The 121896-nt window shown below is 42.2% G+C and overlaps 2 protein-coding genes, 1 non-coding gene and 2 pseudogenes across 4 annotated transcripts in view; 2 read left to right on the top strand and 3 right to left on the bottom strand.

Annotated features, from left to right (window-relative positions):
- Positions 1-2178: 2178 nt before the first annotated feature.
- On the bottom strand, positions 2179-76811 carry NT5C3A (5'-nucleotidase, cytosolic IIIA). 2 transcript variants are annotated; one of them, XM_075558205.1, is made up of 10 exons: positions 76569-76643; positions 28069-28123; positions 14943-15041; positions 12587-12656; positions 10511-10557; positions 7225-7310; positions 5514-5603; positions 3934-4096; positions 3084-3284; positions 2179-2467 (listed from the first exon to the last, which is right to left on the bottom strand). In XM_075558205.1, the coding sequence occupies exons 2-10, from the start codon at positions 28102-28104 to the stop codon at positions 2366-2368; spliced, it is 894 nt and encodes a 297-aa protein (XP_075414320.1). In that variant the 5' UTR covers positions 28105-28123; positions 76569-76643; the 3' UTR covers positions 2179-2365. The 2 variants fall into 2 exon arrangements, with proteins under 2 accessions (XP_075414320.1, XP_075414319.1); XM_075558204.1 differs by lacking the exon at positions 28069-28123 and having other exon boundaries at positions 76569-76811.
- On the top strand, positions 22445-23410 carry LOC142456989 (poly(rC)-binding protein 2 pseudogene; annotated as a pseudogene).
- LOC142456405 (M-phase phosphoprotein 6 pseudogene) lies at positions 38929-39455 on the top strand (annotated as a pseudogene).
- Positions 76812-107550: 30739 nt separating the features above from the next.
- RP9 (RP9 pre-mRNA splicing factor) overlaps positions 107551-121896 on the bottom strand; it is a 16475-nt gene continuing 2129 nt past the window's right edge. Inside the window, exons 2-6 of the mRNA XM_075558203.1 lie at positions 116251-116281; positions 114238-114367; positions 110736-110827; positions 108978-109039; positions 107551-108231 (exon numbers count right to left, since the gene is read on the bottom strand). Of these exons, the coding sequence (XP_075414318.1) occupies positions 108033-108231; positions 108978-109039; positions 110736-110827; positions 114238-114367; positions 116251-116281 (514 nt within the window). The 3' untranslated portion in view covers positions 107551-108032. The remainder of the gene's footprint in view (positions 108232-108977; positions 109040-110735; positions 110828-114237; positions 114368-116250; positions 116282-121896) is intronic.
- Positions 121697-121831, bottom strand: LOC142457610 (small nucleolar RNA SNORA9). Its single transcript, XR_012786312.1, has one exon. It is a non-coding gene; the product is annotated as a small nucleolar RNA SNORA9 (small nucleolar RNA).

The following is a 121896-nucleotide window of genomic DNA, read 5'->3' as shown; positions in this document are numbered from 1 at the left end:
GGATGAGGTACCAGGCATCAAAGAACAAAAAATCACATCATTGGACGCTCATCTTCCCTATATGATCGCTGAAGACAAATGGGTGCATAAGCAAATGTGGTGAAGAAAGCTGATGGTGCCCGGCTATCAAAAGATGTAGCACCTGGGGTCTTAAAGGCTTGAAGGTAAACAAGCAGCCATCTAGCTCAGAAGTAACAAAGCCCACATGGAAGAAGCACACCAGTTTGTGTAATCACAAGGTGTTGAAGGGATCAGGTATCAGGCATCAAAGAACAAAAAAATCATATCATTGTGAATGAGGGGGAGTGTGGAGTGGGGACCCAAAGCCCATCTATAAGCAACTGGACATCCCTTACAGAAAGGTCGCGGGGAGGAGACGAGCCAGTCAGGGTGCAGTGTAGCAACAATGAACCATACAACTTTCCTCTAGTTCTTTAATGCTTCCGCCCCCCCACCACTATCATGATCCCAATTCTAGTTTACGAATCTGGCTAGACCAGAGGATGTACACTGGTACAGCTAGGAACTGGAAACACAGGGAATCCAAGATGGATGATCCCTTCAGGGCCAGTAGGGAGAGTGGCAATACTGGGAGGGTGAAGGGATGGTGGGTTGTAAAGGGGAAACTGATTACAATGATCTACATATAACCTCCTCTCTGGGGGATGGACAACAGAAAAGTGGGTGGAGGGAGACGTTGGACAGTATAAGACATGGCAAAATAATAATTTTTAAATTATCAAGGGTTCACGAGGAAGAGAAAAAAATGAGGAGCTGATACCAAGCGCTGAAGTAGAAAGCAAACATTTTGAGAATGGGGGAAATAAATGTACCAATGTGCTTAACACAATGGATGTATGTATGGATTGTGTTTAGAGTTGTACGAGCCCCCAATAAAATGATTTTTTTTAAAGTATGGAATTGGCAAGTTTTTGCTACTGCGTACTTCAGCTGTTCAGTTTATAAAGAGAGTGGTATCAGGGTACGGATGGGCTGCCCTGGGAAAAAAGATGTGTTCACGTGGCCTTGCCTTCTTGACACACCTGGCCAGACTAGAAACTGCTCAGATGAATTGGAGCACGCTTTTCATTTGCTAATGAGAAAACCAGTTTGCTCATCAGCTGTAGAGCCCAAGGGCTAGAGACAGCATCAGATTTACCACAACGGCCAATCCGAGCCAGTGCAAACGCATTATGAGTCAGCAGAAATCTAGCATGGGAAGCTCAAGTACTGGGGGTCCCATGTGAATCAACTGCACTGTGGCTCCTGCCTGCTGCCATTTCTGAAATGCCTAAGACACACAAGGAAGTCCGCTCCTTTACTGACTTATATTCCATGGGAAAATAGTCTTTCTGGGCTCCAATATGTTCTTGAGGGAAGATGAAATCATGTCCATAACTAACTTTAACCCTTAATTATGATGAGGTCTAGATTTGGAAAATACTTGGTCTAAATAGACATCATGACAAAAACTCCAATGAAACTCAGGGCCGTAGAGTCCATTCTGAGTACGAGCAGCCCTCGGCATGGAACCGCGCCTGCGGGTTTCCGAGACTACCTCCTTATACGGGGAGTAGACAGCCTCTTCTGTCTCCTGAGGAGTGGCTGGTGGTTTCTAACGGTTGACCTTCTGGGTAGCAGGCTGACACACCGCCATCATGACATTATTATTTCTCTATCAGCAAAACAGGGAAGAATATGATGGGTTCTTAACAAGTATCTGCTGAAAGGATGAATAATGATGGTCTTGACAGTAGAATTAAAAAGATTTCCCATCTCATGTTGATTTTATTTTTCCCATCTCATGTTTATTATCAGTGCTTCAATACAGAACTTTTTGTAATGATTGGTGACATGTAGACACTGGGAGTTTTTTCACCCAACACCAACTCCCAATCTTTCCTGGTAAGCATTTATTCCTCCCTCAAACGAAATCACTAATTATCACACAATTTCAGATGCGGACAGCATCACACACTGCAATTATATCCATCATTTCACCATTTCAAAAACTTTTAAAAACATTCAGGAACTTTCCCACAATAAAGACTCCTCTCCCCAAAGACCCATGATAAAACTAACCTATAAAGTCCACTTGGGCAAAATAAGGAGTTATTTTGGCTTTAAGATTTTTAAAAATATGTTAAAAAAAAAACAAAAACAAAAAGACATGGTGGGGAGTGTGTTGTGTGAAAGAGAGACGGAGTTTCCAGCTGACGGAGTTGACCTGTCTGAAAATACTTCTGTAAGGGAGACGGTCAAGAGCAAGCAGATGTCATAAATAAAGTCTTTCAGAGCAGGAACAGACAAGCCGTTTCCGCATCCATCACTCCTGCGGGCGAGAGGGCTTCCTGACGAACGTACATTAGAGAATCTTCTGTAAGATAGAGTTGGCTAGTTCCAATGACTCTTCTTTTACTAAAACAATATCGTAAGAGTCCATGTACTTTTCTAAAAGCTCGTCCACCTAATCAACAGAAAACAAAATTAATATGCATGCAGGAGGCAGCACAGAATCTCAGTCAGTAGGAATGTCAATAGTTATGTTAGGTTGGCTGGGCAAAATGCAGTACATTTAATTTCATAAAACATTTCAGAAAGAACAATCAAAATACTCTCAAACTTCTATGACTCAGTGACACAGTGATTTTTCCAAAATGATCTTCCAGTCCAGTGGTTATCTGTTGGGCTAGTCCTGTTCCCCAGGGAACACTGGGCAAGGTCTAGACACATTTTTTGATTCTTGTGACTGAGGGAGAGACGAGTGGCATCTAGTGAATACAGTCCAGGGATGCTGTCAGACATCCCACAATGCTCCCCACAAACCAAAAATACTCTGATACAAACTCTCAAGAGTGCTAAGGCTGAGAAACTCTGTTTTAGTCTAATTTCTGCAATGGAATTTGATAAGTAGCTTCTGTAGCCCCAATACTCATAGCATGATTATTCACATAACCAAATAAAAGAGTAAAGAACAATAAAAATATCCTTAAAATTACTTTCTTGGGGCCTTTGGTAACTGCCTGTCAAATTTCATGTTGATTTTTCATTAAAAGAAAATTAAATGGCAGAACTGTACTTACTCTGTCATTTAGATATCCAATTTTCAGAATGTGTTCGACATTGGCTACTCCATCTGCCATTAGTAAGTCTCCTTGGGAGTCTCCCAATAGAATTATGTTGCTATTGTCTTTTAGCTGATTGAAATACTCTGTGTTCTTCAAGGCACCATCATGCTTGTTAAATACATGAATCAATTCTCCTTTAAATCCTTTCAGCACCCCCTATTTGAAATAAATAAGTCTTCTGAAATAACAGCTTTCACAATTATATTTAATGGTGTTTTTCATATTTTGGAATTTTTAGTAATCTCACTATTATTATCATCATTAATATATTTGTATCTGTACCTTAGACTATGATCTCAAAAGCACTTGCATTTATCATATTCACAGTAAGAACAGGGGCTCAGAGAAGGAAATGGATTTCTAGGGACTTCTTTAAAAGATAAAATATGACAAGTTGGAAATCCAATCAATGTAAAGTTCCCATTTCCTTCCTGGCTAAAAAGATCCCACTCTATGTATTTCATAACATATTGTCTTGACTAGGAAAATTAATCTTCTAATAATACCAGTTTTAATTCATTTCTTCCCATCACCTCCACCTCCCCCATGAATGTTAAGTTTTCAGAGCTGGCCTACAAAATTGCTATAAAAGTTTTACAAATTTAAAAATTAGTCTTCAGTTAGAAGAACAAAAATTTAAGGAAGGATCCATTATTTTTTAAAAACATGAGTATGATACTGGAAAGATACGGGGTTCCTGGACCACATGGCTTCATCTAATCACGCTATTAAACACAAATGCATTCACATGACTAAAATATTTTCAGATTACATGTCATGAGAGAGGGTGACTTGATGTTCTTACATTCTCATCAAAATCCATGAAATTGGACACTACTTTGATATTTGGATGATAAACACCAGCTTGATCGATAACCTCCACTAGGATATCGCCAATCCCAGCAGAAAATATGAACAAGGGGACACTGTGCTGCTGGAGCTTACTGAAGAAATCTTCATAGCCTTCCCTGCAACAAGGAGGTGCAAAACGGTCATTGAAAAGCAAGACAGACCCCTTCCTCACCAGTCAAAAGAGCTAGCTATTTCTACTCCATTCTACAGCTATACTTATGTTGAAACACAGGCCTTAGAGGGTTTTTTTAAAACCAACTGGCCAATCTTCATAGTCACGATGAATACGGATACAAGCCAGTAGTTTAGAATGTACACCATTTGACAGAAGGATTTAAACCATTCCTTGAAGAACTCATCTCAGGGAGGCCTGCTACCTGTTCCCTACTGTTTCCTATGGTTAGGAGGGCCGACCAGCAGGAACTTAGCTGTTCTGTCTACTGGTGGCCGAGTGTTTACCCACTGGGCTGCTAACTGCAGGGCCAGCCATTTGAAATCAAGCAGCTCAAAGGGAAAACAAACACCAGAGCTTTCTACTCCAGTAAAGAATTAGTCTTGGAAACTCACAGGGCAGTTCTACTGTGTCCTTCTGGGTTACTATGAGTCAGCACTGACTCAAAGGCAGTGAGTTTCTTTGGCTCCCCCGCCCCTCTTCAAAAAAAGTCTGGGAGATAGCAGTAATATCTGATCTTAAGATTTTCCTCCATTTTTACAAACTAAATGGTTTGTAAGCAGGTTAAGCACTGGCCTGCCAACATGCCAGGCTGCTCTCCTTTAAGTTTCATGGTCTTCCTGTCCTGCAGTGTTGTGGAGAGTCGGGATGGACTAACCCCACCACAGAGGGCTTGGGTGGTGGGTTCGGGAGGCTGTTGTTGCCTACAAACGAATGACGTACTTACTAGCTATCCTTACACTCTTTTGGACAACATTTCCTCTTTAGAAAGGGGTGTTTGCCTATATCCTTTTCTACTTGATTTACAAATATCCCTTCCATATTTCATGTCTTATTTAAGCATTTGTTATGAAATTTGAAAATAATCTTGGTTTTATAAATTTTCAAATTAGTCTTAAAATGTTTAATCTAGAGAAAGGGAATCCAAATTTATAAGTAAGTCACGCAAAGCCTTTATCTCCTACACTGAGATCACATAGGATACTCCAAACCCCTTTTCTTACCACTGTTAGGTATGTGGCTCTCTAACTGCAAGGCCAGCAGTCTGCAACCACCAGCTGCCCCACAGGAAAAGATGGGCTTTCTACTCCTGTGCAGGTGACAGTCTCAGGAATTCACAGGGCAGTTTTCCCTTGTCCCACAGAGTCACTATGATCTGGCTTCAACTCGATGGCAGTGAGTTTGGTTTGGTTTTGCTCTCTATTTTGTAAAAGGTGGCATATTCTGGATATGTTTTGTGGGTGGCATAATATTATAGATATTTTAATAAAACTAAACAATTTTAAAGCAAAAATACATATTTGGATAGATCAGTGACAGTTCACATTGATAGGCATAAAAAAAATACCCAACAAACTTACTTGAGCATAAGGTCAGACTCTTCCACAATCTCTTTAATTTTAGTTTTTGGTAACGCTTGTTCAATAAGCAAACCATGCGACTTCGTATACCTGGAGTTTATGACCAGAAAAGAAAAAAGCATATCAATTAAAGCAACTATCTTTATTACAATACATTCCTCAGTGTATTTCATCCAATACACAGTGTTTCATTCATCACAAGTATTTCTGGGTTTAAATCTTAGAGACTTGAGAATTGAGTATAATCTAGGGCAAAAACCCATTTCTCTAATTGAGATAAAATTTCGAAGAGTCATCTTTTTCATTTGTGTACATTATGAGTTTTCATGAAATGTTTTTAAGCGCTAAAGATGTGGTCCGGTGAATAAGAGAAAAATCCTTGTTAAGAAAAGTTTTAGATACAGGTTACCATGCTTTATAATTCTCTGAAAGCATCTATAATCAAAGCATCCCAGTGTCACAGCCTTTTAGAACCAGACTCTCCACCTGATATATCTAAAAGTTGCCCTACAATATCCCGTAGGTGGCCCTCCTGTTGGGTCTGCTCCCATCATGTCCCTGAGTGCCTTCTTCCCTGAAGAAGCCAGCAAATTCTTCTCAGCAGGTAGTCTCTCCTTCTACCCCGCTTACACCATGCTTTAGTCTGGTTCCAGTTCTGCCTCCACAGACATGAAGAGTAAGCCTAACCCTCTTTACGACATGAACGTTTATCGAGTGTGCTCGGTACCTATCAGACAAAGGGTAATGAAGGTGAAAAACATCATTCTTGGCCCCTAGGAATTTAAAACCACAAGTTGTTGATTCTCAAAGCTCAGCATTTTCTAGTCATTGAAATGTTCCTCCAATTTCTCTGATCATCTTGGCAGACTCCTCTGACATATGCAAAAGCTTGTCAAGATTTCTCTTAAAAACATCCACCAAGAACTCAACCTAATGCTTTCTCTGTGGTCTGCTTGGAATGTTGTGTTCATGCATGTAGGAATCTATGAGTGTATCTTAGTAACCATGTCACCCTGTGAGCTCCAAACATATTCAGACTCAATTAAAAATCCTAATTCTTTTTTTTCGGAAGTGATAAGGATAAAACAATAGTAATAATAAAAAGATAAAAATATAAACAATGAGTTAAAAAAGGATGACCATCAATATTTTAAAAGCTAGGGAAGAAGTTTTTGTCATGGAACAAGCAAGAGATCCTTGCACCTAGAACTAATTCCGGTGCCGCTGACCAAGTGTCAAGTTTGATCCAGCATAATCAGGACTACAATGATCTCTGTTTGCCAGTCAGGCTGTTGCAGACCTTTGCCTGTGGCTGGAGGGCATCTGCCAGCAGCTCCATGTGACCAGATGCTCTGCAGATGGGTTTGGGGCTCCCTCTGCCATCCACAGTCTTCCACAAATTGAGTGTCCTAATTCTTTTTTTACGTATACTTAGGTTCATCTTGTTTGTATCTTTTTCTTTAATGTGCTTATTTTATTTAAGATTTAAGCCCAGAACCTTTATTTGTTCCTACCAATCTTAAATAACTCCCTTCCCTGCCCCGACTGTTAGGAGTGATTAGAGAATTAGATTTTGTTTTCTTATATTTAATTCTTTGCTCTACTTCACTAGATAATCGATGAATCGATTAATAAGAGGGGAATTCTAAGATATAACTCCAGAGATCTTCTTAATCTATTCCTAACCCTCTAGTATCCGATACACACTTACCACTCGACCATATATGGATACTTCTCGTCTAAGGTTAGAACAGGATCAACTTCAATAGGGTAGTATTTTTCCTTCAGTTGCAAAAACTGGAAAGGAAAAAATAACTTAATGCCGAGGAAGATTTGTCATTAATCTGCTTATTGTTACAGAAAGCAAAACAATGGAAGCAAGTGTTCTTAGAAATCGCTTGGCAGGTAAAGATTAGATCATGAGTACTTAGCTAATGCACACACTGAAGAGCTCTTTGTTGATCTGAGTTTACATGCAACCAAACACATCTGCAAAACCCACTTTTCGTCCTTTCTTCAAGTACTTTCAGGTCAGCAATGTGATGAAACCAACTGTCACTCAGAAACCAACTAAGACTTCAAATACAAGTATTAAGTTTGATTCTCTTGTGATAAGAGTTGTACAAGTCCCCAATTTTTTAAAGAAAAAAGCTTAAAAGCCATGTGGCATTATGAAATAAAGCATCAGCAGCAACACCACCAACAAAATGTGGTTCCCATGCTGCGTGTGCTTGTGTTCAGATGAACAGACAGACACACACTAAGCAATGCCGATGGAGCTACGGGAGTGAAGCTCCGTAATGCAGAGCACTTCCGCTTTAACTTTCCTGTTTCTACGAGGACAGCAGAATATTTTGGAAATTATTTTTAAATGTTTTAATGGAAGCTTTTCTTTTGGTTGCTGTTAAGAAGTTACTGTTAATTTCTAGTTTTCAATGCTGACAGTGTAGAACCCATTCAGCAATCCGCCTGACATTTATTGGCTGCTCACTATGTCTCAGCATGACTGTAAGCTTCGAGCATGCCTTCTTTGTTGGTGGGAATCAGCTGAAGACAGCGTCAGGAGCAAGGTCAGCTTGTTCTTGAGTGGCTGTGCATACTGCTGGGCCTGCGTTGTCGGGTGCTGTTGAGTCAGTTCCGGCTCACAGCACTGGACCCCGGTGCAGTGGAAAGACAGTGCTGGGCGCTGCACCGCGGTCCTCACAAGCGCTGTTACATGTGAGCCCATTGTGGCAACCGCTGTCAAGCTTTTTGGGGGGTCTTTCTCGTTTTCACTGACTCTCTGCTTTGCCAAGCATGAATGCTCTTTTCTAAGGACTGGTCCCTTCTGATAAGAAACTACAAATATGTGAGATGACTTGCCATGCTCGCTTCTAAGGAGTAGTCTGGCTATACTTCAAGGCAGATTTGGTCATTTTTCAGACAGTCTATGACATCCCTACTATCTATGATCTAGCTAATATTCTTCACCAAAAGCACAACTCATATGCATCAATCCTTCTTGGGTTTTCCTTATTCAGTGTCCAACTTTCATGTGCCGATAACTCCGTGCCATTCAGTCGATGCCGACTCACAGCGACCCTACAGGACAGAGTACCACTGCCCTGTGGGTTGCTGAGACTTAATTCTTTAGGGGAGTAGAAAGCCTGGGGCTTGGGTTAGGCGCACCTCAGTCTTCAAAGTGACAACTCTGTTGTTTGTTTTAAAGAGGTCTTGTGACTCCAAAGCCAGCCCGGCGTGCCTGCTTCTGCTGAAGAAGCGCGGATACGACATCACAAGGAACCCGCATCTCAATAAGGAAGAAGAAATTGATTCTGCCTGAATGTGTAGATTCTTATAGTCCACACCTGAAAGTCCATTTGCTGCCACCAACCTCTTTCTACTGAGGAGGGGACTGCAGTTTACCGAGGCCAAGAGAGACATACAGCACAGGAAGAGGCAACGCTCAAGCCCTCATCTCCAGACTAAACTCCAGGTGCCCATTGCACGTCAAAGCAACACCTTCCTTTCAGTGCACCACTGACCGGATCCTCGTGTTCTATGACCAGCTGAACAACACGTGCTTGCTGGGCAGCGACTTTTCTTTGAAGTGGGCAATGGGCCAACAGATGAGTGCCTGCAGGGCTTCTGGCGAGGCGGGCTGAGCTTTCGCTCACGCCTTCCCAGACGTCCTGATGCGGGCCGTGGACGGTTAAACAGTCAAGGAGAGCAGGTTAGCAGTGCGGCCCACCATGGTGAGTCCCTGTGGGCGCATGGTTGGTTCTGGTAGCGGGAAGGGGCAGTGCTTCAAGATGGGGACAGTACCCCCAAATCTGCTTGATTATATGAGGAACGTAGGCAGTTGGCCTCAGTAAGAGCCCCAGAGCCGCGGCTGTGGCTGCCTAAATGTTGGACATCTAGAGACTTACTTTGTGTATTAGTCTGGGTACTTTAAAAAAACAAATCCATAGGGGTAAAAAAAAAAAGAGGTCTTGTGCAGCAGACTTTCCCAATGCAATATGCCTTTTGATTTCCTGGCGGCTGCTTCCATAGGCATTGATTGTAGATCCAAATATAACAATGAAATCCTTGACGATTTTAATCTCTGTTTTCCTGGTGATAGTCCTTGATCTCCATCAGTAAGTGCTTCCAGTCTTCTTTGCTTTGAACAAACAAGGTTGTTTCATTTGTATATCATAGGTTCATAATGAGTCTCTCTTCAATCCTGATACTGTGTTTTTTATAAAATCAGTCCAGCTTCTCCAATTAATTGTTCAGCAAATACATTAATTAAGTATGGTGAAAGGACACAACGTGATACACACTGTTCCTGATTTTAAACCAAATAGTAACCTCTTATTTTGTTTGAATGACCGCCATTTGGGCTAAATAGTTTCCTCATAAGCATAATGAAGTGTTCTAAAATTCCCATTTTTTATAGTGTTATCCACGATTCTTTAATGAGCCACACAATCCAATGCATTTATACAGTTAATAAAACATAGGTGACGATTTTTTTTGATAGTCTGTGTTTTCAGCCAACATCCATATGACATCAGCAGCGATATCCTTCATCCCCTGCCTTCTTTTGAATCCAGCTTGAAAATCAGGCAGTTCCCAGCCCATGCACTGAAGTGACTGTTCTAAATTAACTTCGGTAAAACCTGACTTGTAAGTGGCATTAATGACGTTCAACAATTTCTGCATTCTAATGGATCACTATTTTTGGAATGAGCCCAGGTATGCATCTCTGGTCTTCCCCCGGGACGTGGCCAAGTCGTTTTCTTGTGGCACAGCTGATTGAGGGCTAGCACCGCTGGCTATTTTGCTGCAACATTGTGGGGGCTTGTGTGTTGCTGTGATGCCGGAAGCTACATCACTAGAATTTCAAATACCTAGCTTTCAGTGGAGCTTCCACACTAAGACAGACTGTGAAGAAGGACCGAGCAATCCAGTAAAGAAAAAACTCGAGGCCAGTGAAAACCTTAAGGATACAGTGGATTACTCTGTGTGCTTACCTTTTTACGATAGTCATCTGTAACCAGTTTACAGTTTTCAATGACATCTAAAGAGAAAGGACAAAATAGGTGTTAAAAAAAACAAACACCCCCCCCCCCACTGTAATTGGTGCTACTGCTACCATGAATAAGTTACCACTTTTCTCTTAAAGGCCAAGTGAACTAGGTGATCACTAGCACGTTTGCATTTAAGAGCTGTAACAATTTGTTTACTATTACTAGAAACATCAGGCTGTAAAATCTGAGGTTTCGGGAGTGTCTGGTTATACAATTGAGCTCGACAACACAGTGAACGTTCCCACTGACTGTTCCCTTATTCACACTAAATAAAAGCAGAGTATATCTTTGAAATAGATTTTCTTCCCAATTAAAAAGACAACAGATGCTTAATGTGAAAATCGGAAGATATATTGATTGTTTAAAGAAGAAAAAAGGACTCCCCATTTTACCATTCCACAATCAATTACTAACAATATTTTGGTGAATTTCCTTCCATGCTTAAAGTTTAGCATATCATTCAGATAAGGGCTTATAATCAGATCTAATTTTGAATGATTTCTTTTCATTTCACATGTAGCCTACATTTTTCCCATGTAAATGAAAAGCTGTCTATAAATATTATTCATAGTAATTGCATATACTGTTAAGTGGTCATGACATAATTTTATAAGTTTCCCTACTGTTATACTTTTTAGGTTGTTTTGAAGCATTTGCTATTACTAAGTAATTTTATATTGAGCCTGATTACCACTATTTATCATTAAGCTTTTTCACCTTACATTTTATAATTACATGTTTAGAAATTCTTCAAAGAGTAATTAGTGGGTCAAATGTTATGAGGATTTTTACTAATATTTATATATATTATATAAAGTCCACATGGAAGAAGCACACCAACCTGTGCGATCACGAGGTGTTGAAGGGATCAGGTACCACGCATCATGAGAACAAAAAGTCTTACCATAGTGCATGAGGGGAGGAGTGTGGAGTGGAGACCCAAAGACCATTTGTCAGCCACTGGACATCCCCTTACAGAAGGGTCTCGGGGAGGAGACGAGCAATTCAGGGTGCGATATAGCAATGATGAAACATACAACTTGCTTCTACTTCCTAAATGCTTCCTCCCCTCCCCACTATCATGATCCCAATCTACCTTGCAAGTCTGGCTAGACCAGGGGCTGTACATGGGTACAGTTAAGAGCTGGAAACACAGGGAATCCAGGACAGATAAATTCCTTAACAGCAATATTGAAAGTAGCCATACCTGTAGGGGAAAGGGAAGGTGGAGAGAGAGAGGGGGAACCTATCACAATGATCTATCTATAACCCCCTCCCAAGGGAATGGACAACAGAAATGTGGGTGAAGGGAGACATTGGTCAGTGTAAGACATGAAAAAAATTATAAATTATCAAGGGTTCATGAGGGAGGGGAAAAATGAAAAGCTGATACCAAGGGCTCAAGTACAAAGAAAATGTTTTGAAAATGATAAAAGACACAAATGTGCAAATGTGCTCAACACAATGGATGCGTGCATGGATTGTGATAACAGTTATACAAGCCCCCCAATAAAATGATTAAAAAACAACCATGAATGGAATTTTTCGATTAACTGTTTGAAGCCTCCTCCTATTATCCTAGCAATATAGTTTAACTGGAAATTTATTTAATCACTAGCTTGTTTACTTAGTTTATATATGCACAACACAAAGGTTGGAAAATTTTTACAAAACACAAAATTCTGGAGAAATTCTATTCCCTTAGGTTTGCTCAAAGTTAAAAATCCACTTAAATATTTCTCGAATAATAAAGGGACCACATTGGGAGAGAAAAATTTAAGCAGTATGTTGCTTTTGTAACTGAAACTATACAAATATCCATTTGTATAACAAGGAAAACAAATCCTCAAAATGTAGTAAGAAAAAGCAGGCCCCTTTCTCTTCAGATCCCATCACTTTCTCCCGCCCCCCCAATCACTTTCAACATCAAAAAATATGTTTTAAAAAGCCATCTCAGGCAACACGAGGGTCTTAAAATGATGCTTGTTTTCATGAATGAGTCGTGAAGGGCACGCTTACTATGGCACGTTGGGCATCTCTTCCCTTGGTAGGAAAAGCGACTTAGCGTCATATCAAAGTCCGTGATGATCTGTGAGACAGGGAGAAAGGCATTCGTAAACATAGGCAACTGGGCAGGGATACTGAGCGCTACTCAGTGCGCGCTTTGGAGAAGTATACTGAACCGTGCTTTGTCCTGGGCTCCTATTGGGTAGGCCATTTTCTCTATATTTGGGTATTTAAATATAGCTTATATATAAAATTCTGGGAATGACCTATGAGGCGATGCTCAAGTGTCCTACTCCCCAGACATATTCTGAATAATCGGTGAAGGCACTTCCAATTGTAGGTGGATAGTGCAGGTGGTCTCTTTAGAGATAGAACATTCCACAATCCCAACCCACTTGGATACATATACAAAAACACAGAAGAAGCAATTGAACTACATATGTTTAAATTATACAGCAATTAAACAATATGCAGTTACCAACACTGTAACAATCGGGATTTAATTTGATTAGTTAAGGTAAATTATACCAATCAATAAGTAACACATGGAAATAGTTTGTTAGCTCATACCACTTAGGAGATGGAGCTGAAAAAGTTTTCTCTCAAAACTGTTAAAAAAAATTTCAACCTGGACTATCCAGATCATGCTGTTTTATTTATATTTATTTTTAAAATAAAATAATTGTAAAAATTCAAGCATTCCCCAATAAGACATCTTAATTAAAAGATGGAAGGGCAATGTGAGAGTAAATGCTTTTTTTTTTAAAAATGAAGTCAGTTTATTGGTTGAGCAGTGAAGACTGGAACATGAATCACCAATTTCAGAAGGTATTGACAATATTTATCACAGTATCCCCATATTGGGGAACAACACCCAAAGAACCAATAAATAAAAACCTTTCTCTTTAACCCGTTAGACAGAAACAGTTGAAATCTGGTTTCTATAGGGCCGCAAAGAGTCTGCATTGACTTGATGGCAGTGAGTTTAGTTTTTATTGAGCCATAAAAACCAAACCAACACAAATCTACTGCCATCGAGTAGATCCGGTTTTGGAGACTGTAAATGTTCACAGGACTAAACAGCCTCCACTTTCTCCCTTAGAGAGTCTGGTGGGTTTGAACAGCGGATCTTGCATTTAGCAGTCCAATGATCATCCAAAAACATCATGAAGGCTCCTCTTCTATATACCTGTGGTTATAGTCCTCGTTGGGTGGGAGCTTTCTGGTATGCTAATGATGCAGGATTAGCCTGTCCTACTAGGCAGGATGTGATTCAAGTTGCCACCCTTCACTTCCTTGGGAGTGTTGTCTGCATATTTAGCAGTCACCTTTGATATCTAGGTTAAAACTAACTTCCTGATCTAAGTTGTTCCCTTAAAGACAAAACACCAGCTTCCAACTTAAGTAAGCAGGAGGCTGAGGTTTCAGACCTGGTTGAGACAAGACCTGACCCACCAAGTATGCGCAGAAGTGATCAGTGTGTAGTCTACCTAACCTTTGGATGTCAAAAGGCAAAAAATAAACCTCCATCAAAGCCTTGGATATGGGACAAGGCGCCATCTTTGTGAACGTCTCTTTCCGGACTGAGCATGTAAAAAAAGATAGTGCTGAATTAGCCTAACGAATATCAATTACCAGACACTAATTACTACCCTAAATGGATCCCTGGCTCAGGACTCGGAGAGCCATGTTGGTGACTCCAGTATTGGTCTGTGCCTTTGCTGGGCCAACCTTACCACGAGAGAGGTGAATCCTATAGACTGACCACTGAACTCTGGATTTGCAACTTGCCAGGCACACAACTATGAGCATTTTCTTGATGGTTGGGGAGTTCTGTGAGATGTCACACTAAACTGCAGAACTCTGGGATGTGAAGGAGAATACTGATGGGAGAAGTGGTGCTTGCTATCAGCGATGATGAACAGGTATAGTTATGGAAAAGTTAAGACATTTAGGAGACATTTAAAGTGCATCTCATTGGGACCAGCCTTGTGCTGATCCTTCTGAAAGAAATTATTTTTGTATAGAACAACTCTAAGTACATCCTGAGATTTTAGGTCCCCCTAAAGCGCTGGTTCTCATCCTTCCTAATGCTGCAACCCTTTAATACAGTTCGTCATCCTGTGGTGACCCCCACCATAAAATTATTGTCATTGCTACTTCATAACTGTAATTGTGCTACTGTTATAAATTGGGTGACTCCTGTGAAAGGGTCATTTGACCCCCAGAAAGATCATGACCCACAGATTGAGAACTGCTGTCCTAAAGGATAGGCAAAGTTTGCCCACCTAAACTCACGTTACTGAGGTTTTAACAAAATAAGGTATGAATAGCCAACTGGAACATTGCTTCTTGATACGTTATTCACCTGAAGTTTAGCAGCTCCTCCTTTCATAAGACCACAGATAATTTCTTCTACTCTTGTGAGGTTCTTGATGTGAACAGAACTTTTCTGGAATTCTGGCATCTAAAAATAAACAGAAATGATACAAGTAGAAACTTGTACTACTTAAAGATATCTAGTGAGGTATTTTTAAATAAAGTATTAGATTACCACTCACACATGCGTACACAAATCCTTAAAGCACACCTGTAGTTTGTATCTAGATTAAGGCAGAACTATATTCACAATTCGCTTACTTTATCAGGCAGTACGCTTTTTTTTTGTTTTGTTTTAATTTTCACTTCAAGTGTAATTTTTTTTCTTTTTTTTACATTTTATTAGGGACTCACACAACTCTTATCACAATCCATACATATACATACATCAATTGTATAAAGCACATCCATACATTCCCCGCCCCAATCATTCTCAAAGCATTTACTCTCCACTTAAGCCCTTTGCATCAGGTCCTCTTTTTTTTTTCCCCTCCCTCCCCGCTCCCCCCTCCCAATGTGCCCTTGGTAATTTATACATCGTTATTTTGTCATATCTTGCCCTATCCAGAGTCTCCCTCCCCCTCCTTCTCTGCCATCCCTCTCCCAGTGAGGAGGTCACACGTGGACCCCTGTAATCAGTTCCCCCTTTCCAACCCACTCACCCTCTGCTCTCCCAGCATTGCCCCTCACACCCCTGGTCCTGAAGGTATCATCCACCCTGGATTCCCTGTGCCTCCAGCCCCCAAGGCAGTATGCTTTTTCTAATTATAAAAGTAATGCATATTCCAAAATTACAGAAAACATTTAAAAATGAAAAAACTCAACTTACTCCAAAATAAAACAAGCAGACATTATAGTTTACTCCCCATTAATTTCATTTCTGATTGCATACAGAAGTATATGCAGTTTCATCTCATTCATGGTATGGTTCACATCTGGCATTGTAAAATAAATGCTATTACACAGATTAAAAAGCTTTATTTAAACAGAACTCACTAATCAAAATAGAACCCCAGAATTGAATGACAATTACTGTATATACTCGAGTATAAGCTGACCCGAAAATCAGCCAAGGCATCTAATTTTACCACAAAAATTGCTTTTAAAAATAAGCTGACAACCTTGGCTTCCACCCAAGTATGCACAGTAATATGTGAACTTGTGACATCAAGACTTCCTACTCAAGCCGTTCTCTTAACGTTCAGCTTGATCCATATTTACACTCTTAAATATTAATGAAGAGAAATAAGCATTACATGATTCTGTCCCATTAGTATTGATTTCTGTGTAAATCAGTAAGATAAACTTTAAATATTTTCAAGTTTAAAGAGCTGCTTCAATATCTGTATGCCCCGAATTGCTGGCTGCTGGTCGTTGCTGTCGTGCCAGCTCCAACTTACGGTGCCCTCGTGTTGAATAGCACCAAACACGACCAGGTCTTGGACCATTTTTGTGACTACCTGTCATTTTGGTTTGCACCTGTCACTGTGGCTTTTGTGTCACTCCATCTCTGTAGGCGCTTGCTGTGTTTCTGTTGGTCCGTCCACATTATCAAACTTGGTGTGCCCTTTTCTAGGGGTCAGTCTTCCAGGATGACAACTCCAGAGTAAGCAAGTGGGACTCTTGCCATCCTCATTGCTAAGGAACATTCTGTTGCATTTCTTCAAAGACTAGTTTGCTTGCACAGTCTTCTTTGTCAGCACATTTCAAATGCCATCCATTCTTCTGCCTTCCTTTATCATTATCCAGCTTATGCAGAGGACACCATCAAACAGACCAAGGCACATCGCCTCAAAGGGACATCTTTGCTTTTTAAAATTGCAAGAGGTCTTTATCAGCAGGTTTGTCCAAGGCTAAAAGTTATTTGATTTCCAGGCTGCTGCTTCCCTGGATGATGATGCTTACCTTCCCGCCAGATTCTCAGAGACCCTATATAGGGGTTTGGAGGCTGTACCTCTTTATGGAAGTAGATAGCCTCTTCTTTCCCCTGCAGAGTTGCTGGTGGGTTTGAACTGCCGACTTTGCAGTTGAGGTAGTTAGTTTATTGTGCCAATCTGGCTGATAAACACATGTGGGATTAATTGAAGGTGGAGAGATAAATGGCTTGGCAAGCCTCGCCTTTCTTGTCTCTTGCTCTTTGATCATCGGACCAGTGTGCGGCTGCCTGGCTTGTTCTGTGTCTCAATTTGCAAGCTACACTACCTGTGGGACACCAAACCCATGGACTTTGTTGCTGTAATTTGAGGTTCCTTCAAGACCTGCTTTGCCACACCATTCGAATTTACATCTCTTGAGCTGGGGACTATCCGACCCTGTCATCTGGCTGACTGTTGGTGACCTGCCTTGCTGTTGGCTGACTGTGCCCAGATAGCCTGAATTGCTCTATATAGGACTACCCGGCGGCCCTCAAGACTTGAAGGACTGCCAGTGTCTCACAACAGTCTCATGAGAGTGAGTTGCACTGAGTCATTTGTACTGCTTTATAATTTAATTAACTGCTTATTTCTTATGTTATCTATATATCTGTATAAATACATATAAATTATTAGCATTCTGGTATTGTTTCTCTAGAGAACCCTGTCTAACGCAGCAGTCAACAAGCCAATGGTTACCTGACAACGCCACTAACACTACCTGATGTTGCCTCAAGTAGAATGAAATTGCTAACAGCTTCGATTTCTTCTCCATTTATCATCGTGCTTTGGCTTTTTTCCCACAGTGTTGTTTATTGATCCAATTGTAAGGATATACTTTTTATTTTATTTAATAATAGTGAATTGAGTGGGGGGGGTTACACTTTGGATCATCAACTGTTTTGCATGCAGCAGTTCAAACAATTCATCAATCTGTCCTAGCCTACCCCCACTTCTCTGATTTCTCTTCTCCCTCTTGTGGTCCTCCATTCTTTGAGAATATACGTGTAATTTCTATCTTTCTATGATACTGCTAGGCAGTTTTTAAAAGTTCATGGAAAAGTTGAATACAAAGACTGGAATTTTTGCATGAACTTTTTGAAGCCCACGCATGTCTTAAATGACTTATTAATTATTCTTGGTATATGCTTTCTGGCAGATTTATTTCCAGTTAAGACAGCAGGCCAAACCTAGTGGATCACCTAGGTTTAGGCTTTTTCTGAGCTCATTTATAAAGGCTTCAGGGTTACAATTTAGTGTTATAGTCTATTTCTTATTTCTGCCTGGTGTCACTCCTATGATCAGAGAAAAATTAGCACAATCCAACACCATGCTCTGACTGCACATGGACAAGAAGTCTGGGAGGAGGAAGTTAGGGGTCACTTTGTAGTCAGTTCAGTAGACTGAATAGAGAACAGCACCTCAGGTAGATGATTGCACCCCGCAATCCTTGTTTACTTACATGTTTTTATTTTGGGAAGGTTGTTGGCAATATCGACGTATCTCTTAAAGTACTAAGGACACTAAAACCAAAAAAACTCTCACTGCTGGTGAAGTCAATTCCACCCACAGTGACCCCAACAGACATGGTAGAAGTACTCCTGAGTTTGCAGGAAAGTTCCTCGGAAAGTCTGCCTTTGCCTATCAGGTAATTTGACCAGGTTAATCTATCAAATCCTGATTTATTTCTATATAACACACTAAAGCTGAACATTGGAGAAAAGGTAGTTTTGCAAAGATGAAAACAGAAGTGACCAGGAAAGATAAGTCAAGAAATTTATTAGATCATTATTTACTGAACAAATTTTACCGAGTGCCTGCTAATTGCTAGGAACAGTGTCATAAGCAGCACTTACATTATTTTCCTGTTGAGTTTGGGAGACCATTGCTCTCCTGGAATAGCATTTCTGTAGCTCCCATGAGAACTCCTTCAGCTAATAACTTTATCTTCTGATGACTAACTTCTGTTCTGGCCTTACCGTAACTGACAAGTGCATAGCAACCAACATATATTTGATTCAACAACAGTATGAAATGTGTTTAAGAATACCAGAACATTAATTATGATATTTCCATGACCTCCCCAGATTTCTTCTTCAATTGCGTTTGGGCAGAAACACACTTGTATGGTGGCACATAAGATAAAGACACTTCAAATTTGCAGGGCAATGGATTTTGAGTCACCTGAGGAATTTTAAGTTTGGTCATAACAATTATATGGTTATTACACAGAGGTCCCCAAAGTTCCATCTTTTATGATTAAAAAAGCAAAGAAGAACTCATTTGGCCATGAGGCTGAATGTAACATGTCGGGGAAGGATCAAGCACAACAGACCAGAATCGAGGTTCCTTGGTTGACTGGAGTCTGATCTGAAGCAACACTAAGGAGGACGACGAAAAGCCCAAATCACATTTATCTGACAGGTAAGATGCTCCAATCATAAAATATTTAGTTGTGCACAGAAAACAAACTCATAATTGTTACTCTATATTTTGAAAGCATTAAATGTCTAAAACAGTTAATTTTCTAGTTGTGCTTGCTGTTTTATTCCCAATCCTACAGATATTAGATTATTAGATATAACTTTGCAGATTCATTGGGATAAGCCATACATATCTTCACGATAAGTCACCAAATTGCTGAGCTTGGCTGGGTACCACCAACCCAACAGTAATCTCCCAGACTAATGATCATCTTAAATCCCAGGTGAGATTATAAAGACTTTCAAGGTAAATTTTATTTCAACTATGATTAAAAAAATAAAAGCACAACAAAAAGGGAAAAACAAAGCAAAAGATTTGGATTACAACATGAAAGAAAAATGCACAATGCATATATTTGATACAATTGATGTACAAAATGTTATAAGAGCTATAAGAGCCCCCAATAAAATGATTTTTTTAAAAGGAAAAAAATGCACAATGCATTCAACTTAAACTAAATATGTTATTCTTCCTAAACTAAAAATAAATCACAAAATAAAAGGGTACTATAATTCACAATCTACAGATTATATTTTAATCAGAGAGGGAGAGGAGAGTGCATGTATGGTACTTGCAATTCATTTAGGTACTCATTATTATTGGTTTTAATTATCTTAATTTTGCCTTCATAATTTTTAATGACCCACATTAAAAAAAAAGAAATAAAATGACCCACATAAAAATTGGACATCTTACAGAAGGGTCACAAGGAAGAGATGAGCCAGTCAGGGTTCAGTATAGCACTGATGAAACACACAACTTTCCTCTAGTTCTTTAATGCTTCCTTCCCCCCACTATCATGACCTCAATTCCACCTTACAAATTGGATTAGACCAGAACATGCACACGGATACAGGTAAGAGCCCAAAGGACAGGACATCCATGATAGATAAATCCCTCAGGGCCAAGGATGAGAATACAGATACCAGGAGGATTAGGGGAGGGTGGGGGAGGTAGAGGTAATCAATAACAAAGATCAACACATAACCCCCTCCCAGGGGGATGAACAATAGAAACGTGGGTGAAGGGCGACAGAGGATAATGTAAGTATGAAAAGAATAATCTATAATATTTATCAAGGGTTCATGAGGGAGGACCAGAAGGGGAGAGAGGGGTAAAATGAGCTGATATCAAGGGCTCAAGTAGGAAGAAAATGCTTTGAAAATGATGATGGCAGCATACGTGCAAATGTGCTTGATACACTGGATGAATATACGGATTGTGATGAGATGTAAGAATCCCCAACAAAAGTAATAAATACAAAAATTAAAATGAAAAAAAAATCATTTTAAACCACTTCAGAAGCTCTCAGGAGAAATACTCTTGGTTTTCAAGAGCTCACCACTGCATTGTTACAAAAGAGCAACATCCAGAGCAGCGGTTCTCTAATGCCACGACCCTTTAATTCAGTTCCTCTTGTGTGGTGACACGCCAAACATAAATTATTTTCATTGTTACTTCACTCTTAATTTTGCTACTGTTATGAATCAGGTGACCCCTGTAAAAGGGCCATTCGACCCCCAAAGGGGTTGCGACCCACAGGTTGAGAACTGCTGATCTAGATGAATGAATATGATAGAAGGACATAAAAAGCAGAAACCTAGTTACATAGTCTGCAGGCACATTCACTCACATACACAGATAGATGATTATAGGATTTATTCGGAACATTATACATGCCTACATTTTAAGAATAACCATCTTTGTCTGCCTACCAAGACCTGGCCTTTCTCTGCAGGATGGTCGTGCAGGTCCAATGCTTTCATGTGTTCCTCCAGCATTCCTGAAGTGTCAGGCACTGTATAAAATGGTTCTGTAAGTGTTGGCATGATATGCATCTGACCCTCAAGGCGCATATTCTCTAACATGGAATACAGTATGACAGGCTTCAAAAGGTTTGTGAGAAAATGGAACAAAAAGGTAACGGAATTTTCCCCACTGGATTTTTGAAGGCCCCTCGTAGAGGAACCCAAGGAATTTCATATACTGCCTAAGGTGTCCCAATAACCTTCGAGAGGGGACTTTTGCTGGACGGAATGGAACAGCCAACTGAGCTAGGCTTTGGGGTGGGGTGGGGAGCATGATTTGGACAGGGTAAGAATGGAGAAATGGACAGAAGGGAAGGGACTGTAATATAAGGTTCACATGGGAAAAAGATAAATAGCTGTTTGGAACACAAGAAGAAAAGTATGTGGGTGTAGTTTGCAAGGAGAGATTTAAAGCCAGATCATGAGTTCAATAACACCTTGGAAGTTGTTGATCTAAAAATGAACCGATACTTCAGTGCAAATTTTGTGAGTTGACTACATTGCTCCAAACTGAACTCACTGCCATCAAGTTCATGCCGACTCATAGTGACTCTATAGAACAGAGTAAAACTGCTCCTGTGGGTTTTAGAGACTGTAACACTCTCTTAAAAAAAAAAAAAAAGACTGTAACTCTTGACATGAGTGGAAAGCCCTTCCTTCCACTGGTGGTTTCCAACTGCTGACCTGGCAGTTAGCAGCCCAATGCATAACCACTATGCCACCAAGCCTCCTGACTACATTACTACTTGCTTCTAAAAGGGACACATGGTAGCAGAGAGTTCTGGAAACTAGGGAACAATTGCATAAAAGATAAAGTTGTATCACATTGTTTCTATAGTAGGAATTTCCTATATACATGACTCACTTTGGTTAAAAAAAAAACAAACAAACCTGAAAGCAAGGAGTAAATTTTAGGCTGGTTTAATGCTATGTAGCAGAAAAATAAGCACAATATTGATATAATTGATACAAAAATCATAGTAATCATGTAGTGGATACAAAAATGTCTCTGTAAGACAAGTGTGAAAGAGGCGGCTTTCTACTCCCCTAAGAGTTACTTTCCCCAGACCAGCAGAGGCAGCAGCCGCTGCCCGCAACCTATCCTGCCCGTCTCTTTCCCCCTTCCTCCTCCTCCGCCACACCCACTTCCTCCTCCACGCCCACAGGGCCCCCCCTCACCTTCCCGCCCGCCCCTATTGTTCCTCCCCCCCCACTCTTCTCCTTCCCTCCCACTCCCCTTTTCCCCCTCAGTCGCCTCCCGCCTGCAATGACCAAAGACGTGACCACTCAAAGTCCAGCTCCCCAGAACATGGCTCGACACGGACACCGGTGCGATTGAAGGTGGATGAAATGTCACTCTCACCATCCGGCTACTTATGCATGGAAAGGAAGCTGGCAGTATCATCAGAAAGAAAGGAGAGTCGGTTAAGACGATGCGGGAAGAGAGTGGTGCATGTTATCAACATCGCAGAAGGAAACTGTCACTTTGGCTGGACCCACTAATGCCATCTTTAAAGCCTTTGCCATGATCATTGACAAACTGGAGGAGGGCATCCGCAGCTCGGTGACAAATAGCACAGCTGCGGGTAGGCCCCCCGGTCACCCTGAGGCTGGTGGTCCCTGCCAGTCAGTGTGGCTCTCTCTCTCACTGGGAAAGGTGGTTGCAAAAATCAAAGAAATTCGGGAGAGCACAGGGGCTCAGGTCCAGGATCTCCAGTCATCTTTGCAGGTGGTCAGGGCAGGTACAGCACAGACAGCCACAGTGCGAGCTTTCCCCACACCATGCTGTCCAAGTGCCTCAATCCTGCCCTGGAGGGACCACCTCTAGATGCCTACACCATTCAAGGACAGTATGCCATTCCACAGCCAGATCTGACCACGCTGCACCAGCTGCCAATGCAAGAGTCTCATTTTCCTATGACGCATGACGACACCGGATTGAACAGCATTGAATCCAGCTCTCCGGAGGAGAAAGGCTATTGGGCAGGTTTGGATGCGTCTGCTCAGACGACTTCTCATGAACTCACCATTCCAAATGATTTGATTGGCTGCATCATTGGGTGTCGAGGTGGCAAAATCAATTAAATCCATCAGATGTCTGGGGCGCAGATCAAAAATGAGAACCCAGTGGAAGAATCTACTGATAGGCAGGTTACCATCACTGGGCCTGTTGCCCAGTATTATTAGCCTGGCTCAATATCTAATCAATGTCAGGCTTTCCTTCGGAGACAGGTGGCATGGGGAGCAGCTAGAACCATGCTGATTCATCCATAACCCCTTTCTGCTGTTCACCACCACCCAGGACCCAGCTGTGTAGTTTCTGAACAGTCAGCAATTCCAAATTTTACATAGTTTGTAAATTTTCAGTTTCTACACTTTATCATCCACTCATGATTTTTTAATTAAAGCATTTTAATTCCTTTCTCTGTTCAGCTGTTAATGCTGAAATCCATATTTAGTTTTATAAGCTTCTCCTGTTATTTTGGTGTTTTTTTTTTGGCTCATGAATTTTTTCCCTGTCTGTCATGGATATGTCAGAGTGGAATATTAATACATTTCAGTTTAGTTCTGTAATGTCAGGAATTTAAAAAAAACAAACAACTTAAGTGATGGACTGAAGCTTTTCCTTTGTGAATAGGAAAAAAAAATTACAGTTTCAGAAACCTACAGCAGCTGTTCTGCACGGTCCTATAGGGTCACTATGAGTTGGCATCGACTGGAGGGCAGTGCGTTTGGGTGCAGTGTAAAACGAAACTACATGAAACTATTGATAAGAGAACTTATTTGACGTTAAAATGTCAATTCCATATGCCTCCATTTAATAGCAGTAGCTAAATTCATGACTTAACAGCACTCTGAATCAGCTTTTGCCTATAATCAAGCTCTGATTGAAGGAAGATGAATTAAAAAAAAGATGAACAAGACATTTCTTAATTATGTCACAATGCTATTTGGTTGCAAAAACGTGGGTAGAAAAACAGAGAGGCAGGAGGAAAGATTCCAAGAGGTGAGGGGAAAGAGAGAATGAGAAAACTGAAAAAATGAGAAAGAAGAACAATTCAAAGGAAATGCTTATGGGCAGTTGCCCTCTCTTTAAAACGAGAGCAAGAGGTGGTGATTTTTAAGATTTTGTCATCAGAATAAAGAAAATGGACATATGTGCTTTCCCCCCTGCATATATAAAGAAAGATGCTGCCTGCCTGGTTCAGAACTCACTGACAGTGGCGCCACTGGGGCTGCCGTCACCAGTGTAATTCCTAGGGTCACACCCCCTAGTTGGTGGGGCCTGCTGGCAGCCTTGCTAAGCAGCTCAGCCGTCTGCCCCTGTAGCTCCTCTCCTTTCTCAATGGCCAAGGTGAAGACTCTCCTTTCTGCACAGTGGTGGGTGCTCCCTGACTGGGTACTCCCTGACTGGGTACTCCCTGACTGGGAGTAGGGAGTGACAGGAGATGGGGTGGGGTGTGTGAGAAGTTACCACACTATATAACTGGAATAACTCCAAACTGGAATAACTTCCCACTGCAAGTCTAACCCATTGGACACCAGTGCACAAACCCTGGGGCCATTTTGATGTCAGTCTCTGTGATGGTGTCAGGGGAGTGGTGCACGTACATACATACACACACACACACACACACACACACACACACACACCTGCGTAACTCAGGAGACTCAGATTGACTGAGTGCACCCAATGTGCTATAAAAAAAACTTGATGTGCTTTTCATTAGGTATGAACAAGAATAACCATACCTTAGAGATTATTGTAAACTTGATTATGGTGGATCCAATCACAGTATGATACTTGGTCAGTTGACCTCCCTCCTCTTGACCCAACCTGAATTTGCTGTAGGCCGAAATTTCTCGCTTGTTCCATGACAGAAAATTCTTCTCTTGCTTTTTAAATATTGATGGTGGCCCTTTCTTTCTTGCTCTTTATTATTTTTTTAAATAAATCATTTTATTGGAGGCTCTAACAGCTCTTATAACAATCCATACATGTTACAATCATTATTTCAAAAACATTTTCTTTCTACTTGAGCCCTTGATGTCAGCTCCTCTTTTTTCTCCTCCCTCCCCCAGTCTCCCACCTTATGAACCCTTGATAATTTATAAACTATTTTCATTTTCCTATTTTACATCATCCATTGTTTCCCTTCACTTATGTTTCTGTTGTTTAACCATCCCCCGGGGGGGGGTGCTGTACGTCAATCATTGTGATTGGTTGCCCTTTACCCCCTTCTTCCTACATCTTCATGGTATTGTTACCTTCATGGTATTGTTACTCTCAATATTGGTCCTGAGGGGTTTATCTGTCCTGGATTCTGTGTGTCAAGAGCTCTTATCTGTACCAGTGTACATGCTCTGGTCTAGCCAGATTTGTAAGATAGAATTGGGATCATGATAGTGGGGGGTGGGAAAGAGGAAGCATTAAAGAACTGGAGGAATGGTGTGTTTTGTTGGGCTACAACGCACCCTGGCTGGCTTGTGACCCTTCTGTGAGGGGATACCCAATTGTCTACAGATGGGCTTTTGGTTTCCATTCCCACCTGCCTTATTCACATCACAATGGTTGTTTGTTTTGGGTCTTCTGATGCTCGATACATGATCCCATAGACACTTTGTAATTACAGGGATTGGTGTGCTTCTTCCATGTGTTTTGTCGCTTCCCTGCTAGATGGCTGCTTGTTTAACTTCAAGTCTTTAAGGCCCTAGGTGCTATATGTTGTAATAGCCAGGCACCATCAGCTTTCTTCACCACATTAGCTATGTCTTCAGCGATCATGTCAGGAAGGTGTGCCAGGTTATTAGAACAAAGTGCTCTTGCTTTGAGGGAGGACTGGAGTAGAGCCCCAATGTCCATCTGCTACCTTAATACTGAGCCTATAAATATATGTATATAGATCTATATCCCTATAGTTATATATTAATATATTTACATATGTACACGCTTAGACCTCTATAAATGTTTTTTGCCTCCTAGTTCTTTCCTCTATTTCCTTTTACTTTCCTCCAGTCCAACTAATGTGTTCAACCTTCATTCAGCTCTATTTCCTCTGGGCTACACTGCACTTGATCGAACCCCACTAGGCATTCAATGCCCTGCTGGTTATCGATTTTAGATCTCCTGTTGTTCCCTTGTCCCTGGGTTGGTTGGCTCCCCCTCCCTTTCCTTTACCTCCTCCGCTCCCGTTCCCTGGGAACCATAGGTCCCGTTGTTTTCTACTCAGCATTGTTTATCTTGCCTGAATTACACAGATAGACATGAAAAAAAGAAGGAAACAAAAACCCTATGAAACTTTATATTATTTTCTTCTTTCCATTTCATTGTGTTGGTTTTTTATTCTTTCTGTTAGGCTTCCCAGTTTATGCAGCACAGGATGAGTGGATGCATAGAGACAATAACTGGTGTAATGGTTTATTGGGGATGGGGGTAGTAGGGCAGGGGAGAGGGGCAGGAATGGGGGAGCAAGCAATGAATGCAGGAGTGGGGAGGGAGCTCTAGAACTGATTGTGATGATGTATATACAACTCATTTGAAAAGCGATTTAACCATGGAAGTGTATATGTGAATACTTTATCAAGAAAACTACTTCTAAATAAAAATAAAAAGAAAGAAACCAAAGTTGACCCATGGTTGCCATGAGTGAATGAGGAAGAGGTTTTGCTAAGAGGACATAGAGTTTATGTTGGTGGTGGTGGAATAATTTGGTAAAGGTTATCAACAATGGTTGCATAACAAAGTATAATCAATGGCACTGAATTATATAGGTAGAAGTTGTTGAAACGGAGAAAGTTTTGCTGTGTTTATTTTTACCACAATTTAAAAAATCTAATTACACTAATAATGAGTACAAGGAAGAAGAAAATGTTCCAAAATTGGTTGTGGTACAGGAAGAAGGAAATGTTCTAAAATTGATTGTGATACTGATTGTGCAAGTCTTCTTGATATGACTGAACTATTGAACTGTATGCTATATGAAGAAGTGCCAATAAAACTTTAAGATAAGTAAATAAATAACCATGTCTTCTATATCCAAGTTTATTTCGCCTTTGTTTAAGGGTATCACAGAGTTTAAGGAAGGAGTGAGGTGAGATTTGAAGTGATCATGACCCTTAAGCCTACATTTTCACTAGTATCTCTAATGAAATGAACTCTATTGTCCTGCTCAGCCACTGTTATCAAGCCGATTCCGACTCACAGCCATCCCCTATAAGGTTTCGGAGACTATAAATCTTTACAGTACTGCGCAGCCTCGCCATTCCTGTGTGGAATGGCTGGTGGGTTTAAACTACCAACCTTATAGAGAGTAGACCAATGCCTAACCCACAGCACCACCAGGGCGCCTTTACTTTTCCACTACTGTCCTATAAGAAATATTTTATGATTTTGAAACCCTGTCATTTTTTTTTGAAACCCTGTCATTTTTAGAGTCATAAGCAAAACCTTGTCACATTTAGAGTCCTAGGCAAAAAAATGTCTTATACTTACTTGTACAATGTAAATGTATCACTGAGCAAAGACAATTAAGCCTAACAAGGAATAAGGTAAATCATTTTATGTGGTATAATGCTTATATTTCTAGAAAAACAAGAAATAAAAAAATGCAATACAACCAATATTTAAGGTATTATTGTGTGTTGAGCATATGTATAAAATAAAAACTCAACCAAACTCACTGCCTTCGAGTAGATTCTGACCTGTCGGACCCTGTAACAGGGCAGAACTGCCCGTGTGGGTTTCTGGAACTGTCCATCTTTACATGGGTTTTGAATCCCTGAACTTGGGGTTAGCTGCCCCCGAGTAAGCCCCATAGCCCCATAATTTATTATCTGGTTAGAGGCAGAGAAAAAAAGTAATGAAGAATTCCCATTAATAAAGAAGACTGGAAATATTTCAAATACCCACCATTTTCACAAGCACAGCAGACTCTTGATTAGTCATTTCTTGATTATCCAATCTTCTGGATTTTCCCAGGTGATGTCACAGCAAAAGAGTAGGGGGAAGAAAAAGGTACATGTGACATGCATACATTTCAGGCTCTTCATGTATGTTAATGGCATATTAAAATGATACTTTGGTATGATTTAAATACCAAGTTATTGGAGATGTTGAAACTCTTCAAAAGTTTTATTAAAGCTGGTAAAGTATGAGATAAAAATAAAGTGTATAAAGAATTGGAAGTCTCCTATAATAAATTATGTGGTATTAAGAATATGCAGAGAAAATGAAGTACACATTTGTAAGAAAATGCTTCATCAACTTTTTCTCTACATGTAATAATAACAAAGTTCATGGGACTATTTAGATATTACTATTATTAAATCAATACAAATTGGGCAAAGTACCGAGAAACAGAAAAATACATAGAAACTCAAAGGTTTTACTGACATTTCTTATCTCAAAGTCTTTAATTTTGTTTTAAAATGTGAGTTATGTTTGAGTCTACCAGAATGTCTGACACACAAGAAATATGTGAGTGTCTGTCAACTAAATGAGCATTTTAGGGGACAGAGTGATACTTTTCCCTAATCGTTTATTAAACCCAAAGAAGCAGGTTTTAAATACTTTTCATCGTTATTCTAAGTATTTCTTTTAAGGAAAAACATTTATTTTTGTTCCATGACTTTACTTTTAAATTTCATTTTAGTTTTTATAATCCAAGCACTATTTTAAAGGGGGAATGAGTAAACAGAAAAAGAAAAAAAAAAGAAAATGATGATGGCAGCATATGTGCAAATGTGCTTGACACACTGGATGAATTTATGGATTGTGATAAGAGATGTAAGAGCCCCAATAAAAGCATTTAGTTAAAAAATGGTTCTTTTTGGAGCATTAGTTTATAGGGGTTTGTTTTGTTTTAGTTCAGTTTTTAAAGCAAAATAGTGTTGGTGATTTTAAGAATATTCTTTTTTTTAACTTTAAGAATATTCTTGCTAATCTTATTTAAACAAGATACAAGCAAAAACAAAATCATACTGGAAATTTATTAATGACCCACTTTAGTAGGATAGTATTTTTTATAAATAAACCTAGCAACTCATGGATTGTATGCACCTTTAAAACTCATATGTGAGGGGGGAGACAAGAAAAACAAAAAAACTCATATGTAACTAAAGGCCTTTCATTCTCCTCAGTCTTCAGGGGCAAATCTGACTAGAACGTATCACTGCTGAAAAACATCTCAATGATATTGCTGTCCTTATACCAAAATCACTCTGAGGGCTACATCATTATAGAAAGTGTAAACACTAAGGCATAAATGTTAACCTTCTGGCACTCTAATAAGGAAGACATTGCAAGTTAGGGCAAGGTATTTTTAACCCAATAGACTTGTAACCCTATACATGGCATAGAGCGTTCTGGCCTGCCGGGCCAAGTCATCTGTTGCAGATGCTTCAGGAGAAGAGTCGTTGGGAGCGGGATAAACAAACACCACCACATCAAGTGGAGACGATGTGTTCAAAAATAGATAGCACTGAGCTTGAGATGAACTCTCTTCAAGGGAAGTATGAAAGCTTTCAGTCTGTGGAGTCTTTCAAACGTAGACTATTATGCCTTTGAAGCTGGGAAAGGATTACTCTCTATGCTTTGTGATAAGCTTAAGGTCTCTCCCATAACAGCGTTGAGCACAAGGAATATGTAGGACAAGGCTAAAGACGAAGCAGGAGGTAAGAACTTCTTTGAAAAGTATATCCCTCATAATAGAAAGTTGTAGTTAATGTGCTACTTCATTTTGAGATGAGTCACTTTGAAAATACAGTTTACAAGTCTGTTAATGAAGTGTGTGTAGCTACAGGAAAATTTAGTTGCGTTAAAGCAAGCTGTATCTGAATACAAACTCCTTTAAAAGGCCCACTTGGTTTTGTCCAAGAGGAGGAAAAGCAGAAAATATTTCATATCTTCAAAAGTTAGGACTCTTGCGTTAATTATGATACGTGCAGAAACATCCACGTTTCGGGGCACTACAGGCAGTAATGATATTCTGCAGGACCAGCTGTGTGCTGGTCACATGAGAAAGGGTCTGCATGGGCAGGGCATCAGCAACAATGCTAAAATTTGACATTTGTACTTTTCCAGCAACCTGTAATACTTGCCCTAAACTAGGGTTGCTGTTTTTTTTTAAAAAACAAACAAACAAAACAGTCCCTATCTTAAAATAATGATGGAGTGAGGATAAAGAAGTTACACTTCCATACACAGAAAAACAAACTATAAAGTATTGTAAGTCAGCTTCTACGGGCATTCAGACAGCTTTCTTCATTTGACTCCGCACAGGGAAGGGGCAGCAGGGCTGTTTGGCGAGTTGGAGCTGGAAACACAAGCCTGGACAGCGAAACGTTCTTGATACACACTTGAAGCAAAAATGAAACTGAGCAGCAAAGAGTGGGAGGGGAAGCCGAAGGCAGAAAGTAAAAAAAAACACTTTACAGGCTAGTAATTTAAAACTTGCAATTTATGTCAGTTTTCTTAAATAATCCAACTTAAGTTCTCTGTTAGGAGTTTATGGATACTTAAGAAAATGAATTTCAGAGCTGGAAAATTTCAGAATGGTATCTATCTGTAATCAGCTGTTCTTCTACTCTGCCTCTAACATCTAGTTGCATTTTTCAAAAATGATGAAACCAGGGCACAAGGAGATTGAAACAATGTGTACTGATTGCCCTTCAGGCCTCTGCATTCTTCTGTCCTTGCTTTGTCCCCGGACGGGGGCACAGGTGGTCGGCAGTATGTGGAGACATGAGTGCGGGGTTATAGGCTGCCGATAAAAACCAAGCAAAAAGCTTTCAGAAATGGTCTGCCTGGATTACCTAATTTTCCTGACTTAGAGGAAATAAAAATAGATAAGATACGGCCAAATCTAATGATCTAAATCTGACTTGGTCAGGAACGTAGCTGTAGGCTTTTACTTTTGAGCCTAATATTTCAACATACATTTTGTTTTAAATCTTATGAGAAGCAATTCATCTTTTGATCACTTCAGAAAACCAATCCTATGCCATGAAGACTTGGGTATTACTCACAGATACAAAAAAAAGTGCAATTTATCTTCATTAGTAAGCGGCAATGAATAGTTCCCAATCCCTGGGACACAAAGCTTGTGGCTGTCACACAAAAAGCTGAATTACACAGCAACTGAATGACCAAAAAGGTGGAATCTTACCCTTTCCCCCTCCTCCTGTAAAGAGATTTGAAGTAGTTTGCTTTGCTTTTTTTTTTTTAACATCAGCATGTTAATTACGAAGCACTTCATATTAGATGTCACTATAACATCTCATTGCAATTTCTTAAGACCCAAGGCACCCCAAAGTTTTAGACAGTTTATTTGAGAACTAAAAAAGAAGATAGCTTTCCATGGCAGCGGCTCATTCCACTTTTGTTTCCTAAATTTGTATTTTTAAGTGCCAGAATTTTCAACCAGATACTCAATTAAATACAAATTGTATAGCCATAAAGTCAAACGAGAGAAACGGATTTGTTTAGAGCGCCGTGCGTACTCACCCAAATGTGCAGGAGCAGCTACACGACGGAAAGAAAAGCCTTCCTGTTTGAGAAGGACTAATATAGTACAAGGTGCAACTGAGGGGCGGGTCCAGGAGCCTTGACTAAGCCCAATGCAAAACAAGTCTTGTGACGTCTCACCACACACACGGCTTTATCATGCTCTGGGCCTGCTAGTTATGAGCTAGTTAGTCACCAGTCTAAGAACATGACCAGTTGAAATCATTTATCTTTGAGACGGGCCAGTGGAGTGCTGGGGACACGCTCTGCAAAGAAAACAACAGCATGGACAAGTACAAAACTCCTTCCTCGAAGGGGCTTTGGTTTGAAAGTACTTCTCCCTTTATCTCAATGGAAAGCGAAACATTAGCTCACATATGACAAGTGAACAAAAACATGGTACATATGTGTGGTCATTAGATGCTAAGTCTAACAGGGGGATTTAAAGGGATTTTTACACCTTTCTTCATATTTTCCAGAGCTGTCCATAAATTCTAATGGAACTATGCATGGTTTTGCTATGAAATCTTAAACAATGAATCTTTAAATACATTTTCTTTCTTTTTAGATGCAAAGGCAAACTGCTGTGAATACAAACATATTTTTTAAGCGCACTAGCTTTGCTTTTAACTCAAGTAGTCAGAATTTCGTAGTAAGCAAGCTACTGCCAAGTATCAGGACCGGGCAGATAAGTTAGGCTCTGGGCTATGGAAAGCTTTATCAGCACGGACATGACTAAACTATATTTATGTAAATAAGTTTCTATAGCAGCCTGCTGTCTACTGAACAGAAATCTAACCCAGGCAACATTTCAGCAAAATTTGTGAAGTAGTATTTTCTAAAATAATAGAAAATTAAAAGGCCACTAACAAGCAGATTTAGCATCTATCAAATGTGAGAAAAATTAGCACTGCTATCTATTTATTTATTTATTTGCTATTTTATTTTAACAACATTAGAAGATCCATAATAAGACATTCTTCCAAGAAGGACATTTATTTTATTCAGTGTATTTATAAAACTAAAATTATTCTTTCTAACCCGAAACTTGCCAGCTCTTTCCTCCTAATAGTTTTCATTTAAACCGCTTATGTTGTGACCGGAAAATATAACAAAGTAACTGATAAAAAACACAAAATGTTGGACAGCTGACAAACGTGATGCACAATCTTACCGGCTGCCCTCTAAAAATGCTAACTAGCACTACCGCTGGGTATGATTCATAACAGCACACCCAGAGCGCTCTTTTTAACCTTTTCGCTATTGGGATCTGTTCACATGACGTGACACTAAGCGTGGCAGACATATGGCTTCCGAACGTCACTGGAACCGAGTCAGTGTGTTTAGACACGTCCACGGGCCCCTAGGAAAGGCACTGGGCCACGTGTATAAGCGTCTTCAGCAGTTAAAGGGTTAACGAGGGAATTGTGTGTATGGTATTGTCTCAATCTCCCCTAAACACCATTTTCTTCATAACAATTTTTTCTATTTTCATTTTGTTTCGGAGCATCGCGGACCACAAAAAATGACCTCGGTGGGCGCATGTGGCTCACAGCTCGCCAGTTTGACACCCCTGATGTATGGAAATGCAATTCTGTTGTCTGCATATAGATAGGGAAGGTATGGATTCAAACGGTATCACTGAGAAGGCTCGCTCCAGTTGAATTCCCGTCAACGAGTACTGAGTTACGGTTTTACAACCTTTCTTGGAGGGCTAGCTAGAGTTGGAGTGGACTCTTCCGCAGAGGACTTGTTTTTAAAAACTTTTTATTGAGTAATGTTATTTTGTTACATATGCAATACCAGTGGTGGTTACCCAAATGCGACACATGTAATAGGTTTCAGTGAATTGCACCCACTTAAAATGTTGACTTGGCAGATGTCTTAGCCATGTGGCAGTTGACTTCTGTGAGGATGACACTGCATCACCCCCTGGGGCCGCTCTGCTCTGTCCGGTGGGCTCGCTGTGAGTGGGAGCAGACTCAGTGCTACACAACAATGCTCTGTATTGGAAGCTAGCCCCAGATTTCTCTCTCCCCCTTCCCCACCCCCCATTCCCTGTGGTTGGTGAATTCAAACCACCCACCGACCTTTTGCTTAGCAGCGGAACAATTTAACCGTTGTGCCACCAAAGCCTCTCTACATCCCTTTGAAATGAAGACTCTATCTTGCTAACATCTATTGTGCGCTTTCTTATGTCTTAGATACTTCTGACATCTGACATTCATCATCTCATATAATAATTATAAAAATCCTAAGAGGTATATGCTATTATTATCCTTTTGTAGGTGAGTAAATTAAGGTTTGTAGCTCGTAAGTGGGAGAAATGGATTCAAACTCAGTTCTCTGACTCTCCAATCCATGATTGCAAACCACTAACAATACCATGCCTGAAGATTCATATTTATGCTAACCACTAATGAAGGTAAACTAAGGAATCCTCATAGCTCTGTGGATTAGCACTAGGTTGCTAATTACAAGGTAAGCAGTTCAAACCATTAGATGCTCCATGGGACAAAAACTGGGCACACCCTTACAGAAGGGTCTCGGGGAGGAGACGAGCCAGTCAGGGTACAGTGTAGCACCGATGAAATAAACAACTTTCCTCTAGTTCTTTAATGCCTCCTCACCCACTATCATGACCCCAATTCTACCTTTCAGATCTGGCTAAACCAGATAATGGAGACTGGAACAGATACGAGCTGGAAACCCAGGGAGTCCAGGACAGATAAACCTCTCAGAACAAATACTAGAGTGGCCATACCAGGAGGGTACGGAGAAGGTACGGGGAGAAAGGGGGACACTATCACAATGATCTACCTATAACCCTCTCCCAGTGGGATGGACAACAGAAAAGTGGGTGAAGGGAGACATCAGTCAGTGTAAGACATGAAAAAAAAAAATTTATAAATGAGCAAGGGTTCATGAGGGAAGGGAGGTAGAGGAGGGAGGGAAAAATTAGCTGACACCAAGGGCTCAAGTAGAAAGAAAATGTTTTGAGAAGGATGAGGGTAACAAATGTACAAATGTGCTTGACACAATGGATGGATGCATGGATTATGATAAAAGTTGTACAAGCCCCCAATAAAATTTAAAAAAAATAGACCATCAGCTCCTGTAAAGATTACAGTCTCAGAAATGCTATATAGTGTTGCTATGAGTAGAAATCAACTCAGTGGCCATAAGTTTTTTTGTTTGTTTGTTTTGATACTGAGTGAAAAAAAAATTAAAAGAGTGTATCTACAGCAAACATCCAATGGAAGGGGGGCAGGTGTGGTGGTGATGGTATTATCTTTATGAGCATGGGAAAATATGAATCAGAATCATAACACAATATCAGTGATGGGAATTAGGGGTTAATGCTTTTTACTTTCTAAATTTTTTAAATGAGCTCTTTGGGGAATAAAAATGGCTGGTTGGAAATACTATAGTAGTAGCATCTTGTCGTGCCCATAATCAGGAAGAGAAAAAAAGCTACCAACAATTAGACAAGCAGAACCAGTCACTGTCATATGAATGGATTTTGTTTCTGTTTTGAAAGTAAAGAAGCCATGCTTACTCCTCTACTCTAAGACAAAATAAAAACTTCATAGCAAGTTGGCCAGTGCCTTATCGAGCTATGTAGTTTGGTCTCTAAGAGGAAGCGATGGCTTTGCCTCAGCTGGAGGTATAGGTAAGGCAAGTCGGAGCCTAATGACAGCAGGGAAGATAAGAAATGAGCACTGCTTCCTGCCAGCGGGAGGCCCACCAAACCCACTGCAATCAAGTCCATTCCAGTTCACTGTGACTCTATATAGTTTCCTAGGTTTTGTAAATCTTTGCGAACGCAGTCAGCCTGATCATTGTCCCGTGGAGTGGCTGGTAGATTTGAACCACTGACCCTGCAGCCAGCAGCCCACTGCTTACCTGACAGAGAGAGATCTTCCTTTGAACGTCACCCAGTACGTGGGAGTATGTGATGGAGGTTTGCTGTAGGGGTGAAGTGTCTACGAAAGTGGCCTTCAAGCAGGGGCTCACATTTTATTGAGCACTTTTGTATACCACCAATAGCACCCCAGAAGAATGATGATCCTTTACATACATTCTAGTTTAAACAGCAAAACGTTGTGGGGAAGTTAATGGTTCCCTTTTTATATAGATATAGATAAAGATTGTGATATCCAGAGAAGTTAAGTTACTAATTACTTATATGACCTTGTATAAGAGTCAGAACACTAAGTCCTCTCTCTCTCTCACTTTGATGCCTGTAAGTAGCATTATACAACAGCTGTGAATGAGGGGGCTAGACACATGTACAAATAAGGATAATGTTTAGAAACTGTCATACAAAAGGCACACAGGATACAGCAAAGCACCAGAAACAATGAATGGAGAAGTTTGTTTGAAAAAGCTTCAGGAGACCTTTGGAGAAGGACCAGAGGGTCTAGAAGTGAGAAGCAGCAGCGTGGACTTTACTCTGCGCAGTGACTAAGCCCTGCTGCCCTGGAGTCTCTGTACTGGTTGTCATAGAAACAGAAACCACGCAGATCCCAATGGCAAAGTCTAACTCTTAAATATAAATGGCCAAAGAGCAGAGAACTTTTTGTGAAGGACTTAAATTTATGGAAGATTGTTTTCTTCCTTCTGTAACACTAAAACCACAAGTCTTCATTAGCGAGAAAGGAGTACCTAGTTGTATTTCTGAATAACTGTAACTAGTTAGAACCTTTTAGAGTCTGTCAATTATTTCCAATCAAATTGAAAAGCTTAAAAGTATGACTTCATATTTCACCATCCACGAGACTCACAGTGATCAAGCACTTGGCTGCAGTTCAGGGACACCAGAAGTGCCTTGGAAGAAAGGTGTGGAGTAACTACTTAGAAAGCTTACAGCCACTGAAAAACCAGTCTGCTCAGAAAACCAAGAGTCATCGTGGGTTGGAATCGGTACAAGGCAACTGGCTTTTCTCTTAATTTCCCAGAAATGAGAAAAAATTCTCAGAAAATCCAGTTGACCAATTTAAACTGCAGACATGTATTGAGTGTTTCATTTGGCCTTTTAATGAATAGTTGTTCACTGTCAGAGAGAGAAATGGATAGCAGCCATCTTGCTTTGTTTGGGAGGTTTTTTGTTGTTTTTTTAATCATTTTATTGGGGGCTCGTACAATTCTTATCACAATCCATACATACATCCATTATTTCAAGCACATATGTACATTTGTTGCCATCATCATTCTCCAAACATTTGCCTTCTATGTGAGCCCTTAACATTGGCTGCTCAGGAAGGTTTTCTTATAAAACCAAATTCACTGTAAAAAAAAATCCCTAACCAACATCAATCTGACAGTGGTTCAGGGGCACCATGAGGGTTGGTGTCACCCCCTCCTCCATGCACCTTACACCTGTACCAGACCATAGAGAATTCATAGTAATGTTTAGTATCAATTCTCATTATAGACTAATATGTGACACATAGTTGTCAATGACGTAAATGTAACATTTCTTATGTGAAGAACAAAAAATGTCTTGTAAAATCATTCTACATTGAAATACATTATTAGTTTCAGCACTACTTGTTACAAAGAAGTCTTTAAAATAAATTTCCCTTCTTTTCCTTTAATTAATACTTCATCCTCAAAAATTATTGATATATGTTCACAAACACTAATGATGACAGCATCATAGCGAAAACACCGGAATTTGGACAACACCAGTCATTAAAAAAAGGACAGATATGATCACTGCAGAAATATGAGTGCATAAGCAAATGTGGTGAAGAAAGCTGATGGTGCCTGGCTATCAAAAGATATAGTGTCTGGGGTCTTAAAGATAAACAAGTGGCCACCTAGCTCAGAAGCAACAAAATCCACATGGAAGAAGCACACCAGCCCGTGCGATCACGAGGTGTTGAAAGGATCAGGTATCAGGCATCATCAGAACAAAAAAAATCTTATCATAGTGAATGAGGCGGGGGGAGTGCGGAGTGGAGACCCAAAGCCCAATTGTAGGACACTGGTGATCCCCTTGCAGAGGGGTCTCGGGGAGGAGACGAGCCAAACAGGGTGCGATGTAGCAATGATGAAAAACACAACTTTTCTCTAGTTTCTAAATGCTTTCTCCACCCCCACCCCTCACTATCATGATCCCAATTCTACCTTGCAAGTCTGGCCAGACCACAGGACGTACGCTGGTATAGATAGGAGCTGGAAGTGCAGGGAATCCAGCATGGATGATCCCTTCAGGACCAGTGGTGTGAGTGGCCATACTGCGAGGGTAGAGGGAGGGTGGGTTGGAAATGGGGAACCGAATACAAGGATCTACATGTGACCTCCTCCCTGGGAGACGGACAACAGAAAAGTGGGTAAAGGGAGACGTCAGACAGGGAAAGATATGACAAAATAATCATTTATAAATTCTCAAGGTTCATGAGGGAGTGGGGAGCAGGGAGAGAGGGGAACAAATGAGGACCTGATGCCAGAGGCTTAAGTGGAGAGCAAATGTTTTGAGAATCATGAGGGCAATGAATGTACAAATGTGCTTTACACAACTGATATATGTGTGGATTGTGATAAGAGTTGTACGAGCCCCTAATAAAACAATTTTTAAAAAAAGGACAGACAGCAACACAAACAAGAGTCCAATCTTGTACACTGTGCAAAGGGAACCAATAGATCTGAACCATGATTTTTGTTAGCGAACAATGACAGCTCTGACCAGGGCACATCAGAAAGTTCAAAAGTAAACTAGCATGCGTTGTAGCCATGTATGTATACTGAAACATAAAGCTGGACTTACAGAAAATATTTTTGTTGTCATAATTAAATACAGGTGTATTTTAATACAAAACAACAAACGTCTCTAGGAGCAATGCACAACACTTGGTAGACAATCATTTCAGTGTTACTCCCACAGACAGTGTCACCGTGTGGTCTACCCCTCCCTCCCACTCTCCCTAATTACAGCACTGTAGAGGATTTCCTTTACCACAATTTGCTAATCCTTTCCTGTTCCCAGTTTAAACCTAAACTCACTGCCATCAAGTCCATTCTAACTCATAGTAAGGCTATTGGGGAGGATAGAAATGTCTCTGTGGGTTTCTAAAACTATAACTCTTTACATGAGAGTAGAAAACCTTATCTTTCTCCCTAGGAGTGGCGGGTGGTTTTGAACTACTGACACTGCAGTGAGCAGCACAACTGGTAACCACTGCGCCACCAGGGCACCTTGTTAATAAGCTTGATAAATTTGCATTTCAAAAAATATGTCTGGATGCGCACTAACTCGTGGCTGGGGGCAAGCAACATGGCGGCCCAGCACAAGCCCAAGTTATCCAAGAATCTGCTGCGCATGAAGTTCATGCAAAGAGGACTGGACTCAGAAACCAAGAAGCAGCTGGAAGAGGAGAAGAAGATCATCAGTGAGGCGCACTGGTACTTGGATCTGCCGGAGCTTAAAGAGAAAGAGAGCCTCATAATCGAAGAGCAGAGTTTTTTGCTCTGCGAAGACCTTCTCTATGGAAGAATGTCCTTCAGAGGATTTAATCCTGAAGTTGAGAAATTAATGCTTCAGATGAACTCCAAGAGCAAAACTGAAGAAATTGAAGATGAAATAGTGGAGGTCGATGTGTCAGATGAAGAAATGGCTAGGAGGTACAAAAGCCTGGTGGGGACTATCGGAAAGAAGTTCGCCAAGAAGAGGGACCGGGCCAACTATGAAAAAGATGAAAATGGGAACATCAAACTGACAAAAACAAAGAAGATGTTCTTAAAACCCCAAGATTAAAGTGACGCCCTGCAGAGGCACCTCAGGAAGAGCAGCCTTTTGGGGAAGCTGCTCTGCTTATTGCGCTGTCATTTTTGGATACTTTGGTGTGTATTTGTGAACAAGTGCACACTTTGGAAAATGCTGTTTCCAAAACAGGTGTGTGATGGATGTTATACATCCTTTTGCCTGAATGGGGTTTGTCGAGAAGGAGTTTTACACTCTTAAGCTTCAAATGTATATATAGTTTTCATAAAGACTTTGGTGACCTTGGATTTTTTAAAATAGAGCTCTGTGAACCCTGTCCTTCAATAAATTAATCTCACTGTTAAAAAACAAACAAACGAACAAACAAACAAAAAGATATGTCTGAGTGGAGGGGCAGACGACTTCTTGTAACCTGATATCAGTTTGATCTCAATTTTAAAAAGAGAGGACAGGGTTCAACAATCATGCTAAGTTTAGCCAATGGTTTATCTTCTAGTTCTCCTGCCCTTCTCTCTCTTTTAAAATAGTTTTATTGGCATACACTTCACATACCATATAATCCGATCATTCAAACATATTAAGGTTTGTGCAATCATCACTACCATCAATTTCAGAACACTCTCTTCCTGTACTCGTTGACTTTCCATTTCCCTCTAGCCCTACCTGCCACACCCCTATCTAATTACGTCTCTAGAGAGCTACTATACTGGATTTCCTATCAGAAATCAGATAAAATGTGAACAGACAGCAAATGAAGAAGAAGAAGAAAACCCCCAACAGCAGTGACTAGACAAATCTTGGAAAGTTATCAATTAAAAAAGAGCAGAAAATATTACAAACTGAAACTAAAAAATAGATCAAAAGGTAGTAGCTCAAATGGTAAGGTATTCCATTTTAACCTAACTGCATGCAGCACAATCAACTCTACAATACTCCCTGTCTGCAAGTAAGGCTACCCACGTCCCTCAACTGTGGCCAGAGGGGTTTCACTTGAGTCTTAATCCATTTAGGGATCCTGCAAATGGTTGCTGGGCTTCCACTGACACCCGCAGCCTTCTGTCACAATCTAAGCTCTGATACCATTCGCTCCTTCAGAACTGGATTTTATTATTTACAATCTGTGGCTCATACAGGCTGGTTTGCTTCTGTTACGTGGACTTAGTTGACACCTCACTTAGACGGCTGCTTGTTTGAAGACAAGCCTTTAAGATCCCAGGTGCTGTTCTTCCTGATAGCCAGGCACCATCTGCTTTCTTCACCACACTTTGCTACGGCACCCATATCTTCGGTGATCTCTTTACGAGGGAGAATACGGAGCAGGGCCATGTCATAAGAGCCAACTGTTTTAGATTGGTGCTAAAATTAAGCAAGAACCCCAAATACATTCATATATATACAATTGTTTCTAGCTCACTTTCAAGAGATTATCATTTTATGATAGATACCATTTTAAATCATAATGTAATTCTGTTGATAAGATAACTCTGGAGCAGAAGGTAATTCTCTTGATAGTCTCATTAATTTAGACAGTGGTAAAGAATTTAAAACACTGTTGAGAAAAGGAAATTATACAAGTATAGGCCTGTTTTTCACACCAAAATACGTGAATAAATTGGCTTGTACAGATTAAACTGTTAAGTAATTAGATATTACAAACAACGGGGGATGGTGAAAGAGCAAAACTTTTAAAAACACTCATGGACTAAGGCAGAGCTACATCTACTAGACTAATACACTGCCATAAGAAAGCAAGGAAGGCATTAAAACAGCACATACCTGGTAGTCCCAGGCCACCCTTAATTGGACACTCTCAAAGCATGGGATCTGAACCAAAGTCCAATGAGTGCCAATTCCATAGCATCGAGATCGCAATCATCTGCTTGTTCTCACACTAGGGCATTTCAACCCACGTTCAACCGAATATGGCAGTTCCTTAAATCTCCTACAGGTTAGTTTGAGGTAGAGCCCAGTTCACTTAGTGGGGTTTCCACATCAAATCCTTCTGGTGTGGCCTATGAAGGATGTTGTGCGCCTTCAAAGGACAGAGTCTAAATTCCCAATAGTCTATAGCACACAGTCTGGGTCATCGAGGGCGAGACAGAAACTCAGTCAAAAGTGTCCAATTAGGATCATAGTACAGTTGCCTTATTTCTTTGTAAGCCTCATTGTATGTAGCTTCTTCAAGTCATTTGCCTTTTCTGGAATCAAAATGGTTTCCTAAAACGCATACTGGATGACTGCTCAGAATAGACCTTATATTCAATTTTTTTGAGTTTTAATTATTTTTAACCAAATGAAAGAATTCACTTCATAATTGCACATAGAAAAGTGTAGTAATATAATCATTTCCCAATAAACCAATCTACGATTTAGCTACTACCAATTCATAGATTGGTATAGTAGGTTGTGCATTGGGCTGCTAACTGCAAGGACAGCAGTTCGAAACTGCATTGGAGAAATAGGAGGCTTTCTACTCCGTAAAGAATTACAGCCCCAGAAACCCACAAGGGTAGTTCTACTCAGTCCTATAGGGTGGCTATGAGTAGGAATTGACTCAATAGTAGGGAGTTAGAATTTTTAGGTTTCCAATTATCATTTGTCTATGGAAAGTAATTTTAAACTTGAATTCTGTGGTAGTTACTTAATCTGTTGTCAATTTGAGACTTAAGAGTGAAGGGGTAGACTCTGGGGGTAGAGGTGGGGTGGGGTTAAAAAAAAAGAGTGAAGGGGTGGAGTTTAGCCTGTCAATCAGGTCACAGTTTGATGACCTCGTTTGGATTTGTTAAGGAAAGAAATAGCTTGTTACAGGCAGGACACACACTCACTCCCTGGGAGACATTGCAGCGACAAGACACATGGAACTATGCTAGTGCCCTGAGCTGGAAAAGCCTGAGAACCCTAGAGATCCTGCCAGTGCTGAGGTGCTTATACCACCACTGGATCCACAAGACTTTCCATCCACTGGCTTGTGATCTTCCTGCATTTGGCATCAATGAATGTGTTTCATGAGTCTGAAGAGGACTTTAGAGATTGGTATGAGACATATGGGCTAATATAGGACTTACACATTTGATCTGGGCTGAGCTGGGGTGTTTTCTCAATATTCAATTGTTCTTGTACATAAAGTTCTTTCTTATGCACATATGATTGTTTATGAATTTGTTTCTCTAGTCCACCCAGACTAACACAAATCCTAATGGAAACTGACTGACACCCTAGGAAGTTATTCCAAACAAAACAATGAAGCTAAGGATGATAGGAAGTTTCTCTACACCAACTCTAGCAAAACTTATTCCTGCTAATAGCTACATGATATAACAAGGTGATTTCTGCATGTAAATCATCAGTTTATCATCATCATCAAACCATCAGACTTCTATTAAAACCTCCCAGAAGAAGACAAAGGAGCCCTGGTGGTGGAATGGGGCTGCTAACCTAAAAAGGTCAGTAGTTTGAAACTACCAGTCGTTGGCATTGACTAGATGACAGTGAGAGAATTAAGAAGGCAACCATCAACTGACTTCATTGTGGCGGCTATTCGAAATCGTATTGAAACAAGATGTTACACATGCTTCTTGGACTAGGAGGGGCAATTTTAAAATGAGCATAAGGATAGCTGCAACAATTAATTATATTTCTGGAAAAGAAAAGGAATCGGAAGATTTTCTGATAGATTTTTCTCTTTTAAAACTGTTCTTAAACAAATAAAATTATCCTACAAATCTATCGTAGCAGGTTGACCTTTTGTGAACCGGACTGGTACATTTATGAATTTACAAGCATGTGAAAACTGAGGGGAAAGTGTATGGTTCTAATCTCAATGCAGTTCTTTAAAAGCTGAGTGAGGGGGTGGGAAGGTATCTGGTATTGAAGCAATTTAATTTTAAGAAACAGGAATAAACTTAAACACAGTGTAGATTGTGTTTACATTCTCATTTAAATCATCAAATTTTGTACTTTAACCTTATTTGGAGGAAATATGATTGATGCTGTAGTAGGCAGGTCACATTCAAGAAAATAGAAGTGAACTATTGTCATAAATACAGGGAGTTTTTCCTTGCCCTCCTCTCAAATGCGCTATGTTCGGATCTATCAAGATGCTCAGCACTGAAGTTGTTGTTTCCATTTTGTTACAGCTGGATCTTTGTGCATGAAATGGAAGATGAAAAACGTTCCTGTTTTAATTTTGGACTCCTTCCACATTACACAGTTGACCTTCTGTCTGGTGGAAAGAAACTGTATTGTTTAGAATTTCTATTTGCTTTGGGTTATATTGAAATTGGCAAAGGGTTATGCAAATCAAGTTTTTGTTTTGGTATTGGTGCATCATACCCAGCACATCTAAATGAAGGCTAAAGTTAGACTTAATTTACTATCTCCCCTTTTTCTGTGCCAGATAAGCTCATATTTTTTTAAATGAAGAAAATTATTGAGATTCAAGTTCATAAATTAATAGCAGTAAATAATTATTTGAAATCTTAGGGCAAATCAGGGGGTGATAACTTGAGTTGTAAAAGCAGTAAAATAGAAACCTTAAAGTACAGCTTTTTCATTTCCTCAAATATTAATGAGGAAACCAAGAATTTAATCATTATATTCAAAATTGACCATAAGTATAAGCTTTATCAGAGAAATGGTTTTCATGGCCTGATTTTATCCTCGTGAGTTCTCTTAAACACTCAAAAGGCAGATGGCTCCCTGCTAAGCAAACTGTCCAACAAAAATAAAAAGATGCTAAATTATCTATTTCCAATTAATTTGCATCAAACTCTGAAACACACACCACACAAAGATATGACAAAGAAAAGAGATACATCTAACTTCACTTATGAATATAGATAGTAAGTCCAAAATAAACCAACAACAAGGCAAATTCATTGAAACAATAATATAAGCATCTAATACAGCAAATCAAATTAATTTCAAGTATACATGGAAATAAGCAGTAGTCACAGAGGAACGATAGGATCACACATAGTGGTTGCATTTTCTTCTTCATACTCTGATAGTTTAAAATTTTTCTAGAATCTGTCTTACTCTTACTGCCAGGAAAATATTTAAAAATAAACAACGTTACATGCTTTAAAGTATAACAAAGTGAAGTGATATAATCTGACTACATATTTGGTAGATGATGTATTTAACTTATGTTTGTTATTGTTCGGTGCCTTCTAGTGGGTTCCAATCCATAGCAACCTTATGCACAACATAACAATATACTGCCTGGTCTGTACCATCCTCACAATTGTTACTGTGTTGGAGCCCATTGTTGCAGCCACTGTGTCAACTTGTGTTTGTGAAAGTTAAATGACAAGAATCCAAGGGAACAATGTCTCTGCAGACCAGCCTTCCTCCTTCTCTAGCTGGGAGAATAAACTAATCAGTAATACATACAATTACATTCCCTGCCCACTCTTAACAATAAACAGATTGCGCCAATGAAGAAGGAGTCAGGTGTAAACTAAATCCCAGTAAGACATCCATGAGATACCACCTAACATCCTTGAGGACAGCACTAATCAGAAAAGTGGAGAGCAACACATGTTGGAGGGGATGTGGCAAGAGAGGAACTCTCCTCCACTGCTGGTGGTTGTGTAGATAGGCACAGTCTCTGTGGAAAGCAATCTGGCGACATTTAAAGCAAACGGAAATTGAGCAACCCTATGACCTCGCTATCCCTCTAATAGGCATATACCCAGACGAGGTAAGAAATAAACCACGACCAGTCATCTGCGCTCCAATGTTTACTGTGGTGCAGTTCACAATCACAAACAATTGGAAAAATATAAATCTCCATGGATAGGCCAGTGGATTAGAAAACTCTGCACATACATACAATGGAGTACTACACATCACTAAAAAGCACTAATGTAATGGGTCACAAGAAACATGTCGTTTCATGGAAAGAGTTGGGAGAAATTATGTTGAGTGAAGTTAGGCAATCACAAAAGGGCAAATACAACATGAGTCCACTGAGATAAGTATAATCAGCACAGGAGGTGTAGAAGAAAAGCCACTTATTTCACTCTATACGGGTTGAGGTATAGGCAGTCAGGTGAGGAACAGACCAAACCCAAGGATGTACATGTTGTTCCAACACAAAGAAGGGGAAAGGGAGGAAGGTAAGGAGAGAAAGGAGTTGGGGGGAGTAGGGAGACGATGGCACTGGGGGAGCAGGGCACTAACCCACCAGGGGAAGAGTCTTGATTGTGTCTCCACAGAACAGGGAATGTGCATGCAGACCCCACATAGCACACCAAAACTTGAGGGCAATGTAAACATATGGAGCAACTCATGAACAGAGTGGACTACAGGGCTGGCCTCAATTAGGGCCAAACTAACACCACCACCCCCAGAAGTATGTGCTACAGAGACAACACTGAACCCACAGGTTGGGGAGAGGGGCATGCATGCCATGCCCTCATGGAAGCAAAGCAAGAAGAGAGAGTGAGGGACTAGACCCCATATTGGCAGACCAAGCCCAAAGGACGATATCCCTGCGTGGAACTGCTAAGGTACAGAGAGGGTTATAGAGCCAACAACAGCTCGAGACATAATGTCCCCACATCGTAGCACACCACGACAGAGAACAATACTGGGCACACACGGCAGGGAGTTAGTCCAGTCTGAACGCTCTCCCAGTGGGGTGAGCCAACAAGGGAACCTAACAGATCAGAAACAGGAGCAAAGCAAAGCTACAAAGCCCCTGAGGGGGCCTCCAAATAGACTTCAGGCTGGGAGGGGCAGCTCCTGAAATTCCCCCAGAATCAGTGGGGAGATAGTCAAAAAGGTCAACCGACAGACCTGGATTGTTTTGTTTTCCTAGTTATTATTATTCCCCCCCACACACCTTTTTCTCTTTTTATTCAATCGTTTTGTTTTGTCTACGTTATTGTTGGTTTTGCCTACCTTTATCAGATAGGCATGGGAGGCAAGCTCAAGGAGAAAACAACAGACCTATAGTTCAGAGGGACTTGGTAGGGGGAGGGAGTGGTGAGCAAATAACACCACAAACAGAGGAACAACTAGGGAATTAAAATCAACAATGAGGAGGACGCAGAGATCCAGGGGGTGTTGGAGGAATTATTGAGAGGCATAGGTCTGGAGGAATAGTTGAGAGGAATTACTAAGAGGCAGAAGAAGGGTGGGCGTGATGGTGGGGCAGGAGGAAGGTAAAAGGAAACAGGAATGATCTAGGAAGCAAAAGCTATGGATATTGGTATAAACATGGGTGTGCATATATGCAAATACATTAAATCATAAAAATAGAGGAATTGGCCTATGTACATATATTTATATGGCAATACACTGCGGTAGTTGAGATAAAATTTATTGTGCCAACATGACTGATAAACACATGTGGGATTGATTGAAGGGTGGAGAGATAGATGGCTCCGTGAGCCTTGCCTTTCTAGTTCTCAGGTCTCTTGCTTTCTGATGGTCGGACCAGGGTGCAGCTGCCTTAACCAATTCCCTACTTCAGCTGGCAAGGCTCACTTCCTGCGAGATATACCTAAGGAGAAACCACATGGACCTACCCCGATGTAGCCCTGGGTGCTGGAGCAGCTGTGTGGAGACCCCTGCCAGGCTGAGATGATTACACGCTCACTGATGCAGCTTTCTTCCTGCAGTTGGCATCATTGTGTGTGTTTTGTGAGACTGAGGAGGACTCTAGAATGGTGTGGGACATATGAGCTAATATTGGACTTATGGGCTTGGACAGCACTGGGTTGGGATGCTTGCTCTCTTTTTTTGAGCAGTGAGTCTGTTTTATTTGTAGGTTTCTTTCTTTAAAAAAAATCATTTTAACGGGGGTTCATACAACTATTATCACAATCCATCCATCCATCCATTGTGTCAAGCACATTTGTACATTTGTTGTCATCATCATTCTCAAAACATTTCCTTTCTACTTGAGTCCTTGGTTGCAGCTCATTTTTTACGCTCCCTCCCTCACGAACCCTTGCTAATTTATAAATTGTTCTTATTTTTTCATGTCTTATACTGTCCGATGTCTCCCTTCACCCACTTTTTTGCTGTCTGTCCCCCAGGGAGGGAGTTACATATAGGTCATTGTGATCGGTTCCCCCTTCCCCCCCCCCCACCTTTCCCTTACCCTCCTGGTATCTCTACTCTCATTATTGGTCTTGAGGGATTTATCTGTCCTGGATTCCCTGTGTTTCTAGCTCTTTTTAAAAAAATCATTTTAATAGGGGCTCGTATAACTCTTATCACAATCCAGAGGGATGTTTTCTTAATGTACACTTACCCTTTATATAAAACTCTCTCTTATACATGTGTGTTTCTGTGAATTTGTTCCCCTAATTTACCTAGACTAACACAGTAGTGGACAGACTTTGGGCCTCTGCTCAAGCCCTGCCTCAATGCAAGAACACTTTGTTCTAACAACTGGGCCTTCTGTGATACTCTCCCTCCCAACATGCTCACTGAGGGCAAAATGGGTACACAAGCAAATGTGGTGAAGAAAGCTGACTGTATCCAGCTATCAAAAGATATAGCGTCTAGGGTCATAAAGGCTTGAAGTTAAACAAACATCCATTTAGCAGAGAAGCAACAAACCACATGGAAAAAGCTCACCAGACTATGTGATCATGAATTGTCGGTTAACAGGCATCAGAAGACCCAAAACAAACAAACAGAAAACCCATATTGTTGAGAATGAGGAGGGTCAGAGCAGAAATCCAAAACCCATCTGTAGACAATGAGACATGCTCTCACAGAAGGGCAGTCAACCAGGGCGCAGTATAGCACCAATGAAACACACGCTATTCCTCTGGTGTCTTGAGGCTTCCTCACCCCCCACTATCATGACTCCAGTGCCGCCTTTCACTGCGGGCTGGACCAGAGCACGTGCACAGGTACAGATAAGAGGTAAGAGCTCACGACACACGGAGTCCAGAAACAGGAATGGGAGTAGCGAAACCAGGAGAGTCGGGGGAAGGTGGGGAGAGGGGGAGGAAAGGGAAGTTGATTGCAATGATCAACACATGTCCCCCAGGGGGACAGCAGTCGGTGTAAGATATGAAAATAATCATTTATAATTTATCAAGGGGTCACAAGGGTGGAAAGAGGGAGGGTGGGAGGAAAGAGGAGCTGATACTAAGGGATCAAATAGAAAGTAAATGTTTATAAAATCATGATGGCAACATATGTACAAATATGCTTGATACGATTGATGTATGGATTGTTATAAGAGCTGTATGAGTTCCCAATAAAATGATTTTTCAATGATAATAAAAAAAGACTTAATACATCAGTTTAAAGAAGGCAGTTAGAGGTCTGAAAGGGAGGTTACAATGAAAAAGAAAACCAAAGCAAAGCAAAAAACCCATTACCATCAAGTTGATTCTGACTCATAGTGATCTTAAGAAGCAAAACAGAACTGTCCCATAAGGCTTTTGTGGGAGAAGACTGCCACATCTCTCTTGGGCAGTTGGTAGGTTTGAGCACCGTGTGCTTTAGCCAATAAGCAACCGGGCTCCTTTACAATAAGGATGCTCAAAAGTCGAGGTGGAACAAACCAGCTGGAAAGGTATGCTTCCAACATACTCAAATGGAAAAATCTTTTAAATAGAGGGAAAAAGCCCAGACAATTCAGAAAAGAAAATGAATGGCCAATTGTCTACAAAAGCTCAGCTTCAAAAGTTATTAAAAAAATTGAAAAATAAAACACCCGAAGCTATCATTTAGCAGAAATTAAAAAAAAAAAAAGAAAAAGCAACCAGAAAAAAGGAACAGAAATAGGGAAGTGTGACTGGTGAAAATGTAAATTGATAGAACCTCTCTAGAGGGCAATTTGGCAGCACAATTAAGGCCTAATATTTGACTGCCCTTTGCCCAACAATTCCATTTAAACAATCAAAGACATGCTCGTGATACAAAAATGTTCACGGATCCATTACTTATTGCAAGGAATCACTGGAAACAATCTAAATGTTCATCAATAAAGAACTGGCTAAAGCAGTATAATTATAGCCACTAAAATGCAATATGTGTTTATTATGAAGGACAAATGTTTATGATACATTAATAAGTGAGCAAACATGTTAGGAAACAATGCTGAAGAATTATGATGCCAAGAAATGTACAAATGTGCTTGACACAATGGATGCCTGGATGGATTGTGATAAGAGTTGTACAAGCCCCCAATAAATTAGTTTTTTTAAAAGTTAAACAAACAAACAATAGCTTCATATTTTGATATTTTTGTTTAATAAATGTTACTGTCATTTTGTTAAAGAAAAAAGAAAGAAATAAGGCTACAGTATGATTTCCTTTTGGGAAAGAACTGTACTCAGATTTATATAAATAAAACAAGAAAAGGTGTATGCTTGCTAAAACATGGTTTTCTTGAGGTGGTTGTCTTACTTACTAGTGCTACCAAAGAAACCCCACAGAGGACAGCCTTACCAAGTGGAAGCTTGCTTTCTCCTGGTTTAGGAGGCTGGAAGTCCGAATTGCGGGCTCTGGCTTTGTTGCTGTTCGGTGTCACTGAGCCAGTGCCAACTCAGAGTGGCCCCATGACCCCAAAATAGTGCCGGTCCTGCACCACTCTCACAGTCATCATATTTGAGCCCACTGAGACAGCCACTGTGTCAATCCATCCCATTGAGGGCCTTCCTCTTTTTGTGCTGACCTTCTACCTTCCCAAGCATTGTTTCCTCCTCTAGGAACTGCCACAGCTTCATACCCTATGTACACGAGAGGAAGCCTTACGATGCTCGCTTCTAAGGAGCATTCTGGCCGTACTTCTTCCAAGGTAGATGTTTGTTCTTCTGGCAGTCCCTGGTACCTTCAATAGTCTTGGTCAGCATCACACTTCAAAGGTGTCCATTCATTTTCGATCTGGATTGAATGTTTCTCTCTCACACGCATAGAAGGTGACTGCAAATACCATGGCGTGGGCTAAGTGCGCTCCCGTCGTCATCACGGCTTTCCTCTGCCAGACGGTCAGGGCTCCAAGAGAGATACACTCTGATGGAAGGCCACGGGACCACTTCAGGGTAGCTTGACTGAAAGTTACAACACTGGCAGCCACTGCAGTTGCTTGTTCAGCTCCCGCTCTCCCGTACCGAACAGCGTTGCCCATCCTCGAGCTTGTTGGCGGGCGTGGTACGTCACTGTGGCCACTGTTTTGATGTCTGTTAGTGGAGGAAGCTGCAAAAGTACCATCGTTTGTCTTAAATCCCAAATGGTGAGACATTTGAGAGATGGTAGCTGTCGGGGCAAAGCTGAGAAGATGTAATGGGGGCAGGAAGGATCTTGCAGGAATCCACATCATGTTCAGTATGACTACCTACTTCCACCTACTGAAGAGAAGGAACTTGCCAAACAAATTAAGCAACCCTGTAATCAACTGCTGGACAACTTTGTCAACCCACATAACTTCTTGAAAACGTGGAAAATTACATATATGGGGTGAGGGGTGCAGGTGGGAGAAGGAAATGACACCCCCAACATGGCATTTAAGTCCATAATGGCAAACACTCATATTTGGTTTAGATTTTACAGAGTAATGGTTTCAGTAGCCTTGATAAAGTCAACATAAAAAGGCAGAAAGCTAGAAATAATTCTGAAATGTAGCTCTGGACTATAGCGGAGCGAGAAGTCTGCCACCTGCTGACAGAAAAACGGAATTGTACAGATTTCTCTGATGCCCTTTTAAAGGAGGAAAAGGATTGGCATCAGGTAAGGTTCATGATGTAAGGGGTCCCGAAGGGTATAAACATTTAGCACCTTGGGCTGCTAACTGAATAGTTGCAGGTTCAAGTCCACCCAGAGAGCCATCAAGGACAGTACTGTGGCCTATTCTGAATTAGCAGCCACTGAGAGCCTGTGGCAGCACAGTTCTCCGACACGTGGGGAGTGGCCCCAAGTGAGACGCAACTCACGGATGACTGGTAAGGCTTCTTCTGTCATTAGATCTCAACTAAGTAAGTCATTTTACTGAACGGAGGAAAAAGTCAAAGTTATAACCGCATTTAAGATTCTGCTTATGCATCTTAATTCAATGACACAAAGCTATGGGCTATCTAAACAAGCGTGGAAGCAAACAAAAGGAGAAAATATGGAAGTGATTCCAAATACACAGGAGGCATCCAAACTACTATGAAAAATGAAGGACAGCCCAAAGCACTTCGCAAACATTTTGAAGTTCTCCAGACGTCGTCGTTGCAATCTGTCTCTTCTGTTTCCCTCTGTCTAGTGCTCCCACTGGCATTGAAGACTCGGTATCTTGTACCCAGCCTCGGGTTAGACTTGCTGGTGGCATAGTGGACCAGCGCCCCTCAGAGGACAGGTGGGGCTTTGTACTCTGCTGAAGAGTTACAGTCCAAGACACTCAAAGGGGCAGCTCTACCCTGTCCTATAGACACAGTCACTATGAGTTGGCATTGACTCGATGGCAGTGTGTTTGGGTTTGGGGCTCTTTTGGAGTTCCCGCACCTCCAGTTGCTATTTATGCTGCTCTAGTCTGTGTAGCTACTAGATTAATCATACTAAATTGTACCCCAGATCATCTCACTTATTTAAAATAAACACACTCAAGATTCTTATTCAATTAATGACAGTCACCTTATCTTAGAATCGAAATACTCCACAATAGTGCCCTATGACAACTTAGCAGCTGCGTAATATTTTATTAGACAAATGCGTCATAATTTGTTTAACCAAAGTGTGTATACTGCTACGTCCAAAAAAAGGGGGAAGAAAATGCCCATTCTTGGACATCCTCATTAGTCCCCTCCTTTTTCTCATATTACAACAATGTTTGACTGCCCCAGTTTTGCTCCTTGTAAGCAAGTAACCCCAATGTTTTATTGACGGGTAGAACTTACTTTGACTGGGGAAAAGAATTTAAATTGTACATTTGCTCAGGGTGCTTGAATCTCAGCATGCATCTGAATTACTGGGAGGGCTAGCCTCCACCCCAGAGTTTCTGATTATTGAATATACTTGAGTGTGAGCCAATCCGACTATCAGGTGAGGCACCCAATTTTACCACAAAACTGCATTAAAAAATGTGCTGGAAAACTTGGCTTATACACGGTATATACAGTAAGTAGATCTGAGTAGGGCAAGAGACAGATTTGTTTGTTGGTACATTGGTCTTTTCACAGTTTTGGTCAGGACATTTTTTTTCTTTTGATGAGTACAGATTTTTAACTTTTCAGTGGCCCATTTATTATTATTTTTTGGTTTTGTGTTTTTGCTAAGCCAATGAACTAAGTCAAGCTATCGTACAGTTCAGTGACTATCTTCTCCAAGCTGTGCAACCACTGTCATGCTCTTTGTTTTCCCTCCTCCTGAACATGAACTCACTGAATTTCCTATCTAATCTTTCAAGCTACTGCTGCCAATTTGATCTTCTATCTCACCCACGGATATTTCAAAGGAGCATAATGCCAGTCAAGGCAAACTTAAAATATATATATCAGTTAGATTATCGTTTGATTTCAAAAAGACCTCATGGGATTCTCTCAGGATAAGTTTCACAGAGGTAACCAGTCTCCATGGCTGCAGAAAGCCTGGAGTCCATAAGAATATGAACGTCTGCTCTATGTTTCCCCCTTTTTGATCAGAATTCCTTGGTTGAATGGAAGAAGCACACCAGCCTGTGATCCAAGGATTGTAAGTGATAAAATCCAAATGCAAAGAAGGTAAGGTAATGGTATCAGTTTAAACTGTGAACACCTGGTTTGCAGTGGAAGCCCACAATCCATTTGCAGGGTCCCACCTGGATTAGCCTGAGTCAATCCCCACTGACCATAGTTGGGATGTGAATAGTTGCTATCTGTCAGTGCTGTCAAGTAGAACATAGTGGGTATGGTTAGATTAAAATGCAATACCTTACGATTTGCTCTTCCTTTTGATCCATTTTAAAGTTGTTTCCGTTTTTAATATTTTCTGCTTCCTTTTCCATGGAGGTTTTTCTATGGTATGTCTAGTTAGTGTTGCTGGGTTTTGTTTGTTTGATTCCTGTTTGTGTCTTATATGACTCTGTATATGAAATCCAGAACAGATAGATCTATGAGGACAGTAACTGGATTAGGAGGGTGGCAGGGGAGGGGGGTGGCAAATGGGGGGGGAACACCAATGTGTACAAGAAGGAAATGATCTGAAATTGAGTATGATGGGGATTGCACAAAACTTCTTAATACGATTGAATGATTGAGTTATATGTGAAGTATAACGCCAATAAAACGATTTTAATTTAAAAAAATTCTTCTATTGAATCCTTGATTCAAAGATTCACTAATGGTAGCCTGACATCATCCATTTCTTCTGGACTCATGGCAAAGAAGGCAGCTGTTTGTGGGGAACACGCGATGCACTGCATGTCCCCCTCGTCCTCCTGATTCTCCTTCTCCCTTTGCTGCTCCGGATGAGCAGACTCACTGCTGTGCTCTGGCTGGCTGGAGGTAAGCTCTGAAGGCCCCAGGGCCACGCAGCATGCCAGGAGGTAGAACCGGCGCTCGAATGTCAACGCCGTCTCCTGGATCAAGAACAGATCTCGGGGTCCAAGAGACACGCTCCACTGCTGGCTCTTCTCTCTGACTGGTAACAAGATCCCCGCTTCCTGTTTCTGAGATCGTTTATTTTATATCGAGCAGAATATCAATCACAATGAACTCTGTTAGCAATCATTCATAGCTTAATCATATAATCCATCTCTTCTCCCATCATATTACCCACACCCATGAGGAAAACAGGCATTTGGTGGAGTAAAACAGATTAGAACTAAAAGAGCCAGAATCTTTCACAACTCAGCTTTGGAAAAAAAAAAATGTTTGTTCTGATTTATCTACCTCTATCTCTACTCTCCAAATGCATGCCCTTTATCAGAAATATGAGGTTATCTGGGTCAGTAAAGAAGTACAGCCTTGAAAGGCTTGAAGGTGAACAAGCGGCCATCTAGCTCAGAAGCAACAAAGCCCACATGGAAGAAGCACACCAGCCCGTGCGATCACGAGGCGTCGAAAGGACCACGTATCAGGCATCATCAGGACAAAAAATCTTACCATAATGAATGAGGGGGGGGAGTGCAGAGTGGAGACCCAAAGCCACTGGAGATCCCCTTACAGAAGGGTCTCAGTGAGAAGATGAGCCAGTCAGGGTGCAGTGAGTGTAGCAACGATGAAACATACAATTTTCCTTTAGTTACTAAATGCTTCCCGCCCACCCCACTATCATGATCCTAATTCTACCTTGCAAATCTGGCTAGACCACAGGATGTACACTGGAGCAGACAGGAGCTGGAAGTGCAGGGAATCCAGGACGGATGATCCCTTCAGGACCAGTGGTGTGAGTGGCCATACTGCGAGGGTAGAGGGAGGGTGGGTTGGAAAGGGGGAACCGAATACAAGGATCTACATGTGACCTCCTCCCTGGGAGACGGACAACAGAAAAGTGGGTGAAGGGAGACGTCGAACAGGGCAAGATATGACAAAATAATAATTTATAAATTATCAAGGATTCATGAGGGAGGGGGAGCGGGGAGGGAGGGGAAAAATGAGGAGCTGATGCCAGGGTCTTAGATGGAGGGCAAATGTTTTGAGAATGATGAGGGCAATGAATATACAAATGTGCTTTACACAACTGATGTATGTGTGGATTGTGATAAGAGTTGTATGAGTCCCTAATAAAATGATTTTAAAAAAGAATTATAGCCTTGGAAACCCTATGTAGGGTCCCTATAAGTCAATTCCCTATAAGTCCCTATAATTCAAGTCATTGACTCGATGGCAGTGGGTTTGGTTTTCGGTTTATCCTTCTCTTATAGGATAATTACAGTCACACAGCCTACTTTCCTCTTTGGTTTCATTTATGATACCTCTTCTGCCTATCATACCCCGTCCCTCCTGAATTCCTGTTAAATTTATGCTTGAACCTCCTCATTAACTGCCGCTACATTTCACAGCATTACTTACATAGTCTAGGTAGAATTAGGTGTAACTTTATTTATGTTTTCATATTTTCTACATATTTCTGTTGAGCTCTATGGGTAAGAGTACTGGCTAAGTATTCAGAGAGACTTAATTTGAACCTACGATTTCCTTCTTTCTTGGAGACATATTTCTATATCTATATCTAGAAAATGGCAGTGGGGTTGAGCAGGCTAGGGTTAGCCCTAGCTCAGAAATGCTATGAAGAATAAATGAAATTGCAAACAGACTTAGATTTCAGCAACATATTAAATCCTTAAATGTAAGAACTTTTATTATTGTTGTTGGTTTAGAAACTTACCTGCCTCCTATCCTACACTGTAAATTCTTTTAGGTTGTGGTTGTGTTTTATCCATCTTCATCTAATAAAAGTGATTATTATAATGGTAGCCACAGTATGCACTCAACAAATGTTTGTAAACAAACAGCATATTTGTAATTGAATAAGGCATATCTTATCTGAATACATAAAATAAGTCACATACATATATTTGTCCAGTTTTCAGAACAATATGTGAAAATTTTCAAGTTTTAAAGTTAACATTTCTTGTTACCCAAAAACCACAGCCCACAAAAAACTTACAGAAACAGAAGAGAAGTACCTATGTAGTACGTCTTGTTCAAAAGAAAACAAACAAACACACCAGCAAAAATAGCAAACTTTAACCTTGAGACTAAAATATCTGTTACATGGCAAATAATTGGAGGTTTTCAAAGCATACTTTTAAACCTACATGTTAGTTTGACAAAATAACTTCTGAAATGGAAAATACTCTATTTAAGTCGCATCCGTGTTCAATGGAGAGAAAAGTACAAATAACTTGATGAACAAGTCATGATTCTGCTTAAGATGCAAGAGGTTTCCAATTGCAATAAATCAGTTATGTCAAGGATTGGTCTTGCTCTAGAACACTGACCCAGAATAATAATAATTTTTAAAGGTGTTAAAATAAAATCATTTTAAAAATACAAGACAACTCCTACAATGAACCTTGAAACAAACGGAATAACTCAATCTATCTTCAGTCATGCATTTCCCTTATTCTGACCCTTCTACGTTTTCATATAAAGAACTAAGTAGAAAGAATATACAGAATGTTTATAATTTGTAGCTCAAAATGCTGCAGTTCGTTAATGCAATGGAATTCCAGATGTCCGGTTAAAGATATGACCAGGTTGTCAATTGCCTCAGTGAATGTCCCTCGATCACAAACCACTTTTGCCAGAGTTAGGAGTCATGATCAAAAGGCAAGATTTTTAACCAACAAAATACCACCCATAATTATGTCCATATTTTATCCTATAAATTTCTTGAAGATTGTGACCTGGCTCTATTCCCATGTTCTCCCCCGGGCAGACACAGGCAGTGGGGACCGTCTCAATCACGCACACCACATGTCTCACATCAGGCCCTGTACTGACTGCTGGAGACACATCCATGAATGAAGCACCCCCGGGTCCTTCCTACTACACACACACACACACACACACACACACACACACACACACACACACACACACAGGTGAGGGAGGGTTCCTGCTCCCTGCGCACAGGACTTTGGCCATCCCCCTCTCAGTAACAACACAGTGGGACTGCTCGGGAGTGTGCTGGCCAGGACACCACCTCTAAGAACCCTGATGGGTGACAGCAGAGGGCGGCCACCAAACAAAGGCCTAGAAACTACCCCTAGAAAGGCATTGAGCCTCTAAAAATAATAATAAAATAAATAAATTTCTTGATGCCTTTAAGTTGTTATTCCATTCTGTTATATAAAAACTGAATATATTAGGGAGGGTGAGGGTGTTGGGGGAGCAGTGTATGTGGGAGGGGGAGGGAGCTCTAGAACTGATGGTGATTACACATTGCATTTTAAAAGTGATTTAGCTAACCATGGGGCAGAAAATAGAAAGTGTTCTAAAACCGATTGTGGTAATGATTGTACAATTCTTCTTGAGACAACTGAACTACTGAATTGTGTGATATGTGGATTAAGTGCAAATAAGACTGTTCAAAAAGTAAATATACTAAATCTCATTTTTTCTGCCACTTATGAAAATGAAAGCTATTCCAGAACACCACTGTCATCTCAAGTACCAAAAGAGGAAAAATACCGGGCTAATTGAATATAAAGAGTCCATTTACTCATCGCAGAGTGCATTAGGGAAAAACAAACAAAAATGATTTGCATTAGCATTAAAGAAGTAGGGCATTATGAGCGGCTACACCAGAAGGACTTAACACAGAGGCCTTGCCTTGACGTTTGCCTGCACCCTGGGACTCAGTACTGGGGCACTCTGATGGGAGAGCAAACAGAGAGTGGCCATCCTGGGGCTGTGGAAACAGCAGTCATTGAACCTGGGGTGGGGTGGGGGGGGCGCTCCCAGATTGGTGGATGCCCAGTGGAAAAGGACTCAGAATCACTACATAGTTAGTACCTTAATGCTCCCCTTGCAGTGATGACGGGTTTTATCTGTTGGTCAGGGATCTGCATTTGGAACAAGCAGCCATCTCAGTGAGATGTCAACCACGTCCACATGGAAGAAGCACACCAGCATGAGCTACTGAAGGGCTGTAAATCATATAATCCGAAGTTGAAGGAGGGCATAGCACCAGAACCTAAACTGTGAGAACCTGGTTTGCAGAGGGCTCTGGATGACAGCGGGAGCCCGAGACACATCTACGTAGGAAATAAGCCTCCTGAGCTTTCCCTCTATCCAAATAGAGGAATGGGAGGAAATTGGATACCAAATAGAGTGCATTTGGAGAGATGATCATAGATGATCAAATGATAAACCTGACCTGAATGGTTAGAATCTTGTCAGTTGATTCCCCCCCCTTTGATGCATGTTAGGCCAGCTCTGGTTTTCAACATTTTATTTGTTGTTGTTCATATTGAGGTTTATCTCAGATGTGTTATGAATTTTTGTTACAGGTTTTTCTGTATCTGAAACCCAGGACTGATGAACCTATAGGGACTGCGGGGAGAATAATGATTTCTGGGGGGTACACTGGTGGTGGTTGGGGGCCAAGGGGTGGTGGCAAAAGGGAAGTGATGTCAAGGAGTTCAGGAAGGAAAATGATGTTTTGAATGAATTATAGTACCAACTGTATAATACTGCCTGATATGACTGAACGATGGAATGGTGTATCTGTATTAACTTCCAATAAAATGGTTTTGGGGAAAAAAGAGAAGTTGGCTATTATGTTCTTAAAAATGGCAATGTGTAGGGGGGGTAAAGAAGTGGTGTTAACAAACCCAGGGACAAGGGAAAAACATGGGACCCCAAATGGTAGAGAAGGGGGAGTGGCAGGCCTGGTGGGAAATGATCAAGGGTAAGGTTGCTTAGAGAAGAGGTATACTCTAGCCCAGGTGGCGACGAAGCACGGTAGTAGGGCAGGAGGAAAGTCAAGGGAGATGGAGGAAAGAGCTAGGAGTCAAAGGGCATTCATGGAGGTCTAGACAAAGACATGTACATGCAAACATAGATAGGAGGATGGGGAAATAGATCTATGTGTCTATATTTATAGGTCAAGTATTAAGGTGGCGGAAGGACCTTGGGCCTCTACTCAAACACTCCCTCAATGCATGAATACCTTCTTTTATTAAATTGGAACTCTATGATGCTCACTCTCCCGACACAACGGCTGGAGCCAAAGTGGGTGAACAAGTAAATGTGGTGAAGAAAGCTGATGGTGCCCAGCTATCAAAAGAGATAGTGACTGGGGTCTTAAAGGCTTGAAGATAAACAAGCGGCCATCTAGCTCAGAAGCAACAAAGTCCACATGGAAGAACACACCAGCCTGTGTGATCGAGTGGTCCCAAAGGGATCAGTTACCAGGCATCAAAGAACAAAAAATCATATCATTGACTGCACACCTCCATGATAGGATCACTGAAGACAAATGGGTGCATAAGCAAATGTGGTGAAGAAAGCTGATGGTGCCCGGCTATCAAAAGAGATAGTGTCTGGGGTCTTAAAGGCTTGAAGGTGAACAAGCGGCCATCTAGCTCAGAAGCAAATAAGCCCACATGGAAGAAGCACACCGGCCAGTGCAATCACGAGGTGCCCAAGGGACCAGGTATAAGGCATCATGCAAAAAAAAAAAAAGATATGTGTGTATGTATGTGTATATATGTGTATATGTATATATGTATGTGTATATATGTATATATATACCATATTAAATGAAGGGGGAAGTGCAGAGTGGAGACCCAAGGCCCAAGTGTCGGCCAATGGAGATCCCCTCATAGAGGGGTTTAGGAGAGGAGATGGGTTAATTAGGGTGTGAGGTACTATAGATGAAAAACACAGCTTTCCCCCAGACCCTGGATGCTTCCTCCCCCCAACTACCATGATCCGAATTCTACCTTGCAGGGCTGGATAGGACAGAGGCTGTACACTGGTACATATGAGGGCTGGAGGTACAGGGAATCCAGGGTGGATGATACCTTCAGGACCAAGGGTGTGAGGGGCAATGCTGGGAGAGTGGAGGGTGAGTGGGTTGGAAAGGGGGAACTGATTACAAGGATCCACATGTGATCTCTTCCCTGGGAGAGGGACAGCAGAGAAGGGGGGAAGGGAGACTCCGGATAGAGCAAGATATGACAAAATAACGATGTATAAATTACCAAGGGCACATGAGGGAGGGGGGAAAGGGGGAGGGAGGGAGGGGAAAAAAAAAAAGAGGACCTGATGCAAGGGGCTTAAGTGGAGAGCAAATGCTTTGAGAATGATTGGGGCAGGGAATGTATGGATGTGCTTTATACAATTGATGTATGTATATGTACGGATGGTGATAAGAGTTGTATGAGTCCCTAATAAAATGTAAAAAAAGAAAAGAGGAGAAAAAAATGATTAGGGCAAAGACTGTACAGATGTGCTTTATACAATTGATGTATGTATATGTATGAACTGTGATAAGAATTGTATGAGCCCCAATTAAAAAAATGGCAATATGAATTAATTTTTAATTACTGCTAATTTAATGCACACGTACAACTTATACACACAAATATAAAATGATGACAATTTATATAAATCAAGAAGATCAGACCCTTTTGTAACACTTTAAAGATTTCTCCTGAAAAAACTAAAAATATGGTCTGATTCTGGTTTCCTTCTTTCCTTACACACAGACATACAGACACACACCACGCTCCAGTGAGATGTCTACAGTAGTCATCCTATTGGTCAGTCACTCTGCTCAGACATCTGATTTACTAAATCTCATGACATCCTACCCCGGCCCCGTAATTTGACGTTCACTAGTCCCTGCTCTGGTGACACAGTGCGCTAAGCACTGGGCTGCTAACTAGGAGGTCAGCAGTTCAAATGCACCAAGGAAGAAGGGTGAGACTGGCTGCTGCAGCAAAGGCTTACAGTCCATGAAACCCTAGGCAGCAGCTCTGCTCTGTTCTACAGGGTCATGTCAGTCAGAATGGACTCAACCCCTCTCTCTCACAGGAGTCCTAGTGGTGCAGTGGGTAAAGCTTGGGCCACTACCAAAGGGGTAGCAGTTTACCTTCACCAGCTCCTCTGCAGGAGAAAGATGGTACAGTCAGCTTCAATAGATTACAGCCTTGGAAACCCGATGGAATAGGTCTATTGTCCTATACGGTTGATATGTCAGAATCAACTTGACAGTAATAGGCTTGGGATTTTCTTTGGCTTTGGTTTAAAAAAGAAAACACAACAAAAAAACTCATTGCCATCAAATTCATTCTGACTCAAAATGACCCTATAGGATAGGGTAGAATTGCCCCTGTGGGTTTCTGAGACTGTAAGTCTTTATGGGAATAGAAAGCCTCATGTTTCTCCTGTGGAATCGCTGGTGGTTTTGAACTGCTGATCTTAGGGTTAGCAGCCCAATGTGTAACCACTACGCCACCAGGGCTCCCTTGGCTTTGGTAAAGCTACCCATAATTCTGAAATTCTTGACTATGCTTCTGCCTTAACTTTTTTTCTTTCTTTCTTCCAGTTCCTTAATAGATAATTTTCTGCAAAATTCAGTCCTGGTTTTCTTTTTCTTCTATATAAGCAACTCCCCAAATATTTACACATTGTTTCCATTTCTTCCTGGGCCTCTGACAAACACTTCCACTTGAATGTCATGCTGTCGCTTTATGCCCAACACCTCTGAAAACAAACTCCTCTTCTGCACAAAACTGGCTCTACGTCTCTCATTGGTTTCTGCCCACTGTATCCTGTTACTCAGAGAGGATGAGGTATTTTAGAATCATTCTTGATCCCTATGCTATTTAGCCTTCGCCCAAGTCAAGTGGAATTTATAAAATGCTACTTCATTCAACAATGCCTTATTAAATAGGCAAACATCTTACATGGTATTAAAAGCGCTTGGAACTTGGCCTCTAAATTGCTTTCAAACTTTCGTTCCTACCATCGCTTAAAATTTAACAGTTTTTATTTCAACTAGTGTTTTTATTTTTTTAAGTTTTATTGGCACATAAATCACATATCATATAATGCAATAATTTAATCATATCTAGGAGTTGTACAATAATTATTAAAATCAATTTGAAGACATTTTCTTCTTTCTTATACTCCATTGCCCCTAAACTCCCCTGCCTTACCCTTAAGAAAACATAACCCAGTTACTGTCCCTGTGGATGTACCTATCAGGGATTGCATATACAGGAAAACATACAACAAAAAAACTATAGCAATAATGAAATAAAATCCCAATTGCTTTTGATGACTTCATACCTCCATGGCCTTGCTCACTTTACCAGGTACCTCAAAGCTTTCCCATTCCTTTATTTCCAGACTTTCACTTAACCTTTATGGCCCAACAACGGTCTGCTTCTCCCAGGTTCCCCTTTCTCCAACCAGCCCTCCCCCAAACATCACGAGGGCAAGGAATCTTGTCTGTGTCCTTCAAGGCTGACCCAAAAGGTTAGAACATATTGATGTATAAAGGGCATGCAAATACATATTTGTTGAAGGAATGCGTTTCCATAGAGCTTATCATGTATACATTCTCACGTACTGCCATATCCTATTCAACTTCTTATGTTTACAAATGCCTCAATCACGTCAAAGGCCAGGGCCTAAATGCAAATTCCTTAGTGGTTTCTGTGAAGGGAATTATTTCTGCTGCCTTTGCTACTTAATTTTGCTGCTATGGAAAAGGTCTGGGTGTAGGAGCCCCGGCGGCATGGGGTCTAAGCACTTGGCTGTTACAGGTGTTGATGATTCAACTTTAGTTTCTGGTCACTGAAGAAATCTTACTAATTCTACAAGGGTTTGGTTGTTTATTTGTTCCTGAGGAATGTCTGTGCAGATAATGACATTGTAAGTGGGAAATTTAGTCTTTTCAGGTCTGCATATTTATTCTTTCTTGATTAAAGTATTGGCTAAAGTATTCTTATCATTCTTTACACATCATACGGCTTAAGAAGCAAGGTGTCTGTGGCAGTTAGGTTTTATGCCAGCGTGGTGGGCTAGATTCTCCCATGATAGGATAAAGCGGTCAGGTCCAGGATGGGCTCTTCTGTGAAGCAGCCAAGCTGTTTATGGTAGCCAAGCAGAAAAGGTAGAGTAAGCTAGTCACAGTCGTGATACAATTGAGGGAAGTTCATTGAGGTGTGGCCTACCCTGAAGTATAGACTGACAGTGTATGGAAGCTAACTCACTTCTGCTGCTGGATCTGGATCCTGCTCCTGGTTGGCTGGCCTCCTGCAGATCCCAGGAGCCATTAGCAGACTGTCACACTTAGACTCATTTAGCTGATCCTGGATTCATTGGCTCAGCATCATTCAGCCTGTGGTCTTTCTTCTTCATTTTCCTGCTTCCGGTTCATGTGACACTGTAGCTCCACGGGTCAGGAGAGGCCTCTAATTTACACCTGACCCACGGACTTGTACTGAACTAGACGTAACCATTTCTACTGCTGTGAAGCCATTTTCTAATAGAAATCTCTTTCTATATACATACACATCCAAGAGGCACTGGCTTTGCTTCTCTAGAGAACTCAGCCTTACAGTGTCAATTATATATCACGCATTCAAGAAATTGACTATAGACACAGTGGTCATCACATTGTGCTGCACGTGAAAAGTGCATGACAGCAATTTTAATAACAAGTTTCCCAGATCATTTCACTGTCAATTTTATTACGCGTTTCCCCCTTTTAAAAATTTCTTTTGCTTTGTTGAAAACAAACACAGCATACCATATATCGATTCGACAATCTCTACATGTACAGCTGGTGCCCTGAGTACATTCTTTGAGTTGTGCACCCAGTCTCAACTCATGCTAATTTGAGATCCTCTGACATAACTATTTGTAGCTTTCATTGTCTGCGGTGTAATTTCTTTTCTTCACATTGTAGATAAAACATAGTTAGCTTTCTAAATGTAGGCAGTAGAGATATGGATCTTTCTTATAAGTGCTAAATATTGAGCCTGGGTAAGAATAATTTTAAAGTTTTTCTTTTGAAAAAAAAAAGGCATGATTATGTTCTAATAAAAAAGAACACAAAGCCAAAGATACTTGTGAATCTCTCTAGACATCAAAAAAATTCCAAACTTGCTGTATGTTAGACTTATGTAACTCACTGCCATTGAGTCATTTCCAACTAATAGCGACCCTATAGGACAGAGTAGAACTGCCTCTGTGGGTTACATTTAAATTATGTTATACCACAAAATTATACATGCCAAATAATTAATGCCTCTACTGTACACATAAAAAATACTAAATGAGAAAACATTGTGGTCCTTATATTTTTACAATAAACATAAAACAGTTAATGGTATGTTATATGAATTTCACTTTAATTATTTAAAAAATTGGGAATCTTTCTGTTTTAGTTTTAATGCAAGCACCACTTAGTGGGAAATTTTGAGAAGCACAACCCTGAGAGTATGGCCATTTACAACCACAGACACCAGAGAAGGTCTAAATATAAAAGTGACTATGACTAGTATTATGCTGTGTGTTAGTCTGAGTAGACTAGAGAAACAAATCCATGGACACACATATGTATATAAGAAAGAGATTTATCCAGCCTGTGTGATCGTGAGGTGCTGAATGGATCAGTTATCAGGCATCAAAGAACAAAAGATCATATCATTGTGTGCTCACCTCCCCAATACGATTGCCAAAGATAAATGGGTACATAAGTAAATGTGGTGAAGAAAGCTGAAGGTGCCCGGATGTCAAAAGACATAGTGTCTGGGGTCTTAAAAAGCTTGAAGGTAAACAAGTAGCCATCTAGCTCAGAAGCAACAAAGCCCAGATGGAAGAAGCACGCCAGCCTGTGTGATCATAAGGTATGGAAGGGATGAGGTACCAGGCATCAAAGAACAAAAAATCATATCATTGTGAATGAGGGGAGTGTGGAGTGGGAACCCAAAGATCATCTGTACACAACTGGACATCCCCTTACAAAAGGGTCGCAGGGAGAAGAGCCAGTCAGGGTGCAGTGTAGCAACGATGAAACATACAACTTTCCTGGAGTTCCTAAAGGCTTCCCCCCCCCCACTATTATGATCTCAATTCTACCTTACAATTCTAGCTAGGCCAGAGGATGTACACTGGTACAGATAGGAACTGGAAACACAGGGAATCCAGAATGGATGATCCCTTCAGAACCAGTGGTAAGAATGGCAATACCGGGAGGGTGGGGTGGAAAGGGGGGGCCGATTACAGGGATCTACATATAACCTCCTCCCTTGGGGAGGGACAACAGAAAAGTGCGTGAAGGGAGACGTCGGACAGTGTAAGATATGACAAAGTAATAATTTATAAATTATCAAGGGTTCATGAGGGAGGGGGGAAAGGGGAGCAGGGAGGGAAGGGGAAATGAGGAGCTGATACCAGGGGCTTCAGTGGAGAGCAAATTTTTGAGAATGTTGAGGGAAATGAATGTGCAAATGTGTTTTACACAATTGATGTATGAATGGATTATGATAAGAGTTGCATGAGCCCCCAATAAAATGATTCAAAAACAAAAAGAAATTTATATACAAGAGCAATTGAACATTGAGAAAACATCCCAGCCCAGTCTAGATCAAGTCCATAAGTCTGATATTAGCCCATATGTCTAATAACAATCTATAAAGTCCTCTTCAGACTCAGGAAAAGCATACAATGATGCCAAACGTAGAAGATCACAGGCCGGTGGGTGGAAAGTCTTTGGATCCAATGGCGTTGGAAACATCTCAGCGCTGGCAGGGGTTTCTGCATCAGGGTGGGTCAGTGGGTCTTGTCAGTTGCTGTCTCCCAGGGTGTGACCTTGTTAGTAGAGTCTCCAAGGGAGTGAACTGAGAGAGATAGTGTCACTTGCCTCTAAGAAGGAATACCAGATTTCCCAGAAGTCTCAGAAGGCCATGCCCACACAGAGGTCTCATGGGCTATATTCAGATTGACAGGCTAGACTCCACCCCTTCACTCTAATCCTGAAATTGACACCAGATTAGGTGCTTACCACATGTAGTAACAAAATATATGGTAGTCTCTTAAAGAATATTTTGTCCAAGATCTTGAGCAGGAAGATGTTGAAATGACAAAAAGCAAAATTTATGGTCCCTAGAAAAGTACATTTACAGATAGTTCATTAAGGAGTTTCAGTCTCTGTGTCTTAAGTAGAGGAGCCCTGGTGGTGGTGTGGTTACAAGCTAGGCTGCTAAGTTCAAGGTCAGCAGTTTGAAATCACCAGTCTCTATGCTGGAGAAAGATGGGGCTTTCTACTTCCGTAATTACAGTCTCAGAATCTTACAGAGGCAATTCTACCCTGTCCTATAGTGTTGTACCGGACAAGATCAACCACACTACCATATTAGTAATTAAAGACTTTATTAAACATCTGGACCAAGAGTAGCCTAGTACCTGGAAACCCCTTGATCCAGAACCAAGAAATTTCAAGATTTTTACTGTTCAAAGTAGCGGGCTGGCTCCAGGGGAGGGATATTCTAGCTGTTACATTGTATCAGGTTGGCAGGGTTAACGGGGTTGGAAGAACAGCATAGCTGCAAGTGCTAGTTCAAGGTCGTACAGGATAGTCAAGGTCCTGTTTGGAGAGTCAGGAGAAGGAAGAGGAGAATGGGGGAGAAAGGGGGTAATTACTAGCAGGGGTTAAAGGCAATTTGAAACAAAATGTAGTTCCTTATGTTAGGCTAGGTGACTACAAAAGGGTTGCTAGGAGTCTGCGTTAACTCTGTTGACAGTGAGTTTGGATTTTTGTTTGTTTTTACATTGTAATTACTTCGTGCTGCTGTAAGACACCACAGGCAGCCACATTTTAGGTATTTGTTAGAGCAGCAACTCCACTCCTGGTACCAAATTCTGCCTAATTTACCTAGTGCTCCTATTAACAGAAATACCACAAGTGATGACTTTAATATCATTTATTTGGTCATTTTTAGAGAAATGTACTAGAGCTTAAGTTCTGAGTACCCTATTTGCAGACCGCTATGAATGACAGTGAAAGCCCCAAATCCACGTAAGAGCCCCCCCCCACACCCAATGCTGCACCACACGTACAGTAAGCCTCCACTGAAGCACTGACCAGGGATGTGTATAGTCCTAACCTCAGGCAGAGCGGACTGGAAAGTGAATCACCTCCAGCCCCCTCACCAGCCCAGGTAGGGCCATTCTCCCTTAGGAGCTGCCTGAGTGAGTCCATGATGGAGATCACCTTACTGGAAGGGTCAAATAAGTCATGGGGCGTGCCCTGACTACCTCGGTCGGAAGGTCCTCGATCAATTGTGTAAACTCTTCTATCTAACATAAGGTACATGTCCCAGTCATAGTTCCATTCCTACAGTTCAACCTGCAACTGCGACGTATTGAATTGCTGTCAATCATGTTTCAGTGACAGTTTCCGTTGTGCTCTCATGGCCTGGCACTCTGGTGGCATCGTGGGTTACACTGATAGGCTGCTAACCTCCAGCCCAGCAGTTTGAGAGTACCAGCCCCTCTGTTGGAGAAAGACAAGGCTTTTTCACTCCTGGAAAGACTGGTGCTGGAGAACAGTCAGAGTACCCTGAACCGTTAAAGCACAATGCATCTGTCTTAGAAGTACTGCCACGGTGCTCCTGGAAGTCAAGGATGACGACTTTGTCTTACGTATTTCGGACACGGTGTCAGAGACCAGTCCCTGGAGGACATCATGTTTGGGACAATCAAGGGAGGAGGGCCCTCAAGGAGATGGACTGACAGTGGCTGCAACAATGAGCTGAGGCACAGGAACAATTGTGAGGATGGTGCAGGACCAGGCAATGTTTAGTTCTGTTGTGCATATGGAGTCGCCGAGAGTCAGACCGACTTAGAAGGCACCTGACAACAACGAAGAGTTACGGTCTCAGAAAGACAGGGACAGTTCTCACTGTGAGAACTTGATAACAATGAGTTTGGTTGTCGTTTTATTTATTCATTGGCCTCACATCCTTTTCAGGCTCCGAGTCTCTGTAAATCCTTGGATGCAATTATAACCTTGTGTTAATGTTCTCCCTTACTCAGATGCTGTATCTTTGTCTTGTCTTTTCCCTTTGGAAAACTTCATAAATGTTCACCTCAAATTGAGACATTGGTCTCTTTATGCTCTAAAACACTTCAGGAGCTAGAAATCCAAATTGAGAGCCCTGGCTCAGGGGGAAGCTTTTTCTTCTTTGTCAGCTGTAAAGGCAGGCCCAAGTCTTGTCAGCTTCTGCCTTTTTTGGGGGGCATCTATTTATCTCATCTCTATGTTTAGCTTCCTTGTTTCACCTTTTGATATCTCGAAAGAGACTGACTCAAGAGATACCCTGCCATCACTTGTCTCCTCAACATAGCAATCCAGCCCCAAATGGGATTAAAACCACAGGCAGATTCAGGATTGATGGCATATATTGTGGAGGGGAAGTGGGGAAACAGTTTAATCCACAGTACTTTATGGCTGATTCCAGCACACCTTGATCTTGGGAAAGATTGTTCTGGACACGAGTAAGATGAGCATCATGAATTTTTAAATTGGCATACTGTTACAAATTCCAGTTGCATTGTGGTCTGTTAATATGAATCTGTCACTAAGAACATAAGTAGAGTTTTTTTGTTTTGTTTTATTTGTTTTTAAGGCTTTAAGTAGCATCTCAGGCCCTGAATCGGAGAACCAGCTATTGACAACTTGTAAACTCGGAACATCCAATGAGTCTTTCTCTACCTTACATGTATTCATGACTCTAGTTGTATGTATTTAGTTTAGAACCAAGGAAATATGGTTAAAAGATAAATATTCCTATATCATTTTACATGCTAAGATTTTGGTCTAGAATGCTTATAAATTGTTTGTTTGAATATACAATCTGGTTTCTTTAATGAGATTATAAGACTTTAGACAGGAATTTCTCTACTAATCTAGGGGTTGACAAGCACTTCGGTAAAAGGCCAGCCAGTAAATATTTACGACTTTGCAGACCAAGAGGTAAACTTCAGGATATTATGTAGGTGATTCCGTAACAAGAAGAGCCCTGGGGCGTGGTGCTTATGTTGGACTGCTAACAGACAGGCCAGCAGTTTAAAACCACCAGTCACTCTTTGAGAGAAAGACAGGGCTTTCTAATCCCATAGAATCACAGTCGCAGAGCAGAAACTCACGGGGCAGTTCTACTCTGTCCTAGGGTCCTATGAGCTCAATGCCAGTGAGCTTGGTTTGTCCCGTTTACATAACAAGAGAAGGAGCTTTGGTTATGCAATGACTAGTGCTTTTCTGCTAACCAAAGACTGGCAGTTCAAATAGACTCTGTGGCTCTTTAGGGAAAAAAGCTGATGATAAATTTTCATAAAGATTAAAAATTCAAAACACCAAATACATTGAGCTATTGAGTTGATTCCAACACATAGCAACCCTATAGGGCAATGTAGAATTGGCCCCTTAGGACTGCAAGACCTTAAATCTTTATAGGAGTATACAGCCTCATCTTTAACCAGTGGAAAGCTGGTAAGTTTGAACCACTGACTTTGTGGTTAGCAGCTGAGTGCACAGCCCACTAAGCCACCAGATTACCGTTTCACAGATTACAGTTTAAAAACCTGGTGGGCCAGTTCTACTCCATCTCACAGAGCCACTATGAGCTGAAAACTGACCCCAGTGTACCCAAAACACATAACAAGAGAAAACAAATGTATACAACTCTGTGGAATGAGAAATAAGATTAAAATAGCTAAGAATATTTTTTGGAAAGGGGGTAGTAATTCAAGTCTATTAATCAAAAGCATCATGTTTAGTAAAATGGAGAATCAGCGACACAAAGAAGACCCGCATCAAGATGGACTGATATAGTGGCTGCCGATACAGTGGGTTCAAACAGGGCACTTGTGAGGCTGGTGCAGGACCTCACGCAGTACAGCAGTATTTCTTTCTGCTGTCCATAATGTGGCTGGCACCGAACAATGACCAGCAGCATCGAAGTCTTTGGGTGGTGGTGGGGGGGGGGGGTTAATCATTTTCACTCACTTGGATTTCAGAGTTAATATTCTTTATGATCACCAAGTTGGTTGTAAATGTTCATATGTGCTGCTGAGCTGTAATAAGATTTTACATGTGTCATCTTTGAAAACGTCTTTCAAACAGCTGATGCCAGCGGTCCTTGAAGTGCTGTCATGTCACCCTGCTTTGCAATGCTTTCACAAGAGGTGCGAAACCAGGAGTGCTGCGCACAGGTGGTCTCCGTGGCAACCACTCATTTCTGCTGCCCCAGCATGAAAGCAAGCACACACAACACAAATGAACGGGCCTGGCTGTATTCCAGTGTTCATGAGGGAACATGGAAATATAACCTTCATATAACTGATGTCACAAAGCAGTATTATCATTTTTTTTCCCAATTATTTAGGGGGGAAAAACCAACAACTATTAACTCATTCCCATACAAAAGCTGGCCGCGGGCAGACCTCTGTTCTAATCCTCTTCAGGCTTACTGTGTCATATTCTTAGCACTTAGTATTTCTTCCTTAGTTGGTAAAGCCTATGGACGAGAAGAGGAGAATGTCTATCAAAGGAACACAGGAGTTCGCTGAAGGAGCATTCAATGGCCCAATGGAACAATTTCAGCAACTGATAAAGTAGCGCTGGATTATAACCTAAAAGATAAATATCCACAAATTCACAGCAACATAAACCATTGACTGCAGAAATAAAGGAATGAAGCATAATAGGCAAATCTCCTACATAGAAGATACATTCTCAGTAATGTATGCAGTTACTTCACCCCCAAGGACATTAGGCCTAACTCCCCACTCTTAAATGTCGCTTCCTCCCAAAGAGAACAGTGATAAATGAAACAGTGATGAAAAGTAACTTGACTCTAGAGAAGCCTGACAAACACTCCGTCAGCCAGGCGATGGAGGCCAATCAACACAAACACACACAAATAAAACCAAACTCACTGCCCTTGAGTCAATTCTGACTCATGGTGACCCTGTAGGCAGGGGTAGAACTGCCCCTGTGGGTTTCTGGCACTAAAACACTTCATGAGAGGAAAGTGCCTCATTTCCTCCTTCAGAGCATCTGGTGGTTTCAAACCCAAACCAGCAGTCATTAAGTAAAGTTGACAGTGTGTATTCTTTTTTTAAAATTGTTTTATTAGGGCTCATACAACTCTTATCACAATCCATACATATATCAATTGTGTAAAGCACATTTTTACATTCATTTCCCTCATTATTCTCCAAACATTTGCTCTCCACTTAAACCCCTGACACCAGGTCCTCATTTTGCCCTCTCCCTTCCCACACCCCCATGAACCTTTGATCATTTATTATTTTGTCATATCTTGACCTGTCCAATGTCTCCCTTCACCCACTTTTCTGTTGTCCATCCCCCAGGGAGGAGGTCACATGTAGATCTTTGTAATCAGTTCCCCCTTTCCAACCCACCCTCCCTCCACCCTCCCAGTCTCATCACTCTCACCACTGGTCCTGAAGGGATCATCGGCCCTGGATTCCCTGTGTTTCCAGTTCCTATCTGTACCAGTGTACATCCTCTGGTCTAGCTAGACTTGCAAGCTAGAATTGGGATCATGATAGTCAGGGTGGGGAAGAAGCATTAGGAACTACAGGAAAGTTGTATTTTTCATTATTGCTACGTCTCATCCTGACTGGCTCGTCTCCTCCCCGAGACGCTTCTGTACTGGAATGTCCAGTGGCCTACAAATGGGCTTTGGGTCTCCACTCCACACTCCCCTCCTCATTCACATTATGATTTTTTGTTCTGATGATGCCTGATCCCTTCGACACCTTGTGATCATACAGGCTGGTGTGCTTCTCCCAAGTGGGCTTTGTTGCTTCTGAGTTAAATGGCCGCTTGTTTACCTTTAAGACCCCAGACACTGTATCTTTTTTGATAGCCGGGCACCATCAGCTTTCTTCGCCACATTTGCTTATGCACCCATTTCTCTTCAGCGATCATATCATGGAGATGAGCACACAATGATAAGACATTTTGTTTATTGTTGCCTGATAACTGATCCCTTCGACACCTCGTGATCACACAGGCTGGTGTGCTTCTTCCATGTGGGCTTTGTTGTTTCTGAGCTAGATGGCCACTTGTTCACCTTCAAGCCTTTAAGACCCTAGAGGCTGTATCTTTTGATAGCTGGGCTCCATCAGCTTTCTTCACCACATTTGCTTATTCACCTGCTTTGTCTTCAGCGGTTGTGTAGGAAAGGTGAGCATCACAGAATGCCAATTTAATAGAAGAAAGTATTCTTGCATTGAGGGAGTACTTGAGTGGAGGCCCAATGTCCTTCTGCTACCTATAAATATATGCACATAGATCTGTTTCCCCTTCCTCATGACAGTGTGTATTCTTTATGCAAACTGAAAGGAATGACACTTTACATCTATGATGTTCCTCCCCCAAATTCCTAACTCGTGAATCATCAGAAAAAGATCAAATTTTCACAGGGAGATATTCTACAATGCACATGAAAAAGGACTCCTAGAAATGTCCAAGATATCAAAATCAAGGGCAGGCTGACAACTGTTACAGCTCAGAGAAGCTCAGGAAACATGACAACTAAAGGCCATGTGGCATTCTGGATGGGTCTTGGGACAAAGAACTTTAGGTGGAAACTAAGAAAATCTGAAAAAAGTATAAACTGATTTAATAATAATATCGCCACCATTGGCTATATAATTATAACTGTATCATTTCATAACACGTGGGTAATAGGGGAAATTGGATCTGGGGTGTATGGCAACTCTACTATTTTGACAATTTTTCCATAATTCTAAAACTTTTTGGTTTTAAAAAGCCTATTTAAAAGTAAAATCTGAAAGGGAGACAATATCCAGGGGTCTGTGTAGAAAACGAATGGTTGGAAACTGATTGCAATAGCAATTGTACAATTCTACTTGATGTGCCTGAAATATGGAATGATCTGGATATGTATTAAGTCCCAACCAATAAAAATAAATAATTAAAAGTAAAATCTGTTGTTAGAAAGTTTATTTAAAAAGAAAATCTACGGACTATGAGAAGTTCATTAGGACTATACTCAATCCTTAAGAAGAGTGCGGTTGCTCGGAAGGAAAAGCTGCCCAAAGAGTTCCCTTCAGGAGAGGGTGGTTCTCACAGGACCTCAGGAGACACCCAAAAGGATGAACACTCAAGGACTGAGGAAAGGCATATACAGCAACTCTGAACCAGTGCCTCTTGTCTCCAGTGTTCTGCAGCCTGTTTTCTCTATACATCTCTCATCTCCCTCGCATCACCTGACATTTCTCACGCATGACACGGTAATTCTGCTATCCAACTGTTCTATGTATGAGTGACCTATCTGGCTGTATGGAATACCGAAGTGTGAAATGAAAGTAATTCTAGTCGCACATTTTCACATAACTCCAATTTTTGTATAACAATCTCATTTTGGAATCCAGCCATGTTGATAAGCAGAGTGGGGATATATTTACCTTGCTCCTGTACACATTACAGGAACCCTGATGGCTTAGTAGTTACCCATTTGGCTGCGATCCGCAAGGTCCACAGTTCAAAAACCCCAGTGGCTCTTCAGCAGAAAGACCTCTACTCCTGCAGTTACAGTCTCGGAAACTCTCAGAGGCAGTTCTACCCTTTGCTCTGAGTAGGAATCAACTAATTGGCGGTGAGCTTGGTTTGGCTATATGACATATTTCAGCTCTGGCATCTGCACTCCACTAGCAACACCACTGTCACTTCTGTGTCTTAATTAATAACTCTTGAAAGACAGGTTTGGTTTGGTCTGGTTTTGAGCGAAGTCCAGAAGTCATTTGCGTCCTTCGCCATTTCTGGATAGATAAGACCCGGAGGTAAGGTTGTCATCTCTAGTTCCATTAGCTGTGACCAGTGTGTGCGATGCCCAATAGATGTTAATGGACTTGTACCTTCTCTAAAGTAGGGGACGAGGGCGTGGATGAGGCGTAGTTAGCTCCCTCAAATGGGCTCTTATAAAGAAATGAAGTGAGGATGTGAACCCAATCTTCTGATTCTCAAGTAAATGCTACAATCTATTAAAATATTTAACAGAAAATATACAAAGTTGTTTCCACTGATTCCATTTAAAAATTACTATCAGGCTGCATGAGGAGGCCTGGTGGCATAGTGGTTCTGAGGTGTGCTGCTCAACAGAGTCAGTAGTTTGTACCAACTACCCCTTGGAGAGAGAAAGACAAGACTTTCTTCTCCTGTAAAGAGTTACAATCTTGGAAACCCACAGGGTCACTATGAGCTGGAATCAACTCAAGGATAATGAGTTTGGAGTTTGGATCAGGTTGCACTGGTGGCACTGTGGGCTAAGCACTGGACTGCAAACGGCCAGGTTGGGGTTCAAACTCACCAGCTGCTAAGGGGAAAAGAGGAGACTATCTGTTCATGGAAAGGCTGGCAGTCTTGAAAACTCGACATAGCGTCTCTATAGCAGGGACTGACTTGATAGTGGGTTTTTTAGTTTAGCAGGCTGCAAATATATAATATGAATTAAAGTATTATAGGAATAAGTAAGGCTAGCCTTTCTGATGGAAACTCATTCTTTTTTCACAGTGACCAAAATGATCCTATTTTTTTTTCACATTTTATTAGGGGCTCATACAACTCTTATCACAATCCATACATATACATATATCAATTGTATAAAGCACATCCGTATATTCTTTGCCCTAATCATTTTCGAAGCATTTGCTCTCCACTTAAGCCCTGTGCATCAGGTCCTCTTTTTTCCCCTCCCTCCCCGCTCCCCCCTCCCTCATGAGCCCTTGATAATTTATAGATTGTTATTTTGTCATATCTTGCCCTATCCGGAGTCTCCCTTCCCCCCCTTCTCTGCCGTCAGTCTCCCAGGAAGGAGGTAACATGTGGATCCTTGTAATCAGTTCCCCCTTTCCAACCTACTCACCCTCTACTCTCCCAGCATTGCCCCTCACACTCCTGGTCCTGAAGGGATCATCCGCCCTGAATCCTATTATCATTAACTCACTAAAATGAAAATCACCGCCATTGAGCTCATTACAAATCATAGTGACCCGGTAGGTCAGAGTAGATCTGCTCCTGTGGGTTTCTGAGACAGGAACTCTTTACAGAGTAAAAAGCCTCATCTTTCTCCATTGCCGCTGCTGGTGGTTTCACACTGCCCGCCACTTCGTCTCCTTAGGATGCCTTCAAAAGCGGTCCAAGAAGTACAGTGGCTTCCAAGGAGATCTACTGGCCAGTTAAGGCAGAGAGGTTAGCTCAAAATTATGATGAATGTTTTGTGGGATTCTTAAGGTGTCACCTTAATCAATTTTCTCGAAAGACACAAGAGTATCAGGAGGAACTTTAAGAAAACTGAAACCCTCATTGGCAGAAAAAGTCTAGAAAAATTGTGGCACGGAATTTTTCCATCACAACAATGTACCCAGTGCTCATACCCCATCCACCTCCCAAACTTCATCTTGCCCCTTCTGACTCCTTTTTTTCCTCCAAACTCAGAGAACATAGAAAAAGATCAATACTTGAGTTCCTTGAAAACTGGCGTTTATATGATATAAATGAAAAAGTATACAATTCTTCAGGGAAAGGTTAGAGAAATGGCAACCTCGCTTTAAAAAGTGGATAGACCTAGATGGGGGATACATCAATCAGTAGCTCCACACTTTGCTACTTATCTTTAATAAAGGTTTATGAGTTTATGAATACCTTGGAATTTTTTTAGTATGAGATATGTGAGTTAATCTTAAAAATTACTGTGCTTGTATTTCTATAGTCAATCAAAAGCAATCAACAGAATAAGTCATCATGGTTAATTTGAAGACAGGATCCAGATACAAGAACCTAAAATATTATGCAATACAGTGGTAGATTTTCAATTGACCTCTTTCTCCAATATTTGACCCCAGATGTCCATCTATGTAGCATAGTATCCTCCATAGACCCAGGATGACACAGGCAGTAAATACATGAGGATGCAAGTCCCTGAGTGGCTTGTCCCACAGGGTTGGTTCTAATACTAAAAACTAAAACTAAACCAAACATTCCCAAACTTTGAAACAACTTACACTGTACCGCATATAGGAAATTTGAAGTTCACTCTTTCCATTTAATATAAATCAAGGTCTTCTAAAACAATGTTATGCAAGATCTTCGGAAGAAAATGAACGCAGTTACTTCTTGGCAGATTGGGCCGAGAAGGCATTAACAAAAAGATAACGATGTTGCACTCCCACTGGCTGACTGGCATTCTTTTTTAAGCTCTGATGAAAGTGCATCTTCTAACAATCTACCCCATCTCTCCCGTGCGGTCAAAAACAAAAAAGAAAGAGGCGGTGTGGGAAATCAGATTGTTTGCAACGGTTTGACGCGGGGCAGGTGAGTTGGGGTGGGGGTGGGGGTGGGAGTGGGCATCAGTCCAGGGTCTGAGGTGAATCACTTGAGAAACGGGTTTTGTAGCGCAAGGTAAAGGCAGTTTCCCAATCATCCATTTGTCACCAGGCTCTTTCAGACAGAGACACAACCGAGGCGACTGGATCCCGAGCGCCCTCCGGGAGGGTCCAGACCCGATCAAGGAGGCCCCCCCACCACAACCGATCCCCAAGGCCGGCGTCCCTCGCGCGCAGGACCCCGCAGGACCCGCGACGCGATCGGCTCTGCCTCCCGTCCCAACCGCGGCGCGGCGCGGCGCGGGAAGGGAAGGCCGAGCGGCGGCCCCCGGAGCCGCCGCCACTCGCCCAGCCCGCCCGCCCGCGCTCGGGACACTCACCATCTCGACGATCTTGGTCTTCCGCCCCGTCTTCCTCTTCAAGGTGAATATGTACTGGGCCAGCAGCACCCCCGCCACCAGGGCACACAAGCTGGCGGCGCTCGCCACCGCGCCCACCCTCGCCACTGCCGCCCGGTCCATGGAGAGGGCCCTCATGCGCCTGCCGGCCACCCAACTCACAGACAGGCCACGCGCGGCTCTGAGAGCCTCGGAAGCGCGGGACCCGAGCGCGCGCCGCGGAGGAGCCGGCGGACGCCACGCCCAGCAGGAGCTCGATGCGAGCCCCGCCCACGCGGAAGCCCCGCCCACGAGCTCTGGAGAACGGGCCTGGAGAGTGGAGGGGCGGGGCCGGGGCCGGAGTGGGAGGCGGTGCCTAAGCACCAGCCTCAAGAGGGAGGAGTACTCTTTTGTGTTATAAAGCCCTGGAGAATGACTCATTCCAGCCCTTCCTAGAGGAATCTGATTCCAACGAAGGCGCACTCAGAAATTGTTCCCCAGTACCCACGAGCCCACGGCACTCTGGACTACAACCCCCAGAAGGCGTTGCGATGCAGCCTTGTGACCTGCGCCTTAGCGTTCCTTGAACTGTGCTATGACAACCGGGCGAAAACCGCTAGCGGTTGTGCTGGAGTGGGGAGTGTCCTGTCAGCTGCTGCTGTCCATTTTTGGTGACTTCTCAGTAACTGCCTTCTCCATACTTTTCTCCTCTTTGTGAGTAGCAGAACTTGTAACTTCAGCCTGCCTGGTCGCTTTTCAAAGGATGAGGGCTGTTTTCTTACTTTGAGCATGTTGGAAACGCCTCCCCGAGAGACAGTCTCTGGTTGGGTCCTCACGTGGTACCTGTCTTCCCACTGTCTGTGTGTCTCTGCGTCTATTCCGTTCTTTTAAATAAGACACCACTTAGCTTAGCTGTGGGGCCCGTTCTACTCTGGTATACTTTTGTTAACAGAAGAAATCCCCTATCTGCAAATGATCCTATTTAAAACCTCAGAGGCAGAACAACTCCGACTTTTCTTCCTTCGCTCTCTTCTTTCATTTTTTAGAGGGCCAGGAGGGGATTCGTTTCATAACAACGAGGAATCAAAGCAGAGAGTGGTTATGTGGGGTGCCTGAGGACATAAGCAGACAGGTAATTTAATTCTAACACTTTCTGGTGTGGCTTTTCCTGTCCATCTCGCCTTAGACTACGCAGGGAATGAATGCTTTTTCAGTGCTTACAATGTGGTATTTCCAGCATTACCACTTGACACATTTGATCTCATTTGTTCTTTTAAAGCAACTTATTGAGACCTGAGATTCTACAGTCTTTGCTGGGGGGAGGGGGAGGAGTGTAGACTACAGTTGAATAGGTCTTTAGGATGTGTGTGCTAAGCAGTGTCTGTAGAAGGAATATGAATCTTGGAAGGCTCCAGAGACAAAAGTTTATTTATGTTCTTGTTACTTTATGCAATTGTTACCCAAGTGTCCCAGAGCAAGAACCGACTCAACTGAAATAAAGGATTTCTTAGCTTGGCTTTTCAAAGACATTAAAAAATAACTGATAAGTGTTTCTAACCATTTGGATTTATAATTTTGTTAGATCTCTTTGGGGATAGATATACCTTGGTCCTTGGCTCCACATGAGAAAGAATTCATGCTGAAGCCTGGTTTGTGATCCAAGTGAGTTTTATGAGGGTTAGAAGCAGTTTCAGGTTTACACAGGCACACACAGGGCTCCTCCAAACGTGCAGCCTGCCTGGAAGCTGCTCGCAGAGTCACACAAAAGTACCCAGGTCAACTCTGGGCTCCTGCCTTTTCAATGATTCCACGAGGAGGCATGGTGGATGACCCCTGGTCGACCCCATTGGCTGAATTGAATTCACCTGGCCTAGATGGGCTAATCCAGGTGCAGCACCCACCAATGCATACCTAGCAGGAAACCTGAACCTCTGAGCATGTGCAGTGTGCCACTCCTTTGTTTCCGTAGCTCGGACCAATGGGCATGCGTTAATGGACGTCCCAGCCCTACGCTAGCCTACCTAACATTCCCTCCTGAAGAGATATGAATGCAAATCTTGGGGTACTGGGCGACGACATCTCTAGCTACGTCCTACTGACAAAAGGAGCAGAGTGGGGTTTTGAGTCCATACCCTTCCTATTCTGTTAGAAAGGGTTGTCCATGCAAAGCCCAGGATGGGTAAGGTCGAGGTGGTCCAGGAGATGGTGGTCCTGGAGCTGGCACACTTGGTTCAGAGACCTTGGTAACCTGAGAGCTTCTGGAAAAACAAACGGACAAACAGGTAAACAGATTAAGTGAGATAAGGGTAAGATGGCGAGGTGGCAGTGTCCTTGAAGTTAGGTTAGTGTCACAGGAAATCAATAGAAATTTTAGGACTAACAAGTATGAGTGTTTGTTCACTGTAAACACAGGAACGGGGTAAAGGCATTCACTGGCCTAAAGGCTGTGAGGGGTCTGAGGTAGAGTGGTCTGTGTAGCCCTCATCTGTCCTGGGGCGGCGATGAAATACCATCCTGAGACCGTCCAGTGCCTCACAGGAGTATTCATTGCAGCCACTGCCTCGGAGGGGTCATATGGTGGTTTCCAAGGTTTCCCCCGTGTATGGTGGATCCAAGCACTCTGCCCTGGAACTTTGACAGCAGTGGGGGTAGAGAGAATTACTGGCAAAAGTCCCTTCCAGACTGGCTGGAGCTGGGAATTAGGGGACCCATCCTTCTAAGTTTTTATAAGAACTAGGTTTCCTGGCTGGCACAAGGGTGGTGAGCCCGAACTGATGGAATGCCTCCTAACATTGGGCTACTTGGGTGGCGTATTGCTGTATTAAGGCTACCTCAGGGTCTATAGCTGGCTCTGTTATAAGAAAAGGCCACTCATATAAAACTTCATGGGGGCTCAAACACGTAGATTGCCATGGGGCAATACTAAGATGTAGCAAAGCTATGGGCAGTGCGTCTTTTCCGCTCATCAGAGTTTCTGGTGTCAGCTTTCTGAGGGTAAACTTCAGGTGCTGATTAATTCTCTCTACCTGCCCCAAGACTGAGGCCTCCTGGCACAGTGGAGACAATAGGTTATTCCTAAGTGTTGGGAGACTGCCTGAGTGATTTGGGAGATGAAAGCAGGCCCATTATCACTCTGCAGTGATTTGGGAAGACCAAATCGAGGATTTATTTCCTGAAGTAGTTTTTAGCCACTTCATGAGCCTTCTCAGTGTGGGTAGGAGACGCTTCAATCCACCCAGTAAAGGTGTCTATAAACACCAGAAGATACTTAAAGCCCTGGACAGTAGGAACCTGAGTAAAATCTATCTGCCATTCTTCCCCAGGGGAGGAGCCCTTGTGCTGGACAGGTTGAGCAAGGTGACTTATGAGCGCCCCTTGGGGACTGTTGGTCTGACAGGTGAGACAATGGGAAGTTACTGACCTGATGATTGAGGTTAAGTTGGCCCCACAGAACTGCTGAGTGAGCATGGTCAAGGAGGGTTCATGGCTAAGATGAGTGGCGTCGTGGAAGGCTTTCACAACTTTCCACTGTGACCTTTGTGGCAAGAGGAGCTTGTCTTTCTCCCACCATCCATCAGGTTGAAGGCAGAATTCCTGCGTCTTCGCTTGTTCCACTTCTTCTGGCGAGTAATCTGGAAGAGGGAGCTGGTTTGGGGGAATTAGGTCATTCACGGAGGCTGAGGGGCTGATGCCCAAGGCTGCCTGTCTGGCGGCCTTATCAGCAGCTCCGTTGCCCGCAGCAACTTCCAAGTCCCCCTTCTGGTGCACTCGGCAGTGCATTACTGTCACGTCAGCAGGTTTGAGGACAGCTTCCAAGAGTGCCTTGATTTGGCTCCCATACTTCATGGGGCTTCCGTGGGTTGTGAGATATCCTCTTTCCTGCCAGATACAAGAGTGGGCATGGGGAACCAGAAACCCATATTTGGAGTCAGTAAATAACGTTAGTTTCTTCCCCTCTGCTAGTTCCAGGCCCCAGGTTAAGGCTATGAGTTCAGCCAGCTGGGCTGAAGTTCACGGGGGCAGGGGATTGGCTTCAATGACTTGGTCGAGGGAGACAATGGCATAGGCTGCCCTGCGCACTCTCTCAATTACAAAGCTGCTTCCATCTGAGAATCACACACAATATGCAACCACCAGCGGTTGGTCTTTGAGGTCTGGTCATGGCAAGTTATTAGTAGGCAGCAGCTCGAAGCAGGAATGGAGGGGTATAGTGTCTTCCCCTGGATCAGGGAGCAATGTGGCTGGATTGAGTGTGCTACAATTTTGGATAGTAACATCAGGGTTTTCTATAAGAAGACCCTGGTACTTCAATAGGCGGCTATCAGAAAGTCAGTTATTGCCTTTAGCTTGTAGCACTTCGGAGATCCTGTGATTAGTCAGGACCTCTACAGTTCCTCTTATGGTGGTCTTTACTGCCTCTTGGACCAAGAGGGCCACGGCAGCTATTGCTCATAGACAAGGTGGCCAGCCTGCTGAGGTAGGATCTAACCTCTTTGATAAGTAGCCACTGAGGCTGAAGTCCTAGCTTCTGGACCAGCATCCCCAGAGCCACCCGCTTTCTCTCATGAGCATACAGGAAAAACTTCTTTGCAGGGTCTGGGAGATCCAGCACTGGAGCTTGGAGCACAAGCGTCTTAAGCTGGTTTACTGCTTCCCTCTGCTCTGTACCCCACAGTAGGGGCTCGAGATCACTCCTCCCTTTCCAGCTCTCATATAGGGGTTTTGTTAGGATCCAGATTCTACAAAACCCTGTGAGGCCCAGAAATGTCCCGCAGTTGCTTCCGCATTTCCAGCTCAGGCAGCTCCACATTGCCCTTACTCGTTCTGAGGAGAGCCCTTTCTTTCCTTTTGATAAAACTAGTCCCAGGTACTTTACCTCCTGTTGCACTAGCTGGGCCTTGGCCCTGGAGACTTTGTAACCTCTTTCTGCCAAGAAGTTTAGAGCTTGTACTGTAGGGGCAATAGACTGTTCCCGAGTGTCCAAGCAGATGAGGAGGTCATCTACATACTGTAGGACTGTGCCCCCCTCCAGAGAAAGGCCAGCTAGGTCCTTGCTCAGGGCTTGTCCGAACAAATGGGGACTATCTCTGAAACCTAGTGGCAAGATGGTCCAGCTGAGGTGCCGTGACTGCCCTTTTTCTAATTTCCATCCAAAAGCAAAAAGAAATTGGCACTGTTTATCCAACGGAATGCAGAAAAAGGCATCTTTTAAGTGCTGGACACTGTACCACTGTGTGTAGCTAGGGATTTCCCCTAGGAGGGTATAGGGGTTTGGCACTACTAGGTGCAGTGGGATCACTGCTTCATTTATTATCCTAAGGTCTTGGACCAGTCGATAAGACCTGTTTTTTCTTTTTTAACTGGCAATATTAAGGTGTTACAGGGGGAGTTAACAGGGACCAAAAGTTCATGTTGGAAGAACTTACTAATAAGGGGTTGTAACCATTAGATGGCTTCAGGTTTCAAAGGATACTGTCACTGATGGGGATACTGGGTAGGATCTTTTAGGAAAATCTTTACAGGGGTAGCATACTTATCTTTGCCGGGGACTCTTGTGTCCCAAACTTCAGGAGTTATGGCTTGTTCCCACGGTTCCTGTGGGGGAATCTAAGGCTCTTCCACTGTGAGGAACAATTGGAAAGCTGTAGAGGGATGAGGATGAGGTCTGATGACTATGTAGGTGTGTAGCTTGGACAGTATATATATAGGCCTAGGAGAGGAGCTGGGCATTCAGGGATCACTAGGAAGCTATGAGAAAAATAGAAGTTATCCCAAAGACATCTGAGAGGCTCAGTAAAATGTTTCACTACAGGTTTTCCTGACACTGCCAGGATGGAGCATGTGCAGGGTGCTAGGAGCCCAGGGAAGGAAATAAGGACAGAATAGGTGGCCCCATTATCCAAAAGGAAATTCACTGACCTTCCTGACACATCAATGCTCACCTTAGGTTCCAGACCAGTAACAGCTATCTCTTGCTGCTGGGCCGTCCAGACCAGGCACCTTTAATCCTCCTCCTCCATTAATCCTCCTCCTCCATTGGCCTGTGGGCACCTCTCCTCCAGGTTTTGGGCCTTAGGACAGAGGCCAGCCCAGTTTCCAGTCTGCTTGCAATGGAGACATGGTGTCCGAAGAGGTTTGTTCTAGTTAGGGCAGTTCCTAGCCCAATGACCCGGTCGCCAGCAAATGTAGCACTTGGTACCTGGCTCAAAGGTCTGGGAAACCTGGGAGGCATTTGACGGGTGTCAGTTATCAAGTGCAGCCAATACCTGGGCATGCCTAATGTCCTTCCTTCTCTCCTTCCGTATTAGCACAAGCAACCATCTCCTCTAGGGTAGGTCCTTCAGGCTTCTGCACTAGTTTTTGGAGTTTCTTGTGAATGTCTGGTGCAGCCTGTGTGAGAAATTTGTCCCTGATTAAGACTTGCCCCTCCTAGGATTCTGTATCTACAGCAGTATGATTCTTCAGGGCCTCCTTTAGCTGCTCTAAAAAGCTTACAGGAGACTCCGCAGGTCCCTGGTGAATCGCTGTCACTTTGGCACAGTTAATGGCCTTTTGCCTGCCTGGCTTCAGTCCATTTGTGATGCACACCAGGAAATGTTCCCATGCGCACTTGTCCTGAGGCTCACTATGACTCCAAGCAGGGTCAGATAAAGGTACAGCTGTTTCCCCTACAGGGTACTTTTCATTCGTCACATGTAACTCCTCTGTAAACTTCCTAGCACCTTTGAGCACTCGTTCTTTCTCAAAGTCTGTCATAGTCTGCCCCAGGATGACCATTACATCCTTCCAGGTTAGATCACAGGCTAGGTGAGGTGCTGGGAGTGTGCTATGTGCTGTTCGGGCTTGTTAGAGTAACTGCCCACGTCACTTTTCATTTGCTTGAGTTCACTTAGAGTAAAAGGCTTAAAAATTGCTTGGGGACCAGATTCCCCTGCTGCCTCTACTACAGGTAGAATATTCAGGGCTGTTGCAGGGTTGGGGTAATAGTTGCCCCTAAGTTAAGGGTCCTTAGGGGGTCCTGGGTGCACTGGGAATGAAGATATTTGCTGCTCCTCCAAAGGAAAAATGCTCTGACATATGGCATCTCTTGTCATTGTTTCACAAACATGTTCTAGCTGGTTCACAGTTGGAAGGGAAAGTGTACCATTGGCTGGCCACAATTCTCCTTTCTCTAAAAGATACTGTGGCCAAATAGAGTTGCAAAGCGTAATCAGCTTGTTTGTCCAGCCTCTCCGGATCAAATCTATCCCAATTGGACAGGATACATCTGAGGGGGAAATTCCTGGGTATTGAGCTGGTAAGTCCCATTTAGAAAACACAAAACAAGGAGGCTATTGAGAGGTTGATGCCTCAAGGTCAGTAACCGCAGCTTCAGCACACACGTCTGGAGTGCCGTGAATCTGAGGCCTCAGGCAGGTGCCTCTGCCCAGGAAGGGATCGAAGACCAGTCGCTGCAGCCGGCATTTTGGTCTGACTGTTTTCTAGACCACAAGATAGGAGGGGCATTGTTTGGTGTGGGCATGTGTTAATGGACTTCCCAGCCCTACGCTAGCCTACCTAACAATTTCACATTGAAAACACAAGAATTAAAGCTCATACAGAATGGTTCTTCTGAAAGGTACCCCAAATTCAACTTGCTAAGCCTTAAAAGATAATTAATTCATGGCTTGAAGTGATTTTTTATTATACATAAATGCTTACCTTTTAAAAAATAAATGCTTACTTTTAAAGGGAAAGAAAATGTCTCTTTAAATTCTAAGTCATGATTATGGGATAAACAATTTACTGGAGTAGAAAGCCCAGTCTTTCTCTAGAGGAGCTGCCAGTGGTTTTGAACTTCTGACCCTGTGGATCACAGCCCAATGCATAACCACTATGCCACCAGGGCCCTTGAGCAGGGGAAACAATTGAATGAAGGCTGTGTATGACTTATACTGACAAAAGATGAAATGCACAGTATCAACAACTTATAACCATATATTTTGGAGCAAAACCTTTTACAGATGAAATTAAAATGCCATCTTTTCTTGATCTGCTAGCTGCAAGATCAGTAGTTCAAAACCACCAGCTGCTCTCCAGGAGAAAGATGGAGTTTTCTACTCCCATCAAAAGTTAAAATTTTGGAAACCCTCTCCTATAGTGTAGCTATGAGTGAGAATTGTGTCAATGACAGTGAGTTTGGAATTTAGGCACTCTGTGATGCAGTAGGTCCAACATTGAACTGTTCACTAAAAGGTGGTTTGAGTCCACAGAGAAAAGATGAGGCAATCAGCTTTATAAAGATTTCTAGCCTCAGGAACCCTGTGGAGCAGTTCTATTTAGTCCTGTTGGGTCAATAGGAGTTGGAATCATATCAATAGCAATGAGTTTTGTTTCTTGGTTTTATGTATTTATTCATAAATAGTTTTATTGGCACGTCATCCATGGATCTTATAACTCAATAGTTCAATCATATGAAGATGGGTTGTACTATGTATACCACCGTCAATTGTAGAACATTTTCTTCTTCCTTGTACTCATTGTTGTCCATGTAATTTTTTTTTCAATTCTGGCAAAAATATACACAACAAGAGTTTCCCCAATTCAACAATGTCTACATGCATAACTCAGTGCCATTGATTATACTCTTCACGTTGTGCAGTCATTATTGAGAACCCTCTCCAAATTGTTCCGCTGCAATTAAAATAAACTTAATGCCCCCTAAGCAAAAACTCTTCCTTCTTCACCCATGGTAGCTATAGGTCAAGTTTGTTGCTTTGTTTAATAGTTTTCTTCATTTAATATTCACATATCATACACATCCATAATTAAGTAGCTTTTAAAGAGTTATATATACATCATCACAATCAGTTCTAGTACTCCATCCCTCTCCCACATTCATCGATTGTTCCCCTCTCTACCAGTTCCTGATAAACCATGGCATCAGTTACTGTCTCTATGCATCCACTCCTTCTGTGCTTCATAAACCAGGAAACCTTACAGAAACAATAAAAAACAAATATAAATGAAACAAGAAGAAAACAATAATACTATAAAAACAAAAATAAAGAGTAAGAAAGAAAAAAAAAACACAACAACATTTTAAAAGCCAGAGAAGAAATTTCTGTCATGGAACAATTGAGAAATATTTGAGCCTGGAACAAATTCAGGTTGGATCCATTTGTTCCACCAAAATCAAGTTTACAATAATCTCTGCCTGATTGAAAAGCTGTTCAAGTCCCTCCCTTGTGGCTAGAAGGGATCTGTCAGAGGTTTGATTAACTAGATAGTCTGTAGATGGATTTTCGGTTCCCACCACCCTCCCTCCATAGCCTTATACAAATTGAGTGTTCACAATTTAAGCTCTGCATTTCTCCCTTAGTCATATTTGGGTTTTGTTATTGTCATCTTTGGATCACACAGTTGGTGTGGTTCTTCTACGTGTTCTTCTTAGTTGACTTCTCACTTAGATGGCTGTTTGTTTGCATACAAGCCTTTAAGGCCCCAGATGTAATTCCAATTGATAGCTTGGCACCATCTGCTTTCGTTACCACACTTAGCTGTAGCACGACTATCTTCAATGATTGCTTCATGAAGGCAAGTCCAGTACTGAGCAGGGTCATGCTATAAGTACTAACTGTTCTTGGATTAAGGCCAGAATTTTGTGGGAACCCAGAATCGATCTTCTTGTCCCTGGTTATGAACAACTCTGGTTTACTTTGGTGGTCATTTTATTAAAAACTAAAACCAACAAGAACAATAACAAAATCAAACAAGCAAGCAAACAAACAAAAACTGGAAAACTGAAGACATGGAAGGGAGTGCAGTCGGCCTAATCCCCACAGTTGTAACCAGGGGGCTTGGAAGACCAGCTCTAGTGTTAGAGAAAGATCTCCACAGTTAAGGGAGATAATGTTAAATACGCATTCTCCTGGTGGAAAGATGTTCCCACAATATCCCTCCATAAAAAGGCTACTATAAAGATGTTTCCTACCAAGCGCTTGGCAGCTTACTACGCACCTGGAAAATAACTAACTTTAAAAGCAATCAGATTATTTTGTCCTTCCCTATCGTGGACCAGTTGATTCCCTTTGATACCTTTTGATACTTATCATAGGGTGTTCTCCCAGTGAGCTCAGGTGACATCCAAAGTTAAGCTGCTCCCCATTCTACTTCCTATGTGCCTGCTTGGAGGCTTGTATGCCCCGCTACTATGTATACTCCCTGTTAAATAAACTTGCTCTCTTACATTGGAGATGAGACCTGTGCCTCGCTTGTTTGTCTTATTTTCTTTAACTGCACATGGCATTCCTACGGACCTGTTGGACTGTGGGGCTGAATTCCACAAAAGAAACAGAAAAGAAAAACATTGTCAATCATCGCCCTGGGATATAAGGTGATTGCATTTGGTAAAAATCAATGTACCCAATTACATAGAATTTAAGGTGCTGTTGATATGAGGAATGCACATAGTCCAACTTTGAGCTGAAATCCATGAGTTGTTGCTTTGTACAGATTGATTTCTTAAGTGAATGAGCTGTCTACATTGAGCATGGGGTTGGTGCCAGGGGAAATTTTCCTGTATCATTTATTAGAGGGCAGAACCTTCATCTCAGAATAAGACCTTTCATATTAATGCAGGGGGAACATTGAAGTATTAAATATATGGTGGTTCCTTTCATTTAGACACTAAGCCAGGGGTCCCCCCAAGGTTCAATGACCGCCATTTCCACAGTCTTGGGGTGGTCATCTTTTGCTTTCTCTCCCATAAAGGTGTTTTAGTCCTAAGTCCAAGAGTACAGGTAGTTTTGAGGGTGGACCCAGTTTGTTTAGTCATGCTTCCACGCCAAGTCCTTCTGGTGTGGCCTTTGGAAGATGCCATGTTCCCTGTAAGGCCGGCGTCTAAGGTTATCATGGTGCTTAGTCCATTGCCTGGTTCTCCAAGGGCTGGGTAGAAACATGTACATAGTGTCTACCCCGGACCAAAGATTGGGATTATTCTTAGGTTCCCTACAATTATTGTTTAGCATCCCTTCCCAATGTAAGGTTGTCCTCCCCATTTACCCACCATCCCCACCAACAGGTTTATTAGGTTTGTGTAGAATTCAAACAGTCAAAATTATGCTGTAATTTTAAAGGTTATTTTGTTAGCTCTGAGGATTAAACTGTGTCTCCCAAGAATATGTGTTCTAAATTCTTATCCCTTATCTGTGGTTGTCTTAGAATTTGTGAATAGGTTTTATTATGTTAATGAGATAGGATTCTGGGAGGGTGTGTGTGTATATATATATATATATATATTCTCATGCAACCAAGAGAAGCGAGACAAAGGAAGGCACAGCCAAGTCACACGAAAACCACCCAGGAGCAGAAACTCGCTAAGGTAGTGTCTTCATCCACAGCCAACACAAAGAAAGCCTTTCTCTAGAATCAATACCCCAAATTTGGACCTCTAGTTTCCCAATCTTAGATAAAATTAATTTCTATAAATGTTTATATTAATTTCTATAAATGTTTATGAGAGCAGAGAGCCCCTGCTCTCTATGTTACATGGAGCAGTTGGTGGATTTGAGCCATAAACCTTGCCTACCCAACAGCTCCACCAGAACTCCTTTGTCCTGGAGCAGCAGAGCCAAATTCAGTATCTCTAAGTTAGGAAAAGAAGTGTATTAGTAGGTAACACAAGCAGGGACCTGACAGCAATGCAGACTTGTGATTAAAAAAAAAAAAAAGTAAAGCCATCAGATGTTCTTATTATTTACTGGATTTTCCCCGGGGAGACCACACAGGTGCAAAGTAGAACAGCTCCCATAGGGTGTTCGAGACTGCAGTAAACACTATGGGAGGCAGAGCTGATCTCTGGCCTGTTGCCAAGAGGCAGGGATCAGACAGCCTCCATGCTCCATCCTTCTTTACCTATTGTGGTAGTTACATAGTTTCATGTCAACTTGATAAATAAGTGAAGGGGTGGAGGTTAGCCTGTCCATCAGATCACAGTCTGATGATGCCTCCTGGTGGGCGTGACCATCTCCTGAGGACTCAGGGAATTTCCTCTCTCCCTGGCAGAGGGCCACACTCTCTCTGTGCGCCACCTTCCTGTTGTGGAGCCACACTCAGCTGGCAGAGCCAGTGTTGGGTTGGATCCACAAGACTTTCCACCCACCAGCCTGTGATCTTCCTGCATTTGGCATCATTGCATGTCCTGTGTAAGTCTGAAGAAGAATTTATTGACTAGTATCCGACATTAGGGCTAATATCAGACTTACGGACATGATCTGGGCTGAGCTTGGATGTTTTCTCAATATACAACTGCTCTTCCATATAAAGCTCTTTTTCACACATATATGAGTGCCCTTAGATTTGTTTCTCTAATCAACCCAGACTAACACACCTATTCTTTTCACCAACCATTCATCCCCCACAACACTAGGTTCTGATTTGCTTTGTTTTGGTCTCATTTCCTTTGTTTAGCAAAGATGGTCACAGCAGTTCCAGGCATATACTGGTCTTATAAGACCAGTATAAGATGGCCTGGTAGTGCAGTGGTTAAGCGCTCAGCCACTCTCTGAAAGATCAGTGGTCTGAATCCACCAGTTACTACTGGAAGAAACATGCCATAGTCTGTTTTCGTTAAGATTACCATCTCAGAAAACCCATGGAGCAGTTTCACCCTGTCCTCTCGGGTTCCTGTGGGTCAGAATCAACTCGGTCACAGCTGCCTTTAGGTTGGGATTGATTTTATGGGTGGTGATTCCAGAGACAATTTTGCTCTTCCAGTCGTCTTAATGAGAGTTCAGAGCACCTTGCGGAACTGATAGCCACAGCCAGGAATATGGGTTCGTCTCATTGGCCAGTCAGCCTTTGGTGGCGGTGTGAGCCTGTCCCATGCCACTTGGAGAGACTTTGCATTTCTTTTCTCAAAAGACACTTTAGATGAGGGACTACTGTTACTAAAGGGAGACAGAAAGGATGCTAGCTACATAACTAAAAGGGTTCATGATAGAAATGTTGGAAGTAAGTTCTTTTTAGATAAGAGTCAGTGACTAGCCAATAGGAGGACTGTGTTAGAATTTGACCAGCAGGTTGATGAAATTGGGTATTAAACGGCATGGCATCGTCATGGGAAGCTGTGGGCTGAGCAATTATACAACCACATGAGTTCACACTTGAGCAAATATCTTCATTAACATTAACTTGAAGGTCATTTTCTTATGTGTAATTTTGTTTTAGTCACCTTGACTAGGACTTCTTCAGAAATGGATATATAATTAATCTCCGAGGCAAACAGAACATCTTTCCAGTTGACATTGCATGCTTTTTTTAAAATTGAAAAGTAACAGGGTGGTGGGGAGGCAGGGGGAAAAAAGAGGAGCTGCCACCAAGGGCTCAATAGGAAGTAAATGTCTAGAAAAGAATGAAGGCAACATAGGTACAAACATGTCTGATTCAATCGATGTATGGATTGTGCTAAGAATTGTACGAGTTCCCAATAAAATGATTTTTAAAATAAATAAATAATTTTAAAAATTTGAAAAGTAACCAAATGCATATGGTTAAACATTAAAAGAGTTTGGAAACCTCAATGCTGTTTCCTTCTAAATCTCAGATTTCTAATCTTCCTGTTCCCGCCCCATTGGCTCTCCCTGTTCCTGGTTTCTTGAGTATCTTTCCAGATACCATTTATATATATACAAGGATATCTACTACTTTTTCAAAAAGTTAATTGGTTCTGAAAACACAGCAATGTAAGAAGGACAAAGTACAGCTCTTTATAAATAGGTAGTTTTGTATAAACATTAACTTCTCTCTGCCTCATTTTCCTTCTTTGTAAAATGAATCTGGTTAGATTTTGAGCCAAACTGGGGAGGAGAGCAGAGAGGGAGGAGGACTCAGCAGAGGGAAGATCATCAGACAGCGTGACAGTCTACTGCAGGAACCTCAAATGCGCATTGAACTTAAGGTCTTGGTGAGCCCTTTCATGTGAGGCACTAGCTAAGACTCCGTGGAACTGATGCCAGTTGTCGTGCTCGCAGAGTTTGGATGTCCTTGTGCCTGTCACTGTCTCCTTATTTGCTGTATCCTGGAAATATGCGAGGGGGCCACAGGGAGGAAATGGGGACATTACTTCGTTGCCGATTAACATGAAAGCAATTTCACCATTTAGCAACTGGTATGTCCTGGCTCATTATCCTACTTCCTGCACGAGTCATCATATGCCTAAGTTACATTCCCTCCATTAGCTTCAGAAATGGGAGCCCATATTTTCCAGACTCTTCACTGGCACTGACTGTGTCTCTTGGTTTTCTTGCACCACAGTCTCCAGTTCCCACCAGAGTTAGCCAAGGACCTCCATTTCCTGTGCATCGCCAGGCAGTATAATTCTGACACTGTACTGGCCTTGGGGGAAATGCAGAGCCTCAAACTGCTGATCCCAGCAGGCCGAAAGGCAATGCAGTCAACAAGCTAACCATTTGGAAGCTGACCACCGTGACACGGGTAGTGTGGCCAGTGTCCCAATGACTGCTCTTGAAACAGAAACCAACAATGCCCCTGGGGAAAAGAAATGGAGTGTCACCTTCTGCTGCTCAGGAGAGGGAGCCACACCACAAGGGCCCTTGGGATGCCACTCCTATGGACACACACCTTCAGGAAGTTACACCTCCGAGAAGGAGTGAGGGAGAAAACATGGCCATGGCACTCCTGCAGTACAATGCTCAGAGACTTTAAAAAAACAGCCCCCCATCCACATGTGACCTCCTCCCCGGGAGACGGACGGCAGAGAAGGGGGGGAAGGGAGACTCCGGATAGGGCAAGATATGACAAAATAACGATGTATAAATTACCAAGGGCACATGAGGGAGGGGGGAAAGGGGAGGGAGGGGAAAAAAAAAAGAGGACCTGATGCAGGGGGCTTAAGTGGAGAGCAAATGCTTTGAGAATGATTGGGGCAGGGAATGTATGGATGTGCTTTATACAATTGATGTATGTATATGTATGGATTGTGATAAGAGTTGTATGAGCCCCTAATAAAATGTAAAAAAAGAAAAGAGGAGGAAAAAAAAAGAAAATGATTAGGGCAAAGAATGTACAGATGTGCTGTATACAATTGATGTATGTATATGTATGGACTGTGATAAGAGTTGTATGAGCCCCTAATAAATTGTTTTTTAAAAAAAACAGCCTCCCCCTCCACCCTTGGTGTGACCAGGTCTGTGGCAAGGTCATGGCAGAGGACAAAGTGCAGCGCCACCTGGTGTCAGGGAGTTCCAGTGCAGGCCTGGTTGGGATGGACTGAGGGCCACTGGGCACACACCACTGCGTGCCAGATGAGCAAAGAACTGCCGTGTGGTTGTAGCCATATACTGTCAGTGAAAGAGACAAAGAGCCAGGATCCGGCATGGAGATGAGCTTCGGTGAAGACAACTAAGGATACAGGGCTATTTCCAGAATCCTATCCTGACCCAGCAGTTAAAGAAGCTGCGGATGATGAACCAACCAGTTGAAAAACAGAATACTCATGTTCAGAAGCACATACAAGTCTACTGATGAGGTGAACAAGCTCCAACAGGCAAGGCCACTCTGCTCCAGCCAGGGAATGGTTCATGACCTAAGGCTGCAGTCCGATGTCTAGGCATCAGTGGGGTCTCCCCTGAGAAGAGTGCCCCTTCCTTCACCTTCCTGGCTGGCCCAGTTGATGAAACCGTCTCTGGTGACATATCATATAACTCAGTTCTGATGGAATAACCTCTGACTTCTGAGAAAGGATCTTGGATGAGGAACCTGAGCTGGCATATCACAGGGACAAACTGATGGAATGTCTCCAGTGTCCTACAGAGTATAGACTAAAGGAAGGCAAGAAGCCAGACTCTGTAAAGGAGAACTGCAGGAAGCCCGATGCCAGTGCCCCAATTGAAGGACAGCCTATGCCTTGGAGAAAAATCTTTCTTGATGGTTTGCTCTCTGAGGATTCAGAAGACTAGGAGACAGGAGAGGCATGTGGAGGGGAGGATAAGGAGAGGTATGAGGTGGAGTGTCTCATGAAGTTTTTCCACAGGGTCATTTGAATTCTTCCAAACGCAGGCTTTATTACGAGGTTGTGAGGAAGATAACCTGGAAGCCTCCTGGGAGCTCCTTCGCTCCCGAGCGCATCCTCTGGGCCACAGAAAGTAAGCTGCTGCATCTGCGAGCATCCTTCTGGTATGCAAGGTAAAGAAGCAGGCAGGCACTGGAAGCGACAGAGCATGGCCCAACAGGAGTCAAAGGGGGCTGCTCCCTGGTCTTCAGAAAGCAGGTGACAACTGGGCTTAGGTATCCTATTTGGTCATTTGTGGGAGTTCCACTCTGAGCCCCGCAAGAGACAGCAGTCTTTGGTGAACAGTGTGTCTCCATTTTGTAATGTTATTTATCACTTGAGCCACAAGTGCCCATACCAGTGGGGCATACAGATAGGGAGGGTGTACTGCAGTGTGAGACGCAAGCTCCATGGGAGGGTGTACTGCAGTGTGAGACGCAGGCTCCATGGTGGTCGAGAAGGATACAGAGCGGGGTGAGGGTGGCAAGTCAGCACTGGCTCTAAGAGTTTAAGGAAGGAGGGGTTTCATTATAGCTGGGATTGTACATGAAGTCGGTGACTCTCGAATGGATTTGGAGGAGGAAAGGAGGATGAAACTGTAACAGGAAGGCAACTGAGCTGCCTCAGCCGGGGAGTGTCCCTGCTCCCGGGCTTCAGCCCGAGACTACTGGAGACCACACTTGTGCAAGGCTAAGCAGAATTTTCCTTTCATGTCCATGGAGTTTCATCCTGTAGATAATAAGGGGCCAGTACAAATCAAGTAGGGGAATGACACAAGGAAATATGCTTTAGGGGTGTTCAGCTGGCAGGGTTGTTTAGGAGAAACTGGAATGGAAAGTGCTTGTACAAATGGAGCTGGCTGTACGTCTCTTGCATTGATGAGGTATACGTTGATGAGGGCCCTAAGTACATTCGAGTAGAAGGTGTAGTCACGTGTTAGGAGCCTGGAGCTCAGCTGACTGAAGCTTTGATACTGAGTGGAGATGGCCCAGTTTAGAGCTCTGGGTGGTGATCCCATCTCAGGTGCAGAGGATGGAGACCTGCCAGCAGGTATGTGAGGTTTGGGATGTGCAGGAAAAAAATATACACACTTTAAGATATGAACCAGACCAAGGTCTCAGTAGAAAGTAAATGTTTAGAAAATAATGATAGCAACATATGTATAAATATGCTTCATACAATTGATGTTATAAGAGCTCTAAAGCCCCCAATAAAATGATATTTTAATTTAAAAAGTAATTTTAAAAAGATATGAAGCAGAGTTGCCATTCAGCCGATCATGACTTGTAGCACTCAACAGGACAGAGCAGAACTGCTTCATAGGGTTTCCAAAGCTAAATCTTCACAGACGTCAACGGCCACCTCCATGTCCTGAACAGGGTGTATAAGCGCCTTAAAGCAAATGAGCAAAACAGACCTGTTGTCGTGGAGTCAATGCTGACTCGTGGTGACCCTGTGTGCGACAGAGCAGACTTGACTCCATAGGATTTCCTGGGTTATGATCATTATAGAAGCACATTTCTAGGCCTTTTCTTCTGCGGCGCTAGCTGGCTGGGGGTGAACCACCAGCCTTTTGGATAGAGGCAGAAAGCAAACTGTTTGACTGTTTGTGTCACTGAAGGACGACCATAGGGACCTTAAACAAGCCCAAACCCACTGCCATCAAGTCGATGCTGGCTCATAGTGACCCTCTCGGACATGGTAGGACTACCCCCTGTGAGTTTCTGAGGCTGTAATTCTTTATGGGAGTAGGGAGCCCCATCTTTCTCCCTTGGAGCAGCTGGTGATTTCGAACCGCTGACCTTTTGGATGGCAGCCCAACTCCTTACCACTTAGCTACCAGGGCTCCTCCTAGTGACCCTATAGGACAGTGAAACACTGCTCCACATGGCTGTAATTCTTTGTGGAAGTAGATTGACTTATGTTGCCCCTGTGGAGTGACTGGTGTGTTTGAACCACCGACCTTTGGGAAAGCAGCTCAACATTTAACCCACCAGAACTCCTATAAGGATCCTAACCAAAATACAGACCCTGGAGAGGTTTTAATTATTTCTCATATTAGCAAAAACTTCAGTTATCTGCCGACCATTTGACATTCTTAAACTGTTTTTCCCTCCAAAGGGGAATGCTGCTTATGTCTCTGTTTTTGTGGTTTCTGTGTTCAAAGATTAAAAAAAACAAACCTGCTTTGTGGGAGTTTGGGCAGATTTGTCAACTTTTATTGCTTCTGGTCACAATGTGGGTTACAGCCAAGGCTGAGCCCAAAGGCTCCAGGGTTCACAGTCTTAAAGAAGTCAGATAATGGTTAAATCTGAACTCTTGGTTGTTGGTTTTCATGACTTTGATTCATATTCAGTGATTTAGAAACAACTTTTGAAGAAATGCAGACTTTAGAGTATGTGCCAGAGTTGAGTCTATTGTTGTTGTTATTTTCTGGATCTGGTATGAATGTTCTACAGTAGAAAAATGAGACTTTTTGCTCCTGTAAAGATTTACAGCCTCAGAAACCCACAGGGACAGCCCTACTGTATCCTAAAAGGTCACTGGGCATCCCATCATTGTTGTTTGAGACCATCACTGCAGCCACGGTGTCAATCCTTCTCATTGAGGGTCTTTCTCTTTGACATTGACCTTCCACTTTACTGTGCATGATGGCCTTTTCCAGAGACTGGTCTCTCCTGATAACATGTCCAAAGTATGTGAGATGAAGTCTTTCTTTCTTTCTAAGGAGAATTCTGTAGTTTTCTAAGACCTCTTTGTTTGTTCCTCCTAGAAGTTCACAATACTTTCAATATTCTTTCCCAACACCATAATTCAAATGTATCAATCCTGTGCATTTTCCTTGGTCCTTGTCCGATTTTCACATGGATATGAGGGGTTTGAAATACCATGGCTTGAGTAGGTCACACTTTTAGCTCTCAAGTGACATTTTTGCTTTTTAGATCTTGTGAAGCAGCTTGACCAGTGGAATGTTATGTGATTTCTTAACTGCTGTTTCTATGAACACTGCTTGCAGATCCAAGTAAAATGAAATCTTTGACAACTTCCATCTTTTGTCCATTTATCATAATGTTTTCTATTGGTCCAGTTGTGAGAATTTTTGTTTTCTTTACATTGCATTGTAAGGCTGAAGTTGTAATACTGAGGGCTTCAGTCTTTGATCTTCATCAGTAAATACTTCAAATTCTAGATTTCTGTAAGCAAAGGTGTGTCATATGACATGTTAACAAGCCTTTCTCCAATCCTGATGCCGTGTTCTTCTTCATATAGTCCAACTTGTTGGTCATGTGCCCAGCATGCTGACTAAGTATGGTGAAAGAATACACACTGATGCACACTTTCCTGCCTTCAGACCACTAACAATTTCCTTGTTTGGTTTGAACACCTGCATCTTTGTCTATGTACAGATTCTGCCAGAGCACAATGAAATGTTCTGGAATTTTCATTCTTTTAAATGGTATCCATAGTTAGTTAGGATCCACACAATCGAACATTGTTGCATATTTGATAAAGCACAAATGAACATCTTCCTTGTATTATCTTTTAGTCAAGATTCATCTGATGTCAGCAATGATATCCCTTCTTCCATTTGCTCTTATGATTCTGACTTGAAGTTCTGCCTGCTTCCTTGTCGATGCATAGCTGCAACTGTTTTGAAATTATCTTTGGCCAAATGTTATTTGCATTGGAGGCTGTGTTAGTCAAGGTTGACTAGAGAAACAAATTCATAGACACTCATATGTGTATAAGAAAGAGCTTTATATACAAAAGCAATTGGATATTGAGAAAACATCCCAGCCCAGATCAAGTCCATAATTTCATAATAGTCCGTATATCCAATACCAATCTATAAAGTTATCTTCAGATACACAAAACATATGCAATGACACCAAATGCAGGAAGATCACAGGCCACTGGGTGGGAAGTCTTGTGGATCCATTGGCAGTGTAGGCTCCAGGGCTCTAGCATAGCTCCATGTGTCTTATCAACAGGAATGTCTCACGTGGAGTGAGCGAGTGTCCTAATTTCAGTGAGCCATTTATCTCCTTAGCACCTCCAAATGAGGTCATCAAACTGCGACCTGATTTACAGGCTAAACTCCACTCCTTCACTCTTAATCCTCTCAAATTGACAACAGATTATGTGACTGCCACAGAGGTCTAGCACTGCCAGACCTAAAAACCTACTCCATAGCCACAGTAGTCAAAACAGCCTGGTACTGGTACAATGAGAGGCACATAGACCAATGGATCAGAACAGAAACCCCAGATATAAATGCATCAACCTACAGGCAACTAATCTTCGACAAGGAACCTAGATGTATCCAATGGGAGAAAGCCTCTTCAACAAAAGCAGTTGGAAAAACAGGATTTCCATATGCAGAAGAATGAAACAAGACCCATATCTCACCCCATGCACAAAAATGAACTCAAGGTGGCTTATTAAAGCCCTAAATGTAAAACCCAGAGCTATCAGGGTCATCAATGAGGAAGCTGGAACACACTTACGGGCCATATCGCAGACATACATAGACTACCAAGGAGAATGGAGGAGACACGCACAGCAGAAGACAAGATAGATGACTGGGGCTTGCTGAAATTATATCACCTATGCACATCAAAAGACTTCACCAGGAGAGTCAATCGAGAGCTCACAGATTTGGAAAATTATTTTTACCAACAACACATCGGACAAAGGTCTAATTACCAAAATATACAGAACTCTACAACAGCTCATTAAGAAAATAACAAATGACCCAATTAAGAAATAGGAAAAAGAGATGAACAGATGGGTCACCAAAAATGAAGGACAAATGGCTAACAAACACGTGTAAAAAATGTTTATGATCACTAGCCATGAGGGAGATGCAAATTAAACCACAGTGAGATACCATTTTACACCCACAGTGCTAGCTCCCATTAAAAAAACAGTAAAAAAAAACAAATGCTGAACAGGATGTGGAGAGGTTGGAATTCATATACACTGTTGATGGACTTGTAAATTCATACAGTCACTGTGGAAAATGATATAGTGATACTTAAAACATCTGGGAATTGTAATCCCCTATGATCCAGCAATACCACTATTAGGCATATACTCCAAAGAAATAAGAGACACAACTTGAGTGAATGTATGCTCTCCTATGTTTGTAGCAGCACAATTCACAATGGCAAGAAACTAGAAGCAGCCCAAATATCCAACAGTGGAAGAATGAGCCAAACTGGTACATACACACAATGGAATACTATGCAACCCTTAAAAACAGTGCTGATAGCATGAAACACTGCATGACACTGGAAACCATTATGCTGAGTGAAGTACCATATATACTCAAGTATAAGCCGACCTGACTATCAGCCAAGGCACTTAATTTTACCACAAGTTACATTAAAAATGTGCTGAAAAACTCGGCTTATCCACGAGTATATATGGTAAGTCAATCACAAAAGGATAAATATTGCATAAATCCATTACTATAACGAGAAACACCAATTAAACAAATCTTAGGGACCAATTCCTGAACAAAAGGGGAAAAGGCTACCTACCAGGCCATGAGCCATACACCACCTCCCTAGGAGCACTTCACAAGAATCACCTTGAAGGAGGAGACCTCATATTGGCTGGGGTCACTCTTTCAAGAGGCGGGAAAAGGAGGAAGAACATCCACTTGATGCTATACCACATCGAGACAAGGCTGGGACAAATCAGTGGGCCCTCCACAGGAATGGAAGAAGAATGCTGCTGGAAAATTAAAACCAGGGGAGGGGAGCAGCTCTACGGTTTGGATATTTTTGTTGGTGAGTATGGTGGGTGATTGGGGAGGAGCAAACTCACATTGGGAAGGGATGTTAATGATTATAGGGAAACTAGAGGGGCAATAGAGCAGGTTTTATTTTCCTTGGTAGACACATATGAATATGTTTCTACCTAACCCTCGGTGAGCCAGGCCATGGACTAAGTACCATGATGACCTTGGTCACTGGCCTTGCAGGCACATGGCCTCCCCCAGGGGCTACACCACAGGGCCTCAACATAGAAACCATACAGAAAGAACGGAACTCTGCCTTGAAGCTGCCTGTACCCTTGGACTGAGGTCTAGGGCACTCTGATGGGAGAGGAAGCAAAGAGGGGCTTGTCCGGGGCTGTGGAAGTGGTGGCCAATGGACCTTGGGTGGAACCCCTGGTTTGGTGGGTGTCCCATGGAAAGGGACCCAGATTCACTATATATTTAGCACCTCAAAGCTCCCCTTGCATTGATATAACAGGTTTTGAACTGCTGGGCAGGGATATACACCTGAGAAATGGATGCAGGAAGTTCCCCCCTGGCACCAATCCCATGCACAGTGTAGACAGAGCTCAATCTATTGGGAGAGCTAACAGCTCAGGCAACCACTCATGGGGTGCAGCTCACAGTGGAACTGTGCTCGCACACACTCCTCATATCCACAGTGTCTTGAGTCCAGTGTCATTGGAAAAATCGTTGATGTTAGACCCCAGGGGGATGATTGACAATGTTTTTCTTTTTTGTTCTTCTGCCTTTTGGGTTTTTTTTTTTTGCTTTTATTTGTTTGTTTGCTGGTTTGTTGCTGTTGTTGGGCTTGTGGGGTTTTGTTTTTGTCATAATACGACCACCAAAGTAAAAAAGCAAGTCGTGCATAACACTTGGACATGCAGATGGCTCTGAGCTCCCACTTAACTCTAGCTCCAATTCAAGAACACTTAGTTTTCTGATATCATGGCGCTGCTCAATACTCACCTTCATGAAATAATCAGTGAAGCTAAGAGTACTGTAGCAAAGTGTGGTGAAGAAAGTAGATGGTGCCAGGCTATCAATTGCAAACGTTCTGGGGTCTTAAAGGCTTGTATTCAAATGATCAGCCATCTTAAGTGAGGAGTCAACTAAGTTCACATGGAAGAAGCACACCAGCCTGTGTGATCCAAAGATAATAACAAAATCTAAATATGACGAAGGGAAAAGTATGAGTTTAAATTGTGGACACCCAATTTGTAGAAGCATGTGTGGCATACTGGGAGGCCCCAAATCCATCTGCAGGGTATCTAGTCAGACTGAGCCTCTGGCAGATCCCCTCTAGCCACAGGCAAGGGTCTCGAACAGATATACTATCAGACAGAGATAAGCTTGATGATGGTGGATAGAACATGGTATAATTTGACACTTGGTCAGTTGACTTCCATCTGAACCTAACCTCAGTTTGATCTAGACTCAAGTATTTCTTGTTTGTTCCATGACAAAAATTTCTTCCTTGACTTTTAAAATATTGATGTGATCAATATTTTTTACTTTTTATTTTATATTATTATTATTTTATTTTTGCCATTTTATCTTGTCTTAGTTGTTTATTGTTACTTCTGGGTTTCCCAGTTTGTGAAGCACAGGAGTAGATGCATAGAGATAATAACTGATGGAATCAATGGTTTATGGGGGATGTAGGGGTGGGGTGGGAGTGGGATATAGAGAGGGTGAGGGGACTTGGGGAGCAAACAAGGAATCTGGGAGGGGAGGACGAAGTACTAGAGCTGATTGTGATTATATATATATATATATATATATATATATGCGATTTAACCATGGAGGGGTGATTTGTGAATGCCATATTAAGAGAACCACCAAAAAAAAAAAGAGTTTTGATATAATAGGAAAAATGTAGCCAATGGCATTGAACAATATGTTTAAAAATAGCTTAATGGAAACCTAATTTTCTATGTACACTGTCACCAAAACACAATAAAATATATATTTTTAAGTGTTATTTGCGGAACTGGAGACACAGTGAATCCAGGGTAGATGATCCCTTCTGGACCAGTGTTGAGTGTGGCGATACCGGGAGGGTGGAGGGAGGGTGAGGTGGAAAGAGGGAACTGATTACAAGGATCTACATGTGACCTCCTCCCTGGGGGACAGACAACAGAAAAGTGGGTGAAGGGAGACGTTGGACAGTATAAGATATGACAAAATAATAATTTATAAATTATCAAGGGTTTATGAGGGAGGGGGGAGCAGGGAGGAGGGAAAAAACGAGGAGCTGTAGCCAGGGACCTAAGTGGAGAGCAAATGTTTTGAGAAGGATGAAGGCAATGAATATACATAGGTGTTTTACACAATTGATGTATGTATGGATTGTGATAAGAGCTGTATGAACCCCTAATAAAATGGTTTTGTTAAATGATGATAAAAAATGGTACTTACATGAAACGTTAGTGTTATTTGACAATTTTCATTTTCTGTTGGGCGACCTTTCTTGGGAATGGGTACAAATACAGATTTTTTTCCAGTCTACTAGCCAGGTGGTTGTCTTCCAGACTTCCTTGTACAGACCATGATGTGCTATGAGCACTGTATCCATTTGTTGTACATTCAATCGGTATTCTGTCAGTTCCCGGAGCCTTGCTTTTCACTGATACCTTCAGTGCCATCGCAATCTCTTTCAGTACCATTGGTTCTTGATCACATGCAACTTCTTGAAATGGTTTAATGTAGATGTGGTAGTGACATAATTTCATGTCCACTTGATAAATGTGTAGGGGCGGAGCTTAGTCTGACAGGTCACAGCTTCATGATGCCTTCTTGTGGGCATGGCCTTCTCATGAGGATTCTGGGAACTTCCTCTTACTTTCTGCCTTCTTCCTGTTGACAAGCCACATGGACACACGCTGAGACCTGCGAGTGCCCTGGAGATGCTTCCACTGCCACTGGATCCACAAGATTTTGTAGCCACTGGCCTGTGATATTCCAGCATTTTGCATCATTGCATGTGTTGCATGATTCTGTAGAGGGATTTATGGACTCGTATCAGACTTACGGGCTAATATTGAACTTATGCACTTGATTTGGATTGGGATGGGATGTTTTCTTAATATATAATTAATTACTGTTTGATATAAAGCTCTTTCTTAAAAATATATGGGTGTCCATGAATGTTTCTCTAGTCAACCTGGCCTAACACAGTCCACCAACTTTATAAGAAATCAACTGCTGTGAAGTTGATGATGAGTCATATTAACCCTATAGGACAGGGTAGAACTGCCCCTGTAACTCCAGCTTTGTCCTTAGGAGTGGCTGGTGCTTTTGAACTGCTGACCTTGCAGTTTGAAGCCCAATGTGTAATCACTACGCTATCAGGATTCCTAATAGTAGTGAAAAAAGGCACACAACAGTATTCATAGTGTTACTTGGCTATGCAAAATAAGTTACGTGTGATGACATGTTTGATAATGCATTTTAAAAGCTATTTGGAAGGTTATGACAACCCATTCATTAGTACACTCACTTTTCAATTTTTACTTAGTTCAGTCCTTCCGAACTAAGGACTTTTGGGGCATGTATTTTTACAATTTTAAAACTTTTTAGTTTTATTGTTTTCTTTAAGTTTTACTTTGTTGTTGAGACTATACACAGCAAGATATAAATCGATTCAGGAGTTTCTACATAGCATCTAGTGACACTGATTACATTCATCCAGCAGGGTAACCATTCTCACCCTCCATGAGAGGCTCCTTCCCCATGAGCAGAAGCTCATTGGCCTGTCAGGTCCCCATGGAATCTTTCAAGTCCTAGGTGTTTACTGGATCCCACATAAGAGCACAATGCTCTATGCAGACCTTTTTGTACTAGTTAAGATAAACTACTGTTCAGTTTTAGGAAGGCTTCAGGGGATATTTCTTATGAAAGATTAGAAATTATCTCAGGGCAATATCATGGGTTCATCTACCCACCATGGCTCCCAGGAGGTCAAGTTCAGAATTTGAAAATCTGTTCTGCATTTGCCCCTTGAACAAGATTCTTCTGTAGATAGTTTTTATCAAAATATTCAGTAATAGTATCTTGTACTATCTAGTTATTTTGGTCTAGAGCAGTGGTTCTCAACCTTCCTAATGCCGAGACCCTCATGTTGTGGTGACCCCCCCCCCCAACCATAAAATTATTTTCATTGCTACTTCATAACTGTAAATTTGCTACTGTTATGAATTGTAATGTAAATATCTATATTTGTACAGGGTGTAGGTGATGGGGTTGGCACAATGATGTCATCACACCGGGTACTTGTATGTGGGTGTATCTGCATGTGTGCAGACCCTCCTGGAGATGGATAGAGGTGCAGTGTCTTGGTTCCTAAAACCATCAGAAATATGCATTCCCTATGGTCTTAGGTGACCCCTGTGAGAGGGTCGTCTGACCTCCCCAAAGGGTTTGTGACCCACAGGTTGAGAACAGCTGGTCTAGAAGCAAAGGAGGAAGTAGTTCCTGGAGGCCATTAGCTACACATTGGTTAATTGGGTGCCTGCTTGTAGCCTTTAGACCCCAGGCACTACAAAATCAGCTAGGAGGTAGAACAAAAGCACTACACACACTATTAGGTCACTTAGTTGGCATGTCCCGTGAAATCGTGACTGTACCTCCAAATCAAAGAACCAGATCCCAAGCCATGGTTGGTTGTACTGAAGCAATCTTAGCAGCAATGGTCTTTCTTCTACTGTACATATATCTGTCAAACAACGTTTGACAATTGAACTTCTTAGAGCAATTACAGAAATTGGCAGTGCGACCCTACCTTCACATAATGCCATTTTCTTAATGCCTAGTCTCTCCTTTTTCTACCCTCCCCTGACCTTCCTAAACAATAAGAAACTGGTTTCTGTACATGTACCTTTTCTTTCTATATGTGAGATCTTATTTGTCATTTTGTGATCGACTTAGTTTGCTCTGCGTAATGTCTTCAGTCTACATCCACATAATAGCATCCACCAAAACGGCATTTTTCTACTTGCTAACTGGTATTCCAAGGAGCTCTGGAGGCAGAATGGTTCCACACTGGTTTGCTAACTTCAGCGTCTGCAATTGGAAACCACTAGTCCCTCTTTGGAGAAAAACAAGGCTTTCTACTGGGAAACCCACAGGGGGAGTTCTACCCTGTCCTACAGGCTTGCTGTGAGTCAGAATCAACTGAATGGCAGTGAGTTGTATTCGGTTGTACATATGCACGTTTTTGCTGACCCATTCTTCTGTTGATGGCCATTGACGTCATTTCTACCTTTTAGCTATCATGAATAAGGCTGCAGTGTACATTGGCATATTGTGCAATGCACAAGTCTCCCTGAGTTGTCGCCTTTAAGTCTTTTGGGTATATACGTAGGAATGAAATTGCTGAGCCATATAGTAGTTCTATTTTTAGGTTTTTGGTTTGTTTTGAGAAACCACCACCCTATTTATTGAGCAGAACCATTGTAATTATTTTGTATTCCTCCAGCAATGGCCTCACATCCATGCCAACATTCGTTATTTTTAAAAATCTTAGCTATCCTTAAACTCTCACTGCCATTGAGTGGATACTGACTCACCGTGACCCTACAGTGGGAGTGAAATGGTGTTGATTTGCATCTCTAGTGGTTAATGACACTGAACTTTGTTGCTGAAGGCAGTATAGCAGCAGAAAGGGAGACTGAAGGCATGAGTAAGACAACACAACACAAAGAATATCCTTAAAGAAGTTGGAGTAGAGAATAAGAGTAGGAGTGACTAACACTCAGTTAGCACTTAAAATGTGCCAACTTCTGTTCTAATTTTGTTACAAGTATCGAACCATCTTGCTCTCATAATGCCCCTATGAGGTAAATGTGATCACAGTGAAGGAAATACAGAGACAGAGAGCTCAAGTAACTTGCCCAGTCTCATAGGTGGTAAATGGCGCAGCAAGAATTGAAACTAGTCTAGATCCAGATCCTGCGCTCTGATATACTGCCTCTTCTGTTTGCTGAGTCTGTGCCCAACGCACAGGTGGACTGCCAAGGAGAGGGAAACCTGTTTCAACTACTAGACTACACTTCGACTGCGGGAAAACAAATTATTACAAATGTAGCAGCTTCAAACAACAGCCATTCAGTGTCTACAAGCTTGTGCAGGCTGGGGGGATTCTCTGCTCAGTCTTACAAGGCCAAATCCAAGGGGTAACAGGGCTGGGCTCTTGCCTGAAATCTCTTGAGGAAAAGAAGCCTCTCAGGTTATTGAAGCAGTTTGGCAGACTTCTGTTCCTGAAGGCTATAGGACTGAGGGCCTCATTTCCTAGCAGGGATCAGTGGGCGGACACTCAGCATATAAAGGCTGTCCATTCCTGGCCACGTGGCCACTTCATCTTCAAAGCTCACAACAGCAGTTCTAGTCTGTTCTGTAGAACTACTATTGTCTGAGGGCGGTGGGTTGGGTTTAATCTTTGGAGAACAGGAGGGAGAATCTTGGAGGCCAATTTATGATTCCCCTTACCCACAACTATGCTGTAAGGCTGGAAGGATGCTTGGTGAAGGGAGACCTGAAGGTTTATATTACATTCCTGGGTGGGAGTGGTGAGGACTGAGCTGAGGGGAGATGTTTGAGGATTGAAGGTTTGAATAGATTATTAAAACACTTTTGGTTGGCTCATCAGCTTTGTAGCATCAGTTGAGTTTGAAGATGAATTCTTACGGCCATCAGCTGTGTAATTTTCTCCATTTATCTAGATTTAGGAGCAGAGTGGGAAGAGTTTGGCTTGAAGTTCTTATTGTAAATTGGACAAAAAGGGTAATGATAGAAGTTATGAACCAGGCATTAAAGACTAGAAGCAGAAGGCAGATGAAAATCAGAGGGGGGAAGGGGCGGCAATGACTTACAAGAGGACAAACAGATCAAGTGAGAGCAGGGAGTGGAAAAAGACTTCAGTCACTGGTTAAAGAAATTGAACCGTAGTTCCCTCACAGCCATCCATCCGTGTTACAGGGGAACCTGTTGGAAATGCAAGTTTCAAGGTCCAGTCTAGACACACTAAATCTCACACTGTGGGAATGGGACCGGGGATGTGATTGTATTTTAACAAGCCCTCCCGGTGATTCTGATGTCCTAAAAGATTGAGAATTAGATTCTTTTCCATCAGAGTAGAATATATTTACAGTAAAATATGGTTCCAGAAAGGACAGAAAAGTGTTGGAAGAATCAAGGAGGCTGGGACTGCGTAAGAAACACACATGTGGGAGAGGACTAACAGCCTGAGAAGCAGTTTTGCCTCTGGGCAAGGATGACAAGGCGTGAGTGGATGAAGCACGTCCCGACAATGACAATCTGTGTTCCTAATAGACACTCTTCCAAGAACAAGATGGAGAGCATTTACTGCTGAGAGTTAGAGAAGGCGCAAGCATGGGTCTGAATGGGTTATTCTTTAAAGAGCGGTGAATCTGATTCCTAGGGAATGAGGCAGGAAATGGTAGTACGGAGGAGTCCCTAGAACCCTGACTGAGTGCTGACAGCACCAACCAACCAGGCTCAAGGCCATCGACTTGATGTTGACTCATAGCGACCCTACAGGACAGGGTAGAACTGCCCCTGTGAGTTTTCAAGACTGCACTGTCCATAGGAGTAGAAAGCCCCGTCGTGGGTGGTGGCTTTACACTGCTGACCTTGCAGATCACAACCTAAACCATAAAAACACTGTGCCACCAGGGCTCCAGAAAGCAACAACTGTCCTTGCAAATAAGGAAGGACGTTTAGGAACAAGAGCTGGCCCCACTCTGGCTCATCAGAGAACTGACTGATACTTTCCTGGCTGTCGGCACCGACGCAGAGCTGCCTCTGCTGCGGAAAAGTCAAAGCTTGGGAACCCAGGCGATGTGCTCTGCAGGAAAGAGAAAGGAAGTGAGGGAGGTATATTAAAATTTAGGTCGCTGACCAATTCCAGCATTACTTTTATTTTTATAATTTTTCTCAACCACTCGGGGAAAATATTGAGACTCTGGCACTAAGCTCCATGCAAGTTAAAGAGAGTGTAGCCATACAGGTTGTGTACTGTGATTCACCTCTCAAAATATCTTTGAGCTAATTGTGCCAGGGGTTTTGAAACAAACCTTTCATAGGCAGCAAGGCCAAATTAAGCATTACACTGTTTTACATTGCTGGTTCACAGCAACAAGGAGGTCTCCATACATGTGGAATATGTGCTAGCATGTGCATAAAAAAAAGGAATGAAAAATGTCACTTGTATTTGTGGTATCTTGTCGTTCTGGAAGACTGCCCTAGAAACTGAGACTATGGTAAACAAGCGGCCATCTAGCTCAGAAGCAACAAAGCCCACATGGAAGAAGCACACCAGCCTGTGCAATCAAGAGGTGTTGAAGGGATCATGTATACAGGCATCATCAAAAAAAATCTTACCATAGTGAATGAGGAGGAGAGTGCAGAGTGGAGACCCAAAGCCCATTTGTCGGCCACTGGAGATCCCCTTGTAGAGGGGTCTAGGGGAGGAGGTGAGCCAGTCAAGGTGCAATGTAGTAACGATGAAAAATACAACTTTCCTCTAGTTCCCAAATGCTTCCCCCGCCCCACTATCATGATGCCAATTCTACCTTACAAATCTGGCTAGAGCAGAGGATGTACACTGGTACAGAAAGGAACTGGAAACTCAGGGAACCCAGGGCGGATGATCCCTTCAGAACCAGGGGTGTGAGTGGTGATACTGGGAGAGTGGAGGGAGAGTGGGTTGGAAAGGGGGAACCTAGTTCAAGGATCTACATGTGACCTCCTCCCTGGGGAACGGACAACAGAAAAGTGGGTGAGGGAGATGTCGGACAGGGCAAGATATGACAAAATAATAATTTATAATTTATCAAGGGTTCATGAGGCGGGGGGAGTGGGTAGGGAGGGGAAAAAATGAGGACCTGATGCCACGGGCTTAATTGGAGAGGAAATGTTTTCACAATGATGAGGGCAATGAATGTACAGATGTCCTTTACACAATTGATGTTTGTATGGATTGTGGTAAGAGTTGTATAAATCCCTAATAAAACGATTAAAAGAAACAAAAAATAAATTAAAAAAAAACAAACAGACTAGTGGTAGTCAATGGGGAAGGAAGTGTATTTGGGGCAGAAGAGCGAAAGGAAGACTTCATGATTAAACCCTATGCCCCTTTTGTAGTAGGACCATGCATGAGTATTATTATTCAAAAATAATTTTAAAATATTTTAAAAAATAAATAAAATAATCAGCTTTTATTACCATCAACATCAGAGTAAACACAAGCCTGTGAAATAAATCTGTAGGAATTAAGTAGTCTGAGGGGGAACCCACAGAAGCTTCTGCAGAGAGTCCTGTTGCCTGGCACCTGCCGAGGGCGGCCTTTTGAGTGAGTCCCATGTTGTGGTTAGTGGCCAAGGAGAACACCAGGTCAGGGTTCCTGGCTGAAGTCAGCAGTTGTCCCACACGAGCACCTGGGAGGAGCCATGCACCTCCTGTGGGTGGCACCCTGACGGGGAGGCAGGTGAGAGTTCACAGCCAGGCAGACTCTCGGCTTTGCTCTCTCCAGGTGCGTCTTCCCTGGTTCTTTGGCCACAAGAGTCTCATTTTGAGAAGAAAATGGGGAACGAATCCATTTCTTTTGTCAGTCTGAGTCTGAACTCTCGTTTGACTTGGAAGGCTTGTGCTTTCGCTTTTTCTTCCTTTTCTTGTCTTTCTTCCTTTTCTTATGCTTGTCTTTCTTCTTCTTTTTCCTGTGCTTCTCTTTGTCCTCCGAGGAAGCGGAGCTGCTGCCCTCTTCGTCGGAGCTGGAGTCCTCCAGGAGCTGCTTGAGTTGCTGGATCCTAAACATAGAACAGCGCTTAGACAACCATCAAACGACAGAGTTCAGAGCCGGGCTGGGGGAGAAAAATGTTATCACTAAACAGAGCGCTTGGGGGGAGGCTGGGGGGATGTCTATGTTCCTATTCTTGTCCACGTGAATACCTACTTGAAGTGACAAACCAGTGTTCAAACCATTTTGTACCCTACTCATTTTCCTCAATATTTCTGTATGTTCTCAAAAGTTCTTACAATGGTAAGTTCTAGTAGATACACATTTCCCTAAATTATTCTCATACTGTTTGATTTTATAGAAGATTATAATATACCTCCTTCAATAATTAAAACTCAATGTAAACAATGTGAAATAAATTAAAAACCCCTTGTTTTTCCACCATCTTTAGACCAAACAGTAATATTTACCAGAAGCTCAGATCCTTAAAGATATTAAAGAAAATAAAACAACTCACAGGATAATCAAATGCATAAAAGGACCAGCCACGATAATGTGAATGTTACCTGTCAGTGATGGGATGTGTGTGTGTTGGGGCAAGTCTACTGCTTTAAGCCACTCCCAGAATAACAAGGTCTATAGCTTCCATGCCACACACTGCTCCTTCCCCACATGTCTCTTCACTGATTACTCTGCCCTCCAAACTCTTCCATGGAGAGTATCATTATTTACTAAACCAATCCCTAGTATGGGGTGGTTGTTATAATTCATGTAATTTTAAATGTTAAAGGTATGCTGTTATCAGGATGATCTCACCTTACATCCTTCTCATGTCTTTTATTCTCTCGTATGATGTCATACATGGGGTCTTCATGTGCCTTGGGGGTCAGAGAAAGGTGAGGTTTGGTTAGGCCTCAGACCATTGGATAAAAATGAGATCCTTATTTTACTGAAACCATCAAGTTTTTCTCCCCCATTTGATGTAATATAATGTCAAAAATATTCTACTCTTTCCAAAGGGTCACAATCACAGTAAACTCAACTGAGCTGTAAAAAGGATTTTCTGATTCTTAAAATATAGAAAATGAAATCATCTTTTATGAGGAAGTAACTACGTAATCCATGACATAGTCCCACTATGAAGTAATATGCACGGTCCCTAGTGCAGAGATAATGCTTTTGTTGTATGTAGATTAATAAGCAGAACAACTGAGTTGCAAGATGTAAACATGTAAGGTGAAAGAATGTGAACTGTAAGAACAACCCACTTTAGGTGTAGAAAAACACATGCAAGTATCCTAAAAGATGTCTGAAATTATACTCATCAACTGCAAAATCCCTTTGGGGAGAGAGGCAAGATTGAGCTTGGTGGTTTCATTTACTTTTATATGGCATACGCAGTCTTTTACTACTTGTGCAATTCAAAACAACTTAAACTCAGTGTGCGAATTACTCAGTAAAAATATGGATATGTGTCAAATTTTAGCTTAAAAATTTTTTTAAACCCAAACACTATTATCTTAACACCCAGGGATAACCACTAACACTTTAGTGTTTTTCTCCCAATCATTATTTATAATTTATTAAATATTATAAATATGATGTATAGAACTCTTTTCTGGTTTCATAAATATTTTCTTTTAAAGTGCTTTAAGCAATCTTTTAAAGTAGATTTAAAAATATTATTATTAAAGGCTATATCGTTTGTATGTTATTGTGACTTAGACTGATATGTTTCTTATTTTTTCTTTAGTCTCCATTTTTTTCAGTCACATAAGTAATTTTGAAAGTTAACCTTATACAGACATAAAAATGTGGGCACACAGATAATCTATATATCCTTGGGATAAAGTCCTAGAATACGGATATCTGAGTTTGAAAAATGAGAATGCTTAAATATTTTGGCTTTTATCACTAAAGTACCTTCTACAATAGCTACATAAATGGGCATTTCCAATAAATAAATAAATTGACATTCCATCTGGCAGTTTTTGGTGCACAGTAATAATTATTTTTTACTTAAAAAATAAGAACACAACATCTAAAATGTCTTTGAACTCTGGTTTGCTAAATCCTGATACATACGATAACAGCAATATGGTACTTTATTTGGCAGAAGCATTTGCTGAGCACTGAATTGATGGTGTATTGAAGAGGGAGTAACAGGTTTGTCTTACTGTTAGCTAATGAGAACATTTATGTTAAACATATGGTTCTAGCTCACAACAGAAAGATAACTAATCATCAGATTATGATTAAGAAATCAAAATCCTAATTTTAGTTATGAAATACACTATGTCTTAAATTTTAAAAATGATAGCATAGAAAATAATCCGTGCTTCAGAAACAGAAGTTCTGTTCCCAATCATAACCAAATAACACCTTAGAGAGAAGTCACGTTAATCTGTCACACAAATGCCATTTAACAGAGATGCCCATTTAACACCAGATGCTTTGGCCAGAAGGCTTCTGGGAATGTATTTTCTGTGAACTTTTAGTTGATGGGCAAGTGCTGACTCATGGACTTTCACCAGCTCCGATCACTGTAAATTGACATCGTGGGGTTTTACTTACTACTCTGAACTGTTCTAACTTTTGGTTGCCTTTGATAAAGAAAGGACACTCTTTGTCGCCTGTTCGGTGACCATAACGTTTACAACGCCAACCTGTAAACAAAGAAGAGAACACACTTTCACTTCTTCAAGGCAAGGAATCAGAGGATCATTATATCATTATTTTTCATCAAAACGCAATTCTGAAAGCAAATACACTCAATGGATGAACCACACAGGATCCCTCAAAATGGAAACAAGTTGCTTCATAAGCATCTTTTTGACTTGGAGTTTCAGAAGTGATTACTTCATCAATAAGTACTATGAAGCAATTCCATGCAAAAAAAAAAAGCAAAGGGTAAAAAAATTATTATTTTTGTTCATAAGACGGTGCTTGTCCTCACTAATAAATAGTGGTCTTGTAGCCATCTTTATCAGTGCAGGGGCATTTTCCTCCCACGGACACGATGCACGTTAGAGCGGTCATGAAATGATCCTTGTGATGATTGGGGGCGCTGCTGCTCTGCAGTTTGTCGCTCTCAGCATGTAGGCCCTGTGCTTCTCTGAGCCCAGTCCATCTCCACTCACTAAGGCCCAGGCTATTTACCTTATTCTATTCTATTTTTGATGGATTCCAAATTTCCTAGATTCTTCAGTTGTACATTCACATTCTGATTATTCGTGTATGTGCAGCTGTTTCTAATCGCCGTTTTGATTTGGGCATTAAGCTACTCCCAACTCAGGAGCTCAAGGAGTCAGAAGAAGGCTTACTGTGTGGCTGAGAGCAACAAGCTTTGCTCCAGGCTGCCCGTTTCTTGAAAGGCAAAGACAGTGCAGCTGTTAATTTTCAATTGGGCTGTGGAGGGAGAGACCACTGGGGCAGTGGGGGGACGGGGGACGGGGGGGGGGGGGGGAATCAAGTTTGAGGGATCTCTACTGATTGTCATGACCTTTCCTTGGCCTTATCGCTCCTACCATTTCAAATTCATTCCAACTGGGCAAGAAGGAATAGATTCTTACCGTACATGGCTTCACACCAATGTGTTTCTGACATTCATGAAAGTACAACAAAATGTTATTTTAAAAAAGCATGAACCACAGGACAGGGAAAATAGGAAAGGAGTTAACACCAAAAAATGGCTGAAGCTTAGAATAGAAATAGATATGCGCTAAAAAAAAGTAAGCCCCTACAAAATGAATTGGTAGTCAGCAGAGAACTGAGGGCCAACTCTGTTTCTATGTGCAGAATCCTTGAAAAGGCCAGAAATTGGCAGTCCCAGAGTCCTTCTGGAAGTCAAGTTGAAGGGGAGGTAGAAAAGGAGGGGCTGGTGTTAAAAGGCTAAGTGCATCTCTCCTCCACCTTGGTGAGTGGCAGATTTTGAGAGAATCAAACAGAGGAGCTGCAGCTTCCGTGACATCAGGTACATGGGAAGGCAAGGTGCCAAAGAGAATACAAATGACTACTGGCTGCTAAGACGTCTCTCTCTAATCAGTTCCCAGAACACAAGCAGCCTGGCCTTCATCCTGTAGGCAGGAAATAGACTTGTCTGTGAAAAATCTAAGCATACACACACAAAAGAAAATCTAACCAGACCAACGAGACCAACCTCCGAGGCTACCCAATTGATAAACCCAGAGGGATCACTCTCTTGGTGAGACCTGTGGTCAAATGAAGAAGCTCTACTTAGAACTTCTCATCATTTTTCACATCTCCAACCCTTGAACGAGAGTTGGTAGCTAGTACGAGCCTCTCATGAGTCCCACCTTTGGTCCATGGCGCTTGGTAAGGTACTTTCCCCCCACAATAAACAGGCACGGCTGGGCTGTGCGAGCAATGGCATATAATGGTATGGTGGCTCGTGAGCTTGGCTCATGAAAAGATGGCCCTTACTCGCTCCCATCACTGACTTGGCAGTCATAACATCCTGAGGACAATCAAGACGCCTTAGAGAAAGGTGTGGGCCAACGCGGAACTGGATCTTCTAGCCCCATTCCTACTTCAAATGACAGCATTCCCAGCGCACATTTTAACTGTAACTTCATGAAACCTAGAGCCAAGATCAGCCAGCTAAGCTTCTCCCAAAATCTTGACCCACAGACACTGTAAGATAATAATTGTTTACTTTTGTTTTAATCTACTAGGCTTTGGAATATGTTGCCATATAGTCACATGTTGTTCACTGCCATCAAGTCATCCTTTCTCTGACCAAGTCTCTCGTTCTTTCTCCCTCCGTTACCAGTTGGGGCACAGATTACTAGACACCGGACAGCTTCTTAAATAAAGAAAAGTGGAGAAATGAAACAAAGAGAAGCAGAAACTTGAGGGAATTGAAATCCTACTGGGAAGAAGAAAAAGTAAATAATCATCTTTAGATAAGATGTAACAATGAAACAAGAACAGAATACATAAAACAAACCAAAAAAGTCTCCGCCCTCTGCCCCCCACCCTGATGTACTTGCATGGCACAGTAACAAAAATTGACTTGTCCAGTAAAAAAAATGGATATGATAGCAGAAAAAACAAAAAACTTAATAAAAGGATTGGAAGGTAATGTTGAAGAAATACTCTAGGAAATAAAACAAAAACATCATCAGAAGAGGACAAGACCCTGGAAAACCACTCTAGGAAGTTCACTATTTGAAGCGTAGGTCTGCAAACCCAGAGGGAAGGACATCCTTTGTGGGACTTCACAACCCTGGAGAGGAGGCCATCCGCCTTAGGAGCTTCCCGAGGGAGAGAAGCGCTCCAAGACTAACACCAACCAGGGCACGCCCCGGGGTCGAGCCCCTGCATTGCTTTGGCTGCTCAACATTCACGCTAGAAACAAGAAGGCAATGGATGATGGCTTTTAATCTAGAATTTTATATCCTGGCAAATGGAAAATCTATACAACAAAGAAGTTTACAGAAAAGTAAATTAAGCAGGGAGAACAAAAAAAACAACGATTCATTGTAGGAAATAAAAAACATGCAAGGTACAGGAAAGGAAATTTATTCACTTTAGTAGACGACTCAACTCTGAATACAATCATAATAAAATAAACACTAAAAACCAAAATCAATGCCATTGAGGGATTTCAACTCACAGCGACTATACAGAACAGAGTAGAACTGCCCCGATGGGTTCTGAGACTATATCTTTGCTGGAGCAGAAAGCGTCCTCTTTGTCCTGCATATTCTTCATGGAGGGTATGTTTAATAACCTGGAATGATCCACTGAGGCCTCACCCGCAGGGATCACCCTCCAGCACCTCTTGTCCCCAAGGCACTTTGGCGCATGCACTCCAAAGGTAACTATGACAAGACCATTGATTGGACTTGAGGTCAGAAGCCCTGGATTCAAAGCTTTGCTCTTCCTTTTACCTTGAACAACTTTCCAACATCTATGAGTCTGCTTTCTTACCTATAAAATGGGGATCTAAAGAAATGAATCCAATTAAACAACTTAAGTATGCATTGTAAACTGTGCTCTGTAACTCGCTGTCCATGTCTGGGTAGCGTTACCGAAACTCCGCCGCACTCACACTGCATAACTTTGACTTCTCTCCCCAGTGGCATCCACAGTCCTTTAGTTGGTGCGTGGGCCAGAAACTCCCGGGCATGTTCGTTGCCTGGTACATCTGGTATGCAGTCTTCTGGCTTAGTCTCATCTTCCTAAACAAGGGAGACAATGTGTGAACAATTAGGCCAAAACAAAACAAAGCGAGCCACTTGAATCCTCCCCGGGCCTGGCAGCAGACCCCACTGCTAACTGACTGCTCTCTCAGATTAGAAAGGCAAGTCCTATCCGGTCCAAGGGGGCATGAATGCTCCAGAAGAACTGCTGAGTGAGTAACTGTTCTTTGACAAGAATATCACTAGAGTTCTTTATATAGGGTGACCTGTGAGCTCGCCCTAAACTCTGGTGTTATTTAGATGATAAGATCATAAAATGGCTTTTACTCACTTGAAATCTTGGTGGAATAAGGCCACATTTAAGAACACAGAGCAAACAAGTAAACCTTTTCTAAAATAATACAAATAGTATGGATTATTAAGAGATAGTAAGAAACATAAAAATTTCTTCTTTAGTACCATACGTCCTACTTCTTCCCTGTGCTTCCTGCTTCCATTCTTCCTTCTTTCCTAACCATTCGGAACCTTGTCCCTGGATAAGGGCTGCCCTTTCACTTCCAATAGTTGGCTATTTTAAGGTGTGCGTCCTTCCCTAGAATTATTACTTCCCTTAAAGACCGGTTTATAGTCTGCCTGCAAATTAAGCCCTGGGGGTGAGTTCATTTCCTGAAGGGTGACTAGGGACCACAGTCTTTATCTGACCAATAATCTTAAAAAAATGTTTTAAAACATAGCTGCTTATACCTTGAAGGCCTCTGTTATGACTTATAGTCATGCACATGCTATATGCTCAAAATGCAGTCTCATCACCGAATGCCTGCATTTACACCTAAGGTGCTACTTTAGATGTAAATTTCCATAAATATTAAATTAATAATGGATGGGTATGGTTTACAGATCTATTTTTCCTTCAGGTTGCTTGGGTCTCTGACTGCTGCTACTGTTAAGTTTCACTTGAATGGAGACATGGGCCCTCTGCCAGGGTGCTGGAGCAGGGGTCCTGCCCCACAGAGGCGGCCTGCATGCGCTCCCCTTCTCACACTCCCCTTCTGAAGCTGGTCAGAGCTGCAGCCACTACCAGGAAGGGCTGAGACAGCACAGGGTGTTCTGGAGGCTGGGCTGGTGAGTCAGAATGACAACAGGACAGTGGAGTTCCTGCAGATGCATTTGTGTGTGAGAAAGAGAGGGGCAATGGCTGAAGAAAACACGGGCATCGGTGATAACCTTCCGGGGTCCTGGTGTCGGATGGAGTAGGTTACAAGGTCAGACCTCTAAGCAGCTCCTGGGGAGGAAAATGAGGCTTTCTACTCCTAAGGAGTAACAGTCTCCGAAACCCACAGCCCAGTTCTACCTTGTCTTAAAGGGTCTCTGAGTCTGAATCAACCCCATCCATGGCAGTGAGTTTGATTTCGTTGTTTTCTTTCTTTAGTCAGTGATAACTTGGGGGAGAGAAACATGACAGATTATCTTTCTACAAAGCCCAAAATGCATCACCTATCTGGCAACTGTAAAGAAGAACCAAACCCAACTAGATTCCCTGCCCTCCAGTCCATTCGGACTCGCAGCGACCCTGAAGGGCAGAGCAGAACTGCCCCTGTGGGTTTCTGAGACTGTCACTCTTTACAGGAGGGCACGGTTTCAGCTTTCTCTTGCAGAGTGGTTGGTGGGTTTGAACCACTGACCTTGTGACTTGTAACCCATTACTCCACCAGGGCTCCTTGCAGGGTCTTTAAAAAAGGAAGTTTAAATGCCTTATACAATTATTCTTCATCCCAACTACTAAATTTCTATGTATACGGGGACTATTTCAAGTCATCATGGAAAATGAAATTGAAAGAAGGGAATTTTTCTATAATGGAACTTTCTGAAGCCTCCTCGAATGGGTAAGAGAATAAGCAAGAGTACAGAATTCACATACTAACCTTGATAAGCCCTGGAGGAGGTTTTTCATAACTAGAAGGGGAGAGAAAAAAATCCATCAATCATTTTAATAGGAACATAATGAATTTTTACTGAGAAAAAAGCAGTGAGCAGGACAAAATGACAAGAATAGCCTCCGTGAACAACTTTCAAGCCACATGACTTCTAAAAGTTTCTGTAGTACGCTCAGTACCGAGGAACCCATTATCAGTAAGATCATGCGACAGCACACCCTGCAGACACCTAGGATTGAATTTAGCCACTAACTTGTCTTAGTGAAATGACTTGGGGGAGAAGATGAGAAACCCAGGAGAACACGGGGAAGGGTCAGGGAGATGACCACCCATGGGCTGTTTCTGGACCTATGGGTATTGGTGGTGCAGGCTCTGTAAATACTCAATAATCTATTCTTTGAACCACAACCATCGTATAAACAACATATGGCACACCAAACTGAGATCCAAATTCCTGAAAAATATTTAACCGTCCCTGCCAAGAATTAAAGGGGGTGTTAGGAGATTGCTTACTTAAAATCTATTGTTATTAGTAATGGTATCTAAACTCTATTAGCAATAGGGAACGAAAAAGGTCCCTTTTCCAGCTTTCCCCACACGTTTAAAGGAAGGCCACAGATGTTTTCTGTCCCCGCCCGGGTCAAACACTTCATTCGTCTCTGGAGTATATTTTAAAGGGTCAACCTCAAAGTTTACAGTAATGTTTTACCAGTGGTGTACCTACTGTGTAGTCTGGGTTTGCATGGTGACACTTGAGAAGACTGTGTCTATCAAGTTAATTCTTCCCAAAAAGCCCATCTCGGCCACAGAAAAGCTGATTTTGACTCATGTGACTCCACAGTTCAGGGTAGAACTGCTACTGAGCTTGGGTCTTTGACCTGTAACTGTGGGTTTCTGAGCCTGTAACTCTTGATGGAACCAGAAAGCCTTGTCTTTCTTCCAAGGAGTGGCTGGCTAGTGGTTTCAAACTGCTGACCTTGCGTTTAGCAGTTCAATATGTACCCCACTACCCCGCTGGGACTCTCAATTAAATCTTAAAATTACACACACACACGCACACACACAGATGGTGGAGGCCCATTTTTGGGTGCTATCTAGCTATTGAACTTAGCTATTAAATCAGATTATAATAATTTTCTCTGAGCAGTGTATAGACTAAATTTCTGTAAAAGGGAAGAAATATTCTCTTTCCAAGTGTGGACAAGGCAAGAATTCTTACTTTTCCCAGGCACTTGACAGAGTACTGGGGTGGGCTTTCCTTTAGAAGGGCTCTCATGTAAGTGTACTCCATCCCACAAAACTGTTCTTACAGCAGGTTCCTATTGGATAGCGAAGTAGAAATGAGACACACACACACACACATTCACACACAGTGGTAGTCAGGGTTATGTCCACTGACGCTCCTTGCTAGGGGCAGAGTCAAACTTGTCAATGAAGTTGCAGCCCGATGGCACTTCCTTAATGTCATAGCCTTTTGTACAAGAGTAAGACAACCAGCCAATCTCTCTCTGTCACTTTGCCTTCCTGCTCGCTGGGATTCTGTGGCTAACTCAAGCTGTGTCCCCAAGTAGGGGGCCCAACTCTGCGAGCTGTGCTTGCCTGCCATGTTTCCACCAGCCTGGGATCCACGGGACTCGACACCACCAGTGGGTGATCTCCCTGCTTCACTCTTCTGCGACATGAGCCCGCAGCTACAGGAGTTGGAAGAGGGGCTTGTGGGCTGCAGTTGGACTGGGCTGGCTTGCCTTCTTGATATAAAGCTCTCTTCTTTTTTTACATTTTATTAGGGACTCATACAACTCTTATCACAATCCAGACATATACATGCATCAATTGTATAAAGCACATCCATACATTCTTTGCCCTAATCACTCTCAAAGCATTTGCTCTCCACTTAAGCCCTTTGCATCAAGTCCTCTTTTTCCCCCTCCCTCCCTGCTCCCCTCTCCCTCATAAGCCCTTGATAATTTATAGATTATTTTGTCATATCTTGCCCTATCCGGCATCTCCCTTCACCCCCTTTTTCTGTTGTCTGTCCCCCAGGGAGGAGGTCACATGTAGATCCTTGTAATTGGTTCCCCCCTTTCCAACCCACTCACCTCTACCCTCCCAGTATCACCCCTCACACCCCTAGTCCTGAAGGTATCAACCACCCTGGATTCCCTGTGCCTCCAGCTCCCATATGCACCAGTGTACATCCTCTGCTCTATCCAGACTTGCAAGGTAGAATTCGGATCATGGTAGTGGGCGGGGAGGAAGCATTTAGGAACTGGGGGAAAGCTGTGTTCTTCATCGGTGCTACATCACACCCTGACTCTTCTCCTCCTCTAGACCCCTCTGGGAGGGAATCTCCATTGGCCAACAAATGGGCTTTGGGTCTCCACTCTGCACTTCCCCCTTCATGCACTATGGTAGGATTTTTTTTTTATTTATGATGATGCCTTATACCTGATCCCTTCGACTTCTCGTGATCACACAGGCTGGTGTGCTTCTTCCATGTGGGCTTTGTTGCTTCTGAGCTAGATGGCCGCTTGTTCACCTTCAAGCCTTTAAGACCCCAGACACTATCTCTTTTGATAGCCGGGCATAAAGCCCTTTCTTATACATACAGTGTCACTATGTGGTAAACTGAGGGACTGGATGGGAGTATAATGCGGCTAAATCCTCTGTGCTCATAATTACAGGTCTGCAAAGCCGACTCCAGTGGGGGAAGACTCTAACATTCTCATGACTGAACTCAGGCCCTGCGATAGCACCCTAGAAAGGAACTATCATCAAGGAGCTAGCTACCCTATGAGATGAATCCTTCCTGTGTCTGGTTCCTATGCCTGGAGGCCTTCTGCAGGTAACAAGCAATCACGATCTAGAGCAACCCTGCCATCTCTTGCTGATTGTGGTCATGGGGAGGGCTCAGGAATGCTGGAGGTCAACTAGCACTAGGTCAAGATGATGATTCATCTCACTGCTTGTTTATTATGCTACTCACTTATGATAGGACCCGTTAACTATGTTAATTAATGCTAATGAACATTAATATGTTCACTGTATGATCATATTGAAAGGTCAGTAAGCCCCATCATCTATACCCATTGGAAAATCCATTCACTCCCAGTCCTGACATAGGAACTTGGAGCTCCTGTGCCCGATGGCTGTGTCTATCTTTAATATGTTCCACCAGCCCAGAGTCGCTCCTGAGGACCTGTTCGACTGTGGGAACCCCTGTACCCACACTTCACCAGATTTGTTATTCTAGACAATGCAGCCTAACACACCCACACTCACAGTTTGCTTTTGCCCAGCAGCCCAGGAACATCTATGGGAAAGGGTAAAGGGAGGGAGAGAAAACAGAGGGGAGAGGTGCTCTCCAGAGCATGGGGTTGGATTCAGGTGCTTTTAGGGGCGTGGCTGGTAAGGGCAAAGAGAAGCAGGTCAGCGGGGATGGAGAAGACCTGAAGAAGGCATGCCCAGAGTAAAAGAATTTGAATCCAGTTTGTACAAGCCCATCATCAGGTTCTCCGTGTAGCACAACAGGACGACCACCTTGCTTTTGTCTTCCCTCTCCAGACTCCCACCCCAGATTCCACACCCTGAGCTGATTCCCACTCAGTGACCCCCCATGGCAGAGTAGTCCTGCCTGACATCTGTATGGAGGCAGAGTGCCAGGCCTTTTATCAGTGGTGCTGCTGGGTGGGTTCAATTTACCAGTCTTCAGTTTTGTAGCAAGAACAAACCATTTGTACCACCAGGGACCTCTCAGACACAAACCAAGCTCACTGCCATCGAGACGACAGTGGTGTACAGTGATCCTCTAGGACCGGGTAGAATAGCCTCTGTGAGTTTCCGAGGCTGTACCTTTTCATGGAAAATAGAAAGCCCCATCTTTCTTACACAGAATGGCTGGTAGTTTTGAACTGCTGACCTTGTGTGGATGAGCCCAAAGCATAACCACTATGCCACCAGGGCTCCTCAGGAACCTCAAGACTGCCTTAAAATAGCATTCAAGGAATTAAAAGTTACAAAGTCCTTTTTAAAGAAATGTAAAAATCCCAACAGGAGATATAAGCAGAGTAAGATTTCAATGCATAAGGGAAGGCAGAGGCAAGCAAAAGGAAGTGGGAAATAACTTCTTTAGGAAGAGGAAGTGATAACCTGCAGAAGATGAGAATTGGATGGATCTTCTCCATTCTCTGGTACCTGAAGACACAGCCTGTCTGTGTTGGAAGAAAGCTGCAAGTTTAGTCCCTGCGAAACATGCAGGCCTATTGGCAAGGTGAGGGTGGGAAAGGGGGTAAGCACTGGCTGGGACAGGCATGGAATCTTAGTCTGAACACTGGGCTACTCAGCTCCTCCCTCTCTGTTCACCCACAGTACTGTGGAGGCTTCAAAAAGTCCTGAAGTACCTTTATCTTTTAATTCCAGTTTCCCACTAACATTCTGAAACTCCCCTGTATCTCTGACCTCCAAGTCAGAGACTTCTTTAGAGAAACCAGTCAGTAGACCAGCACGTTCGGGTGCCTTTCACCCCCCCCCCAAAAAAAAACAAACCAACCCAACCAAACCTGCTGCTATTGAGTTGATTCAGACTTATAGCAACCTAACAGCCCCTTTGGGTTTCCCAGGGTGTGATTCTTTACAGAGGCAGACTGACCCATTTTTCTCCCAGTGAGCAGCTGGGGGGGCTTGAACCACCAACTTAATGGTTCGTAGTCAAGCACTTAACCCACTGCTTTACAGCGCTTCACTCTCAAATATGAAGAGAGATCCAAGGACCCCCATATATCAGGGGAAAAATCTCCACATGAAAGACAAAGACCCAGCCCCCTGCCCCAAATAAAACAAGAAAGAGATATGAGAAACTTATAATGTTATAAAATAACAATTCTCAGAACAAGAAGTCTCTTGAAAATATAGTAACAGTAAAAGAAAACTGTAGTGGAAAGATTGGTAGATAAATCTTTTAGAAAGTAGAAAAAGACAAAGAAATAGAAATCAAGAGAGAGGTAAAGAATCAACAGAATTCGGGGGGGGGGAACAAAATTAAAATATAAAACCATATATGCATACTCATGAAATATCAGGAAAAATGAAAAACAACAACAAATTCAAGAATCAAGAAATAAAAGATTTACATCATCAAACCAGAACACAGGGATAAAAAGAAGTAAGTTAAAGCTTCCAAAGGTGGGCTGAGACAGAGCAGCTAAGATCTAAGAGAAAGACACGTTAGCAATTTGGTAAGCTAGAAGTTGGCATACCTTTGAAATGACTAAAAATAATTTGTAACTTAAAATTCTGGGCTTGCCAAATTACCTGTTAAATTTGAAAGTGGAATAACTATTTTTCAGATATGCAAAGACTCAAAGCAATGTAGTTTTTTTTCCCTTCAACCCTAATGCACTTTTTCATGGAAATTAGAGAATGTGGAATTTTTTTTGAATGTCTGAAATTTCTATAACCTTGCTCTGTAGATATTGTAGAGCGAGACCTCAAACCATTTCAAAGCTGCTCTTGCAAGCACTGTAGGAATGCACAGGGTTGCTCCAAACCCAGGCTTGCTGGAGGCTTGCAAGAGAATGTGGAATTTACGGAGTATCACTCAAGTAAAAATCTGCTGGAGATAATTTACAAAGGGGT

The sequence above is a fragment of the Tenrec ecaudatus genome, chromosome 9 (genome assembly GCF_050624435.1).
Source record: "Tenrec ecaudatus isolate mTenEca1 chromosome 9, mTenEca1.hap1, whole genome shotgun sequence".
Lineage (NCBI taxonomy): Eukaryota > Metazoa > Chordata > Mammalia > Afrosoricida > Tenrecidae > Tenrec > Tenrec ecaudatus.
The sequence above is the reverse complement of the archived record's forward strand: the minus strand, read 5'-3'. Positions and strand labels throughout refer to the sequence as shown.

Bases quoted from the DNA above. Each gene is read 5' to 3' on its own strand.
- NT5C3A (XM_075558204.1), bottom strand. From the start codon at position 76,724: ATGAGGGCCCTCTCCATGGACCGGGCGGCAGTGGCGAGGGTGGGCGCG. The intron at 12,657-14,942 runs GTGAATAACGTA...CCTGTCTCACAG, and splicing joins GAGGAGCTGCTAAACTTCAG to ATCATCACGGACTTTGATAT. The intron at 2,468-3,083 runs GTAAGTACAGTT...TCTGTTGATTAG, and splicing joins TTGGATATCTAAATGACAGA to GTGGACGAGCTTTTAGAAAA.